We start from the raw sequence: 144,179 nt of genomic DNA on the forward strand, positions 1-144,179 counted from the left end.
ATTGGCATGCCAAACTATCCAAACCAATCTTGTTAGGTATACTAGGGCATTTGATACTTTAAAATTCTTCAATCTTTGAATTTCAACTTTTGGTGTCACTATTCATTTCATTGGTCAACAAAAAAGTTGACTTTTGCATAGAAAATATGTACATTGACTTTGGCACTTCAAACATACCACATTTTTCATTTAAAACTTGTTGGCATTAAGCATTAATACCATTTCTAAGCTTTAACCAAGGGAAATAAAATTTTCAGTTTTTGAAACTTAACTTTACTATTCCATTAAGCACTGTTGCAGTGGGAATTTGAGGAAATGGTAAACATGAAAGTTGTTCCTTATTTTGTCTAGTTGAATTTCCTTTTTTGAATCACTCCATTTGGAGTTTTGTAGCTCAAGTTATGGCCAAAATAAGTTTACTGTTCACATGCCTTTATTCATCTTTGAGATTTTGGGTCTGGCAGATTTTTGGTCCAACTTTGGTCAGTAATTTGATCAAGTTAAGTTCATAATTTGGTCTAACTTTCTTCAAATGAAATGTTCTACCATACCTTAGGTTTCCATCGGTTCAAGATCCGCCTAAATCCGAGTTTTCTAGAGGGAGTTATAGTCATCCAAACATTACTATTCAAATGTAAATCTGCAGAGTTGCAGGTTTGATAACTTAACTTCGCCCAATCATTTGAATGGGTTAGTGGCATTATTTGGGGTAGGTTTCTTCATGAAACTTGTTTGTCTATATCTTATCTTGTTTCTGTAAAAATTTCAGGTCAATTAACCAAATCTACAGTGAGTTATGGCCAAATGAACAGTTACTGTTCATTTGGTCAATTCTGCAGGGGCTATTGCAGGGTGTCCGGATTGGGGCCAAGTTTTGGTCCTCTTGCTTTGGTCTTTTGGGCATGGTTTCTTCAGTAAAAATGTGCCATTATAAGCCTAGTTTCATGTCCAATTGGCCAAACACCAATTGGACCAACACAGCCAAAGATATGGCAGTCCAAGTGGACTGAAATCTCAGCACCATCTTTCTTTGTCCTAAAGACCTACCATTCCACTTTGCCATGCCATATTTTAGTCCAATTTATGGTCAACTCACCTAAAATGGTCACTAATTGACCATTAAGATGTTCTCTAACAATTTCCTAAGCCAAGTCAATTTTTCACTTCTCAAAACCCTAGTTTTCCCTTATGATTCACACATACACCTAATTAAGCACTTCCATTCATTATTTATGTGTATATACACCTTAAACATAATCTCTAATTCATTCTAAGTCCATTAAAACCATCAAAAACACTCCACCTTTGTTCCTTCCTTAGGGCAGCCGAAATTCATAGGGTCCATATACATAGATTCCATTCATTTAATTTACAAAACCTTACTCACTTTAAGTCTTTAACATGAATTAAAAGAGATTTAAGTGTAAATAGGCACTAACCTTTAGGTGGCAGATTTTTCAAGCTACCCAAACTCCTTCTTTCTTCTTCTTTTGGCTGCCTAGAGGTTGCTTAGGATGTGGGGACAAGTTTTAGTGAAGATGACTTAGGGTTTTGGGGTGAGGAAAGCATGGAAATTGAAGCTTTTAAGAACCAAAAATGGAGGAGCATGGGTGACGTTTTTTGAAGAGAGAAAGGGCTGCTGAAATTTCTGGAATTCTGCCTCATTTAGCCCTTTTTATTGAATTTTAATTGTCTTGCTTTAATGTGATTGGCCATAGCATTTTTAATTACCTAAGCATGACATCATAATTCCCAATTTAGCTCCTTTTTCTTTCTTTTCTTTTCTACTAAATTTCAATTTAATTTTTAGCAATATTTATTCATATTTTATGTCATAATAATTATTTACTCAACTGGACAAGTCGGCCAAAAATCACCTCTGAAGGCGAAATGACCAAAATGCCCTCCGTTTGGCTTAACAGGTCAAAATTATGCATCTGATTGAAAATTTTTCTAAATATTTTCTTGGCATTCTAATGCCATAGGAACCTCAATGACCCTTCTCTGGAGTCCCAAAAATTATTTTATAATTTTCCCACAGTCTAGGGCTCCTAGTTGCGAGAACCGCAACTTCCCTCTGGTTACCCATCGCTAGGGCACCGGCTCGTTTAACTTGGTTGTATTTTATTTCTAAAATTTTTACTAAATTTTTCTTATTAATATTTGAGTTAATTTTGGTTTCTCACTTAAGTTTAAATATTTTTCCGAACGTTCTAGCTGTCCGGACCCGACACCGGTCACCGGAACAGTAGAATGTACGGAGTTGCTACAGGGAGGATGTTACAGACTTCTACAGCCAAAGATGTCAAAAACAAGTTTTCAAGTGGAAATATGCATTGACAAAATTGCGCATAACTTGCCGCATAAGCTATGCAGATCCGCATGAGGAGAAGAAACACTGTTCCAACACCTGCCGAATTGTGCATAAGGAGAGTGCATAGCTTATGCAGATTCACACCTCCCTTATGCAATCTCACGGAAATGTGCATAACCTATGCGCCAAGTCATGCAGTTTTGCATAAGTGAACCAGAAACAGCCGAAAACTGCCTAAGGGACTGCATAACTTATGCGATCCATATCTGATCCCACAAAGGTTTCATTAATGAGTGTGAAGATTCCCTCGAAAATTCCTCCTAAAACACACCATTTTAGGGCTCCATATCAGAAAATGCTATAAATAGTCCCATTTCCCATTTTAGAAAGGGGGGGGGGGGGGGGAAGCAATTAGAGGAAGAAAAGGAATAGGGGAGGCAGCAGCTGAAGAGTCACAATCATCTCCCACTCCATTTCCAACCAGATTTGGAGATTTCTTTCTTTTCTTATATTTTTCCTACATTTCTAGTGTTTAGTTTCTTGTTTCTTAGCTTAGATTAAAGCTTTATTTCCTTATAAACTCAGAATTTCTTGTAAACATTATGGATAGTGAATAGTTTTACTTTGATTCTGGAGTAAGGGATGTAATATTTTAGTTATTTTTGTGGATTTGAACTGGGTTAGTCCCAATTTAATGAATTTATGAGGTTTAATCCATTTCTTGTGTGCTTATTCACATGCTTAATGAAGGGCCCCATTAAGTTATGTTCTTAATCCTTGGTTGAAGCACCAAAAGGAGAAAACCAAGTGATAGTTAATCAAGAAATTGGACTTAATTAACTTAGATCTAGAAATAGACTAAGGGTTAAGAGGGTTTTAATAGATTGATTAAAGAACCTAATGGGTCTTGGTTAATTTTAACTCTACAAAAGTAGGATTAAGTTAATTAAGGCACTCTTTGTCTCACTCGAAAGAGTTTTCAAAGGATTTTAGAATTAATCTCCTTTAAACCCATAAATTTCATGGATTGGGCTAGCTAGGGAAAATCCCAAAATGACTTAAATATGAACCCTTAACTCCAGAATCGTCTTTCATCAATTATTGCTTGAAATTTTACTTTTGAGTGTTTAGTTTAATCTCATTTTATTAATTTTCATTATTATCAATTTCTTTATTTTGCGAATTATTAAATTAGTCATTGTTTGAATTTAGTTTTGCATTTTCATACCTTATGCTTCAAATTCCTAAATTTCTTTTATTAATTTGATTAAAATATAATTTTAACATATTTTATTTTACATCAAAAATTCAATCATTAACACAACTCCTCGTGAGAACGATATCTTTTTCTATACTACTTGAACGACCCGTGCACTTGCGGTTGGGACACATCAGTCAACAACTCAACATGGAGACCACAAGCAACTTTTGCTCAACAAGGTCAAAGCTCAAACTATGCTCATAACCAGCAGTGTATGCAGTAGATTAGGCCTTAGTTTCAGCCTCAATTTTAGCCCACAAGACAGCCACAACCTGGATATCAATCAAGAGCACAACAACTGAAGGAACAGAAGCATGAAAAACACAAGTTTATACCATTGAATTCAAAAATTTTCACCTAGGGTCACATGCATCATGCAAGATTTATTTGATTTTAATGATAAACAACATATTAAAACACTTTTAATATGTTTTTAGATCTGTATTTGCCATTTAAGATTTTAAAATTAATCAGATTAATTTTAGAACCCTAGATTAGATTAAGAACAAATACACTAACCTCTTGATGCACTGCAGCGTATTTGTGCCTTTGGGATGCGTCTACACCAGATGTTATCCCTCTAACTTGTCCACACCAAGATCACCTATGGCAGCCCTTGAACAGCTTCTAAAGCTTTTTCTATTAATTAAAAAATCAAGTTTTGCCTTTTAAGAGATTAAAAATATAAACAGAACACTAGAAACAATTTCTAGTATTTTTAATTCAAGAGATTGTTTACTAATCTCTTGGAATAGGTGAGAGAAGAAGATGAAAAGGAGGGAGAGCTTCTTGGGTGGCGGCACCAAAGATATCAGCTGCTAGTTGTATTGTTTTCTTTTCATAACAACACTTATATAGGTAGGTCAACACATAAAACCCTTGCCACATGTCACCCTCTGATTGGTTATAGGTTTAATTGACCCAATCACATTGTGTCAAGTGTCAAACATATATTTAATCTTAATTTTAATCATCTTACATGATTAAAAGATATTTGGCAAGCTTATGTGTAGTGCCATGTGTCACCATCTCATGGTGCCACATGTCACCCTGTGAAATGACCAAAATGCCCCTGTGTCTTAATTTTGAGTTCTCAACCCAAAATAATTATTTCTCTTCTTCTAATCAATTTATATCAAATATAAATTAATTAATTAATCTCTATTAATTAATTTCTCATTAATTAAATTCATATTTAAACACTTTAAATATAAATTTAACTTATATTATACATCCAATAATCTAGATTTGGTTTCAAGTCATGCTAAAGACTTTGCAATCTAATTGCAAACCAAACATATTTAATTAATCAATTAAACTCTTTAATTAATTAATTAATTAAATCATATTTAATTTGGTGATTACTTGTGTATGTGTGTGACTGACTAGGCTCATCACTAATTGGCAATGAGACATGATATCAACTCTTAATATCATCAGAACTCTTTCTTACCATAAATGATTTCTCTAAATCATTTTATGCACCTCATAGACATGGTTAACACCTAGCATAGCATGCTATGGCCACCCAATTAGTAATAAGGTTTACCTTAAATGAACCTATAATCATATGTTACCATGCACTAAAATCTCTCTGTTACAAAATCCCAACTCAAGCTTGAGTTATGGTTTATGTTAAACCCCATTTGCTATAAATATTATGTTCTCTTTTAATTCCAGTTCTTGATTAAAAGATTTTCTCATCAGAAACTCTTTTCTGATTAAATCTATCTGTCCTGGCCAGGAACTTGAAACATCAAGAACAATTAAATGAACATAGGATTTTATCCCTATTTACTTAGAGGAACAGATTCCATCTTGATCAACACCTACCTTCATATATAACTAGTAGGAGCCAACACATGTCCATATACCCATACACAGTACAAGTATGAAAGTAGTATCAAACTCAAACCACCTATATACAAAATAACTGTGCTATCTCAGGTCTAAAGATTATATGCACTGATATGATTTATGACAATATATTGACAAGAGTAAACTCCATATGCTTGTCATAAGTGTCACTGGTTCGGCCTACTTATCATGTATAAGTGCCTATCATGTTTGTTATATGGCATAAGACTCACCATTCCATCTTATTTATATCTCATATAAATAACTTGGGAACAAACATGAATACAATCTTTCTGGATAAGTCATGTCCTTATTATGAAGTATCCTCGATTGTGAACCTATTTATGATACTTAGTACTAGAAATACTGTCACTCATATTCTTAACAACTTAAGAATAGAATTTCTAACAAAATATCAATGGACCTTTTCTATTACACATAAATATATTATGTAAATGGAAAAGTGGAAATGCCTTTTTATTAATAAAAACATGTAAAAGATACATACTAAATTATATGCTATAGGGCATACTACTAACAATCTTCCACTAGCACTAGAGCCATTCATTACAATAACTTAGACCCATCTTCTCAAGATATCGGTCTAGCTGAGTCTGTGACATAGGCTTAGTGAATGGATCAGCTAGATTTTTAGCTGATGCTATTTTCTGCATGGCTACATCACCTCGCCCAACTATTTCTCTGATAATGTGGTAGCGCCTTTCTATGTGTTTGGATTTCTGGTGAGACCTTGGTTCCTTAGCCTGTATGACTGCTCCATTGTTGTCACAGTGAAGTGGAACTACTGACTCAATGGAAGGAACTACTGCAAGTTCTGTCACGAACTTCTTTATCCAAACAGCTTCTTTTGCAGCATATGATGCAGCAATATATTCAGCCTCTGTAGTAGAATCTGTAGTCGTACTCTGTTTGGAACTCTTCCAACTGACTGTACCTCCATTACAAATGAACACATATCCAGATGTAGACTTTCTATCATCGATATCTGATTGGAAATCAGAATCAGTATAACCATCCAATTGTAAGTCTCCACCTCCATTTATCAAGAATAAATCCTTAGTTCTTCTCAAGTACTTGAGGATATTCTTGACAGCTATCTAGTTTTCAAAACCTGGATTGGATTGATACCTGCTAGTCAAACTAACAACATATGCGATATCCGGCCTAGTACACAACATTGCATACATTAAACTTCCAATAGTCGAAGTATATGGAATCCTGGCCATTTTATCTCTTTCTTCAGGTGTCTTTGGACCATGTCTCACTGGTAACAATCCTCTCTTGGAATCAATCATGTTAAACCTCTTTAACACATTTTCCAAGTATAGACTTTGGGATAAACTAATTATTCTTTTTGCTCTATCTCTATAGATGCGAATTCCAAGAATATAGGTTGTCTCCCCTAAGTCTTTCATGGAGAATGTATTTGACAACCATACCTTTACAGTTATCAACATACCTGTGTCATTATCCATCAACAGTATGTCATCCACATATAAGACAAGGAAAGTGATAGCACTGTCACTAACCTTCTTATATACACATGGCTCATCCTCATTTTTGATAAAATCAAATGATTTAATGGCTTCATCAAAACGGATGTTCCAACTCCTCGAAGCTTGTTTCAACCCATAAATGGATCACTTTAGCTTGCATACCTTGGAACCATCTTAGGATTCAAAACCCCTAGGTTGTTCCATGAAAATGTTTTCTTCAATGTATCCATTGAGAAAAGCTATTTTGACATCTATCTGCCAAATCTCATAATCATAGTATGTAGCTATTGCTAATAGAATCCTAATTGATTTAAGCATGGCAATAGGCGAGAAAGTCTCCTCATAGTCGATTCCTTGCCTTTGGCGAGACCCTTTCGCTACTAGCCTTGCCTTATAGGTCTCTACCTTTCCATCAGAACCAATTTTCTTCTTGAAAACCCATTTGTTCCCTATAGGTATAATACCTTCAAGTGGGTCAACAAGATCCCAAACTTGATTCTTATACATGGAATCAATCTCAGATTTCATAGCATCAATCTATTTTGAAGAGTCTATTTCTGATATAGCTTCTTCATAAGTAAGTGGATCATCTCCATGATCTACTTCTTCATGATTATACAACTCTTGTTGTTCTTCATGAAGGAAACCATATCTCACTGGTGGGTGAGATACCCTGGTTGTTCTACGAGGAACAGCTGTAGATGTTTCATCAACGGGTGTAGGTTGACTAGATGGATCTATATCCATCTGATCTGTGGGTTGGTCAGAATTCTCTAATTCTAACTCTATTTGCCTTCCTTTGCCTCCTTTTTGAACAAACTGTTGTTCAAGAAATGTTGCATCTCTACTTATCACAACCTTTTGTGAAGTAGGCAAATAAAAATAATATCTAAAACTATCTTTTGGATATCTAACAAATCGACCTTTTTCTGATGTGGTTTCCAATTTATCAATGTTCAATTTTTTGATATAAGCTGGACAACCCCAAATCTTAACATGCTTAAGACTTGGTTTTCTTCCATGCCATATCTCATAAGGTGTGGAAGAAACTGATTTTGATGGAATCCTATTCAAAATATACAAAGCTGATTCTAGTGCAAATCCCAAAAGGAGATTGGCATAGCAGTATAGCTCATCTTACTACATACCATATCCAATAGAGTACGATTTCTCCTTTCAGATACACCATTCAGCTGTGGTGTTCCTGGAGGAGTCAGCTGGGAAACAATGCCATGCTCTCTCAAGTATTCATCAAATTCAGTACTCAAATATTCTCCTTCACGATCTGATCGAAGAGCTTTAATACTCTTTCCTGTTTGATTTTCTACTTCAGATTTAAATTCTTTGAACTTTTCAAAGGATTCATGTTTGTATTTCATCAAATACAAATACCCAAATCTTGATTTATCATCAGTAAAGGTAATAAAATAATAAAAGCCACCTCTAACCATTTATTTAAATGGACCACATACATCACTATGTATTAGCTCCAAAATATTTTTAGCTCTTAGCCCTTGTCCAACAAAGGGTGATCTAGTCATTTTGCCCTGAAGGCAAGATTCACAAGTTGGAGTAGGCTCAGAGCCCAATGAGGATAGAATCCCCATTTTCTCCAATTTTGCAATCATATCTTCTGCAACATGATATAACCTTAAGTGCCAAATGTATTTTGAACTTGAGTTGGTTTTCACCGTGGCATTGCATTCTTTTAGATCACTTGCATTCATTTTGTGTTTGTCATTGTTATCCAAATAATAAAGACCATCATTCATATAATCCTAACCAACATATTTATTTCCAAAATAAATATTGCAAACATCATCTGTGAACTGAAATTCATAACCATTTCTAGTCAAACTAGATATAGAAATGATGTTCTTAAAAGCATCAGGTACATATAAAATATTATCTAAACACAAAACATGTCTAGATATGTAAAAAGATTTAGATCCTATGGCGAAAGCTTCAACAGTTGAGCCATTGCCAATTCGGAGTCTAACATCTCGAGAATGTAAGCTGCTATTATTTACTAGTTCCTGCATATCATTAGAAATGTGAGAACTAGCACCAGTATCTAAAACCAAAGCTGTAGATGAACTATGAGTATCATCAGAATCTAAATAATAAGATATGGATATACCTTCTGAAGGTGTATCTTCTGGGCAGTTTCTTTTTCAATGCCCATCCTTCTAGCAGTGGAAACACTTTCCTTGCATCCATAAGCTTTAGTCTTCCCTTTCTGTTTAGCTATTTTCTTGGAAGGACCAGGAATCTGAGGTTTCTTTTTCTTATTGCCCTTCTTCTTAGTGGACTTTCCAGTAGAAGAAGATGCAATCAAAGCTACCTCTTTTCCTTTATTGCCCGGCATATTCTTTTGGGCAATAATCAGTATGTTGAGTAAACCAGCCAAGGTGCATTCCTGTTTAGTCATATGAAAATTTGTCACAAAATTCTCAAAAGACTCAGGAAGGGACTGAAGGATCAAATCCGTCTGTAGTTGGAAATCCATGTTAAAGTCAAGATATTCCAGTTGCTCAATTAGTCGAATCATCTTGTGGACATGATCCCCAACATTCTGTGCCTCAGATGTTCTCATGCGGAATAGCTGCCTAGATATCTCATACCTAGTATTCCTGCTGTGCTCACCATATAACTCTTATCGATGAAGGAGGATCTCACTCGCACTCTGCATGTTTTCATGCTGCTTTTGTAACTTATTACTCATGGAAGTAAGCATGTAACACTTAGCTCTCATATCATGCTCTTTCCACTTGTCTAAAGTTTTATATTCCTCTAGAGTAGCCTCTAGAGGTAAGAGACCAGGAACATTTGAGTCTAGAACATATCCTATATGTTCAAGGTTCAGGACAAGTTTCAAATTTCTTAGCCAATCAGAGAGATTAGGTCCTGTCAACCTATTGCGATCAAGTATACTTGCAAGGATATTAGATGGTGGTGGTTGTTCTGTGCTCATTATTAGCAGAAAATTAACTGCAGAAAATAACCAGATTAATTAGTAAATGTATCATGTAATTAACCAAAATGATTATGGTCTTTTAATCAAATTGGTCCTCCCACTAACTTAGCGAATCCTACACTTCCAAAGTAGAAAACGAAAATCCTGGTTGGATGGATTTCTAATGGGTGATTGAATTCTTATAATTCTATTGATCATCCTCAGGTACATCCATTATTAGAATTACAATAAACTATAAGTGAGCAACTCCTTGCCCATCACATCTCATATGAGGTTCAATCCTTTACCTAGCCTCTAATGCTCAAAATCTCAGGTACATCCATTATTGACTTATCTTGCATTAGTTAAGTTGATCCCATTGAGCCAGTAATTATGCAAATAATTTTAATGTCCTCAGGTACATCCAATATTGGCCACCAAACTATTTACATATTTACAACATCTCATGCTTAACAATTATTCTGAAGAAAATCTCTTAAATTTATTGCATCTTATGCAACTATTTAAAATTTCTTAAAATAATTGCCCCAATGGAGGGCCCATGTTATAATTACTTTAATTATAGCATTTCCAACTTAATCATTTGTTTGGAAGATTTTATGGTCATCCTAATTACTATTAAGGTCTCACTTTGCACATTATCCATTTAGCATGCATATATCATATACTTGCATACATTCCCATACATCTCATGCATTCATAGATAAACAGTAAATATGGTATGATCATGGACTTTTCTAAGGGATTCAATTCTGAGCCACTAAGAATTGAATCAGGGCATTCCTAGGTGCATTTCATTCATTCATATTACAAGAGGTGCTGAAGGAGTACATAATCAACACTTAATCTTGAATTCCTCCCACTGGTCCCACCATTGCTCTTAACCTCCTTGAACTTCTTGCAATCCAATTACATAGTAATCCTTGGCATACCAAGGCGAATTTATAAGAACTTAAATAAATGAAATTAAAACCCAAAAATTATTACAACCTTAATAATACATGCCCAAAATAAATTAAAATAAATTAATTAATTTACAATCTCAAAGAAATATAAAAGAAATAAATCCAATCACATTGGTCTTTTATAGTCCATGATCATCCTTCATGCATATCACTATTTAACAATTAAATAAAACATACATACTTAAATTAAATTAAATATCTCATATTTAACTTAAAAATCCAGATTTGAATATGATTCAAATAAATTTAAAAATTCATATTTGAATCACATTCAAACAAATTTAAAAATTCAAATTTGAATCACATTCAAACAACCTTAAAAATTCAGATTTGAATCACATTCAAACAATTTTTAAAAATTCAGATTTGAATATTATTCAAACAACTTTAAAAATTAAGATTTGAATATGATTCAAACAACTTTAAAAATTTAGATTTGAATCACATTCAAACAACTTTTAAAATTCATATTTGAATCACATTCAAACAATTTTTAAAATTCTGATTTGAATCAAAATTTAATTGTGTGATTAAAACTACTAATTAAACACTTTAATTAGTCATAAGATAGGCCTTAGATCATACAACAATTGCAGAATTTAAAACCAAACCTTGCACCACCATTGGAGGAAAATTGTTACTGCCACCTATGGTGGCTTCACCATGTGTGCCGCCACATATCCTTTGCAACCAGTAATGGATCAATCATCTCATGATCAAATCACACAATTAAATCATATAATCAACAATCTAAATGGCAAATATAGTGGCTCTGATACCAAATGAAGGAGTGGAAGCATGAAAAACACAAGTTTATACCATTGAATTCAAAAATTTTCACCTAGGGTCACATGTATCATGCAAGATTTATTTTTATCTATTTGATTTCAATGATAAACAACATATTAAAACACTTTTATTATCTTTTTGGATCTGTATTTACCATTTAAGATTTTAAAATTAATCAGATTAATTTTAGAACTCTAGATTAGATTAAGAACAAATACACTAACCTCTTGATGCACTGCAGCGTATTTGTGCCTTTGGGATGCGTCTTTAGGACACCAGATGTTGTCCCTCTAACTTGTCCACACTAAGATCACCTATGGCAGCCCTTGAACAGCTTTTAAAGCTTTTTCAATTAATTAGAAAATAAAGTTTTGCCTTTTAAGAAATTAAAGATGTAAACAGGACACTAAAAACAATTTCTAGTATTTTTAATTCAAGAGATTGTTTGCTAATCTCTTGGAATAGATGAGAGAAGAAGATGAAGAGGAGGGAGAGCTTCTTGGGTGGCGACACCAAAGATATCAATTGCTGGTTGTATTGTTTTCTTTTCATAACAACACTTATATAGGTAGGTCAACACATAAAACTCTTGCCACATGTCACCCTCTGAATGGTTCTAGGTTTAATTGACCCAATCACATTGTGCCAAGTGTCAAACCTATATTTAATCTTAATTTTAATCATCTTATATGATTAAAAGACATTTATCAAGCTTATGTGTAGTGTCATATGTCACCATCTCATAGTGCCACATGTCACCCTGTGAAATGACCAAAATGCCCCTGTGTCTTAATTTTGAGTTCTCAATTCAAAATAATTATTTCTCTTCTTCTAATTAATTTATATCAAATATAAATAAATTAATTAATTAATCTCTATTAATTAATTTCTCATTAATTAAATTCATATTTAAACACTTTAAATATAAATTTAACTTATACTATACATCTAATAATTTAGATTTGGTTTCAAGTCATGCTAGAGACTTTGCAATCTAATTGCAAACCAAACCTATTTAATTAATCAATTAAACTCTTTAATTAATTAATTAAATCATATTTAATTTGGTGATTACTTGTGTGTGTGTGTGACTTACTAGGCTCATCACTAATTGGCAATGAGACATGATATTAACTCTTAATATCAGCAAAACTCTTTCTTACCATAAATGATTTCTCTAAATCATTTTATGCACCTCATAGACAATGGTTAACACCTAGCATAGCATGCCATGGCCACCCAATCAATACTAAGGTTTACCTTAAATGAACCTATAATCATATGTTACCATGCGTTAGAATCTCTCTGTTACAAAATCCCAACTCAAGCTGGAGTCATGGTTTACGTCAAACCCCTTTTGCTATTAATATTATGTTCTCTTTTAATTCCAGTTCTTGATTAAAAGATTTTCTCATCAGAAACTCTTTTCTGATTAAAACTATCTGTCCTGGCCAGGAACTTGAAACATCAAGAACAATTAAATGAACATAGGATTTTTTCCCTATTTACTTAGAGGAACAGATTCCATCTTGATCAACACCTACCTCTATATATAACTAGTAGGAGCCAACACATGCCCATATACCCATACACAGTACAAGTATGAAAGCAGTATCAAACTCAAACCACCTATATACAAGATAACTGTGCTATCTCAAGTCTAAAGATTATATGCACTGATATAATTTATGACAATACATTGACAAGAGTAAATTCCATGTGCTTGTCATAAGTGTCACTGGTTCAGCCTACTTATCATGTATAAGTGCCTATCATGTTTGTTATATGGTATGAGACTCACCATTCCATTTTATTTATATCTCATATAAATAACTTGGGAACAAACATGAATATAATCTTTCTGGATAAGTCATGTCCTCATTATGAAGTATCCTCGATTGTGGACCTGTTTATGATACTTTGTACTAGAAATATTGTCACTCATATTCTTAACAACTCAAGAATAGAATTTCTAATAAAATATCAATGGACATTTTCTATTACACATAAATATATTATGTAAACGGAAAAATGAAAATGCCTTTTATTAATAAAAACATGTACAAGATACATACTAAATGATATATTCTAGAGCATACTACTAACAACAACCCTCCACCTCATGAACCAAAGCCAAACTTAGAAAGCATGATGGAGAAATTTTTTGCTGAACAAAGCAAGATGGATAGCAAATTGGGGGAAGAAATGCAACACATGAGACAAATCATGGATCAATTACAAGCCCATAACCATATGTTGGAGACTTAATTGGCTCAACAAGCAAGCTCATAGGGAAGCAAATTCTATGGCAAACTACCTAGCCAACCACAAAACCCCCATGAACAATGTAAGGTTATGACCTTGAGAAGTGGTAAGGAAGTTGGTCAAGAGTGTGAAAACAAAAAAGAAGAAAAAGAGAGCACAAAAGAAAAAAATTCAGTTGAGAGAAAGAAAAATGAAAGAAGAAGAAGAAAGAAAAAGTGAGCAAGATGAGGGAGAGAAACCATACATCCCACCTGAGCCTTATAAGCCCACCCTTCCCTACCCTCAAAGATTCATCAAGCATAAACCAAACAAACAACTTGGCAAATTCCTTGAAGTGCTAAAGAAGTTATATATCAATGTGCCATTCACTAATGCACTATCCCAAATGCCAAGTTATGCCAAGTTCTTGAAGGAGATTCTTACCAACAAGAGAAGGCTAAAGGATTATGACACCATCAACTTGGGAGAGCAATACAGTGCTATAATTCAGAAGAAGTTACCTTCCAAACTCAAAGATCTGGGTGTGTTTTCCATTCCTTGTCATATAGGTGATAATTGTGTGGCAAATGCCTTATGTGACCTTAGAGCTAGCGTCAGCCTAATGCCTCTTTTAATATATGAAAAGCTAAATATGGGAGAGTTGAAGCCCACAAACATGTATCTTTCATTGGCTGATCATTCAATTAAATATCCAGAAGGAATTCTAAAAAATGTGCCTATCAAGGTTGGGAAATTCTACATTTCGGTGGACTGTCATTTTAGATATGGGAGAAGACACAAAAATTCCTATCTTGTTGGGAAGACCCTTTTTGGCAACAACTGGTACTTTAATTAATGTAAAGGGTGAGAAATTGATACTTAGAGTGGGAGATGATCAAATGATATTCAACATCAATCCAGCCATGAAAAGGAAACATGAAGAAGTTGAGTCTTATTTGTGGGTAGACATTATTGATGAGATTGTTCAAGAGTATTTCAGAAAAAGCTATCCACAAGACCCTCTTAAAAATTGCTTAGTCCATGGCGGGAGCATTGATGATGATGACAATCCTTACATAGCTGCTTTTGCACAACACTTGGAGAGCTCTCCACCACATCCTGAAAGCTATAATTTTTCAGCTTGAAGAAGTGCAAACTTTGGAGATTAAACCACTATCATTAAAGGTAGAGGATGCCGCAAAAGTAGATCTTAAACCTCTTCCTTCCAACCTCAGGTATGCTTTTCTTGGACCCAATCCTGTTATAATTATTGCATCTTTGATTGATATTGAGATTGACAGATTGTTAAGAGTTTTGAGAGAATATAGGAGAGTTTTGGGTTATGCAATTGATGATATAAAGGGAATTAGTCCAACAATCTATATGCATAGGATTTTTCTAGAGCCAAATAGTAGACCTTCTATTAAACACCAAAGAAGATTGAATCCTACAATGAAGGATGTTGTGAAAAAGGAAATCCTGAAATTACTAGCTGTTGGAATTATTTACCCTATTTCTGACAGTGAGTGGGTTAGTCCTGTGAATGTTGTACTAAAAAAAGGTAGGGTGACAGTTGCTAAAAATGAGAATAATAAATTGATACCCAATAGAACTATTATAGGGTGGAGAATGTGCATAGACTATAGGAAGTTGAACAATGCTATAAGAAAATATCATTTTCCCCTTCCTTTTATGGATCAAATGTTAGAGAGATTAGCCAAGCATTTTTACTTTTGTTACTTAGATGGATATTCTGGTTTCTTTCAAATTCCAATCCATCCTGATTACCAAGAAAAAACTACCTTTACCTGCCCCTATGGCACCTTTGCCTATCAAAGGATGCCATTTGGATTGTGTAATGCGCTTGCCACCTTTCAAAGGTGCATGATGTCCATTTTTTTTCTGATTTTATTGTAGAAATTATGGAGGTCTTGATGACTTTTCAGTATATGGCACTAATTTTGATTCATGATCGACTAATTTATCTAAAATCTTGCAGAGGTGTGCTGATAATGATCTGGTATTGAATTGGGAGAAATGCCACTTTATGGTCCAAGAGTGGATCATCTTAGGGCATTTGATCTCAAACAGGGGAATAGAAGTAGATAGAGCCAAAATAGAAATTATTGAAAAAATGCCCCCTCCAACCACTGTCAAAAGAGTATGGAGTTTTCTTGGTCATGCTGGATTTTACTGACGATTTATTCACGATTTTTTTAAAATTGCTAAACCCTTAACAAATCTTTTGAATCGTGATGTTAAATTTGATTTTAATCAAGATTGTATGGTTGCTTTTTGCAGGTTAAATACGGCATTAACAACAGCTCCTATCATGCAAGCCCCGGATTGGACTTTGCCATTCGAAATCATGTGTGATGCAAGCAAGTTTGCTGTTGGAGCTGTCCTTGGCCAGCGAAAAGATAGAAAACCTTATGCCATTTACTATGCAAGCCGAACCCTTGATGAAGCTCAAGTTAATTATGCTACAACTGAAAAGGAGTTCCTTGCGATAGTATTTGCACTCAATAAGTTTTGTTCTTATTTGGTCAACTCAAAGGTAATTGTTTTCACTGATCATGCAACAATAAGGTATTTAATGAGCAAGAAAGAAGCTAAATCTAGGTTGATTAGATGGATTTTGTTACTTTAAGAGTTTGATTTAGAAATAAGAAATAAAAAAGGTGTTGAGAATGTGGTGGCTGATCACTTTTCTAGGATAAAAACTGAAAATAAAAATGATAATATTGTGCTAATTGATGAGTTTTTTATGAATGAGCAGCTGTATGTGTTGAAATCTGCATTTCCATGGTTTGCTGATATTGTGAATTATTTGTCTTGTGGTGTCTTGCCACCTGATTTATCTTGGCAGCAAAAGAAAAGATTCTTGCATGATGTTAAATTTTATTCTTGGGAAGAGCCTTTTTTGTTTAGGAGATGTAATGATGGAATAATTAGGAGATATATACCAGAGGAAAAAATAAATGATGTTATTTACCATTGTCATTCCTCTGAATATGGTGGTCATTGTAGTGTCTCAAAAACTGTTGAAAATGTCTTGACATCAGGTTTCTATTGGCCTAATATGTTTAACCATGTGAGAGACTTTGTAAGCAAGTGTGATAGGTGTCAAAGGGTATGCAATATTTCCAAGAGAGAAGAGATGCCCCAACAGTCCATATTAGAAGTTGAATTATTTGATGTGTAGGGAATTGATTTCATGGGGCCATTTCCATCCTCATATAGGAATAAATATATATTGGTAGGGGTGGACTATGTATCTAAATAGGTAAAAGCTATTGCTACACCTACCAATGACGCAAAAGTTGTGATTAAATTTCTGAAAAAATTTGTTTTGACCAGATTTGGTGCCCCACGTGCCATAATCAGTGATGGTGGTAGCCATTTTTGCAATCACCAATTTGAAAAATTGATGAGAAAGTATGGGGTAAAGCGTAGGATTGCCACACCATATCACCCTCAAACAAATGGCCAAGTAGAAATCAAAAATAGAGAACTTAAGCAAATCTTGGGGAAAACTGTCAACAAATCTAGAAATGATTGGTCCCTTAAGTTAAATGACACTCTTTGGGCATATAGAACAGCCTTTAAAACTCCCATAGGAACTACACCTTATAGGTTAGTTTTTGGGAAATCATGCCATTTGCCCGTAGAGTTAGAACATAAAGCTTGTTGGGCCGTAAGAGCAATCAATTTTGATTTACAAGCTGCTGAACAAAAAAGATTTTTGCAACTTGATGAGTTAGAAGAATTGAGACTTGATGCTTATGAAAATGCTAGGATCTATAAAGAAAGAACTAAAAAATGGCATGATAAGCATATCAAGAAAAAGGACTTTAAAGAAGGAGATTTGTTGCTCTTATTCAATTCAAGGTTAAAACTTTTTCCAGAAAAATTAAAATTAAGGTGGTCAAAACCATTTAAAGTTGTGAAAGTTTTCCCTCATGGTGCTGTGAAAATTTTTGGTGAAAAATCTTATAATTTCAAGGTAAATGGGCAAAGGTTGAGGCATTATTCAGTTGGTGAGCCAATTAAGAAGATAGCAACCTGCTATCTCTCTCATTTTCCATGAAATTTTGGTTAAGTAAAGTCAAGCTAAAGACCTAAACTTAGCATTTCTGGGCATAACCTATGATTTTTCTTTGATTCTTTATTTCTTTCATATATTTGTTTTAAGTTTTTCTATACTCTTTATTCAGAGTTTGACATTGTTCTAATTTTCTTGTGCAGATGGAATACAATTCATTACAAGCAAATGAGCATCAGTCATTTTATTTTAGTTCTAGTTTTAAATTTTAGCTTTAAATTTTAGTTTTAAATTTGTTCCCTTGTACATTTCATCTTTCTATGGTTGAATATTTGCTAGTGGATTTTGCAGGACTCATTGCTCTTTTTGTTAATTTTAAGAGGAAGTTTTTCCAAACTTTGACATATTGGTTTAAAAAGAAAATTATTTGAATGTGGATGTGTGAATTGGTGCTTTGTAAATTTTTAATGAGTGTTGTCGACACCATATTTTGGCCGATCCCCAGAATCAATAAACATTGAAACCGATCCCTAGCACTAAATTTTCCTTTGCCAGCCAACTACATTTCCGACCTCTCTTTGCCATATTACCGATCTCTTTTCACAGAGAATTGAATCAATGCTAAGCCCTCGTATCATCTAAAGTCTTGCCAAGTCACTCACCGATCTCCCAAGCTAATTGTCAAATTTCCTGACCGGTCGATTACATTCCCGATCTCTCCTGTCAAACAAAATTGAATCAATACTAGATCTTTATGTCACTGGTCTTATTACCGATCTCTCATTTTAAGTTTAGGAATAATTAAGATTCCAATCCGATGTAATGATGATCTTGATTTTAAGTGGGTTCACCAAATTTCCAATTTTAATCAAGTCCCGATTAACGTTAATTCCCTATCGATCTCGTGCTCATTATGTTTTCCGATCTCTCACACTTAGGTTAATAATCATCTTTAGTTATTTCAACATACTCAGACAATCAAGTGTTTAATAATTTAGAAATTTTTCGATCATAACCATTCATCGAACAAAAAGGGCATTCCACTTCATTTCATTTCAAAAAAATTTGTACAAGTCATTCGGCTGGGGGATCACCCCCAGCCTGATCTACATTTTGCTCATTTTCTCTCTCACCCTCGGCCTCCTCTTCGCTTTCCTCCTCGCCTTCGGGAGCCAGGTCGGCCATCCAAGAGAAGTCCTCCTCTGGGTAACGCTTCTGCAGCTCGGCCAAGAGATCCTTGTGAGCGTTCACATAGGCACCGGCTATTCCTGTCACCATCTCTTCATCTTTTGCCTTAAGCTCCTCAGCAAGATGAGCGACCTGAGCAGCTTCGTTGGCCCGGAGTGCCTGGACTTCTCTAAGAGCATGATCCCTTTCAGCCAGAACATGAGTCTGTTCGGCCAGCTTATCCTCATAGTACTTCATCCGCCCCTCAATTTGAGATATGTAATCCTGAGCGGATGAGAGTTGGGATCGGAGGGATGCCACCTCTTGACTCTTCTTCTCGACCTCCTTACCCAGGCGGTGCGCCTTTTCCCGGACTATGTGCTGGTTCACCAAGCACTCTACATTCAGACTCATGGATCGGGTTAGGATGTCGTCAAGATTGTCCGGAGACAGTCTGTCCCGATCCTCCCGAAGGCAGATGGAAGACCCCAAAACTTTGGCAAAATCGGGGTTCTCCCGAACGGTCCGGTTGTTCTCTAGGGAAGCAATCAGTAATTGGGCGCCACGAGAAGGGGGCCTCGTAGGAGGTCGAGAACGACCCCCTTCTATTCTTGGAGCAACTGGAGGAGGTGGAGGCGGCTCTTCCTGTTGAGGAGGAGATCGGACAGCTTCAGTGATCGACGGCCCCGAAGGTCGGGGCGAGCCTCCTTGCGTCTCCCCAGGTTCATGGCCGGGAGTTTGAAGTAGGGCCGAATGCTTCATCTCCTTTATTTTCCGGTAAATCTCTCTCTCCTTCTTCCGCTTCCTGGAACCTTCACCACCCGCCATACCTACACAAAAAAGAGGTCAGTGAGATCGCTAAGGTCCAAAGATTTGAGAAATAGAAAATACCGATGCCAAGATCAGAGAGCTGAAGCCCGCGCTTTTCGCCCGTGATCAACTCCATCGTCCAATGATGCAGCTCGGCAGTCACCGTATCTAAACAGGAGTACTTTTGAGTGGCAACTTGATTCTTCAGCTCCATCACTATTAGGCTTTCCTCCTTGTTCAGGGTAATACGCTTCGGAATCAAGGGCCCCTGGTGCCACCAGCTACGGGGGAAGTCCTCGAAGCAGGTCGGATTTTTGCTCCTCAGAATGAAGAAGCGGTTCTTCCAATTCTTAAGGGAGGAGGGCAGATCGGTGAAGAGCCCGCAATGAGGCTTCGCCTGAAAGAACCAATGCTCGTCATCCTTTCGGCGAGTCAGCCTGTGCAGTTCGGCGAACACCTTAGCCGTAGGTCTGATTCCCTTAGCTCGGCACAGGCCTCGGAAGGCTACCAAGATCCACCACGAGTTAGGATGAATTTGGGCGATGCACACTCGGTGGAATTTTAGGACCTCCTTGAAGAAGTCGTCCAGAGGGAACCGAAGACCGGCCTTTAACTGTTCCTCGTATACCATCACCATGTCATTCTCTTCAAAGGAGTGATCGGCTCGGTGATCGCCGTGACACCGGATAAGTTCATATGAATCGGGCTCTATGTTGTACTCCTGGCTAAACGACTGCAGATCGGATTCTTGCAAGATCGACGGCAGCTCGTCCATAGGAAGATTCTCCCTCCCCGAAGAAGGTGCATGCCTTGATGGTGCGATCCGCCCCCGAGCTGGAACGGAGACCCTAAGAGGTTCTGGTTGTGCGCTCGACCCGACCACCTCTTCTTCATCAGACGACCATGAAACATGGACGGAAGGTGGGCTTGCCGCTCTCTGACCTTCGGCGCCGCTCATTTTTAAGGAAAACAAAGAACTTAAAGCTAAAAGAAGGATTAAAACCCTTACCGGAGCTTGAACGGAGTCGGAAGAGCTTGAAAATCGGGAGAGTTTTGGAATTGCTTGCGAGAGACAGAAAATGGCATAAGTAAGAAACTGGCTAACCCCTACCCCTATTTATACTCGTTCGAGCATTTAATGCTCACGATGTCCTAGGCAATGCATCGGTTAATGGGATTCGCCAGCTGTTCTGACACGTCTCTCAAATTTCATAAAGAGAACGGCTAATTAGAAATCGGCATATTAAGATAAATGTTTCGAATTGTGGATCAGTTAAGGGTTGTTCAGTTAGGAACCAGATCGGATAAACACATCAGAGATCGGAAAATAATCAATGCAATAATAACAAGATGAGAATTGACTTTTATTTCCAAAAGATCAGATTACATCATTTGGTCGATCTCTAGGGATCGGAATTATAGAGATCGGAACATGGGGGATCAGCATGAGAGATCAGAATAGGAGCATGGGAGGGATCGGAAGGCAAAAAGAATAAGACAAATCCCAAATAACCGTCGTCAGAATCAGAGCCGAGGTAGTTAAAACGTGGCAGACGAGATCTCCACCGCACGCCTAAGAATCGCCCGCAATGCTGACAGGTGCCAGGGTATGTCATGACAGTCCTGTACATCCCAATCTCCACCGTTGATTTCACTTGTAAGGACGAACCCGGAGCCCTTGGATCAAGAGAGGAGACGACAAGACCAGCGCCTTTCGCTCTTAGCCCTCAGATCGCTCCGGACAAGAGGATTTGAGACCGTCAGATTGAAAGAAGAAAAGGACAAATATTCTGAAGAATAATCTCAGCCGTTCATTTTGGTTCTCTTTAATTCTCAAGCATCCGATCATGTCCTTCAAAATCTTGACCCTCCATCTCCCTCAAAATAAATCCTGACTATTCATGGGGAGCACCCGATTTCTATAAATACCTGCATGAAAAACTGTTCAGGGGACGGGCAAAAAAAGAGAGGTAGTTATTATAGCGGAGGAACTCTGAAACTTCATTCAGTTTGTTATTCTGCTACTTAGAAGTGTTGATTAGAAAGACTTTTGAAACTAGTTTTCTGAAGTTTTTTTCTTGAAAAGGATTCTGAACACTGGAACTCTACATTTTCAGTTTGTTCATTATCTGGTCACACTCTCACTTTCAGCCCTTTATCATCTCTGTTTTCATTCCCATTATCCAAGCTAAACTTCATTCCACTTGGTTTTTATCTTAATCTGATTGCATTTTAGCTAAGCACCCTTTAGTTCACGACGAACATCAATCCTCAGGCTAATCAATCCGCCGTCTTATCACTATTTGTCACCCCGTAGTTATTTTAATAGATTTGGCTCCTTACAGGTAAGAGCTCATACTGCTGTTTTATTAACTGTTTACATTTACTTTTCGCACTTTCTTTGTTCTTCTTACGTATGCAATTTTCTCAAGTTCATTTTGCGCAAAAGAACCCCAAAGAATGTTACTCCCGAGTTATCTCTTTAGTGATCAGTCTATCATTTTATTAATCTTCGTCATTTTTGAATGCAAGCTTTCTAGCTCCTAGTAGCGTGTAAATGGTTGGGTAAAACGTAGGTAACTGTAACTTAAGGGTCTCTTTTAAAAGAGAGGGTCTAAATAACACGTCAGGGAAATAGCAAAATTGAATCACTAGGCTGACATGGGAGGCGATCCAGCATAATGCCATAAGGCGGAATAAAAATCAAAACCCAGATAAATAAAAGGGTACAGATAGGATATTGGTAAAATGACCTTAGGGGAGGTCAGCAAAATTTAGTCCGTCTTCCCTTAATTAGTCACAAAATACCAATTAGTTAAAAGAAGCCTTATCCCCAGCACCTTTGAACGCCAGAATCCTTAGCTTTAGGTCCTTATGACATGTAGCTGAAATTAAAATTCGGGAGATCGGAAAGATCCCATTCAGGTTCCTGTTAATTTAATAGAGATCGGAAGAGAGTTCTTATCCGGTCTCAACTCAAAATTTTAAATAAATACTTAATAGAGATCGAGGAGAGTTCTTATCCGGTCTCAACTCAAAATTTTAATAAATATTAAATAGAGATCGGAGGAGAGTTCTTATCCGATCTCAACTCAAAATTTTAATAAATATTAAATAGAGATCGGAGGAGAGTTCTTATCTGGTCTCAACTCAAAATTTTAATAAGCATTAAATAGAGATCGGAGGAGAGTTCTTATCCGGTCTCAACTCAAAATTTTTAATGATTTAATAGAGATCGGAGGAGAGTTCTTATCCAATCTCAACTCAAAATTTTAATAAATATTAAAGAGTTCGGAGAAGAGTTCTTATACAATTCTTAAATTAAATTTTAATAAAATAGTTCTTTTAAATAAGATTAACATGCAACAGTAACTCACTAAGGTTGTCTCATTTACTTATGTATCTTGGTGATCCAAATTTAGTGAAAAATCAAATGCTCCTTTAGTCAAAAGGATCAACATGTCCATTCAAGCCCTCCTAACTAATGCAAAATCAAATCTACTTACCCTTATTAAGGGACGAGGTGCGGTGTCTAACACCTTCCCCACCCGTTTACGGACCCCGAACCTAGAATCTCTGTCTTGAAGTGGTTTCATTTCAATTTATTTTCTAAATGGTTTTCTTTAGTTTCCCTCAAAACTAAGGTGGCAACTCCTCACTCTTTCCCACTTCGGTGAGGGTTCGTTCAGGCGACCGCAAAATCCCTTGCGACAGCTTGGCGACTCCACTGGGGACAGAATCTCCGAATTTAACCCCGGTCTAGAGGTCTAAAAAGTAGATTTAATTTTCCAATCAAATTCTAGTTAGGTGGGCTCACCCGGCGATAGTTTACGTGTTAATTTTTGTTTATTCCTACTAACTGTTCTGCTTTTTTTGCTTGTTTTGCTTGTTTTATCCTCCTACAGTGCTCTTCATTTCGAAAAAAAAAGGAAAAGGAAAAATGGAAAGAATAAAATCCCCCTGAATTGGGAAGAGGTAAAGGTGTCCCTTCACACACTGAACACTTACACGGTGTCCTCACACACTTCGGTCCTATACCCGGGCTTTCTTACCCTTTTAGGAAAGTAGGAGGGGGTCATGTAGCGGTACCCATGGGTTTTACCCCGTTAGTATCCGTGAAGGCTTCTGCTCAGATTGAAACTCGTTCTATCCACTGTGATACTCGTGGAATTTTCCCGATAATATCATGGTTATAGAACGGGGCTCTCTTATTCTGATGAGGGGCAATTTGGGAACCTGTGGCTTTAAGAAAATTAGACCTTGAGCTAAACTATCACAATAGCCGAAAGCCGTAGTAAGCTACATTATAAGATAAAACTATCCAATTAGGTAGCACTCATCCGGTATCAGGAGTCTCCCTATGCTAGGACAAAAGGGGCATACTTACTCTTACCCTGTTCTGCTTTAATTTCCTTTTGTTCGTTTTTATGAGGGTAATCTTGAATTCTACTGAAACACCTACACATTTTCCTACTTTGATAAATGTGTATGTGTCACCCTGCCAACAGTATGATTCAAAATTACCCAAATTTATCTTGCTAACGAGTTTTTCCGCAGGCATCATCAAACCAAGAGTCCGTAAAAAGGATAAGGCATCATTTTTATCATGGCATCCTCGAGTCAGTCGGTAGAAGAAGTTCAGGATGCTAAACTTCGGTCCAAGTCAACTCATACTCCAGTACCCTCGCAAGATAATGTTTCCAAGGCACATGCTAGCTTACTACCCTCATGGGATCAGAATAAAATTGAGGTCAGAATAAACAGCCTCGAGGGTCTGTCTAATGGATGGAGGTCGTTTCCCGATCAGGTCAAGGCACGATTTGAAAGGAAATACGGGAAAATTGCAATCCTAATGCGAGTCAAGGTCCAAATCCCGGCATTAAAGGCCATGCTGTCAGTTTGGAGTCCTAAGTATGGGGTATTCTCTTTCAATGACATTGATACAGTTCCCACTATGGAAGAATATCAGGCATTACTAGAGATTCCTTACTCAACACAGAATCGGATCTACCTACACCTTGAGCATAGGCAGACCTGGAAACGATTAACACATTTGTTGGGTATTCCTTTGGAGGAGGCAAAGTCAAAAGAAACGGTCAAAGGAAACACGCATGGATGGTATTGGACCTACCTCGAGAAGCGGTTAGATCAATTCCTCCAAGAGAAAAGGATGGGATCAAGCTTGAGCACTCGCATTGGGAATCTATGGCTGATTTTGTTCCGGGACCATTAGGAATCATAACTCGTAGTACGGTGGAAGTATTCAGGCGGTAGAAAGGCGGAGGTCAATCCGACATCGCAATTCTTGCGGAGACGTTATTAAACCTTACCTACTGCAGTCAACAGGGTAAAGGGTCCATCAAGTGTTGTTCTCAATTGTTATATCTACGGATTATCAGTCACATATGCCCTGTGGAGACAAAGGGATTGACTTGGTACCTTGACCAGCCTCCCATCGAGAAGATGACCCGGTTAATAATCAGTTCGAAGAATGAACAGCAGTGGCGGGAACAGATTTTGAGTTTCAATAGCCATGATTATTGTTGGAGGAAGCTGTGGGCGTCAGGCCAATCCGTTTTGATCAGCACGAGAGGTAATCAGTCGGTGTCCCTGATCGGAGTAACCGGATACACAAGTTACACTCCGGCCTTGGTGATGAGGCAGTTTGGCTCAACACAGTCCAAAATCGACATTGAAGAATATCACCAAGGTCATTTCTACCATGAGCTCAAGGAAGAGGAAGGGTTGAAAATGGCTCGCAAGTCTTGGGAGAACATCACTCTGGTGGAGAGATCACCTAAAGGACCAAGCGCCTCGGGTGATTATCTTAAATGGAGAGCTGACAGGGACCAAGAATACTCAACTACAGAATTCGAAGACAGCGATCCGCGCCGAGATGTCCTATTAGAAGAAGCTGATGATCGCCTGGTTGACTCGCTACAAAAGGCAAATACCGAGAACTCGCAACTGCAAGAATAAATAAAACAGTTGGAGGACAAACAACAGATTCTCAAGAGGAAAGTAAGAAGGCTCAGGGAAGAGGCAAGGGCCGAAAAGATGGGTTTTGAAGAGCAAGAGATACGGTGGGAAAAGGAAAAAAGCTCTCTCCACGCTGTAATGAAAGAAGTAAAAGCATAGAATAATAAGCTTCAGGAAAAAACGAAATACCAAGAGATACTCGTTGAAGAGTATAAACAGGAAAACAAAAAGAAGAAGCTCGAATTAAAAGAACAGACACTACTCATCAACGATATCTTGAAGGAATGTGCTGAGGAAAGGAAAGAGAAAGAAAGACAAGCTGCTCTCTATCAAGAGCTGAAAGAGAATGTTGACCAGCTGGAGAGAACAATAGCACAGGGAAAGCAAGAACTCTTACCTGAATCTGAGTATGCTCTGAAAGCATTCAATCCTGCCAAACAAGAAGAAAGGTTATATGAGTATCTCAGAAAATGTCATCTCATTATAAAAAACCTCCCAGAGCCTAGGCCGATGTAAAGAACACGGTGTACAAATTATTCAGTTAATGAAATGATTTTTGGACCATTGTTTAGCAAATTTGTGAATGAATAATATGACTCCCGTAGGAACTCCCTCGCTAGGGTTATATGAAAAATTGAATGCGCTATATGGACAGGTATCATAAACGCGCATTCAATCTAGTCTTTCACAGTCGGACTATTGAACGATGCCATGATAAAAGTGATGCAGTTATCCTTCAACAGATTTCATTTCTGGCCCTCAAATGCTACCGTATCCTTCGTCCACATCAGGACCCTATTTAATTTTGATCAAAATTCACTAAAAATTTCTTTTTTGACTCCTTACAGAAAAACAACATTGCTTCGAACAAGGCAAGTCTGACCAAGCACGCGATTCGACCCCAGCGAGTGTACTTAATAAGATCTCGAACAAGAAAACTAATGGAAGACCAGGAACAAGTACAGAACCTACAGGGGCAAGTGTCTGAACTAAAAGACCAGGTTTCAGAACTTATGAAGCTAATGAGGGAGATGTCCCAAAATAAGCCAGCTTTAGACCTTAACCTACCATTACCTCCCCCACCTCCTACAACGGTTGATTCTCACTACGCTTCAACCTCTTTCACTTTCCAGCCATCAATCCCGGATCCGACGGTCACTGTCAATCCGGTTCCTCTAAATAATGAACCTCCTTTCTCTTATTATCCAGCCATCCTGAATGCCGAACCATCCCTTTTGGTCCCGAACCCTCCAATTCATTCTGCCCCTCATTTCCCAGTTGGGGGAGTACCTCACACAACAGAAGGAGAAAGTAAGATGAGAGAAAATGAGAAGCTGTCCGCTCTGGAAGAGAGATTGAGAGCTATAGAGGGTCTGAATATGTATGGCTCAGTTGACGTGGCATCACTAAGATTAGTACCGGATGTGGTAGTGCCGCCCAAATTTAAGGTCCCCGATTTTGACAAGTATACTGGGAATTCGGACCCTCGAATTCATTTGGCCACCTATATTACCAAGATGTCCTCTATGACAGATGATGACAGACTATTAATCCACTTCTTTCACGAGAGCCTCTCTGGAGTAGCCTTGAGGTGGTGTGTTCAGTTAGACAGAAGCAAACTACACTCCTGGAAAGATTTGGCAGATGCTTTCCTCAAGCAGTACAAATTTAACTGCGATGTGGCCCCCACAAGGAGGGATCTTCAAAACCTGGTGCAGAGAGACAGGGAAAGCTTCAAGGAGTATGCCCAGAGGTGGAGAGAAAAGGCGGCGGAAGTCCATCCTCCGGTGACTGACAATGAGCTGTGCTCTCTATTCATTGAGACTTTGAAAGCCCCCTATTTCAATTTGATGATTGGGAATACTTCCAACAGCTTCTCTGACATCATACAGGCTGGTGAAAGAATAGAGGCCAATCTAAGAATGGGACGGTTGCAGGAGTTGGCTGAGAACCCTACGAAAAAGACTGCCAGCTTTGGCAAGAAGAAGGAGGGTGATGTGCATTCCGTCACCCGTCAAAACAATTATTCCCCATTCCCTCAAAACAATTATCGGCCATATCCTCCCCCTCATGGCCAAACAGTCGCCAACATTCCACCTCCTTTCCCTAATTATCCACACCCACGCCCACAATACCCTTCATCTACAAATTACCAACCAAGACCACCTCCTCCTCCTGCTTAACCAAGACCACCACAAAACAACCCAAGACCCCCAAGAAACCCTGATCCACCTCTTTCCCTCCCACTCAGTGAAATATACCGATACCTCGTCGGTATAAACCAAATCGTACCAGTTCCCCTAGACCCGATCCAGCCGCCATACCCTAGGTGGTATGATGCCACTGCCCGTTGTGAGTACCATGGAGGGGCACAAGGGCATTCAACTGACAACTGCGGTGCACTCAGGGGGAGAGTGCACGCTTTAATCCGAAACGGGTGGCTGAAAATTGAGGGAAATGGTTCCCTCCCCAATGTTACCTCAAACCCACTGCCTAACCATAATGCGGGCAGTGGTGTAAATATGATAGAGCCTGATGGAGAGAGGTTGGCACCAGAGGTAGACGAGCTCATCCCTCATTTTGAGGGGATTTTTGCCATGGCAGTAAGAGAAGGCTACCTTTGCCCCCGGATATCAGGGTCGGGAAAAGATACGGCATGTCCTTACCATGGAGGGGCAGCTGACCATGAGCTGCGAGATTGTGAGGGATTCAAACAAGAGGTCCAGAACTTGTTATCCCTCAAAGTTCTGAGATGCTAGACAAAGTCAAAGACGGAAGGGGGAGTGAACACCACTAGATTCAGCCAAACTGCTTTTACCTCCAAACCCAGAATCACCTTCTCACCCCCAGTAGCCTCACCGCTTGATGCGGTTATCCGAACTCGCTGACTCCACTGTCACCAATACTCACGCTGTCCCTTGGAACTATAATTTCCAAGTTTTCACTCAGGGAGCGTCAAGCAGTACATCCGCTCCTAATCTTGCCTCACCTCCGGCACCACCAAAACCATGTTTTGCTCCTCACGAGCATTTCAGAATGACTTATGCTGGACCTACCAGCAACATTACTCCCCAAACCAGTCCTCAGCCCGTTATCGCCACAAAGCCCTCTCCACCTGAGCAAGAAGTCGAGTTTATAACTCGAAGTGGGAGGTGTTACGGGAACGAAGAAAGAGAAAAGAGGAAAGGGAAAGTAAAAAGGGAGATTCATCAAGAAATACTGAGAAGAGGAGGTTGAGAAAGCGAGGAAGTAGACCTGCTTGAACATAAGAAAGAGGAAGAAGCTGCTGCTCCAAATAATGAAACAGTGAGTATGATGTAGTGGAGCGGTTGAGGAAGACACTGCCGAATTTCACTTGTTATCACCGATCCCGAGCTCGAAGTCCACCGAAAAGCCTTGCAGAGAATCCTGGATCAGGCCTTTGTAAACCCCGACATCACACCGGGGCAGTTTGAGAAGATAGTAGAACAAATCCAGGCATCCAGCTTTGTAGCCTTTTCTGAAGAGGAGATAGACCCTGCAGGTTTAGGGCACAATAAAGCTCTGCATGTAACTGCGAAATGTAAGGGTTGTATAGTGGCCAAGGTCCTCATCGATAACGGATCAGCCCTCAATGTACTGCCTAGCGCTACCTTAGCCAGGCTGCCGGTCGACCAATCGTATATACGTCAGAGTGCTATAGTGGTAAGAGCCTTTGACTGTACCAGGAGAGAAGTACTGGGAGACATTGACTTGCCAATCCAAGTCGGTGCATGTACTTTCAACGTCACGTTTCAGGTTATGAACATTGAGCCGGCCTACACTATGTTGTTGGGGAGGCCGTGGATCCATTTTGCGAATGCTGTTCCTTCAACTTTGCACCAGAAAATAAAATACATTAAGGACGGCAAAATCGTCACTGTAAGGGGTGAAGAAGCCATATTGGTCACCAAGCCGCAATCACTTCCTTATGTGGAAGCGTCTGAGGAGTCGTTGGAAAGCTCTTTCCAGGCCCTCGAATTACAAGATACCGGGAAGGAAGGGGCTATGGCTATGGTGGCCAAAGTGATGTCAAAGAATGGATATCAGGAGGGCAAAGGCTTGGGCACTGCCTTGTAAGGGATCGTGGAGCCAATACCGGCTATCCAGAAGATAGGCCGTTGCGGATTGGGTTATGAGGAAGATGCTCTCATGGATGGGCGATTATGGATGAGAAATAGACTTCGAGATCAGAGATTCGACCAGAAAATCGGGAGAATGAAAGTAGTCCCGAGAATTACGGATGTATTCACTAAACCGGTCATTGACAATCCGGCAGATGTGGAAGAATCACCTGATGACCCATCCATCGATGTCATTCACCTGGGTTCCTTCTACGAAGCTCTGGTCTCGCCAGTGACTGAGGGGCAAGAACTGGACAACTGGACGGCGAAGGACATCCCTGTACTCAATTTCGAGTAAAGTACCTTTGGTTATCTACACTTGATCATTTTGTCCATGGTGACAAGTGTAATACTGTAAATGGACCTTTTTCTTATGGCATAAATATTAATGAATTAATAGCGCATTTTAAATCCAATTCTTTCCTTTTGAATTTCATCCTTATAATATGTTCCATTTTTATTCATTCAGGACCATTCATCAATTAACACCTAATAATCCAATAGACTCAGAAATTCCTCTGGTTAATTTTCAAATCCCCATAACTGCCATTACTTCAAGTGATTCTGAGGAAGACCTTACAGAAGAAAGCAATGAAAAGGATGAACCCTCCCTAGTGCCTTGTGGAGACAAAACGCACACCATAAATTTAGGCACAGAAGAAATAAAAAGGGAACTTAAGGTAGTGGAGAGTGAAGAATTGGGAGATATGATCAGTCTGGTTAAAGAATTCCTCGACGTATTATCCTGAAGCTATGATGATATGGTGGGTTTGGATCCTCAGATAGTGACACACAAAATTCCCCTGATTAGGGACGGTTCGATGCGAAGTTAAGAAGAATGAACCCCGACACACTGCTCAAAGTTCAGGATGAAGTCAAGAAACAGTATGACGCTGGGTTCCTGGAAGTGGTCAAATACCCCCAATGGGTGGCTAACGTCATCCCGGTAATGAAGAAGGACGGGAGAGTTAGGGTGTACGTTGACTACAGGGATCTTAATAAAGCAAGCTTGAAAGACGATTTCCCTCTCCCCCACATTGATGTGTTAGTAGACAATGCTGCGGGATTAGGCAGGTGTTCATGTATTGATGGGGCATCAGGGTACAATCAGATCCCGATGGACGAGGAAGACAAGGATAAGACTGCTTTCATCACTCAATGGGGAGTGTTTTGCTATCGGGTCATGCCTTTCGGGTTGAAGAATGCTGGTGCTACCTACCAGCGCGCAATGGTCACATTATTCCACGATATGATGCATAAAGAGGTGGAAGTGTATGTGGACGATATGATCATTAAATCTAGAGGAAAAGAAAGCCACGTACAGGTGATGAGGAGGGTATTCGAGAGACTCAGAAGATATCAGCTGAAACTGAACCCTGCCAAATGCATATTCGGAGCTAGATCTGGGAAATTTTTGGGATTCATAGTAAGTGAGAAGGGAATAGAAGTTGATCCAGACAAGGTTTGAGCTATTCAAGAAATGCCATCCCCAAAAACAGAAAGGGAGATGCGCAGTTTCCTGGGAAAATTGAACTACATTTCGAGATTTATTTCTAATCTCACTGCCAAAGCTGAGCCTATTTTCAGACTACTCCGAAAGAATAATTCCACTCAGTGGGATTCAGTTTACCAGGAGGCTTTTGAGAAAATTAAGCAATACTTGACCAGCCCACCAGTATTGGTTCCACCCGTGGCGGGAAGGCCTCTTATCCTGTATATGGCGGTCCAACAGAACTCGATGGGGTGCATTTTGGGACAACATGATGATACCGGCCAAAAGGAGAGGGCTATTTATTACTTGAGCAAGAAGTTCAATGATTGTGAGTCAAGGTACTCTTTCTTAGAAAAGACTTGCTGCGCATTAGCTTGGACAGCAAATCGCCTCAAGCACTACATGTTGAATCACAAGACATGGCTCATCTCCAGGATGGATCCTATCAAATATGTATTCGAAAGCCCATTCGTGCCAGGAAGGATAGCTAAATGGCAGGTCATACTCTCCCAATATGACATAATCTATGTGACCCGGAAGGCAGTGAAAGGTAGCGTGATCGCTGACCTCCTAGCAGAAAAACCTATCCAGGATTATGAAGATCTGGATTTTGAGTTCCCTAATGAGCATATTAATGAAGCAGACTGCGAAGAAGAGGGGCCAGCCGATGTATGGGAAATGTATTTCGACGGAGCTGTCAATTTGTCCGGTAATGGAATTGGAGCTGTATTGATATCCCCAGATGGAAAGCACTTCCCGATAGCCATTAAGTTGAGATTTGACTGCACCAATAACGTCGCAGAATATGAAGCTTGTGTGAGGGGTCTACAGGCTGCAATCAAAATGAAGATCAGGAAGTTGGAAGTATATGGAGACTCAGCCCTGATTATATACCAAGTCAAGGGAGAATGGCAAACCAAGGATCCCAAGCTAATCCCATATCAGAAGTACTTACTGGAGCTGATTAAGAAATTCGAAGAAATCTCTTTCACTCACCTTAGTAGGGACAAGAATCAATTTGCTGATGCCTTAGCCACCCTAGTTGTTATGGCTCAAATCGAAGAGGGTCAGATGATTCAGACATTGAAGATTAAAGCAAGAAATGAGCCAGCTTATTGCTTCATGATTGAGGAAGAACCTGACGGTAAACCTTGGTATCATGACATCCTGATCTACTGCAGAACCAGAGAATTCCCCCCAAGGGCAAACCGAAACCAAAAGAGGATGCTTTGGAGATTAGCATTGGGATGCTTCCCCAGTGGTGAAACCCTATACAAGAGAGGGTCCAACGGTGAACTGTTGAAATGTGTGGATGCAAAAGAGGCGAAGAAAATCCTTTTTGAGACTCATGAGGGAAATTGTGCAACCCATGCCAATGGGCACATGATGGCTAAGCAAATCATGCGACGGGGGTATTTTTGGATCACAATGGAAAAAGATTGCATCGAGTATTTCTGAAAATGCCATAAGTGTCAAATCTATGCCGATCCGATAAATGTGCCACCTCACAAGTTGTTCAACCTCGTCTCACCATGGCCTTTTGCAATGTGGGGCATCGATGTGATTGGTCCCATCAATCCCAAGGCATCCAATGGGCACAGATTCATCCTTGTGGCCATCGACTATTTCTGCAAGTGGGTCGAGGCGACATCCTATGCGCACATCACACAGAATACGTTTCTCAGATTTCTCAGAAGCAATATTATCTGCCGGCATGGCCTCCCTAATGAAATCGTCACCGATAACGCTAAGAATCCGAATGGTCCGAGGATTCAGAAATTGTGTGATCAATACAAAATCTGACACCTCAATTCCTCCCCATACCGTCCCCAGATGAATGGAGCGGTGGAAGCTGCAAACAAAAACCTCAAGAGGATAATCCAGAAAATGACGGTCACGTATAGGGATTGGCATGATATGCTTCCTTACGCTCTCCACGCATACCGGACTTCTGTAAGAACCTCAACCGGGGCAACTCCATACTCACTGGTTTTCGGGATGGAAGCGGTATCACCTATTGAAGTTGAAATCCCTTCCCTAAGAATTCTGAAGGAATCAGGGATTGATGAGTCAGAATGGATCAGTCAAGGTTGGATCAGTTAAACTTGCTAGATGAGAAAAGGTTAGCGGCGACATGTCATGGCGATTATACGGATGAGGATGGCTAGAGCATTTGATAAAAGCGTTCGCCCACGCGAATTCCAACCCGGGGACCTAATTCTGAAGAAAGTGCTGCCAAATCAAAACGATCCCCGGGGTAAATGGTCACCAACCTACGAGGGACCCTATGTGGTTAAAAAGGCATTTTCTGGAGGAGCCTTGATCTTGACCCACATGGACGGTGAAGAGTTTTCGAGACCTGTGAATGCTGACACCGTCAGGAAATACTATGCCTAAAAAAAAAAAAAAAAAAAAAGAGTGAAAACCCGAAAGGGCGCTCCTAGCAAAATGTGTAAAGGAAGGCGAAAACCCCAAAGGGGCGCTTTCTGCAAAATGAGTGAAGGATGAAAACCCAAAAGGGCATCCTGAAATAGTGAGTTAGCCAAAAAAAAAAAAAAAAAAAAGAAATCTAGGGGTGAAAACCCGTAAGGGCATCCCGAGAACAAAAGGGAGAAATAAGGAATGGGGCGCATGAAATCAGGATGAAGAGGAAACAGTCACGGCATAAGGCTTCAGAGAACTCGAAATAATGGCAGTTAAGGAATTTCAAAATCAGCCACAGGGAATATGTGAGATCTATCCTTGTACCCTTCTTCTTTGAAACTTCTTCTTTGTTTATATTAAACTGTAATAAAATCACACTTCATTCTCCATGTTTCTATCTTTCCCTTATATTTCTGCAATCTTGTTATTTAATGCGCTATTTAGATCAGTTAAAATTTTTGCCATAAAATTAAGATTTGACAATTGATAACCTCACGTACTTTACTATGAGATTTGCAGGGAATGACCTAAAAAAAAAAAAAAAATTTAGAGGTGAAAACCTGGAAGGGCGCTTCTAGTCATATAGACGAAGGGGAAGTGAAAACCCGCAAGGGTGCTTTTCGGGAGAAAGTCAAAAAAATCAGAAATGGGGCATTTGAAAAGTGGGGTCATAGGTCAAGTCTTGCAACTCGTCCTCCATTAATCTTTGGCCTTCGGGATTCTGTTAAGTACACTTCATTGGGGAAGAACTGCTAGTGTCCGGATTAGGCTTGCTTTGTAAGTGCAATTTAAATTTCCTGTTATCAACCTCTGGTTCCTTGATCTAAGTTGATTTTAATTTCCCGCAATTTAAATTTCCTGCTATCAACCTCTGGTTCCTTGATCTAAGTTGATTTTAATTTCCTGCAATTTAAATTTCCTGCTATCAACCTCTGGTTCCTTGATCTAAGTTGATTTTAATTTCCTGCAATTTAAATTTCCTGCTATCAACCTCTGGTTCCTTGATCTAAGTTGATTTTAAATTTCCTGCTATCAACCTCTGGTTCCTTGATCTAAGTTGATTTTAATTTCCCGCAATTTAAATTTTCTGTTATCAACCTCTGGTTCCTTGATCTAAGTTGATTTTAATTTTCTGCAATTTAAATTTCCTGCTATCAACCTCTGGTTCCTTGATCTAAAATGATTTTAATTTCCCGCAATTTAAATTTCCTGTTATCAACCTCTGGTTCCTTGATCTAAGTTGATTTTAATTTCCCGCAATTTAAATTTCCTGCTATCAACCTCTGGTTCCTTGATCGAAGTTGATTTTGATTTTAAATTTCCTGCTATCAACCTCTGGTTCCTTGATCTAAGTTGATTTTAATTTCCCGCAATTTAAATTTCCTGCTATCAACCTCTGGTTCCTTGATCTAAGTTGATTTTAATTTCCCGCAATTTAAATTTCCTATTATCAACCTCTGGTTCCTTGATCTAAGTTGATTTTAATTTCCCGCAATTTAAATTTCCTGCTATCAACCTCTGGTTCCTTGATCTAAGTTGATTTTAATTTAAATTTCCTGTTATCAACCTCTGGTTCCTTGATCTAAGTTGATTTTAATTTCCTGCAATTTAAATTTCCTGCTATCAACCTCTGGTTCCTTGATCTAAGTTGATTTTAATTTCCCGCAATTTAAATTTCCTGTTATCAACCTCTGGTTCCTTGATCTAAGTTGATTTTAATTTCCCGCAATTTAAATTTCCTGCTATCAACCTCTGGTTCCTTGATCTAAGTTGATTTTAATTTAAATTTCCTGCTATCAACCTCTGGTTCCTTGATCTAAGTTGATTTTAATTTCCTGCAATTTAAATTTCCTGCTATCAACCTCTGGTTCCTTGATCTAAGTTGATTTTAATTTCCTGCAATTTAAATTTCCTACTATCAACCTCTGGTTCCTTGATCTAAGTTAATTTTAATTTCCCGCAATTTAAATTTCCTGCTATCAACCTCTGGTTCGTTGATCTAAGTTGATTTTAATTTCCCGCAATTTAAATTTCCTGTTATCAACCTCTGGTTCCTTGATCTAAGTTGATTTTAATTTCCCGCAATTTAAATTTCTTGCTATCAACCTCTGGTTCCTTGATCTAAGTTGATTTTAATTTAAATTTCCTGCTATCAACCTCTGGTTCCTTGATCTAAGTTGATTTTAATTTCCTGCAATTTAAATTTCCTGTTATCAACCTCTGGTTCCTTGATCTAAGTTGATTTTAATTTCCTGCAATTTAAATTTCCTGCTATCAACCTCTGGTTCCTTGATCTAAGTTGATTTTAATTTCCCGCAATTTAAATTTCCTGCTATCAACCTCTGATTCCTTGATCTAAGTTGATTTTAAATTTTCTGTTATCAACCTCTAGTTCCTTGATCTAAGTTGATTTTAATTTCCTGCAATTTACTTTTCAGTTATCAACCTCTGGTCCCTTGATCCAAGTTGATTTTAATTTAACTTCTAATGCTGATCCCTAGGTCACTGACTTAGGTATGCTTTAGTTTCGGACACCTAATCGTCCAAAATACGGGTCTAAATCTTTACATAATTCCTACACGGGAAATTTTTCCCTTAATAGAAATTATGTAAAGAGGGGCAGCTGTCGACACCATATTTTGGCCGATCCCCAGAATCAATAAACATTGAAACCGATCCCTAGCACTAAATTTTCCTTTGCCAGCCAACTACATTTCCGACCTCTCTTTGCATATTACCGATCTCTCTTCACAGAGAATTGAATCAATGCTAAGCCCTCGTATCATCTAAAGTCTTGCCAAGTCACTCACCGATCTCCCAAGCTAATTGTCAAATTTCCTGATCGGTCGATTTCATTCCCGATCTCTCCTGTCAAACAAAATTGAATCAATACTAGATCTTTATGTCACTGGTCTTATTGCCGATCTCTCATTTTAAGTTTAGGAATAATTAAGATTCCAATCCGATGTAATGATGATCTTGATTTTAAGTGGGTTCACCAAATTTCCAATTTTAATCAAGTCCCGATTAACGTTGATTCCCTATCGATCTCGTGCTCATTATGTTTTCCGATCTCTCACACTTAGGTTAATAATCATCTTCAGTTATTTCAACATACTCAGACAATCAAGTGTTTAATAATTTAGAAATTTTCCGATCATAACCATTCATCGAACAAAAAGGGCATTCCACTTCATTTCATTTCAAAAAAATTTGTACAAGTCATTCGGCTGGGGGATCACCCCCAGCCTGATCTACATTTTGCTCATTTTCTCTCTCACCCTCGGCCTCCTCTTCGCTTTCCTCCTCGCCTTCGGGAGCCAGGTCGGCCATCCAAGAGAAGTCCTCCTCTGGGTAACGCTTCTGGAGCTCGGCCAAGAGATCCTTGTGAGCGTTCACATAGGCACTGGCTACTCCTGTCACCATCTCTTCATTTTTTGCCTTAAGCTCCTCAGCAAGATGAGCGACCTGAGCAGCTTCGTTGGCCCGGAGTGCCTGGACTTCTCTAAGAGCATGATCCCTTTCAGCCAGAACATGAGTCTGTTCGGCCATCTTATCCTCATAGTACTTCATCCGCCCCTCAATTTGAGATATGTAATCCCGAGCGGATGAGAGTTGGGATCGGAGGGATGCCACCTCTTGACTCTTCTTCTCGACCTCCTTACCCAGCCGGTGCGCCTTTTCCCGGACTATGTGCTGGTTCACCAAGCACTCTACATTCAGACTCATGGATCGGGTTAGGATGTCGTCAAGATTGTCCGGAGACAGTCTATCCCGATCCTCCCGAAGGCAGATGGAAGACCCCAAAACTTTGGCAAAATCGGGGTTCTCCCGAACGGTCCGGTTGTTCTCTAGGGAAGCAATCAGTACTTGGGCGCCACAAGAAGGGGGCCTCGTAGGAGGTCGAGAACGACCCCCTTCTGTGCTTGGAGCAACTGGAGGAGGTGGAGGTGGCTCTTCCTGTTGAGGAGGAGATCGGACAGCTTCAGTGATAGGCGGCCCCGAAGGTCGGGGCGGGCCTCCTTGCGTCTCCCCAGGTTCATGGCCGGGAGTTTGAAGTAGGGCCGAACGCTTCATCTCCTTTATTTTTCGGGAAATCTCTCTCTCCTTCTTCCACTTCCTGGAACCTTCACCACCCGCCATACCTACACAAAAAAGAGGTCAGTGAGATCGCTAAGGTCCAAAGATTTGAGAAATAGAAAATACCGATGCCAAGATCAGAGAGCTGAAGCCCGCGCTTTTCGCCCGTGATCAACTCCATCGCCCAATGATGCAGCTCGGCAGTCACCGCATCTAAATAGGAGTACTTTTGAGTGGCAGCTTGATTCTTCAGCTCCATCACTATTAGGCTTTCCTCCTTGTTCAGGGTAATACGCTTCGGAATCAAGGGCCCCTGGTGCCACCAGCTACGGGGGAAGTCCTCGAAGCAGGTCGGATTTTTGCTCCTCAGAATGAAGAAGCGGTTCTTCCAATTCTTAAGGGAGGAGGGCAGATCGGTGAAGAGCCCGCAATGAGGCTTCGCCTGAAAGAACCAATGCTCGTCGTCCTTTCGGTGAGTCAGCCTGTGCAGTTCGGCGAACACCTTAGCCGTAGGTCTGATTCCCTTAGCTCGGCACAGGCCTCGGAAGGCTACCAAGATCCGCCATGAGTTAGGATGAATTTGGGCGATGCACACTCGGTGGAATTTTAGGACCTCCTTGAAGAAGTCATCCAGAGGGAACCGAAGACCGGCCTTTAACTGTTCTTCGTATACCATCACCATGTCATTCTCTTCAAAGGAGTGATCGGCTCGGTGATCGCTGTGACACCGGATAAGTTCATATGAATCGGGCTCTATGTTGTACTCCTGGCTAAATGACTGCAGATCGGATTCTTACAAGATCGATGGCAGCTCGTCCATAGGAAGATTCTCCCTCCCCGAAGAAGGTGCATGCCTTGATGGTGCGATCCGCCCCCGAGCTGGAACGGAGACCCTAAGAGGTTCTGGTTGTGCGCCCGGCCCGACCACCTCTTCTTCATCAGACGACCATGAAACATGGACGGAAGGTGGGCTTGCCGCTCTCTGACCTTTGGCGCCGCTCATTTTTAAGGAAAACAAAGAACTTAAAGCTAAAAGAAGGATTAAAACCCTTACCGGAGCTTGAACGGAGTAGGAAGAGCTTGAAAATCGGGAGAGTTTTGGAATTGCTTGCGAGAGACAGAAAATGGCATAAGCTAGAAACTGGCTAACCCCTATCCCTATTTATACTCGTTCGAGCATTTAATGCTCACGATGTCCTAGGCAATGCATCGGTTAACGGGATTCGCCAGCTGTTCTGACACGTCTCTCAAATTCCATAAAGAGAACGGCTAATTAGAAATCGGCATATTAAGATAAATGTTTCGAATTGTGGATCAGTTAAGGGTTGTTCAGTTAGGAACCAGATCGGATAAACACATCAGAGATCGGAAAATAATCAATGCAATAATAACAAGATGAGAATTGACTTTTATTTCCAAAAGATCGGATTACATCATTTGGGCGATCTCTAGGGATCGGAATTATAGAGATCGGAACATGGGGGATCAGCATGAGAGATCGGAATAGGAGCATGGGAGGGATCGGAAGGCAAAAAGAATAAGACAAATCCCAAATAACCATCGTCAGAATCAGAGCCGAGGTAGTTAAAGCGTGGCAGACGAGATCTCCACCGCACGCCTAAGAATCGCCTTAATCTTGACAGTGCTAGGGTATGTCATGACAGTCCTGTACATCCCAATCTCCACCATTGATTTCACTTGTAAGGACGAACCCGGAGCCCTTGGATCAAGAGAGGAGACGACAAGACCAACGCCTTTCGCTCTTAGCCCTCAGATCGCTCCGGACAAGAGGATTTGAGACCGTCAGATTGAAAGAAGAAAAGGACAAATATTCTGAAGAATAATCTCAGCCGTTCATTTTGGTTCTCTTTAATTCTCAAGCATCCGATCATGTCCTTCAAAATCTTGACCCTCCATCTCCCTCAAAATAAATCCTGACTATTCATGGGGAGCACCCGATTCCTATAAATACCTGCATGAAAAACTGTTCAGGGGACGGGCAAAAAAAGAGAGGTAGTTATTATAGCGGAAGAACTCTGAAACTTCATTCAGTTTGTTATTCTGCTACTTAGAAGTGTTGATTAGAAAGACTTTTGAAACTAGTTTTCTGAAGTTTTTTTCTTGAAAATGATTACGAATCGGAACTCTACATTTTCAGTTTGTTCATTATCTGGTCACACTCTCACTTTCAGCCCTTTATCATCTCTGTTTTCATTCCCATTGTCCAAGCTAAACTTCATTCCACTCGGTTTTTATCTTAATCTGATTGCATTTTAGCTAAGCACCCTTTAGTTCACGACGAACATCAATCCTCAGGCTAATCAATCCGCTGTCTTATCACTATTTGTCACCCCGTAGTTATTTCAATAGATTTGGCTCCTTACAGGTAAGAGCTCATACTGCTGTTTTATTAACTGTTTACATTTACTTTTCGCACTTTCTTTGTTCTTCTTACGTATGCAATTTTCTCCAAGTTCATTTTGCGCAAAAGAACCCCAAAGAATGTTACTCCCGAGTTATCTCTTTAGTGATCAGTCCATCATTTTATTAATCTTCGTCATTTCTGAATGCAAGCTTTCTAGCTCCTAGTAGCGTGTAAATGGTTGGTTAAAACGTAGGTAACTGCAACTTAAGGGTCTCTTTTAAAAGAGAGGGTCTAAATAACACGTCAGGGAAATAGAAAAATTGAATCACTAGGCTGACATGGGAGGCGATCCAGCATAATGCCATAAGGCGGAATAAAAATCAAAACCCAGATAAATAAAAGGGTACAGATAGGATATTGGTAAAATGACCTTAGGGGAGGTCAGCAAAATTCAGTCCGTCTTCCCTTATTTAGTCACAAAATACCAATTAGTTAAAAGAAGCCTTATCCCCAGCACCTTTGAACGCCAGAATCCTTAGCTTTAGGTCCTTATGACATGTAGCTGAAATTAAAATTCGGGAGATCGGAAAGATCCCATTCAGGTTCCTGTTAATTTAATAGAGATCGGAAGAGAGTTCTTATCCGGTCTCAACTCAAAATTTTAAATAAATACTTAATAGAGATCGAAGGAGAGTTCTTATCCGGTCTCAACTCAAAATTTTAATAAATATTAAATAGAGATCGGAGGAGAGTTCTTATCCGGTCTCAACTCAAAATTTTAATAAATATTAAATAGAGATCGGAGGAGAGTTCTTATCCAGTCTCAACTCAAAATTTTAATAAGCATTAAATAGAGATCGGAGGAGAGTTCTTATCTGGTCTCAACTCAAAATTTTTAATGATTTAATAGAGATCGGAGGAGAGTTCTTATCCGATCTCAACTCAAAATTTTAATAAATATTAAAGAGTTCGGAGAAGAGTTCTTATACAATTCTTAAATTAAATTTTAATAAAATAGTTCTTTTAAATAAGATTAACATGCAACAGTAACTCACTAAGGTTGTCTCATTTACTTATGTATCTGGGTGATCCAAATTTAGTGAAAAATCAAATGCTCCTTTAGTCAAAAGGATCAAAATGTCCATTCAAGCCCTCCTAACTAATGCAAAATTAAATCTACTTACCCTTATTAAGGGACGAGGTGGGTTGCCTAACACCTTCCCCACCCGTTTACGGACCCCGAACCTAGAATCTCTGTCTTGAAGTGGTTTCATTTCAATTTATTTTCTAAATGGTTTTCTTTAGTTTCCCTTAAAACTAAGGTGGCGACTCCTCACTCTTTTCCACTTCGGTGAGGGTTCGTTCAGGCGACCGCAAAATCCCTTGCGACAAGTGTTTGATGAATACAGCAGGTTGAGCAATTAGAATTCATGTTATGAAGGTCTGATCACTTGAAATCTAATTTGTTTCAATTTTTCAGGTACTGTGTAATTTTGTCAAATTTGGGCAGAAAGTTATACAACCTACAACACAACCAATTTTGGTTGTGTCATAGCTTGTGTTCGCTGGGCGCAAATTGGACAGAAAATTCCACAACCTGCGGTACAATCGATTTAGGCTTATGTCGTAGCTTGTGTTCATTGGGCGCAATTTGGACAGAAAGTTGCATAACTTCTGGCACAACTTACATCCCTGTGTTTTAACTTGTATCTTTTATTTGGTTTTGCAGGTTGACAACCCAATTCACTAGAATGGGCCCACGACCAAACCCATGTCCAAAAGCCCACTAACCCATTTTTATTTCAAAAGCCCAAAAGCCCACTAACCCATTTTTATTTCAAAAACCCAAAACCCACTAACTAACTAAACCAAACCCATGCCCAAAAGCCCATTATCATCTTCTTTTTACTAAAAGCCTACACCTAATTAACAAAGCCCAAAGCCCATAACCCATATCCAAAACCCCTCACTTTTAATCCCTAACCGACACCCAAAATCCCCATTACCTTTTTATTTCTCTCGCTATAACCCCCAACACAACCATAATCTCCGCTCCCTTTCCTTTCCTCACGCCATAATCTTCGCCATAACCCATGATCCATGACCACATTCTTACTCTTCTACTCCTTCTTCGTCTTCCTCTTCCTCATTTTTATTCTACTCCCTCTCTTCCATTTTCACCATGACCGATTCCCCTCTTTCCTTCGAAAACTCTCCTCCTCATTCTTCACACCCTACGCCACAACCTTTACCCATCCACCCAATGGATACTGACTCGCTGGCAGCCCATTTTGGTGATGTCCCTATTGCTACATACAAGAAGAAGAAAGCCAAAAGTATTAAGCCACACAAAACCATCAGCGGCACAAAGAGAAAGAAACCCGAATAGCCCACCTAGCCTCAACCAGTCCAGCTGCCTACTTCTGCCGTACCTAGTGCTCACATTGGAATCTCAAGATCAGCGGTAAACACCCAGGGAAATCTTCAAGTAACACCACTATTCCTTCATTTGTACCTACTGCCAGACAATGGGTGTTGCCTACTGCTGAAATGAAGAAAAATAAGAAAAGAATTGAAACTAGAGAAATTGTTAAGACTCGGTATTTGGATGTGTTTACACTTAAGTCTCTGAATATATATGATGAAATGTAGAATCTATTGGATGCTTTGGGTTGGGTGAGATTTGTTCATAAACAGGAATTGGTTTACCCCACTTTAGTGCAGGAATTTATGGCTTCCTTGTCCACTAATGAGCATTAATATGAATTGGATCATAACTTGACAATGAACTTTAGATTCTTGGGTCAAGATAAGGTACTGTCCATGGATGAATTTCATCATATATTTGGGTTCCCCACTAATGGTTTAATTAGAATGCCTACCAGTAGAAAGGAATATAATGGGCATGAATTCTGGCAGCAAATAGCACCCTTAGGAGGTGTTTTCAAACCTGGGAACAGTAAGGCCTCTAAAATATAGAGTCACTCTTTGCGGTTGCTTCAAAGGTTAATTGCAAACACAATTTTAAGGAGAGGAGCAAGTGTTGGCACAATGTCTCAGTATGACTTATTTTTTTTGTGGTGTGCCAAAACTGATAAAAAGGTCTCACCTGGTTATTATTTTTGCCGCCATGTGCTACACCAAGCTACTAGGGGTACTGGTAAGATTGTGTTTGGAGGTTTGATCACACCCATTGCACACTATTTTGGTTTTGACCCTCAAGTTTATAGGTGTGCTGCCATCACAACTGGCTTGCTGTATTTGGATGGACCTCACTTGGCCAACCAAAAATTTTGTGTTAAAAATGAGACTACACAACTTTATGAGATTCTAGCACTAGCAGCTACACCACCAGGTTCCCCTACTGCAATTAGCTCCTTTACACCATCTGAGCAACCTACTGAGCAGCCCTCTACATAACCTTCACGTCAAGCTCCACTAGCTGCACAATCTGGTTCATCAACAGCTTTTGGACCCTCCATGGCAACCCTCCTAACATTCATGGAGAATCTCAGTGATGAGATATACTCCTTTCGCCAGATGACTGATGTCTCTTTTCAGACATTAAGGGATTTAGCTGACATATATTTGGACAGGAGTGCTGAAATGCAAGATGAGTTGAAAGCCATGCGAGCTAAGCTAGAGCATATAGAAACTAACCAGGCACTCATTTTGAGCATCATTTCTCCACAACAACCACCAAAAGCACCACCACCTCCACCAGATGGCAAGGGCAAAGGAGTTATCATTCGTGACTGACTAGCTTTTAGTTTCAGTTTACATATTTCATGTCTTTATTTTAGTTGCTTAATTAATTAGTGTTTTTAGCGACTTGTTAAGTTAATATTTTGCTTGTGTTGATTTTCTTTTATTTGAAACATTTGCTTGTTCATCATTTTGAGCATCATTTCTCCACAACAACCACCAAAAGCACCACCACCTCCACTAGATGGCAAGGGCAAAGGAGTTATCATTCGTGACTGACCAGTTTTTAGTTTCAGTTTACATATTTCATGTCTTTATTTTAGTTGCTTAATTAATTAGTGTTTTTAGCGACTTATTAAGTTAATATTTTGCTTGTGTTGCTTTTCTTTTATTTGAAACATTTGCTTATTCATTATTTTTTTTAGTTGCTTATAAGTACATTTTTTTTTAATCCTTAATGTTTTTCTCACTTGCTTTTGATATATTACTCTGGAATTTCACTTGATGAGTGGATATCTCATGGTTATATTTTTTAGCTTAACCTCCCTATCTCAACTTTTTGAGTTTAATTGCTTTAATGGATTTCATTCCCCTGTTTCTTTTGCAATGAGTGCAGCAGCTATCCACATTTTCTTTAATTAAATTGGCTACACCTTCAATGAGGTAACAATTCTTACCTCAGCTTGTGTTATTTTTAGCACAAGTTGTGCTCCACTTCTGAAACAGCGTACCCCTTATCCACTTTCTTTAAAGTTCATTAGGCTTACATATCCATTCTTTATGCACATATTAGTCACCTGTTTCCTGCATAGTATTTGAGTGAACCCATTGAATTTATAGCCAAATTATCCCATTCCTTGCATTTTTTTTAACATTGAGGACAATGTCCATTATGAGTATGGGGGAGAGGGTAAATTTTTTGCAAAAATTATTTTTCCTTTTCATTTGCATATAGTGACATACTCATTCATTAATTCATATTGGTATATATTCATACATTTACACTGCATATAGTCTCATATACTTAGTTATACATACTTAGTGCATATAAATTCATTATACATTCATACATTCATGCATTTCATTTATTCAACAAAAAAAATTTTGGATTTTAAACCAGTCTTTGAATTTCAAAAGTTGCTTATTCAAGTAATCTAACTTGCCTCTAGATGGTTAGTGGAATTAAAGTTTCCAACTAGGTACAAAGTCTTAAGCATTATTCTTTCTCTTATTTAATAGCTGAAAATTAATATATTCATCTAGGTATGCAGATTCTGATTAGTTATTTTGAGTTCTTGAGTGTGTGAATAAGCCTTTAAGGAAGAAAATGGTCATTGTTGTCTCACCATTCCTAAAACAAGCATCTTAGATCTTTCAAAGTGAAATTTTTAACTTGCATTTGATAAGAATATGATTTAGGTATTTCTTCATATTTTTAACCTCATATTTAGCCTTAACCCACCTTAATTTCATTTCAACCTTGCAAGCCCCCTTGAACCTTAATTCCCTAATTTTTTTGGAACCCAAATCATTTACCTGGTCATGAAACCTAAACACTACCACCCATTTATGAGAATAATATTTTAGCAATTAAGTGCATAAAAAAAATTTAGAAGATGATTAAAAAAAAAAAAGGGGTCATCAAAATATCCCAAAGGTAATTTTGGGTGTGACATGAAATAGGAACAAGTACAAAATCAAAAGAGTATAAAAAGTAGTCCTTTTATATAATCATTGTGATAACACTTGAGATTCATTGTGAATTTCTTTCCTCTTGAGTTAAAAAAAAAATATTGGATGCACATTGAGTTTCATGATTAGTATTATTCTCATATTTTGTTCTCCTTATTCCCTTTCTTTGTTAACCACAATTTTACCCTATTTTAACCCCATTACAACCCTTAAAAAGACCTAATGATTCTTTGAAAAATGTTTGTTACATTAATGGAGTTAGATTTTTTATGCTTGCATATGGGTTTGGCAATATAATCCTCCATACATTACTCACCATCTATTTGAGACGCATTGGCTATCTATTTCATTTAGGTTTGTTTAGGCACAATTGACTCTTATAGCTGGTTGGTATTTGTTGCTTGGGTTGATTGGTTAATTCTTAGCTATTCTGTAATTATTGAGAGTGATTGCTTCATTTTTTGCGCTTTGCTGGTGGGAATTTGGAATTTTGCACTATAAGAAAAAAGAAAATTAGCAACCGAAAATTCGGTTTCAAAACATTGAAAATCGGTTTTTAATTTCAGTTAAAAATCGATTTGAAACCGAAATGGTCAGTTTACAATTCGTAGGTTTCTAAATAAATTAAAAACGGAATATGACGTCTGTTTCTAATTCTGAAACTAATTTGAAACGGATATTTTCATTCTAAAATTAGATACCGAATAACTTCGGTTTCTAAATCTATTTCAAATTAGTAACCAAAATATATCGGTTTCTAATAATCTGAAACGGATTTTCGTTTCAAATTAGTTTCTAATCGGAACAAAAATAAAACACTTTTTAAAACCAAAATATATTCGGTTTTTAAATAGAAACAGAATTTCTTTTTCAAATCCATTTTTAAGCATAATAAAATAAAATAAAATCATTTTATTTTGAAACCAAATACTTTTCTATTTCGAATTAAAAATGAAATTCAGTTTCTAATCCGTTTTAAATTACTGTAAAAATTTTTATTTTTATTTATTTAATGCATTATTTTTTATATTAAAGCATATAATATATTATCAACTCTCAACAATACAAGAAAATTAAAAATTCTATCATAGATAAAATAAATGAAACATTGGAGAAAATGATATCTTTATTAAATTATGAAGTTCATAAATTTAATATATGCAAAGAAAAGTATAGACTTGCAATGCAATTGAAACACTAAGAAATCCAATATAGACTCCAACCTACAAACTTCAGTATTGAGCGATAATTATATCACAACAAATATAGATTACAATATCACAAAAGTGAACCAAGTCATGTCTGGCCATATTTTCTCGGTAAATACCCATGCTAGCAAGAAGATCTGGACCATTCCACTCCATATTTATTCATGAATATTCTGGTCCCATAATAATATCTCTTCAAACATTAATTATGCCCCATAGTCAAATCAAGGATAAAGCCATAATCTGCATCAAGGAAAAACACCTCAATGAGTAAAAGTGAATGCAAAATTACTCTTATGCAAATAGAAAGCAGGACAATTCCCTTTCCATTAGTTCAATATAAAGGACTTAAATATGAAAATTCAATTTTCAACATTCTATATCTAGTAAAATCTAACTAGGTATAGAATGTTGAAAATTGAATTTTACTTAGATCTCCAACAAGGTAATAATATTGTTAAGGAAGCTATGATAACAAACAGATAAACAGACGCAAAAATGGATGAATGAAGAAAGACATATTAAAATCCAAGGAAAACTAAGCACAAGCAAAATTCCCATAACAATGCAGCTCTCAGAATTTACACTCATTTAAGTGCTGTAAACACAAACTCACCATGGAAAATTCAACAAAAGCTATACGACTTGAATGGACATGATCCCCCAAAAGCCTCAAGCGGATAACCTATGAATGAAAAAATATACAAGAAAAAAAACGGGCAGTTAAACATTGGAATGCTCCTTACAGCCAACTCTTTTTGGGGAGGGAAGGGGATTTCTTTTATTTATGTCCTCACCTCACCACAGGTTGATTCAAAGATATTTTTTACTTCAGCCTGAGAAGCCTGCAGATTTAATGGAATTATTAACTGGAAAATTAAATAAGTCTGAAGAAACAAGCTGCAATCAGTAAGCCTTATAGCAAAATGGCAAAGCCATCTGTGTCATGCAACCTTAAGTACATGTTAGACAGTGCAAAAAAAATAAGCTAACACAACCAAAAAGGGCCAGAGTTATTCATACCCTAGGCAGAAATGTAGGATTCACTAGAAGTATGGCAGTTTTTGAAGGTAACACTCTAACAGGATAGTAACCTAGCATCGTTCCACCAAGGTTTAAAACTGCTCTTGCACCTTCTATTTATAAGGTTCCAATATCACACATAAGGTATGAATAATCACACATAAGAGAGAGAGAGAGACATTCACTATCAAAAGGATTCGCCACAGCAGACACATTGCAAGGGCCATCAACCACCTAGTCATACGATTTAATGTGCATCTTCCCAAATAGTAGCTTGCAAAAAACAGTCATTCTAGGATGATTATGAAGGGGTATCACACCTGATGGCGGGAAGCAGAAGATACCCATTTGTAACAATAGAAAAATTAGAGAACCCAAATTAAAACATACTTCCCCAAGTCTCAAATTTACTATAAATGCACCTCAAAGCCCTACGCATCGAGAAATTGTCAGATGTATGGATATGAAGGTATTTTATTTTAGGGGTTCTCCTAGCAGCAAGTGCACGAAAATATGGCATCTCTGGACTCAGACCAAAATCCTCTGGTTTGATGTCATCTAGAGACAAGGAAGCAGCCATTAAATAATCAACTACAAAGTAAATGAGAAAATAATAAAGTTAATTTTGCAGAATCAGAACCAAAGATCTGTGCTCTATTCTCAATTCTGCAAATCTTATAGATAAATGGCTAAAAAAGAAACTTCAAACAGACCAAATAATTAATTTCAAATATATCTCACATCCATAAAAACATATATAATGGCAATTGCTATTAAAATAAAATTGAAAAGTGGCAGAATAAACGAAAGGCATTTAAACATTAAGGAAATAACAACACTTTGATCCAAGGAGAATACACAAAAAGAAAGTAAGTGAAAGAGCTAGCATAGCAAACATACAGTTTTTCAATCGGCGATACCACCACCGCCTTCTTGTGGTGCCGTCGCCGGCTCTTTTTCCCTTTGGTATTCGTATTGGTTTCTGGATTTGGATACGGATCCAAATTTGGATTCTTTTCTTTCTCCAATTCATAAGAGTTCTTTTCCTTCTTGTTAGCCTGACTTGTCTCAATCCCCATTCAACTTAACAATTCCTCAAATGAGAATCCTCAAAAAATTCCCCCGTCAACCAAAAACAAAAAATTGCTATATGGGCATCAAACTAGCAATAGGAGAAGATCAAACTAGCATTGGAGAGCACGAACTCACTCCTCTGGGTGGAGCACAAGAAAACCCAGAAGCCAGTTGCACTTGCGAGAGCCGCAGGGGACAATGTTTTCAATGCCATCATCTGGGACATGGTGGTGGATCCTTCGTATCAGGGGATTGGATTAGGGAAGGCTGTGATGGAGAGACTTGTACAGGAATTGTTAGAAACGGGATTGTGAACATTGCTTTGTATTCAAAACCTTGAGTTCTTGGCTTTTATACACCCCTGGGTTTTGTGGTTGATCCGAATGGGATTCGAGGGATGGTGTACTCCAGAAAACAGAAAAAAAAAAAAGTAACATATGATTCTTAAGGTTTTTTTCTCTAGTTAGGAAAGGGGAGAGCACATGGCGCATACGAGGCAGCACAACACTATAGAAGAAAAAGTGTTAGGGTTTGCTATAAAGAATAAGGTCAATTTATAGTAGAGATTAGAGGGTTAAGACCCGGTTTGGATAACCAATATAAATCTTGTCAAGATTAATTTTGAAACCGATATAAATCGGTTTCTAAATATAAACAGAAAAAAATTTTATTTTTAAACCGAAAGAAATCAATTTCTAAATTAAGAAAAAGAAATTAAAAACCAACTAGAATCGATTTCTAAGTGTAAATATAGAAATTAGAAACTGACAGCTATCGGTTTCTATTTTTTACTTTTAAAATTTAATAAATAAAATAGAAATTATATTAATTTTGAAACTGATATAAATCGGTTTCTAAATATAAATAGAAAATAACTTCATTTTGAAACCAAAAAACAATCGGTTTCTAAATTAAAAAAAAAAAAGAAATTAGAAACCAACTAGAATCGGTTTCTCAATTGACTTTAAAATTTATTTTGAAACTAAAAGCTATCGGTTTCTAAGTGTAAATATAAAATTAGAAACCAACGGTTATCGGTTTCTATTTTGACTTTAAAATTTAATAAATAAAATAAAAATTACATAAATTTTGAAACCGATATAAATCGGTTTCTAAATATAAATGGAAAATACCTTTATTTTGAAACCGAAATCTTGGTTTCTAAATTGAACTTAAAGAAATTAGAAACCGACTAAAATCGGTTTCTAAATTGACTTTAAAATTTATGAAATAAAACATAAAATAGATAAATTTTGAAACCGAACGCTATCGGTTTCTAAGTGTAAACATACAAAGTAGAAACCGATAGGTGTCGGTTTCTATTTTAATTTAAAATTTAATAAATAAAATAAAAATTACATTAATTTTGAAACCGATATAAATCGGTTTCTAACTATAAATAGAAAATACCTTTATTTTGATACCGAAGGCAATCGGTTTCTAAATCGGTTTCTAAATTAAACTAAGTAGGAATTAGAAACCGACAAGAATCGGTTTCTAATATGACTTAAATATAATTGATTAGTTTTGAATCTTTAAATTAGAAACGGAGTATTATTCAGTTTCAAATATCGGTTTCTAAACTGATGTTAAATTTGCCGCCAAATCTTGGCACAAAAATTAGAAACCGATTATGTTCCGTTTCAAATTTCGGTTTCAAATCGGTTGCTAATCAGTCTCTAACATAATTAACCCGTTCTATTCAATTTCTGTTTCAAAAGCCGTTTTAAATCACAAACCGATATAGTTCAGTTTCTAAATTCTGTTTCTATTTCGATATTTTCTTGTAGTGTTGGTGGCTAGAGATAAGTTGGTGATTTGGATTAGTGACTTTTGTGTTTTCAAAGACTGATTATATTCCCTTCCAAATGAGTTTTAATGAAATTTTGCTTGGGGACAAGCAAGAGTTTGAGTATGGGGGAATTTGATGTATGCATTTTATATCATCATTTAGGTATAATTTTGGCACATAATTTACCTTTATTTATAGCTATTACTATAGATATTAGCATATATTTAGTCAATTTTGCCTTTTTACACTTCTTAGTTTAATTTTTGGAACTTATTTGTTTTGTAGGTTAAATTTGGAGAATTTTAGTATATTTTGATAAGAGCAGCCATTTTGAAGAAATTAGAGTTAAATTGCAAAATTTTGAAGTTGAGTTAAAGAAACAGAAAGTTGCACAACTTATGACACAGCTTGTGTCACAGGTTGTGTCGTTGTCAGTTATGAAGTTTTTCTCGGGTAGAAAGTTACACAACTTGCAACACAAGGCGCAATACAACCAACTCAGCTTGTGACGTTTTAATGAAAATTGCTGACGTGGCACTTTCGTCTTTCTGATTTAATACATCATTTTCTCCAGAATCTTCTGTCTTTTTAACCCATTCTAGGGCAGATCTTTGCACCATATAAAAACTTCCTTTTCTCTTTCTTTCCATAAGGAGAAAAATAAGAAGATTTTGCAAGCGAGAGAGAGAGGAAGAGGAGCACGTGAGATCGATTTTTGGCAGCAGCAGAGGACGCATTCTGCAACACTCCAGTAGCAGATTCTTTATCATTTTACTGGGTTTTTCTTTCCCTTAGTTTAGATTTTCATTATTTCTTCATTTTAATACTTGGGTTTGTCTTGAAACCATGATTTGTGAATAGATCTTTGAGATTCTAGAGATGGGTTTGTAAATATTGCTTTGTATTGTGGTTTTTGAATTGATTTAGTCATTTAAATGAAATTTGCTGCATTTTGATTTATTGCTTGTGAGCTTGTTGCCTTGCTTGATGAATGGGCCCTCATTAAGTTAAGTTTTAATCATTGATAGATGGACTGAAAAGTGAATATTTGGGGTAGATAATCTAGCAATAAACTTAGTTTTCTTGGTGTTAAAGATAAGCTAAAAGAATTAAGGGGACTTTCAAAATCAATTAGAGCTTTAATTGGGTTTTTATCAGGTTTGAAATACCATGAAAACGGGGTTTGACCTGATGAATACCAACTTTAAAATGCTTGAAAAATATTTCAAAGAACTAAGAATTGATTTCCCTCAAAATTACAATTCTCATGTGTTTTGCTAAATTAGGGATAAACCACATGTAAACAATATTGAAAACCCTATCTCTAGAATCACTTTAATTTTTTGTTGAATTTAGATTTAATTCCTCCCAATTTCATAATTAGCAATTTCAATTTAAATTTTTGTAATCTAGTTTAATTAATTTAGTTAAGTGTTTGATTTAGCTTAAATTCCTCAAATACCAATTTTAATTTTAAATTTCATTTTTAATTTCTTTAAATTTTACCACTCTAATTAGCTTATTCCTTTAATTCTAATTTAAGCACAATTCTCTGTGGGAACTGACCCGTGTACTTGCAGAAGCTATTTCATAGCTAACATCAGTTGGCTTATAAAATTACCATGAATTTACCATCCCCTGAATGTTTACCTTCCAACAAAAAGGCAATAAGTCGAGGAGTAAGCTAATGTGCATTCACTAGAGCTCATTGTTGAAGAGTAGGTTGGTCTTCTAAGATTAATGTGTACGTGTATTAATTTCTAAGAATTATTGTGCTGCGTTTCCCTTCCCTAATCGCATGTATATCTATCCTAAAATAAAAATTAAAAAAAAAAAAAAAAAAAAAAAAAAAAAAACACTTTATCTTTCTTTAGTGTAAGCTTGGAACAAAGGTTGAACGAGATGGATCCAAGTATTCACAAGCAGTGACAAAACCAACAAATAAGTTCAGTATTTTTTTTTTTTTTTTTTTTTCATCTTCAGCTTCAAGAAAATTCTAAAAAAAAAATTTAAATTAAAGTTGGGTTGAGGAGAGGTGGAAATTAAAGCCGAAAGCCACGCAGCATGCCATGACTTTATTCTCCACTTAAAGCTTCATCATCTTCGATTTCGAATAAGGACCTATGTGGCGTCCTTAATTTGTTGCTCTCTGTTGTCAACTGAAACTGGTTGAAATGGCCAAAGATCCATTATCAACTTCATCAACTTTACAACCAAAAAAAAAGGTAATTTTTGTACTTAGTCCTTGAACTTTATCTTGTATTTCCTTTTAATTTCAAATCATTATTAAAAAAAATTTCTAAATTTTAATTTTATTATTTCATTTTTTTTACTTAAAAATTATTATAGTACGTTGAAGAAATTTTTATAAAAAAATTTAATATTTAAAATCTTTTAATAATAAATTAAAATTAAGAGAAAAAAATGAAATACGAGGACAAATTTCAGAAACTAAAAACTACCCAACGGAAAAGTAAACTCACGTCGTTGTGTGGAAAGTTGAGAGCTTTCAGCACGCGTAGCCTCTTTGCCGTAGATACAAACATGCTGCCACAAATTTACTCCTAAATATCAAAACCTCATTGCAAATCAATCACTTTTATCTCAATATACCAATGAGTTTTAGCTTTTGAAGTATCTCTACAGATCTTGAGTTTAAGTTTAAGTTTGAGTTTCAATAAAAATAAATTATAAAATGAAAATTATCTCAAATTTCAATTAGAATAGATCAATGAATTAAAAAATAATAATAAAAACTTTTCATATATTTGCTGGTGGAGGTCATGATCCTAGTGCTATAGATTTGTAAATAATAATAATAATGAAAAAAAAAGCAACAGAAGCTTACTGCCAAGGGACATCCCCAACAAGTATCCTATCTCCTTCACTGTCATCATAGACTAGAGTATATTCCCCAGTTCCAGTTCCAGCTCCGGATGAGGAACCTGCATTTGCTTTTGCTTCATCTACCTTTGCTTTGTTTCCATTCCTAGCAGCAGAATGTTCCCTTTGAGCTAAAACTGAAACAATAGAATCACAAATAAATAACCAGCTATGTACATACAGCAGAAGCTACTAAAAATGCACTTATTTAAACGGGGAAAATTTGTGTGGAATATAGTTTTCATGAACTCCGATTGAGTTTTGTGTATAACCTGCAAGCAAACCCCTGAATAACTCATCAATGGCAACGGATAGTTTCTCATAGCTGTCGTAGGCATTCAGGTTTATTTTGTTGAAACAATTGGGAAAGTAATCAAGAGGACAACACAATTATTTAACTCTTTTTGTGGTGATAATCTTTAACACTGACCAAGCACCATTTTTATATATGAAAACTCAACAAACAAAACTAGAAAATAGGAAGCCTTTGGCAACGTGCTCCCATATTTCCGCCAGTACAATTAAATGGTCAACAACTAGAAAAAGACTCCTAATAATGCTCTAACAGAAAAAAAAAGAAAAATTCTGCAGATTACTTATTTTCCTATTTACAAAATATAAGAAAATTTAACAATAATTAAAGCTAACGGTAACAAGTTTAAATTGCCAACAATCACTCCTCTAAACTTGTTACCCAAACTTTGAAATGTCTTCCACTCCAATCTTCTTACGCAGTTCTGCAAACCTCTGTCTTGCGAGTGGTTTTGTTAACATATCTGCAAGCTGCAATTCTGTCTTCACATGCTCCACTTTAATGTCTCCATTCTGTAAGCATTCTCGAATAAAATGATAACGGGTTTCGATATGCTTACTTCTGTCGTGATAAACGGGATTCCTTGCTAGTGCTATTGCAGATTTGTTGTCGACTTTCATTGTGGCAGTCACCTTCTCTTTACTGATATTACTCAGTACTCGTCCAAGCCAAACTCCTTGACAAGTTCCTGCTGTAGCTGCTATATATTCAGCTTCACAAGATGAAAGAGCCACTATTTTTTGCTTTTGAGAAACCCATGTTATGGGATTATTTCCTAAGAAATAAATTACTCCAGTAGTGCTCTTTCTATCGTCGATGTCGCCTGCCATATCACTATCGCTGAAACCAACAAGCTCTAGGCTCGACTGTCCTTTCTGATAAACACAACCATAATTCAAAGTTCCCCTCACATACCTGAGAATTTGCTTTACTGCAGTCAAGTGTGATGTGTTTGGAGCTTCCATATATCTGCTCATGACTCCAACTGAATATGCGAGATCAGGCCGGGTATGCACCAAATATCTGAGACTCCCAATGACACTTCTATACTGCGTTTCATCAACTGAAGGCTCTCCATTTCCAAACTTACTCATTTTGGTTCTCGGTTCCATTGGAATTTGGCAAGGGTTGCACTCCCCCATTCCAAGCTTTTCTAGGATTTTCTTAGCATATGCAGTTTGACAAAGAGTGATTTCTCTTTGATTTTGTTTTACCTCGATGCCAAGGTAGTAGCTAAGTAAACCCAAGTCACTCATCTCGAACTTGCATTGCATATCTTGCTTAAATTGATTAATGACAAGCTGATTGGAACCTGTCAAGATCAAATCATCAACATAAACACCAACTATCATAGCATTATCACCTTGATCTTTAAGATACAATGCATGTTCTTGAGGACATTTTGTAAAACCAAGAGATTTCAGACATTTGTCGAGTTTGGAGTACCATGCCCTCGGTGCTTGTTTTAATCCGTATAAAGCCTTGTGAAGTTTTAAGACTTTGTACGGATATTCTTCACTGCTGAAACCTTTAGGCTGTGTTACATATACTTCCTCTTCAATTTCACCGTTCAAGAAAGCTGTTTTGACGTCCATATGGTGAATTTCCCACATCTTGTTGGCAGCAAAAGCTATCACCAATTTCACTGTTTCAAGTCGAGCCACAGGTGCAAACACCTCACTATAATCGATTCCAAACTTCTGCGCATACCCTTTTGCTACGAGCCTCGCTTTGTGCTTTACTATTTCACCTTTTGGATTCTTCTTTAGTTTGTAAATCCACTTCAAACCAATTGCTTTGTGACCCGACGGTAAATCTGCTAGCTCCCAGGTTCTGTTCTGCACTATGGATTGTATTTCTTGTTGCATTGCCAATCTCCAATTCACATTTCTGGCAGCATCTTCATAGGAGGCTGGTTCTTCGATGGAGAGAAAACAAAGCCCAACCTCCTCTCTTGTTTCATCATAGATTTTTTGTAGAGATCTATATTTTCTTGGAGTCGAGAAATCTGAGGATGATGTGGAATCTAAGGATGATGTCGTGGCTAGAGTTGAAGGAGTTGATGGTGAATTTTGTCCGGGATTGTCTTGATTTTCGTTGATACTGGGAACATTATCCCTTGCGTTAGAATGATGTACAGTGAAAATTTTCCCAGTATCAACGTCATGTTGTCTTTACATCGGCCAAAGACTCTTATCTTCCTCGAACACTACATCTCGACTCACGATGATTTTGTTCTTCAAAGGATCCAGCAACCTGTACGCCTTGGAATCTTCCTCATAACCAAGCAAGATTGTCTTCACACTCCTATCGGCTAATTTGAGAGGATGTGGAAAATTTTTTGCGTGTGCAATGCAACCAAAAACCCTCATATGCTGTACTTTTGGAATTCTTTCGAACCACAGCTGATATGGTGTTGAATTTTCAGTGCTCCTTGTTGGTGCTCTGTTCAGGATGTACACCGCTGTTTTAACTGCTTCTCCCCAAAAATTTGCTGGCATCTCCTTGCTCTTAAGCATGCTTCTGGCCATTTCAATAACTGTTTGATTTCGTCGCTCCACCACACCATTTTGTTGTGGTGAATATGGTGCTGTGAGGTGTCTTTGTAATCCTTCATTTTCGCAGAATTCTTTGAAAGCAATAGACATGAATTCTCCTCCGCGATATGTTCTGAAAACCTTCAATTTTCTTTCTTTTTCAGTCTCAATTCTCAATTTGAACTTCTTAAACAATGGTAGAGCCTCATCCTTACTCTTCAACATATAAACCCACATAAATCGTGAGAAATCATCAACTAACAACATAAAATATTTGTTACCTCCGCATGTGGGTGGCGAAATCGGTCCACACAGATCTCCATGGATGAGTTCAAGTGGCTCCTTTGCTCTAAAAGTAGCTTTCTGTGGAAATGGTGATCTATGAAGCTTACCGATTATGCACCCATCACAGATTTGAGCAGATTGATTGATTTTGGGCATTCCATCTACCATTCCCTTGCTGGACAGCTTCTTTAAGGAGTGAAAATTGAGGTGACCATATCTGGCGTGCCATAGCCATCCTTGTTCTTCCAGCTTTGTCATGAGACAAATTTCTTTAGCAAGTCGAAGTTTGCCCACATATAATCTATTTGACTTTTTTTCAACTCTAACAATCAGATTCTTCAATCTGTCATAGACTTTCATGAAACCACCTTCAATTATGATTTTGCAACCATTTTCGTCAAGTTGTCCAAGACTCAGAATATTGCTTTTAAGTTTTGGAATATAGTATACTTCGGACAGAATCAAATGCTCTTCATTTTTGCATTTGAAAAGTATTGATCCTCGTCCATAGATTTCAATAACTGAGCCATCCCCAAATTTTACTCTTCCTGTAATTGAAGTATCTAATTCTTGAAAGCAAAATTTATCACCTGACATGTGGTTGCTGCCTCCGGTATCAAAATACCAAGTGGTCTCTTCGTCTTTGGGTGGTCTTTGTTTCACGACTTCATTTACCATTGCAATTTCTGGCTCCATTTATTGTATCACCTCGAGCTCACACGTTTCCAGCATCAACAAAAAGGACTCCACTTCCTTCACTTCCTTTTGAGATGAATTGAGGGTTACTGTTTCCATTAACAGCAAGGAGGTTTCCTCTTCTTCTTCTTGTGTTAAATTGGCCTTCTCTTCCCATTCTTCCGATGGGCATTCTCTGACATAATGTCCCATTTGGCATAACTATAACACTGATTTTGCTTTTGTATTTCTTACGTGGCCGTCTCATCATCAGGTTCTTCTTGAATCACTGTTACTCCTTCCTCTACCACGGCCGCGTCCTCGGCCTCGACCTCTGCCTCCTCTTTCACCATTATCATTTTGAGCTTTCTTGGAAGAGCTTCCCTCCTCTCTGGCCTTCCATTCAGCTCTAGTGAGAAGAACTGTTTCAGCCGAATTGCCTCCACAACCAAGCAATCGTTCTTCATGAGCTTTTAGTGATCCAATTACCTCCTCTACTGATTTGGTTTTCAGATCACTAAATTCCTCTATAGCGGAAACTATCTGCAGAAATTTTGAGGAAGAAGATCGTAACAACTTCTTAATCACCTTCTCATCTTCAACTATATTACCGAGACTTCTTAATTTATTAACAATAATGGTGAGTTTTCCAGAGAAATCATCTATTGTCTCTGAATCACTCATCCCCAGTGCCTCGAACTCTCTCCATAAGGTTTGAGTTCTAACCTCCTTCACCTTTTCTGCGCCTTGGTTCTTAATTTTGAGCATATTCCATGCCTCCTTAGCTGTCTTCTTGGCCCCTAGTTGAAGCAAGGTATCCTCACCTATACCTTGATAGATGGCCGCCAATGCCATCTTGTCCTTTCGTTGATCAACTGGACCTTCAGACTCAATTGGCTCCCAGACACCTTGAGCCATCATAAATACTTCCATTTTAATAGCCCATGCTGCATAATTGCTCTTTGTCAACATGGGATATTTTAGCGTAATCGAGCCCTCCTTCTCTTGACTCGACACGCTTTCTCTGTTTGAAGCATTGCTGGCGGCATCCTCTCTTTCTTTCAGCTCTCTCTCTCTCCTTGCTCTCTCAATCTCAAGATGAGACATGTTTCAGGCCTTGATCAACCAGGCTCTGATACCAAATGTTGAAACAATTGGGAAAGTAATCAAGAGGACAACACAATTATTTAACTCTTTTTGTGGTGATAATCTTTAACACTGACCAAGCACCATTTTTATATATGAAAACTCAACAAACAAAACTAGAAAATAGGAAGCCTTTGGCAACGTGCTCCCATATTTCCGCCAGTACAATTAAATGGTCAACAACTAGAAAAAGACTCCTAATAATGCTCTAACAGAAAAAAAAAAGAAAAATTCTGCAGATTACTTATTTTCCTATTTACAAAATATAAGAAAATTTAACGATAATTAAAGCTAACGGTAACAAGTTTAAATTGCCAACATATTTTTCTTCCAATGGGGATTCCTTCCATGTTGATCTTTACAAATAAATCATTTCTGAAATTTCCAGGCTTTTTAGTGCACCCTTCTGATGGAGTTTTATTTGGTAAATCATCAACCACCATCTTTGAGCTTCTGCTGCTGGTACTAGCAAGATTTTTCCTGAATGATCGAATTGGAGGCCACCCAACCACTGGAGCAGGCGCAAATCTGCTTGTTTCACGAAAACAAAAATCAGAGAAGCAGAAATAAACAAGTACTACTTTTGGATTCCAAATTTCATTCTAATCTGTTGAGAACTGTTTGATAAAGAGAACAAAAGGGTTATAAGAAATCCAAGAAAGAGTCCAATATCCATGAAAAACTGATTAAAGGGTATTTTGAGTTTCAAATGTATTAATTTTTCGAGTTCAGTCCCCTCAACTAGAAGAAGATAGCTACCTCTGTTCCCGTTGTGTAGCATGTTAATCGGTCCATTCCACCCATTGAATGAAAAAAAGGATTTTTTTTTAATTACTATACTCAACTGACAATTATCGGGAAGTATTTATTATAAAATTTTAGACTACTGAAAACCATATATATTTATGCTTTTTCCTTTTTGCCCTGTCTTTTATTCCTAAAATTTTATAGCTGGATCTTAAGATGAGAAGGTGTTCTTTCACCCATTTTTCTTTAATTATATAAATATATGAATCACAAGGCAACAATTAAATTAAATGTTGATTAATTTCTATCAAAAGGAAGAAAAAGAAAGAAAAGCAGGATAATATACCTTTTGTTACTGGTCCCTGCAGCTGTGGTGGCAGGAAATGAAGCACTAGCAGGGCCAGAACTTGGCTTCTTAACAGGGCACTGCAACTCTACAACTGTAGAACACTGAAGATATGAAGGCTTTGGCTGTATTTTCTCCCTCTGAATCTCCCTTTGGAAACTTGAAGAATGTAGAGAGCCACTTGATGATGATGACCATGGAGAAGAGAATACCATTTCACCTGATCCTTCATGGCCTGAAAGCTTTTTGCATTGCTTTTCATGAGAATGAGAAAACCAGTTTCCATCTCCTGTCTTCGCTTCAAATCTATCTTGATCAAGTAGTCTTTTGATTCCACTAGCGGTGGTAATATTCTTGAAACTAAAGAAGTCTCCTGGGGGACCAAGTCTCAGCTCCAGTTTTTTGTCCTCTGATGCTTTAGGGCTACCAAGACACTTTTCTTGCTCAGGTACCTGATTAAAAAAATGAGTATATTCCTCCATCTTCCTTTGCCAGTGAAAAGAAAACAGCAAGTGACAAGCAATTCAAAGAACTAGAAAAAATTCTGGTGCCTATAAGCTAGAATTCTCAACTTTCCCAGGGAAAAGAAAGCCAAACGCTATCAGAACTCGAGACTCAGAAGGAAACACAGCACATCAGATGGGAAACTGGCTGGTGTGGGGTTATAAAGCAAAGAGTTTTTATTATTTTTAAGTTTTTAACTTTGGTCAGCAATGTGTCTTAATTTCAACGAAGGTCGACGGAGTACAAAGAAGCCATAAGTAAATGCGTATATATTCCTAGGCTTCTCTGTCCTTCAAATTGTAGATTGAGTTTAGAACTGCCATTCTATTAATTATTGGCTTAAACTGCCCCCATTGAAGTCAAGGGTACATTTGGTGTTAGAGGCAGGACAACATGCCTTTCAAATTAAACTGTCCCATTGCGCATAGGACTTGCAATTTTGCTCTTCATCTTAGTTGGTATATAAATGTTTCTTGAAATAGTTGCTTTATTAACCCAATGGCAATTTACCGTTTGCTTGTTGAAGACTCTTTCTTTTTTCCCTTTTCTTTTATAACAATAACATCATCATCTCTATAGATAGATAAATAAAACAGAGCATTTGTCTCATAAAATAAAAATTCTACATATTTTAAGTTTATATTTGATAGAACATAATGTAATTAATTATATAATATAATAAAAATCATAATATAACGTAATTGTCATTATATTCTTCTTGTTGGTTGCAAGATAAAATTATAAGTAGTGTAAAGTGGTAATTTTTTTTAATATTTAATTTATCTATAATATTAATAGTAAATAATAATAATTGCAGTGATTGATAATTGAGTGATAGTGGTGGCTAAGTAATGGTGGTAGTGATAGCGACAATTTGGTAGTTAGATGGTGGTAGTGGTGGTGGCAAGATGAGGTGGTGATGATGATAGTGGCCAGGTGGTGGTAGAGATAACAATAGCCAAGTAGGGATAACGATGATGAAGTAATTGTGATAACAATGGTGGCAATAGGATGGTGATAGTGATGGCGGTAGTGGTGGTGGTTGTGGTGTGGTAGTGGTAACAGAGTAGAAGTAGTGATGGTAATAATAATAGTCACTGAGTAGCGGTGCTGGTAAAAATCAAAACTAATAATCATGATCACATCCATCTTTATATGTAATGACTATTACATTATTTTAAGTATAATTAATTACGTTATATAATTATCATTTCATTACATCAAATTTTTTTGTATTATCAAATAACGTAATCAAATATGCTGTATAATCGTGATTACATTATAATTTTGATTATACTATACCAAACATGACCTAAATTTTAAATATTGAAAAAGTAATCTACAAATTTAGTAAATGTATCTTTAAGGAAATAATTTTTTTTTTTATTACATATGTAAGGAAAAAGGAGAAGGGATGCCTAAGATAATGTAAAGGAAAATAGTATCAAAGAATTTATAAACTTTTCATATTAATGCAAACTTAATATTTAATAAAATTGAATGACAAAAAAAAAATTAACATAATCAATCCCAACTAGTTTTAAATTAAAATTTAATTATTATTATTATTTATTATTATTATTATTATTGTTATTTATTATTATACATATGTATGGAAAGGGAGAATTGAACTTTAAATCTAACATATATATATATATATATATATATTTCATTGGAATAAGCACTTATCATTTTGTAGCATGCTTGAGGAAGCAGGGTTTCATGGGCGGGCGGGGAGGAGAAAGGCTGTCAAAGTATATTGATTTTGGTTTTTTCAAAGGAAGGAATGGAAATGTTCAATGAATAATGGAACAAAAATAACCAGAGTCATTCTCTTCATCATTAGCATCACAACAACTTTTAACACACTTATAAAATCTCTATAATGGCGGACCACCCTGTGTCCCACTTGTTATGATATGATCGAAAGCTGCATGATCATCATTCTCTACTTTACTTTGGGGTCGCTTTTTTGCTTTCTCCTTTTATCTTTTTTTCTTTGTTTTCAATTCTTCACTTGTTGATTGTTTTTAGGGTAATTTTTTTTGTTATTAAGATATGTCAAAATTAATATTTTTTTTATTTTTAAAATTTAATGAGTTAATTGCTATATTTTAACTTCGTTAAATAAAAAAATCCTTTCATTTATCTTTTAAAATATATTTTTTTTAACAAAATTAAAATATAAGAATTAAATTATTATTATTTTTTAAATATATAGATATATAAATTAACAAGCAGAATACCCGTGTTATGATATATATATATATATATATATATATATATATATATATATATATATATATATATATATATATATATAAAAGGTCATTAAATAATTATTAATTAAAAAAATTATTTTTTAATTAAAAGAATTTTAATGTTATTTAAAATATTAAAATTGTAAAATATTAGCAATAGATTTTGACTAAATAAATTGGCAATTGTTCTCAAATCAATAGTCTTAATTGCTATAAGTTTTTTTTAATGGCCATAAGTTATAATAATAATAATTATAATTATTATTTTTATTATTATTATTATTAAATATTTTAAGATAACAAAAAATTAATATTAATAAGTAAATTAAAATTTATTAAATGTATAAAAAAAGAAAATATTTAAATATTGATTTTCTTTTAAAGTAAATATAGGTCTTAATTTTACTGCCATTGATATTTTTAAATTAAAAATTAGGGAAGATGATAACGTGTGATAATTATATTTAATAATTATATATTACAGTTAGTTAGAAAATACAAAAAAAAAAACTTAATATTAACTTTTTTAAAAAAAATTTAAAAATTAATGGATAAGCATTACTTTTAATAATTAGACATGTTTAAAAGAAAATTTGATCATTAATTTCTCATAAAAAAATCAAATATACTTGGTTCTCATTTAGATGAAATATTTTAAATGAAATTAAACTTTCAATTGCGGTAATAATTGAATAGTCATGATAATATTCGTAGAACTATAAAGTTAAATGCCTTGAGTTGGTAAGTCATAAACAATTAAACGCTAAATTTAATTGTAGTAAATGTGTTTAAAAATTAAGAAACTTTATAATAAATGATAATTATATTTAGAAATCAATATTTTTTAATATTTAAATTTGAAATATCAAAATAATTAAGAATTATATTTAGAAAATTATATTATATAATAATTATATATTACAACTGTTTAAAAAATACATAAAACATTATCATTAATAAATTCAATTAAAAATTATCACTTAGTATAAATGTGATAAATTTAAATCCATATCTCCTCTTAAATTTATTTTATAAAAATCTGGGTCATCTATTCATCATGAAACGAAAATAGAATATATATATATATATAGCATATGCGTTATAATCAATAAATTAATTTAATTAACTCTTTTTTTTAAATTAAATTGAACTTTCTAGTTAATAATAATAATAATAATAATAATAATAATAATAATAGCTACTTATTATAATATTAAAGTATAATAATTAAATAATTTATAACTTATATATACATAATTAAAGAATTAATAACTTAATCATAGTTTAAAAAAATTATATAATTAATTAATAAAAAATAGAAAAAATTTAATGAAATTACTTTGCGCACGTGTGCACACAAACACATATGTATATAATTTAAAGTTTTTTCTAAATAATAATAAAATAATATAATATGATTAATATTAACCAAAATAATAATATTAATTATTTATTAATTATACTACAAACAATATCAAAAAATAATGAAAATAAAATATTAATATAAATTTCTTGTTTCCCATAATTATGAAAATAAAATTTTATTTTATTTTTTATAATTCATTATATGTATGGCATTCAATATATAATTGAAAATGTCTTTTAAATATGTACTAAAATAAGATTAAAAAAATAAAATTAAAGTAAATTAAAATTTATTAAATATATAAAAAGTAGAGAGAGGGTAAAGTATTTAATTTTATGTAATTATTTTATAATATAATTTTAAATTATTTTATTAATTTTAAGATATATAATTATTTAATTTTATAATTAAAAATTATTAAATAAAAAATTTATAAAATTATTAAAATATATATATAATATTTTTAATTAATTGATCATAAAAATTATGATAATCATGATAATAATAAAAATATTTAATGATAATAATAATACTAATAATTACTTATATTAATTATTATAATTATTAAATATAATAATATCAATAAGATAAGTGTAATATAATAATACTAAAATTTAAAATATCATATAATAATAATAAAAAAAATTACTACTTTATAATCTAAGTAACAATAACAAAGAAAAATCTATTTATTATATATATATATATATATATATATATATATATATATTAACATTTTGACATGACTCCTTGATAAAAAAAAATAATTTACCTTTTTTATGATTGCATATTTGCCTGCCAACCAACCGGCCAATTTCAAATCACTCATATCAATGCAACATGCTTCATTTTGGTGGCTCTCGTGTTCACGTGCCTATAAAATCTGAGGAATATGACCCAAGTTTTCTATTGGAGTTAATAGGCTTAAAAGAAAATCATTTCAAAGAGCTGGTGATAGTGATAATTAGTGGCTTTGTGTCAATTGTAATTAGGAGCTTGTAGAATTGTTGACGACAGTACTAATAAAGATAAATTTTGATCATGCGTGTAAAAGATTGCTCAGAGTAGTTGTATCATCATGGGTCAACTACAACAGGGTGTTGATTGGATTTGTGTTCATTTTACAAGTCAAAGTTATTTTCATCTTGAAAGGATTTCTATTGGCGTTACCTTTTTAACTAGTTTAGCAATTATCTTCTCATAATATTACCGCGATATTAATATATTAATACAATGAAGATGGATGAAAGAAGTAGACTCAGAAAGGATAAATTCATTAAAAGAGATAAAAGTGATAATTTATCCTTTACATAAGTCTATTACCCTTCTTAAATATAAATTCAATAAATTTATATTCGAGATAGTAAATACATTCCTCTTCAATTGGACTTATCTTAAAATAAGAGATAATTTCTACTAATTATTTTCTAAAGTCTATCTTGTTATCCTTTTAGTTAATTTCTTAATCATACAATAATGCAAACTAATAATTTATACACACATCATAGGCCAACTACACATCATGAGTCAACTACAATAGGATGTTGATTGGATTTGTTTTCATTTTACAAATCAAAGTTATTTTCATGCTGTTTTTGGAAAATCGGAGTGGAACATATCTTATGAAAGTGTCATCAATCATTTTGTTTTGATCTGTTATTCTCTTCTCACTTTAGAGCTTTGTTGAGCATTACTATTGGAATTACTGTAAAAAAAAATTATTTTTAAATATATTAATTAGAACGTATTAAAAAATAATATAAATTAAAATTTATAAGTTTTAATCATAATAATATTAAAAGAATAAAATATTTTTTTTCACACTAATTTTTTTAATAACATTTAAAATATTACTTTTTTCAGAAAAAATAATTTTATTCCTTCAATCTCAGTGCCAAACAAATTCTTAAACTTTTCAACACATGAAAGTTGTTGTTAAAGGGCTATGCTGGAAAGCAAATTAAGATGGGCTCAAAAATTGCAAATAACTGGATTCTTGTATGGACAGGTTCAAATACACATTAGACCCTCTCATAAACAAAAGGCCAGTTAGGCTATGCTGGTATAAATACATAAATGCATCTAATTTTATTTACCGTCCATCAACTTTAAGAATGTTTTATTATTATTTCTCAATTTTAATTTATAATAAAAAAGTGTTCAGACTTTAATTTAATACCACCCAAAATTTCTATGACCAGATCCTATTGAATAATTGTTCAAAAGCTAATCTGAACATGTCTAAGTGAATTAGATATAATAAAGAGAATCTCTCTATCACGTAGAGAGAATAGTCTCTAATTGTGATTGAAAAATAATTGATAACTCTTTCATTTCATCTAATTTTTTTTTTTATATTTAGATAGAAAGATTTTAAATTATTTTTTATTATATCTAATCTACTTATGCATGTACCTAAAGAATCTGACAAGAAAAATTTTGGATCATATTAAATTAAAATTTGAGTATTTTTATTGTACGCATTGAAATTAAGGAATGATGATAAACTCAACATACATGTCTCAAAATTTAATCCTTTAATGTTAGAAAACTAGTAATTCCACAAAATTTATAAATTGAACTTACATGTAACAAGTTGAATAAAAATTAGAGTTGGAATTTCCTGTCTCCTGTTATATTTGGTTATATTAGAGAAGGGAAATTTATAATTTGATTCCTGAATTTTACCTTATATTATATTTTAGTCTTTTGAATTTTGAGAGATTAATTATTTAGTTATTAAGTTTTTTTAATATATTACACTTTAATCCCTAAATTTTGAGAAATAAATTATTTAATCTTTTTAATTTTAATATATAAAATAATTTAACCCTTGTAGTTTTAATGTTATAATAATTTCATCAACTGATAAAAAGATTAAATTATTCTGTATATTAAAATTATAAGCACTAAAGTATGATATAGTGTAAAATTTAAAGAATAAATAATTAATTTCTTAAAATTTAAAAAATTAAAATATAATATAGTATAAAATTTAAAGATTAAATAATTAATTTTTTAAAATTTAGAGATTAAAGAATGATATTAAGCAAAATCTAAGGATGAAATTGTAAATTTGCATTGAAGTCGGTCTTGAAATTAACGAAGTTAGATTTTTCATGTTGTGATTCATGCATGCATGAAGATGGGATCATCATAAGCACAGAAACAAAAAGCGTTTTGATTCTTTAATAATAGAATTTGGATAATCTGATAAGACAGCCAAAGACAAATTCTCCAACCATCATTTATAGCTAGTGGGGGACTCTGTAGTCATCCAGTCGGTTCCCACTTCATGCAGCCTCGGCTTGCCTTACCAACTGAAATATAACCACACAATTACCATTAAGTAGAATTAAAATTCAAATAAATTTATTTAATCTTTATATTTTAATAAAATTAATTATTTATTTTTATATTTAAAAAAATAATTTAATTAATATATTTTATTTCTATTAAACTATTTAATTATTCAATTAAATTTTTTATTAATCAATATAATTAAATTATTATTTAATTTATCTATTTTAAGAGAATTAATTTAATTAATTTATATATTTTAAAAAAATATTAGTATTTAGTTCTTTAATTTTAATAAAATTAATTTATTGATGCTTATATTTTAAAAAATATGATATTTTAAAAAAACGTATTCTTGATAAAAATGAAAATCTTGCTATTGTGGATGCTAAATATGAATTTATATATTTTTTGAATTATTTAAGTATTTTTATTTAATTTTTTATATATTATTTTTCTATTTTCTCTATTAAAAAATAATTTTTCTTAATTATTTAGAGATTTAGGAAAATCGATTAACTATTTTGCATAGATAACTTACATTATTTTTTATCAAAAGATAAAAAATATAGAGAGAATGAAGGAGATAAAGGCGTGAGTGTAGAGAAGAAAAAAAAACATAAAGAAAAAGGAAAATAAAGTAAGGTAAAAGAAAAATAAAGTGATAGGATTAGGATAATTTAGGTATAAATAATTATTAAAATTAAATTAAATAGATTAATTAATGATATGTTTTTTAAAATATAAGAGCTAATTAATTAGTTTCATTAAAATAGAAAGAATAAATAATAGTTTGAAAGATATTGACTAATGAAAAAAGATAGAAAGACTAAACAATTTAAAAAAAATAACTAAATAATATATTTTTCAAAATATAAAGATTAAATAATTAATTTCATTAAAATGCATCAACTAAATAGTAATTTTATTAAAAATTTATGATTTGATTAAAGCAGAAACTATACGTGCTACTGTAATAATTAACCTGCAAATAAGTTTCGAGCTTCCTTTTCAAAGTGGCATGCTCTTGCTTGAGTTGCTGAAAAGTCCTAATGCATCTGCAGTAATGTTAGCCCTTTAGTTACTGGATTAATCATCTAAAACAGTTAAATATGTTCAAATTATGACTGCAATAAATAAAGTGGTGACATTGATCATCAGAAGCATTCTCTAACTTGAGTATCAAAGTTAGTAACTACCATTAGACTGTTGATCTTATTTTTTTTGTAGTTTCAGGTAATTCGACATCCGGTTAAATTGTATTGGAGACCGAGAACATCCAGAGGAATTGATAATGTGTGTATAAACATTTGTATGTGTATGTGTTTTTTTACTATTTAAAAAAAAAAAATAGCAATGAATAAAATGAAGAAGAAGAAGAAGAAGAAAAAGAAGAAGAAGAAGAAGAATGAGGAGGAATTTACCCCTCAATGTTTCCTGCACAACAGTATTCCCTAAACTGTGAGCATTCCATCTTCACCTTTTTAGCTCCAATGCTGCAGTAAAATAAAAATCATCAAGTCAATAGCAAAACACTAGACGCCCATTTTTCTATTTTTTTTTTACCTTAACACAATTGGGCTACCAGAAAATCACAGCTTTAGAAATTTTAGTACGTACCCAGAATCCCATTTCCTTAGTGGTTTTAGCTAAAGATTCTTATAATTAAAGTTGACTCGTACTGGATTCTTATAATGCATGTGGACCACTTGTCAAATTATTCCTCGATATATATTTAACCCTAGTTTGGTTTAATTATACCTTGAGCAGCTTCCTTTGAACTGGTGCATGTAATCATCCACCTTACTGAAATCAACAGGCCTATTCACTCTGCAATGAAGAAGGTATAGTAAGAGAAAACTAATTCCAGCATCACAGTAATGATGATCACTAAAAGGGTATTACTTACAGTGCCTGTTCTATATTGTGGATCAATCTAGCTGAATCACTATAAAAAGAAGTTACAATCTCTTCTACAAAATTAGGGTTTACATCATCCTGCAAATCCTCAAGTTGCATGAATTGCTCATCAAGGTATCCCTGCAACAACCCATCAATCATTGATCATTGAAATCACTATTTCTTTATATAATTTGATTTAAAACGCTGCAAAATGTCATTAGATAAGAAATTTTTTATTTATTTTTAATTTTTTATATTTTATTTGTGATAAATTACCTAATAAATAGATTAAAATAGCTCAGTCTTTTCATATAGATTGAAAATTTTGCACCAAAGAAAGAATGGATGAGAACCTCTTTGCTCGCTTCCCAAAGAAGCTCAGTATATAAATGTTCCAGAAAAAAATATTGTAGAGCAATGATTTTTAGGTCTAGAACTTTCACTGTCAATAAAAGGTGATTTGCCTTTTTCATAAATTAATATGAATCGTTCAGTAGATATCAGATTGGATTCCAATACTATTAAATTAAACCTTATTAATTTTAAAGTAATTTTTTCTTATCCCAATATTTTTTATTTAGTCAACAAAAATATTACTATTTATAGTTTGAACTAAATAAAAATATTATTTCTTATAGTTTGCGAGAACCGCAGTTTCTCTTTCTTATCAATTAGAATTAAACAATACCAATTATTTTAGTAATTATTAATTGTTATAGTCATTATTAAATATTCTATTAGTTGTTAATTATTTAAATAATAATTTAAAATAAAAATATTTAATAAAAATAATTATTAGATTAATTAGTCAATATAAAATAAAAGAAAACATAAGTATTATTTTTTTTTATCTTAATTAAAATATTAAATGCTATGAGAAAAATTATGTATTTAATAAAAAAAATATTAATTTATTTTCTTAATTTTTAAATTAATATAAATATTTATACTATTAAATAATATAAATAAGAGAAATTAATCAAAATATTAAGTACCGTCACAAAAATTGTTGTGAAATATGCCTATGTTGAAAATGAAGAGAAAATGGGAAAAAAATACCTGATCAAAGAGGGACTTTCTGAAGTGGGAGACCTGGCGTTTCAACTGATTTCTTTCCATATGTAGATGACAACGATAACAAAGGGCTGTGAACTCTGTGAAATGGACTCTGCTATATATAGTGTACCTGCGGGGAAAAAGTTTGAAAATATCAGGCCACAAGGGACACGTGTACTGCTAATTTTCAAGAAAAAAAAAACAAGTGGATCTATATAGTCCCTATACTCCTTGCTCCATTGCCACGTGTCTTCCTGTGTAACAGTTTTGGACTCCAAACAAGTTTTATTTTGAAGAATCCCCCTGCGTTGCCATGCCATGTAATAAATTCCGTCCCCTGTGACCTAACCAGGAGAAATTATATATTAATGTTATCAAGGCTACGCGTTCGGTTGACATTGATTACACCTGAATTTAGAGTGATGCCAAAAAAAAAATTACGTTTCTTGAATTCGAATTGATTTAATATTTTTAAAATTTAAATTTATTTTTAATTTAATTAAAATTATTTTAAATTTAATGAGTAGTATTTAATTAATAATTTATATAAAAAATATTCAAAACTTATCACTAATATTAAATTTTAAATTTAATTATATATTATTTAAATTCATCTTATTAACATTTAATCAAATCAGATATTTATAATCTGTTGCTATCTCAAATGAGATTACTTAAATTTATAAAATATTAATTAAATTTATAAAATATTAAAAAAACGGTTGGTTTAGATTTTTAATATGTTTTTTTTTTATTTAATATGATTTCACTTTATTTCATAATTTTATCTTGTTTAAACTTATTTTAAAATTAAAATTTTTTTCAAAATTAAATCAAATTAAAATAATAAAAATCCTAAAAATTAAAATCAAATCCAACAGAAGTTTTATACAAATGAAACTAAATTACGAAATTAAATTAGTGATATCAGTTTATTCGATTGCAATCGAAAAAAAAAAAATATATATATATATATATATATATATATATATATATATATTGTAGAATATAATTATTGAATAATTTTTTAATAAAAATAATAAATATTTATGTATCAATTTGTAATTGGTCTGTCACTCTAGCTATGGAGATAATATATAATTTTTTCCTCACTAGTCGTTTATTTTCTATCTTATATTCATAGCGGAAAGGAAAGGATAATTATTTCATTTCATATGCATAATTATGCCAATTTATATTTTTATATATTTTTTAATTACACACCTCTATTTATTTATTTTTTATTCTATTATAGAACTAAACTTATGATTTTCATAGCATTTAAGTACATATTAAAAAAATTATTTTCTTTATTTTGAATTTTTTACATTTTTTTTAATACTTTAAAGGTTCTGGATATGAATTTAAGTATTACGTTTGATTTATTATAAATTAAAAAAAATTTTAATTGACTAAAAATAGTTTTGTAGAAAATTACATGTAAGACTTGTTTAATTTTTGCATTTATAAAATTTATTTTTTGGTCTATCATGAATAATAATTTAATATTTACCTCGCAATAAATAGGATATATATAAAAATTACTCTATTAAATTCGATCAGATTAAATATCTACAAAAAATTATCTCTAATTTACCATGAGAAAAGGCTTATGTGCTGTAAATCAATAATAAAATAGCAATTCACTATGTTAAATTAATATATATATTCAGTCAGCAAATATAAATACAATTTTCCTTAATATTAAAAAAATAAATTTCTGGTCTCTCCCTCGTGTCCCTGAGAGGAAATATATATAAATAAAAAATAATAATAAATTTATTTTTCATTCTGGGTAAAAGTTTTCTTTTTAGTATAATTTATTTTTAGCAAAATATTCAATTTAACCTTATACTTATTAGAGAAATTTAATTTAGTTCATTTTTTATTTTTTGTGTAAATAATCTATGAGTTTAAATGTAAACTCAATTTAGTAAAAAAAAATTTAAGTTTATGTGTTAAATTTCTTAATTTAAATAAAAAAATAAAAAAATTTAATTTCTTAATTTTAAAATTAAATTTATTATTTTTTTAATTTAAACTCAAAAATTAAGAAATTTAATTTTTTAATTTTCTTTAATCGAAATTTTTATACTAAAATTAAAAAAATAAAAAATAGTTAAATTAAAATTAATAAGTATAAAATGTAATTGAGCGCCATTTATTTTTACTAGAGTTAAAACTCTAGATTAGAGATGACAATGGGTAAGATAACCACGAAAATCACTATATCCAAATCTAAACTCGATTAATTTGTCTCAAATTTAATTAAATTTTATTCTCAATTATCCGAATCTATACCTATTCTAATTATTATTACTTAGTAAATACTCAAACATGTTTAATTTTATATATTTTAATTAATAATTTATATAAAAAAATAATTTTTATTAATAATTTATATTTTAAAAATTTAATAATTTTATAAAATATTTTAATTTTATTTTATATAAAATAAAATATATAAAAATTTATAAATATTATTATAAAAATATATATTTTATATTTAATTAAATATTTATATAAATAAATTTAAATAAAAAATATATAAAATTTGAATCAAGTTCAAACTTATCACAAATATTAAATTTTAAATTTAAACTCATTTAAATTTAATTATATATTACTTAATCTCATCCTTTTAAAATTCGATTAATTTAAATATTAATAAAAATATAAACCATTCCCCTCCCTGCTCTACATCTCCCGAATACAACTCCGACATCAGCCCTTAAAGAATATTGGAAAAAAAAAATATATTCATTGTTTATAAAAAGTGCGTTGCGGCAGCCGTCCACACGTGGCATAATTACAACGGTCATTTATAAACATGAGCAGAGCTAAGACCTTAGAACAATGTTATTAAACTCGATCTAGAATAAGATGATCTTGGATTAGATGGATGAACTGTGATTTAATAGCTGAGTTATTAAAAATTAATTAAATATAAAATATATTAATATAAATAGATAAATTAATTAAATTTTAATAATTTAAAATCAAAATTTTCAACTTTATTAAGTTATATTATATAAATTTTAATAGTATTTTCAAATTTTATATAAAAGTAATTAATTTTTAAATATTTTATTGATTTTCTTAATATTTATGAGTAATAAACGAATTTTTTTTTTATAAATGTATAATTATATTTCTAATATTTATAACTCTTTTAAAGACTTTAAGAGGTATTGGGTTGAATTCCCTTCATTAATACTAAAATTAAAAATTGGACCCGAGACTGGTTAAACCAACTGGGTCACGATTAGTCACATTGATTTATTAATCAATCGACTGTTCGACCGAGTCAAATTGAATTAATTTGTAATCTGATTTAACTGTAAATTTAGATCGATTTAGACTTTGATTTTCCAATCTGGTGAATTAATACGGTTTGATTTTAATAACACTATATAAGAGTTTTTAGAAATGACAAATGATTTTTTTATTTTGGAACCTAGGTTTTCAAACCTGTACTAGAAAAGCTCAAAAACCGACCCCATACATGTTCGGTTCAGATCTGAATCCATTTTCAACTGGTACCATGTTCCACAATAATTTTAATGTTATTTTCTTTTCAAGATTTACAATATTACAGATTTTAATGCTCCATGAAGTAGAAGAATATGTTCATTTTTTACTAATTAACAAGATAATTAGTTATAAAAATATCTTTTAATCCCTAATTTTGTGTAAAAAGTAACATGACGCATATCATTTGATACATAAAATTTTATAAAAATTTAATTATTGAATCCTTAAGATTATAAAAATTTAACTATTAAAATTCTGAATTTTATAAAATGTAACAATAAAATGTACAAAAAGTCAGAGACACATTCACCGATTATAGAGATTAAATAATTACATTTTTATAAAATTTAAGTGCCAAATAAAATGCAACTAATTCCTGAAATATCTTTGGCTTTGTATTGGTCAATATGCCCAAAAAAAAAAAAAAAAAAAAATACACCCAACATCTCCTTTTCTTTCCCCTTGTAAATTAACATAGCATACAGCAAACACAAAGAATTTCAGTAAAGGTTCATTGTGGTGTTGCTCAAAGGTAGAATTAAAATACCTATCCTCACATATAAAGTTGGTTTTTGCATGGTATTTCTCCTCTCAATTATGTCTACGTTATGATAAGCAATAGCGATATCCCCCAATAGATAACTTTTATATAGTAGTAACAGAAAGGGCCAATCAGTACAGGCTTGATTATATCCAACACCATAACCAGTTGAGTCACTGCTGCTAATATAAGCAATCATTAGATCTTCAAATTGAAGCATAACATGATAACCAAACACAGAACAGCAAAGTGACGAAAATCAACAATAAGCAGCCAGTAAATCTGCTCTTTGCAATTGTCAAACAAAAGATATTAAAGCAGAAAGTCCAGAGAAGAGCAAGACATCATCCTCCCTTTATTCCCTTGCCACCCACTAGAAAGAGAGACAGAGAGAGGGAGGGAGATGGAGAAGAAAGAAGAGGTTTCTCACTGTCTCCCTCCATGGGTGGTCATATCTCCTTTTCAAAAAGGGCAAACTGTGAGTGGATGGAATAGGATGAGAATATAGTTGCTGTTTTACTCTTTCGTTGGAGGATCAATATTCCCTCTTGCTATCACTCTCTCCCATGATGATAAGAATCCCACCAAAAGAAGGATAGATGCTATATGAAATATCAGGTTCAGCTTCTAATCAGGATGAACTTTCAAGAAGGAATACTCCAAAATTCCAATTCTCATAGTTGCATGATAAGCGAACTGTGAAATGAAAATTTATGCTATCTAACAAATACGTTGGGGCGCGGGCGGGCGGAGAGAATAATCAGAGCCTCATGATTGGCATGCAATTGAAGGTTTCATGTCCAAGCCTAATAATGTCACCTATTTTCAATTCTCCAACCCTCTATACAGCCATAACATTACAAAATCCATGTAAAAGATTAAGTAACATGAATTGTCTAGAGCACAATTCATGCTCAACTAGAATCCCACTTTACCACAATCTTATTCATGCATCCTCTTAATCAATTTAGTCAAGTTGTTTTTTTTTTTTTTTTTTTTTTTTTTTTTTTTTTTTTCATTTTCTGGTTTCTTTATAACAAGTAAAATATGAATTCTAATGAGATTGAAGTAGGGTTTCCTGCAAGGTATATACACCAGATTCTGATATGCTCCATCTATCTATGAGCAAAATGCACCCACAACATGATGGTCAGGGATTTACCAATAATGTCAACCAAAATATGTCACTCAAGGCAAGAGAATAGTTCATTTTTCTATATTCTATAAAAGACTGCAAACATGTAAACCAAAACAGTAAGCAAAATGGTAAAACAAATTTTCATCCAACAATCAGTTTAGGTGATATATTAAATAATAATGGAGAAAGATAAGATGAACATAAGATTACCACTATATTAAAAAATTATAGCGTGGAGAATTTGTCACATAAAATAGCAAGTTCAACAATCAACAGAGAATAAAAGAGACACCTGTCTTTGTGATAGATGTTGTATCAAGGAAAAAAATTGTGGGGCCTTCCCAATAAATTATCCCATTCACTCACCAAATATATGCTCATGCATGTTCCAAATAATTGTAGGCAATGATGGATCCTCCAAAAGTTAACTTTTAAGGTTGCTGCTTTGCAGATCTTTTCATATAAATTCTTCCTCTAGCATCAATTCTGCTCATCCCCGCAAGAATCCCATTGCCTGGTATGCATTATTGAGAGTGGCATCTGCTATCTCTGCAGCTTTAGTGGCACCTTCTTCCAACACTCTATCCAAATAAGCTGAATCAGATATTATTTCCCCATAACGAACCTGAAAATATAGATGAAAGGATGGGGAACAATTGGTAAGTAATGCTTAACAACAACGGATACAAATTGGCAATCTTTTCAACCGAAAAATAGCAATACCCAGGGGTGTCAGCAAAATGGGGGAACCCATGAAATGATTGAACATAAAACAATATCACACAGCAATCACAAGCAAAGTATCTACACATACGCAGAGATAGAATAATATATAAACATAGGCATAATGCATCATAGGAACATCTTAGCCAGAAGTTGGTTAAAATGGTGTGCTTGCATCATGCCAGTATGTGCACAAACACATCTCCTTAGCTGATGGAGCCAGCATGAAAAAAAACTAACACACAAATTCAAGAGAATGAAAAAACTAACTCGGTAATTTTCATTTTGTATATTGCACAATGGTGTTTAGGAAGTTCTAACAAAGCCACAACTCATTTTAATGAATTACAATTATGGTGATACACTTAAACAAATACATTACACAAGGATAGCTCATTCAGATACCAAGAGTCCCAAAAGAAGAAGAAGAAGATTATCAGACAAAATAAAAGGCACATGTAGTTAAGTATGCCAAGTATACTGCCACCCATCCCTAGTGAAGTAGAATGCATGTGCAGCAGTAGAACCTGGATGGGATGTAGATGATCAATCAAGGCATCTGTTAGGAGGGGTTTAAACATGCCCCAATTCATATCTTGACATTCCTGCTTAACTTCCTGCAACGGGAAAGTATTTACCAGTGTAACATTCACTGTGGGATACCTTAAAGCAGACGAGATATAAGTAAGTCAAGCAAAAGCAAAGTAGAAACAGATTCCATTACCTCTTTCGTCTTGCCTGAGATAAGTTGATATACTGAAAGAAGATTGTTGCACTCAGGTCTTTCAGGGTTGTCAAATTCAAGGCTGTAAAAATTACAAGGAGAGAATCACACTAGACATTGTAACATGCTATCAACCGAAGAATGAGAAAAACATTCTAATTTGCAAGATAGATCAATAACTAACCCTGAAAATGAATCAGTTCTGCATCGTTTTATCTTGTTTGCTATCACCTACACAGTGATGAATAATAATAATAATAATAATAATAATAATAATAATAATAGCAACAACAACAACAATAACAACACGTGAAATTTAAGGAGAGGAATACAATGAAATTCCAAAAAACAAAATAGACATAGTCTATTAATTACTCATGAAAAAAGAAAAAAATCAATAATGAGCATATATCCAAACAAGAGTAGAAAAAAAAAAAAAAGAAAAAAGGAAAAAAAAAACATAGAGAAATTAAAAAAACCATAACATTTCCTAACAATTCTTATTGATTTGACATACTTGTTATCAACATTATCATAACAGCACAATTATTCAAAACAAAGTATCAAGTTTCAAATACCCATAAAAATTAGAGAATCATAGTCTACCATCTATCAAAAAGACCATATCAACCATCAAGTAGACAGAATTTACTCAAAACTTGGAAAAGAAGGCACTACTTAGAGGTATGCAGCAAGCACACAAGAAAGTTTTAAAAAGAAACTAGTAACTTTACCATTGACTTCAGGTTCAGGAGGATTGAGATGCAAATTTTACCCAACCAGAGAAACATGCCACTGTTACTTCAACTCTCCATGAAGAAAAGATTTTGCACAGCTTCTACCTTTACTAGTGTTTAATACATTTAACGATACAACATTCAAAATGAAATACATACAGAGGCAAATGGTGCAAACACACTGCTGTTACTTCAACTCTCCAAGAAGAAAAGATTTGCACAGCATTTACCACTACTAATGTTTAATTACATTTAAAAATGCAACATTCGAAACAAAATATATATAAAGGCAAATGGTGGCAACTCACATCCTTTGGGTCTAGAAGATTGATTCGAGATTGGTCAGAAGCTGCAGACTTAGACATCTATATAAATATTAAATCACAGGGAAATGTCAATATGTATAAGAGATCCCGGATAAATTTCAGTAGTCATCCTTGAGCTTTAGGGGTTATAATAGAGTCGTCCCTAAACTTAAAAATGTAACATAAAACTCCTTAAATTTTGAAATTTTACACAGTAAAATCCTTTTGACTCCCAATAACCAATTTATAAGTAACATGCTAATGTGGACAATCTAAAGTAGCGATAACGTGAACGATTGTTGTTGTTATTTTAAGGCAGAGTCCCTCTAATCAGCTACTATACATCTAATGCTTCACTATTTCATATAACTAAAATTTTTTTATGGTTAATTTATGAAGAAAGTCATAACTAGTTTTGTCACTATCACATATAAGAGAGAGAATTATTTATGTCACTGTTATTATAGATTGCCTAAACTGGCTATTGAAAATTAGAAGGATTTTATTGTGCAAAATTTCAAAGTTCATGGGGTTTTATGTTACATGTTTAAGTTTAGGGACAATTTTGTTACAAACCCTAAAATTCATGGACAACTTTTGAAATCTATCCAATTTATAATCTTCTACAAACATAACTAAAAAGAAACTAGTCAACCAAATTATTAAATAGAAAACAATGAGATTTGAGGCCTGTTTGATATTGTTGTTTGAGCAATTATTGAGGAAAGCACTATTTCAAAAATGCTTATTAAGAACCTTAAAATTTTTATTCTAATTTAAATTTGACATATTTTAGTGATAAAAACTTCAAAAAAAGTACAACAACTTTTTCAAATTACTTTCTCCAATATCATCTAAAAGAATGCTTTTCCAAAAAGCAACTTCAAACTAGCTTTTTGGCCTCCTAACCACAATCCCAAATGGATTAATAGATGGAAAATGTACAAAAACTCAGTATTTTCCAATTTATATTCATTGCCTTCATTGATGGCATGACAAATGTGTTAAACTAAACAAACTTGAGATTATAAATCAATAAAGTCAAAATTATGATGTCAATCACCTTGGCAAGACCATCTGTCAAAGACATAACTCGGGCTCCAACAGGTGGTATAAGAGGCTCAGGAACCTACATTAGGAAAAGCATTAAGTAAAGATTACTACTATCACTTGTTACTTCGTCAACCCAATCCCATCCGAGGATTGTCAACCAGATATCAAGAAGAAGAATCCACCTTAAAGATAGCACCTCCTCGCCTGTGAAGAAAATAAAAAACCTCAACAAGCCAAAAGTGCAATAAGCTAATAACATTCAACTTTTTTTCAATAGAACATGCAACATGAACAACAGATATATAACTTCCTACCCTCCTAATTTTTTCCACTTTCTTCCTCCATATAAGTAATTAATGCGCTCAGCTAGCTCACGGGTCAATTCCATATGCTGCTTTTGATCCTCACCAACTGGGACAAAGTCAGACTACAGAGGCATGCTGCAAATTAGAGGATTGTGCATATTTGATTACCAATTTATCATCATTCACCAATACAAAGAAGTAAATGAGCAAAAAAATAATAAAAAAAGTCTTAAGAGTTTATGAGATCAAATAAATAATCAGGATTGCATATTAACCCATAACAATCAACTCAATTCAACTACCTAATCCCAATCTACTTATGATCAGTTTATTAATAGCTATCATATAACGGTGACCCTGTGCACAAAGCATCCCACACTTTTGGACTCTGGGAAATATTGATGTATGTAGCCTTACTCCTGCTTTCTAGAGAGGCTATTTTCATGGCCCGAACCCATGTCCTCTAGGTTACAAGCGGAGTAACTTTACCACTACACCAAAGCCACCCTCTATTAATAGCTATCATATACAGCTGAAAATTTAGGATACCCATCCTCTTGCTCCCAACGCTACCTTCTATTATTCATTTGCAGAAACAAATTAAATATTGCATAAAAACTTCCAAGAAGCACAATTTCTTCTCATTAGCATTATAAAAGATCTGCATGTTTTAAAAACCACCTGATACAGAAGAATATCAGATGCCATCAAAACAGGATAAGTCAAAAGGGCAACCCCAACGTTTTCATCACCCTGCTGAATTGTAAACACAGGCATTCAATTAATCCAAATTCATAAGAAGATACAAATACATAAAGAAAATGCAACATTAACCAGAATCTCAAGCATCAAAATATAGATCATTAATAGGAGACACAAGTTGTAATACGTAATTGGAAATGAGAAAAATATAAACAAGTTGTTGGGTATTGAGTGTCATTGTGCTATAGACCTACCGCTTTACGAGATTTCTCTTTAAACTGAATCATTCTATTCAGCCAACCAATTGGTGTGGCAGAACTTAGAAGCCACATTAGTTCTACATGAGCACGTACATGGGACTGCACAAATACAGAAGCCTGGATGTACAAATCAGAGTAAGCAGACTATTAACAGATATTAACACCAAATGTCCAAAAAGATGCATATTTCTAAATAGCATTGTCAAGCACCAAAAGTTGCATGACCTTGGAAGTGTCAACACCACATGCCAGATAAATTGCTGCAGTATCCCTGGTAGCCCTCAATAATTGTTGTGTATCATATGGTAGTGTAATCTGTAAGTTAAAAAGAAATTTGCAGCAGTTGAGATGGACTGAACCGTTGTACCAAAAAACAGTTACACCAAGAAGGTAAGATTGTGTATAAGATTAACAAGATAATACAGTCTCCACCTAAATATCTTTTTTTTCTTTTTTTTTTCATTTAAAATTATTTAGAACTCACATGCAGCTTCACTCCCTAAACACAGATGGTTGTTATTTTTCAGTCAAAAGCCATGTCCACAACACAGTGAAACAAAAATGTGGCTTTTTCTGTTTTTTCTAAAACTTGGGACTGCTGTGTTGGCACTCCAAAAACTTCCACCAGTAAGTTCATTTAAGTAATAATGGATGTGGCATGTAGGGTAGTTTCAATGCAAGAATTCTTAAAGTCGAAACATGGAAATGTTTCACAGATAAAGTTAAATCCTCAATTCCAGGGCAATGAATAAGCACTAATGCATAAACCAGGAAGCAGTGATAACAACCTCAAACCCAAAGCTTTATCTTTTCTCTAAACCTTTTAAGCAGAAAAAAATGGAATAATTGCTGAGATGCCCAGTAAGCATATACAATCATGGTATATTTTAACAAAAAGTTCCTGAAGTACATTTTGATTGATATTCATAATAAACTAAATAGCTAGCTTCAACTCGCATAAGAAATGAAAACCAGGCAACATTATTCCACACATAACAGGATTCCTCATAATCCTATCTAATATCAAGGAATTTTAGCAATTTGGTTTGACCTCCACATTGCATGCCTCACTGTTCACCCACTCTCTAATTGGCTCACTCAAACCATCACTCTCTTCACCACCTAATTACCAAGATCCATCACGCTACTAGCTCCACGCATAATGGCATCTACGGCCCACTGTTCATTGTTTAAGACCAAGTGGCAAGGACACAAGCACGTCATCCACAACTAAAGTAATCCTACCATCTCAAAAACAAATTATTATGATTGGCACGTATACAAATAACTGTAGGTTCACAAATTACATAAACCACAAAGATGACCAATACAAATTTTCAGAACACCATGACTACATATAATCAGAAAAGTGTACAAAAATATATTGATAGTGATAGAGATCACGAAGCCCAGATAAATAGAAAACTAGAACATGAGCAACAGAAGAGTCTGCTGAGTTTGGCCCCACAGAAATAGATTAACTTAAAGAGGCTTTGACTATCTAAAAACATACCGCGTGGAGGTCCACAATGAAGAAGAGAGTCTCATACGTATTCTGCAAAATTGAAAAAGCAGCATAATGTTGACAAGTGATCCATAGGAACAGCACAATATAAATTTGCAATTAAAAAAATACTTATTTATGCAAGTTCATCAATCAAATTTCCATTTCAGATATTTTCAGGAGGATTACATTAACCGTTGAACAAGAAAACAGCCATAGAACAACCAAACCGAGCAATGATTCAAGCATTTTATGTAGAGATTAAATCACTATTAAAAGAATCATCATTATTTCCAAAAATGTTTAAAATGCTTCATCCTAAAAAAGCTTAAGACAACCTGAAGAGCAATCCAGTTTTTTATAGCACCAAGATAATTCCCAAGGTGGATAGATCCCGTCGGCTGGACTCCTGAAACTATCCTCTTCCTGTAAATCAAAGCATTCACTGAATCGAAACCCGCAAACAAAAACATTCGAAATTAAATTTTAACACGATTTCTTCATGGCACAACACAAATTTCAACCTCTTTATCATCTTATAATGAAATAAAACCAAAACATTCTTCAGCCGCTAAACTAAACCTGATACAATTTCAGTAATTTAAAATGTATATACAATAAAAAGAGAGAGAATTACTTTACAGAGCTCGAAGAACTCTCCGGAGCAGCGGGCTCCGAGAGCGAGACACTGCAGTTGCAACGGAGACCCGTGGCGCATCTCGAATTTCGACGAATTAGCAACGAACTTCGCAGATATTCTCTTCGAAATCCAGTGAGCGACCTGCTTGAGATTGTTTTAGAATGTGAAGAGCATAAAGTAAAAGAAAATTGAGATAAAGATAAGAGATAGTACAGTGAAGAGGGCAGGCGAGGAGGACAGTTGGAGAGGAGGAGAAACTGAGACAGAATTGCACGTCCCATTATGTGTGGTGGTCTAGTCGGCGATTTGTCTGGGAGGCTTTTATCCGATGGCGTGGATGAGGACTTAAGTTTGCGACTGGAAAATGGAAATTGCAGCCGTTGATAATCGATGGCAATTATAACTATTTTTTTATTTAAAAAATGTTTCTAAATATTTATAAAAAAAAATTGTTTTATATTCTAAATAAGTTAATAGTTATTTATTTTTAAAATTTAATAAAAAAAAAGCTAATAATGAGATTGCCTTATCTTAACTAGTCAATTTCTATAAAAAGTTATATTTCAAAACAAGGTTATGTACCTCATACTTTCTCTTTGTAGATGATTCGATCATTTTCTCTAATGTCTCAATGGAGAATACTGAGATGATTAAAAAAATCCTTCAGTTCTGCTAAAAGATCATGGTCAATCCATTAATTTGGACAAATCAGCCTGGCTTTGAGTAGAAACATTTCTAGAAATCTTCGACTTAACATTGCTTCAATGCTTCAAATTTCCAATTTCAATGGTCAGAACAAGTTCTTGGGTTTGTCATCTCAAATTAATTAAGGATCGAATTTTCCAAAAAATTGCAGGATGGAAGAAGCAACTTCTTTCATAGGGAGGCAAATATATCATGATAAAAGCAGTAACTGCAACTATCCCAGTTTATGTTATGTCTTACTTCAAGTTGCCAAAATCATTATGTCGAGATATTAATGGACTTATGTCCAATTTCTAGTGGGTCTAGTGGAAGGAAGAAAAGAAAATGAATTGGAGCTCTTGGAAATCTATGCGTGATGCTAAAACCCATGGAGCCTTCAACATGGCTTTGCTTGCTAAATAAGGGTGTAGGATTATCTCTAATCCAATTTCTTTCGTTAGCAGAGTTCTGAAAGGAAAATACTTTCCCTACTCATTCTTTCTTAAAGCGATTTGGGTAGCAATCCTTCTTGCAAATGGAGGAGCATTTTATGGGGTAGGAATGTGCTTCAAAATGGTTTTCGATGGCATATGAAAGATGGACCTGAAATCCTTTCCAAATCCTTTCAAGTGAGACATGACAATGACGTTAGCATTATTTAAGGATCTCAGCTCATTCATGATGATAGTCAATCTTGGAACATCTAAAAGCTCAGAGACAATTTCCATGAAGAAAAAATGTGCAATATCCTAGCTACTCTTGTGCCCATGATTCGTGGTCTGGATAAATGGGTTTAGCATTTCTCAAACCAGGGGGATTATCTAGTCAAATCAGGGTATTAAACTACCAAGCAAATCCTTCACTCGCATAGTGATTTCCTGCAGGCGAGTCCAGGTCTCTCAACTCAAGAAGGGCAAGCTTCCTTCTAGAATAGTGTGTGGATTCTCTCACTCCCGAAGAAATTTTCTATATTCCATTGGAGTCTTTTAAGAGAAAGATTACCAATAACAGATTTGCTTCATAGGAGATTAAAGCATGTGCCTAAAGAATGTGAATTATCTGGAGAAATTGAAACTCATAAGCCCATACCCTTTTCTTATCCTAAGGCGATAGGATTCTGGATTCATTCCCCACTCAAGTTAAGATTCAATGAGCTTAATGGATCATTTAGCTGTTTCTTCAAGAACAAGAAAAAGGCTTGGAATTCATTGTTCTGCTTGTCTTTCTTCTTTGACACTGTTGGGAAAACGGGAACCTCTTCATTTTTAACAACTAGGAGCTGCCTTATACTTAAGTAATTTTGGGAGCTATTAATCATTTTGAAGAATGTATGGAAGCTCAAGCTCAACTCAACGCAAACTCTACCACTCTCCCAAGCAAGCAAAATCGTGTCGTCACAAATGCCTAGTTGCCCCCTTTTTTATGAAATCAAAATTAATTTCGATACCTCAGCTAACAAAAGGAGAAGGTTGGGATCTCTTGCCTCCATAGCTAAAAATCACTAGGGCTTTCTTTGCAGTTAGGTGTGCAGAACTAATAAGGGAATCACTGATCCCTTGATTTTTGAGAGTCTTGCTTGCCAAGAAGCAGTGTTGCTTGCTAGAGCTAAAGGTTTCAGGGAGACATTATCGAAGGGGATTCACAGATAGTCACTAAGGCCCTACAAGGAGGTGTCATTCCTTTGAGTATCCATGGTATCATTGAAGATATCCAATCCTTATCATCCTCCTTCCACAAGGGCTCCTTCTTGTTTACGAAAAGGAACTGTAATCAAGCAGCTCATTTTCTAGCTAGTTAAGCTCTCCATTGCTTGTTCTTCATTTTTAATCTGTTAGAGGAAGTGCTCTTTGTCTTGATTTTCATATCGACTTAGGACTTGTTTAGCATTACTGTTAAAACTTTTTTAAATATATCAGTTAGAGAGTGTTAAAAAATAATTAAAAATTAAATTTGATCAGTTTTAATTATAAGAAAACTAAAATAACAAAATAACTTTTTTCAAACTATTTTTCTCAACAGTATTTAAAATGATGTTTTTATTCAGAAAATCAGTTTCAGGCTCTGAAACTCAATACCAAACAGGGCTTTAGTTTGTTTTTTACCTTTGAGAAAAAAAATCTCCCTATTTTTATATCCAAATTAATGTCCTTATATTTTTTATTTATTTAAGAAATTTATTCCTTTATCCAAAAGTTATAGTTTTCTCTATTGGTCAAAACAAGCTACAATGTGGCACGATGTTATGTATATAATTTTATTGTCAAAATTTTATAATATTATTAATAAATAAATAAAATTGTTTGTATGTATATATTTTAAATAAAATTATTATTTATAGTTTAATGTAAAAATTATTTAATTATTTCATTTCTCACACACATTAAAATATATCCGTATATATTTTGACAAAAAAAATTATAAAGCTAAATTTTATAAATTAATAAACTAAAGTGAATCATTAATGATAATTTTTTGATAAAAAAAGTGTCTCAACTCTCATATTCATTATAATTATATTGTGATTTTTTTTATATTTTTCTTTAGAGATAATATGCATTGATTGAGAAAAATATAATTATTTAATAATTAAAAAAATTAAAATAGAAAATTTTAAAATTAGATATTGCAATAAAAAAATTAAAGGTAGATATTGGGACGTTCAACTAATTAAAATATTAAAAAAAAAAAGGAAAAAGAAGCACCTAATAAAAGTTTTACAATATAACTTTTATTAGGTGCTTCTTTTTCCTTTAGCATTGAGTATAATCTCCATACGGAAAAACTAAACATGAAGCAAACATATTAATTGAATAAAAAAGATATCAAACAAAAAAATTAACAATATAAATAAAAATGAATAAAAAGACTGTTTTTATAGAGAGAGCAAACTGAATTCCACCTGAATTCTAGTAGTATCAACTCCTCTGAATTGACGAAGAGCTTGGTGTTGAAGCAATTTATGCTAGAGCTAACTCCCACACACCTGTTGAACCCTATTAGAATCTGAAAGGAAATATGGAATATTTTCTGCCAAAACCTTAGATTGAATTTTGTAACTTCTACAGGGAAAAGATACTGTGGATGGATTGTTGGGGTTTAAGGAAATGGGGATGATCTGTTTCACATTCGAGGACAATTTCATTTTCTACATCCCACCTTGTTTCCTTCTTTACTTATTAACCATCCTATTACTTTAGTTCTTATTTTATTGTATAAAAAAAAATAGCCCAAATTTAGATGAAGATTCGACATGTTAAGCCGAGAGCAAGCTGTCTTTAAAACTTGATGCATAAGCCAGGCCAAAATGAGCTAAATAATCAGACAAATCAACTAAGGTCAGCCACTAGCCCTAGCCAATGACCAAGGGCCAGCCATTTAACTCATGCTATGAGGAAGAGGGAAATTTCAGTCCATTTTGTTGTTCGTTGGGCATAATGGCTAACCTACATGTAAACCTCTGACAAATAGTTGAGAATTAAAGGTATTAGGGATTGAAAATACATTTGAACCATAACAGATGAAGGAACGGTGTCGTTTTGATAATGGGATATGGGTAGAAGTGTAAAGGTATTATGGGTATAATTGTAAGTTTCAATTGCAGAATGGACAAAAGAAACCCTATATTAAAAAGGCAAAAAAACCAATAGATATAAATAATATCACTATGCAGAAAGGGTGAATTTGTAACTGCAATGTGAAATCCCTGTGCGTGAAGGAAGAAGCAGTTAACACTCCAATATGGAAATAATAATGAAATCACCCTCTAAATTTCATTGTTCATGGAGGGATAGGTATTATTATAGATATACAGATAAGTAATATATATTTGCGTGTGTAAAATTAATTTTGTAATACTATAATTTACATTATTATTTCAATGACAATAATATAAATTATTTTTAGTTTATTATAAATAAAAGATTGTATCTTTTAAATTCATATTGTTAAAATATTTATTAAAAAAGGATGAATATGTCTTTTACATTCAATTTATAATTTACTTGAATGTTATATTAATCATATGAAAATATTTCAATAATTTTATTTTTTTTTGTGAACATTAAATAAGTTTAATCATTAAATATTTTAATAACTTAAAATAAAAAAAAAATTGTCAAATAGAATTACAAGAAAAAGAAGGATTATGCAAGGAGTTGGCGGCTCAAATACGAGCAACCGAGTTCCTTTGCTGCCTAACAAAAGAAAAATTACACACTGAAAGTCTAGAAGTTAAGGCATAAACATCCTTCAAGAGACCTTTACCGCGGACTGTAAGAGTGGCACTAAATAAGGCTTAATGACTTATAAAGAATCACCCTATATAATTACATAACTAAACTCCTTTTTTTATCTCGCTATCACAATCAAGGCTCCTCTATTCTTCTCTAAAGATAGCAGCACCAAAGTTGATTTTAATCATTTCATAGCAGGAGGAGACCAAGAAGTATTCTAGCTTGTTGAGACCATCGAAACCTGAGTTTCGGGCACATTGGCTTCTTGAAAATCCATCAAATGATTGGTAGCTATGGCAATGTTTTCTTAGAAAGAATTAGAAGAGTTGCAAAAGCAGATATTGTTTTGGTTCTTCCAAATGTGCTAGAGAAGGCAAGTCACTAGCAAAAAAAGATCATGGCCCTGTGGTTGCTAGAGCAGATAGTCCATAATCTCACACCATCATTCCTTAAAATTGCTGCCCCACAGAGAGGAAGACCATAAACTAAGAGATGAATTGAGCCATACTTTTTTTGTTGTGGGACGCTAAAAAAGCATATGTCTAGGAGTTTCTAGGACCTAATATATGGGACAGTTTGGGTGTATTCCTGGAATTCTTATATTCCTGGAATTCTTTTATAAAGATGTTCCTTGGTTAGCAAGGGTTCAATATAACAGGACCATATAAAGATAGAGATTTTCCTTAGAAGATTGAGGGACCATAAGAATTTCCAAAACTTTTTGCTTATAGCTTGAGAAAATGGTCTAGGGCCCACACCAAATCTTTTTGTAAAGGAATTGATGAAAGGAAGAGCGATATGGTATCCTGACTTTACTATATACGAACCATGGTTTGTAAAGTGCTCAGATTAGTTAATCCTGACCCTGTATGAGGTTAACTAAAGCGGAGAGAATTCACCTAACTTTCTCTTCCTTAAAATTTCTTCTAGGTGCCTTAATATTCCAAGATGCACCATTCTTATTTCTTAATTGAGAAACCCATTAAACCGATGGGTCATGGTTCTTTATGACACACGACAAGTGAGGAAAAGAAAGAGGAATCCAATGGTCATATTTGCATAAACCAGGTACTTTTCTTTAAAACTTGTTTCCCCCACAATATACTTTGATAGCCCTAAGATGGTTTGCTTCTTCATTGTGCATTATGGACTAAAAAGTAGGGCAGTCTTTCCTTTTGTTCAGTCTTGGAATCAAGGAATTTGGATTTGAGAGAATTCTCCAACCTTGTTTTATAAGAAGGGCCATATTAAAAGATTCCAGGTTTTGGGAACCCAATCCTCCATATTTTTGGGTTTATATAACTAATACCAATATTCCTAATGCATCTTCCTTTCTTTACACTTTTGCCCCTGCTAATAATTGGCCATGATACTATTAACTTTATGACACTAGGATAAAGGTAGACAAAAGCAAGACATAGCATAAATGGGATTTGTAGTAACCACTGCTTTGATGAGCAATTCTTTCCCTCTCTTTGAAAGCAATTTTCTTTCTAACCTAACATCTTGTTATGAATCTAGTCTTAAATTTATGCAAAAGCTTGCTTCTTAGATTAAGGAATAAATGAGGGAAGCCTTAAGAATTTGTCATAACCCTCAATGTTGTTGATGCTTAAAAAGAATGCAAGATATTGCTTATGCTGCAAAGGAATGTTGCTACTGAAGAAAATGGAAGATTTTCCATGGTTAACAAATTGATTATTGATCACTACATGTTGTTACGAATATGTTGAATTTGTTGGACCCCTTGAGTCCCAGGTCTTGAGAAAATATTGGAGTCATCTGTAAAGAAGAGGTGAGAAATAGCTGGACCATGGCACACTACGAAGACCTTAAAAGGTTTGCCAAATTTATCTCATGAGAGAGGCCCTTTGCACATATAAGGTATAAATAAGGTGATAGCGAATCATCTTGCTTAATGCCTCGAGAAGGAACATTAAAGCCAATTTTATGACCATTGACTTCAAATGAGTAAGTGATTGTGGTCACGCAAGATATAACCTTACTAAATCCATTATGGATGTAACTTAAAATAATTCATAGTATGATGGAGATAGGGCCATTCTATGCATTTGCAAGCCATGTTGATATTTGTAATAACCCTAACCAGGGGCCGTTACTGGTGCTAGGGATTAAGTTAGCTTAAGCCTATCGGAGCCCATAGCAAGCCTAAAACCTGTAAAATATACACATATTTCTATACCTCACCATTTAAGCATACTCCAAACTATTATACTTTAGTATTTTCATACATATTTAGACATTCATAACATAAATTTAGTCCAGAATTTGAACCTTAACATACATAAGCTTTAAAGTGTAATGGTTCGACATGCATACTGCCAAAAAGGGTTAACATGGCATATACATCATCATACTTAAAAATACTATATAACTTCAAATTCTTTTAATTACTAGCACAATAATATCTATTCACTTTTTATATGTCTATTTACTCATACATCATACATAAAGGAAAAGGCTAAAGTTACCCCTGATGCTCTCCTTCTAAAGAACTCTTCTAGTCTTGCAACCCTGCATTTAGGGGTTAGGGCAATGAGGTAAGCTTACACAAACTCAATGAGTAAAATAACCAACATTAATTATATCATTCATTCACACATATGCAATGCATCATTCACATGAGTTTTCACATCACAAACATTTCACGTAGGATGGGCTTGTCTCAAGTAACTCCCTAAACTTTCACTTAAAATATGACCTATGTCATGCACCCTAAGGCAACTTACAGATCTCCCTTGAAGGGCATCATAAAGATCTCCCCATGAGATTTACTTATGGGTCCATAACATACATAATGTAATATAGTCATAAATATGGGGGGAGTCAGTGGGTCATCCAATATCCATCAAAGCACCAATAACCAATTATGTAATTATGCAATATTTTCATGTTCTAAATGTACACATCCTGAATAAATATGATATGATGCATGAGGATGATCATTAATTAACTTTAAATAGTTTCCATTTTATTAAAGTTAGAGTTACTAAACTCTTAAAGCTTATCAATCACTTAACTCAAATGGTAGCTATCCTCAGATCCTTAATCTTCCGAGTCCCTCATGCCCGATCCTATAAAATTGGATCATAGAGTGTTACACAAGGTTTTAAAAATTTATACATATCATAAACATCTTATCTTAGGCCATTGGGAATCATGAAACTATGTTTTGGAACCTTAGAAAAGAAGAGAGAAAAAGTTAGGCAGAACCCATTTTAGCTATCGAAGTTCTGAACTTCGATTACCGAAGTCTTAACCTTTGGATGACACTTTTGTCCAGTGCTAACTTTGGTTGCTGAACCTAAAAATTTTTCAAATTTTTTGAGAAACTACATACTTCAGCTACCGAACCTTTAGTTTTTAGGAGCTAAACCTGAGAATTTCCAAAATTTCTAAATTGAAAACCTACAGATTCCTCTCACAAAACCTCAAAACTCATTCTAAAATTCCAAAACACAATCTAATCACAAATACACATCTCTAAGGCCTAAAACAACTTAAAATTATACTTAATACCCACATACATTAATAAAAAAACTCAAACCCTAGGTTTTTCCTAAACCCAACATAACATATACATGGATTTCTTCAAATACATCAAGGGGAACTAGCCATTTAAGGCCCATAACACTTAAACTTTACTAAACTAACAACAAAACATGACATTTCCATATAAATCACAAAACTCTAACCCTAGCATGCATAAATTTCCCTAAAACTCAACTTAAAACAACTTTTTATGAAATTGAAGTTATAGAAACCTAATCTCTCATCAAATTTCTTAGATCTACTCATTAGATCAAAAAGATTAGAATGTTGCCTCTTTTCTTAGAGCTTGAAGGTGAGAGAACCAAAAACCTTAAAGCTTGAATCTACTCTTCCAAACTTATAAATGGAAGAATCTACCTCTAGATCTTTAAAAACTCAAGAAAATCTTTTCAAAGAGCTCATTGTATGCCCCAGTATTTGAGAGAAGGAAAGAAAACCTAAGTATTTTGGGCAGAAAATGAGCTTTGGTCTCTTTTATACCCTTGATAGATGAAAAACTTTCGACTGTCGAAATCCATACATTTGGCTGTCAGAGTCCGTTATGTCTAAATAAGCATTTGAATTATAAAAAACTTTAGAAACTGAAAGTCTATCCTTCGGCTACTAAAGTTCTTTCTACCCAAAATAACATTTTAAAACTTTTAGGAAATAAAACCCTTAAAACATTTTTTATTCTTAAATACATTTTGAACACATCACACAAACACATTTTCACATCTCATCGCCACTCCCTTATCGGTGAAGTTATAATTTTCATCAAAATATTCTATCAAAGACAGATATTTCGATGTCGAACAGTGGCGGGTTTTACAATATCAAGCTTCAAAGCCAAGTTGTAATTCTTCCCTTTAATTCTACAGTTCAAGCTATGCATTGTCTCATGGAAAATAAGAACATTATTAGAAATTAACTGACTTTTAATAAAGGTGCTCTGTTTAGTCCCAATAACTGAATCCATAATTGGCTAAAGGGAAGATGTTAACAAGTTGGAAATGACCTTATACATCACATTACATAGCCCTATTGGTTTGAGGTCTCTCATTGATTGCACAGTATCTGTCTTAGGAATTAAATCGATGATTGTATGGTTGATTCCCCTAACAATTTTACCCATGCTGAAGAAATCCAACACAACTTGACAAATATAATTTACCAATGATGCTCTAATACTTCTAAAAAAAAGACCCATGAAACCATCCTCACTAGGAGCTTTTGTAGGGTTAATGGCAAACACTGCATTGAGAAGTTATCTTTGGTGAAAGGCTGGCAAAGTTAGTCACTCATATCCTGCGTAACTCTCGACATAACTCTTCTATTAAAGGTGAAAGATCTATTGGGTGCTTTGAAGAGTAAATATTGTTAAAGTAGTTTAGGGCTACTACTTTAATTCCATCTAAGGAATGCTACCAAATCCCCTCTCATCACGAATACCTGAAATGAAATTCCTTTTCCAACGATTAATGACACTACATGAAGAAGGCAGAGTTATGATTACCCAAGTGTAGCTAGTTCATGCAAGCTTTCTATACCCAATAGAGTTCATTCTTCAATTCTACCAAAAACTGCTCTTTCAATGTTCTTAACTTGATTCCTGTCTCATCATTAGAAGGATCTTGGGTGGCATCTAACTCTCCTTCGAAGCTTCAAATATTCAGTTAGCAGTTATGATAGTGTCTCTTCAACCAATCCACCATTGATTGATGATAATTCTTAAATTTGGAGAAGCACTAAAACATAAGGGATCCTTAAACATGAATATTCCAAGTTATAGTAATAACTCTTAAAATCTCATCATTGTCAAGCCAACGAGCATCAAAGTGAAATCTATGCCATTTGGAATTTTGCACAACCATTGGGAGCTACCTAGACATTAGTTTAACCATTCTCTAATGTTCCGATTCCCATCTCTACAGTTTATCGAAGTCATCTTAGGTCCCCTAAAATCCAAGTCAAATAATCCAAGAGAATCAACAAAATTCTTAAAAGGAAGAATTTTCTAATGAATGTTACACCACCCACCATACTTCTCATTAGTAAAAAGAAGGGAGTTAAAGTCAAGAACAACAATCCTTTTATATTCAATTAGAAAGTGAAACTATCGCTTCCTTGCATCAGCATAACTACTAGTATAGACAATAAGGATGTCCTAATCCTTTCTAAGAGAATCATTAAAATACTAAACATAATAAAGAATTCATCCCATCCCATAATTATGTAATTATACTTGGACTTCTAAGTAAAACACGAGCCATTAGCTGTGCCTCTAGGATCAACCTAGAAATACTCAAGGAACCTTAACTTGGAGAGTTTTTTTCTTCATAAAAGTTGTTTTATTTGTAATCTCTATAAGGAAAAGAAGGCATAGGGAATGTGAAATATAGTTGCCTTTTAGATTTTAGATTGTCAAGGAGTTCCCCAAACCTTAACATTCCATGGGATGAGCTTTATTTATAGGGTTAGGACCATTTTTGGCTGGCCGCCTCCACCATTTTAGTGTTGTCACAAGCAAAGCAAACTTTCTTCCCAACATCAAAGTACTATTCCATCGCTTAGGTTCTTTTGCCATGTAAACTTTGAAGGTCCATGTTCTATGCTAAGGCAACAACATCATCATGATCTATTTCCTGAATTACAACCCCAGTGTTTTGCGTTTGTTTAGCACAATAACTCTTTTCCAATTACATAGTCCCTTTGGTTGTATTGAGTCACCATGAATGTTATATTGCACAAAAGATTGGCCTTGGTTAGACCCTCAACTGGGCTTAAAGATAATGAAGGGTAAATAAATGAGTTGGTCCCAATTTAAGGTGGATTTTGGGCCTAACACATTCTATGGGATGTCTAAAGAAGTATATTTAGTTGCTAATTATTTTTTTGGGTGGCCCATATAAATTTCAGCTTATAAGGTGTGGTTAGTATGGCTAAGCTAGATATGGATATGATTTGGGATATTTTAGCATTCTTTGGGTTAGAAAAGGAATTGGGCCCATGAGAGGGGCTTGGTAGATAAAGCTTGGTTTGTCTTCTCTATATTTTTATAAGGAGGAGCAGGGTTAAGAGATGTTAGGGTGTTTAAAGCTAATAGTTGGAAGTGTTGATTGAGGAAGGGCATATGTTGAAATAGCTTATGAATATCAAAATTTGTTGTCCCATTTAAAGTAAGATATTCAACAAATAATTTTAGGATCACATCAATGGAGAAAGGATTTAAGGCACTATTCTTATGAGGCTCTATGAAGGTCTCTGAAATTGAGGTCATGAATTAAGGAATTTGGGAGAAGGGGAGTGATTCTTTTGATAGTTTGGAGTCATGGAGAGCTAAGGTAGAATTAAAGGAGACAAAGTTTGTAACAAGTTCAAACACTATTATTGCAAGGTTAAGATAACCAGGTCAAACTCAAGGCTTAATAGGGGGTTCAGTAACCCAAATTTCATTGATACGGAAAGTTTCCACTAGAGGGAGATCACACCTTAGTGCTTGCCCAAAAACAACAAAAGTTTTAATGCTAGAGATGGTTGAGTTAGATAAAGTTGGTAAGGTAGCAACACCAAATTCTAATAGGGACAGACAGAAGAAACTAGTAAGAAAGTGATGATGGAATCTAATAAAAAATTGGGCGGTAAGAGGGGTAAAGGATAGGATGGTGGTAGGAAAGATAAGTGTGATAGGGGGGTGTTCAAAAGGATTTAAAGCTAATAAGGTTGTAATGTGGGAAGGTTCCACGTTCATTAGTGATAGTGGCAAGGGCAACATCATTCACCATTTTTTATGTCAAAATTCCTATCAGTGATGAGAAATCTCAGTGAAACTTAGAGTTTCATGGATGGTGGATGTGAGGGAATGTTCCTTAAGTGTCAAATGTTAAGTTGCAAGTTAAAATATGAAGTTTCTTCTCGGACAGTATGAACTTCAGCAGCTGAAAGTTTAGTTTTCGACAGCCAAAGGTCTTCTTATTATTGAAGCTTAGTTTGCATAGCAAGGACTTTGGCAGCTAAAGCTAGGCTTTCGACAGCCAAAATTCCTTCTCTATCTTAAGGTATAAAGGGCCTAGCTAACAAAATTTAGAGGAAGGACCTTGAAATTTCATCAAACATAAACCTTTTTTTTTCCTCTTTTTTTTTTCTCTTTTCTTTCCTTTTCTTATAAAGATAAGTTGTTAAAGTCAAAGATATTTCTTGTTTTGGTTTTACATATTGGAGTTGTGAGAAGAATACAAGACCTCAAGGAGATTCTTTTTCATGCTAAGAAAGGGTTGAAGTTGAGGTTTTAAAGGGGTAAGTCTTTCTTACCTTTTTTTTCCTTTTCTCTTGCATGTAGGTTTTTTAGATGGCTTTTTGTTCAAAAGCTTAATTTGTTGTGTGATTAAGCTTTGATATTAGGGTTTTCACTCACATCAAGAGTTTTGCAAATGAGTTTCAATTAGTGAGAATTGTTTTCCACACATAGTTTCCTTAGCAATTGGTAGTTGCATGTGCCTTATGGGAAACCTTGTTATAGTATTAAAGTGTTTGTTTCCTTTTGTTTGGTTTGTTTTAGTCATGTTTAAAGTTGGAAGGGGTTTGAGAAACCTTAGGGTTTTGTGGTATGGTTGGATGCATGTAACATCCTTGTTGCTTTTTGAGATGTTGTTTGAGCAAGGAATGGATTAGTATGTTTTTATTAGAGTTTTGGAGCAAAAAAATGCTTTTGATTGTGGTTTTTTTGGCTTTTGGGTTCTACAAAATTTGAATTGTAAATTCTAAAAATTCTCAAGTTCAGCTGCTAAAAGCCATTGGTTCAGCAGTCAGAGTCGGTTCTATTTCTCAAAGTTTTTTTTTTGGATTCTAGTCTTTGGCAGCCGAAGTAGGTGCTGCTTGTCGAAGGCATGTAAAGTCAGGACTTTGACAATCGAAGTTAGTTCTACCAGCATTTGTCCTTATTTATTTTCAAGGCTCTAGAATCCTATTTTATGTTCTGTTTTAACCTACAAGTAATAGTTAAAGTTTCTTATAATATTTTTAGAGGTTCTTTTATACAGATTTGATGTGTTGTTGATTCATCACTTGAGTAGAGAGTTGGTGATCAATGTCTAAAGAAGTCGATCCTCAAGTCAAATTGATGTCAGAGCACCCTAGGAACCACATAGGAAGTTAAGCCTCTGCTAGATTTAGGGAGGTAAGAGTAATTGATAAATTATACAAGACACAAGTATAAACTATTTAATTTAATTTTAATTACTTTTTAATTACTGTAATTATTTCTTTAAGCATAATCATGCATCATGAAATGCATTGATACTTGGGAGTAATGCACTAAAATCATACTTTGTTGCTACTGCATAAATGTTTATTACGTGAGACAGATCATGGATGACCCACTGATTCCCAAATGGTATACATTATCATGTTATATTATGTTATGTGTCGCAAGGGTTTTTGCGGTCGCCGAACGAGTCTCACCAAAGTGGAAAAAGTGAGGAGTCGCCACTTTAATTTTGAGGAAAATTAAAGAAAACTGTGACACCTCTTACCCGTGTATAGTATATCTGAGTAAGCAATGTCACACGATGTACCGGCACACTCTATTTTACCTTAATTAATTTTTATCATGGTTTTGAATATAACTTGTGAAATATTATTTATTTAAGTCATTTATTGAAATTATAATTTATTTGAGGTTTCGAAAATTTTATAGGAAATCCGGCAGAGTACCGGCTAAAAATGGAGAAAACAGTTCTTCGGAACCTGTGAAAAACACTTCCAATATTCATGTTCAATCATCTCAAACTCCAATATCAAAATCTCCATATTTTTCAATTTCGTTTCTCAATTATTCATCTCATGTGATAATCATGTACAAGTCACAGATAGACATTTACTTTTCCATTCACAAACACAATTTTTCATTATTTACATGAACATCAAAATACATTACATAAGTTTAATTACATATGAGAAAATAAAAATTAGTTACAAAATACCAAAATGAAACCTAGTGTCCTACCAATGCACTGTAGAAGGTGAGGTGACACGGACACTATGCAGAGCTGCAGGAGGTCTCACCCAGTCTGTGGTCTACTGGGCTCTCGGTCAGTATCTCCAGAACCTACGCGTGGCAAAAGCAACGCGCTAAACAATAATGCTTAGTGGTGTAATAATAAAACAACAGGAAATAGCAGAAAAGAAATATGTATTGAATGTATATGTCTTATTTGTTTTGTATTTATATATCCATTTATTTCATTAACTTTGTCCACTTTCATTCATTTGGTTGCCCAAGTAACCTATACTGAACGACTGGACTGGATAAATGGGTAAACTGGCACTGGGTATCTAGTACCTCGGGCCGTCACACCATCGGTCACATGTGCATCTCCCGGTGTGCAACAGAACAGCTAATAAGCTGTAATGACAATAGGCACAAGGCCAAATATCAACACAAGGTCAGAATGGCTAAAAGCCATGAAATCACAGAATGGAATAATGACATGTGCGATCGCTAATCGAACCCTATTGGCATGCCAAACTATCCAAACGAATCTTGTTAGGTATACTAGGGCATTTGATACTTTAAAATTCTTCAATTTGTGAATTTCAAGTTTTGGTGTCACTATTCACTTCATTAGTCAACAAAAATGTTGACTTTTGGATAGAAAATAGGTGTATTGGTTTTAACACTCCCAATGTACCACATTTTGCATTTAAAACTTGTTGGAATTAATCACCAATACCATTTCCAAGCTTAGCACTAAGGGGGCAGAATTTTCAGTTTTTGTGTCCTAACTTTACTGTTCCATTGGGGACTGTTACATTGAGAATTTGAGGAAATGGTAAACATGAAAGTTGTTCCTTATTTTGTCTAGTTGAATTTATTTTTTTGAATCACTCCATTTGGAGTTTTGTAGCTCCAGATATGGTCCAAAAACCACAGCTGGCCGGATTAGAAAACTGCAGAATTTACCAAATCTATAGTACAATGAACAGTGACTGCCACTGCCTTGTTGGATAGGTTCTGGTCATAATTTGGGGTAGGTTTCTTCATGAAAGTTGTTTGTCTATATCTTATCTTGTTGCTGTAAAAATTTCAGGTCAATTGGGCCATTCTACAGTGAGTTATGGCCAAATGAACAGTTACTGTTCATTTGGTCATTCTGCAGAATCTGCTTGCAGGGTATCCGGATTGGGGCCAACTTTTGGTCCACTTGCTTTGGTCTTTTGGGCATGGTTTCTTCAGAAAAATTGTGCCATTTTATGTCTAGTTTCATGTCCAATTGGCCAAACACTAAGTGAACCTACACAGCCAAAGATATGGCAGTCCAAACAGGCTGGACTCACAGCCTCCCTGCTGCTGTCACTAGGCAGCCTACCAAAACACTTTGTGACACTCTAATGCACTTCAAATTATGGTCAACTTACCTCAAATGGTCACTAATTGATCATTAGAATGTTCACTCATCATTTCATAAGCCAAGTCAAAATTTCACTCCCAAACCCTAATTTCCCATTATGATTCACACTAGTTACCCTAGTTAATACACTAATTCATTATCCATGTATATATATACCTTAAATATCATCTCTAGTCCACTCTAAGTCCATCAAAACAATCAAAATCATTCCTTCCTTAGGGCTGCCGAATTCCATGGGGTATATACACATGAGTTTTAGTCCATTTAATTTACAATTTCATATTAATTTCATGTCCCTAACATGGAATAAAAGAACTATAAGCCTAAATAAGCACTAACCTCTTGTAGGGCAGAATTTTCCAAGCTCAAACTTCACTTTCTTTCCTTTTCTAGGCTGCCAAATACTTTCTTAGAGTGTGTGGATAAGTTTTAGTGAAGGTGACTTAGGGTTTAGTAGTGGAATTTCATGGGAAATGGAAGTAATTAAAGGAAATTTTCATGGAGGGTTATGGAGGGTAGGTCACGGCTTGAGGAAGAAGAAGAAGAAGAGCAGAATTTTTTTGGTCTTCTTTTGTTTCTTTTATTAGTTAATTTAATGGTTGTTTACATGTGATTGGTGGGAACTTCAAATGACATCATAATGATGTCATAAATTGCATTATATGGTATTTTCTTTTCCTTTCTTTTCTACTAATTTCAAATTAATTTTTCATCAACATTAATTCATATTTTATGTCATAATAATTATTTACTCAACTGGACAAGTCGGCCAAAAATCGTCTCTGAAGGCGAAATGACCAAAATGCCCTCCATTTGGCTTAACGGTTCAAAATTGTCTGTACCGATTGAAAAATTTTTCTAAATATTTTCTTGGCATTCTAATGCCATAGGAACCTCAATGACTCTTCTCTGGAGTCCCAAAAATTATTTTACGAATTTTTCCCCAGGTCTAGGGCTCCTAGTTGTGAGAACCGCAACTTCTCACTAGGTTACCCATCGCTAGGGCACCGGCTCATTTAACTTGGTTGTATTTTATTTCTAAAATTTTTACTAAATTTTTCTTATTAATATTTGAGTTAATTATGGTTCCTGACTTTAGTTTAAATATTTTTCCGGATGTTCTAGCTGTCTGGACCGACACCGGTCACCGGAACAGTAGAATGTACGGAGTTGCTACCGGGAGGGTGTTACAAAAACTATTTGTAAAAATAAAAATCTACTTTGAAAATAGAGATTCTAGGTCCGGGGTCCGTATACGGGTGGGAAAGGTGTTAGGCACCCCACCTCGTCCCTCAACGAGGGTAAGCAGATTTGATGTTGTCCTCTTTATAAATTCGTAATTTAGGGGGTAAAATGACGATGTTAATCCTTTGTGCGGATAAAAGGAATATTTGATATTTCACTATTTTGGGTTGCCCAAGAACATGAGTACATGAGATGACCCTTAGTGAGTAGGTGTTGTGTAATGGATTTTTGTTGGGGTTGATATGAATGCTGAAGTTGTGATATTTTAGTTTGGATTTAAGCTAAGAGAATTTGGGTAAGAACTCTCTCCCGATCTCTTAATGTATTCTGTTTAAACTTTAATCGGAAGATTTCGGGTAAGAACTCTCCTCCGATCTCCACATATTTTATTAAGATTTTGGCCGAGAATTCAGGTAAGAACTCTCCCCCGATCTCTTAGTGTTAAAAATTTAAGTTGAGAACTCGGGTAAGAACTATCTCCCGATCTCTTAGTGTGTTAAGAATTTAAGTTGAGAACTCGGGTAAGAACTCTCCCCCGATCTCTTAGCGTATTAAGAATTTAAGTTGAGAGCTCAAATAAGAACTCTCCCCCGATCTCTTAGTGTATTAAGGATTTAAATTGAGAGCTCGGGTAAGAACTCTCCCCCAATCTCTTAGTGTATTAAGAATTTAAGTTGAGAACTCGGGTAAGAACTCTCCCCCGATCTCTTAGTGTATTAAGAATTTAAATTGAGAGCTCGAGTAAGAACTCTCCCCCGATCTCTTAGTGTATTAAGGATTTAAATTGAAAGCTCGGGTAAGAACTCTCCCCCGATCTCTTAGTGTATTAAGAATTTAAGTTGAGAACTCGAGTAAGAACTCTCCCCCGATCTCTTTATATGTTGCGTTAAAAATTAAACTGAGTTTGGGTAAGAACTCTCCCCCGATCTCTTAATATTGCATTAAAAATTAGATTGAGTTCGGGTAAAAACTCTCCCCCAATCTCTTAATGTGTTTATTAGAATGTCATTTTATAAGAACTTTGAACTAAAGATTCTAGTAACCCCTTTTTATATGGGAATGAAGTACTGAAGATGCAGGAAACCAGTGTTAAGCTTTTCCTAGCCTATGGGACCTTATAACTAGATGGTGGATGAAAGACCGAACTCCTTGCCGATCTTCCGCGTGATCGCTTTATCAGAACTCTTTGATTTGCGACATCCGATCTCTTTTTAGTCGGTCACCTAGGATTAAAACTTATCTTGATTCTTGATCTATTATCTTATCTCCTGGGTTCATTCCAAGGCCCGATCTCATGACTTATTTGTTTGACCTAATCTTGTTTCCATCTTATTCGACCTTTGCTACATCTATTTTCCTTTATCATTTTTCATTTATTTCAGACCAAAAACTCTCATGTTAAAGTACTCCTGCCTATATTCTTTAGAGTATTTATGGGTCGCCGATGACTTAAATGTCTACTCTCAAAAGGAATGAAAACTAGGTTATGATAAATAGAGTTTACGAATGAATAAAAAGAAGGGACATGAAATAACTACTGGCCTAGATAACTTATTCTGAGATTTAATGTAACTGGATATAAAAGAAACTTTAAAAGAAAACTAGAGAAGACAAATCAAGGGTATTCAACAAAATGACAGTTTAGACACTTAATTGTGGAAAGTTGAGGAGACAGGCGAGTTGACCCTGGTATCCATAAATCTTGGAGAGGTGAAAGCTAACAGTCGAAGGACTTGAGCTTAACCGAGGTAATGGGAATGGATCAGAATGAAGTTGAGCTCGGAGGGTAATGCACATATATTAAGATGATCGGAATGAAGCGGAGTGAAGATGATTTCAGAGGGTGGTGCACAGGAACTAAAAATGAAAATCTCAGGATTTAGAGCTCCTTTTGATAAAATACTTCAGAAAACTGGTTTCTAAAGTTTCTCAACATTTTGAAAGCCCCGAACAACAAGTGGCAAGACTGAAACAAAGTCCAGAGTTTTTTCACGATAATCACCACCTTCTTCTTCCTTTCTACAGTATTGCATGCAGGTATTTATAGGGAACGAGTGCCCAAAATGAAGGGTCAGGATCTTATTAGGGGGAGACAGAAGGCTCAGATTCAAAAGGACATAATCTGATGTCTGGGAATTAAAGAGAATCAAAATGGAGGGTCGGGATTCCGTTCAGAAAATCTTTCCTTTCTCCCCTTAATCCAATGGTCAAGGGTCTTGCCTTAAGAAATGGATCCAAAGGCTGGGAATAAAAGGCACCGAATCTGTCATCTGCTTTTGATCTAAGGGCCCCAGATCCATCATTACAATTATAATCAACGGTGTAGATCGGGATGTACAAGGCTGCTTTAACCATTTTGGCATCTGGCGGCTAGGAGGGTGTCGTTGCGAATGAGATGTCTGGTGAGGATTTGATCATGCCTGCAATGCTTTAACTAACTCGGATCTAACGGTGGGGGAAGCTAATTGAAGGCCATGATTGGTAGTTATTCAAGTCCCTGAGTTCTCCGATCTTACGGGTCGTTCCTTTGCTTTTTTGCTCTTCCCATTATGACCATCCCCTTTTAGAGTCATTATTCCGATCTCTATCTCTTACATCGGGTCCCCTTTTATTTCCCGATCTCTCTCATTCCTGATCTTTCTTTTCTATCTAACTTGCATTGGTTATTTTTTCGATCTTTGATAAGTGTAATAGATCTAATCCCTAGACGAATCACCATTCGCCGATCTGTGGGTTTGGGAATTTGTTCAATCCGGCGACCTTAGTTGACCGATCTCATTTATCCGATTTTTTATTATGTTCCTAGAACCTTCTTGCGACATGTCAAAGAGGCAGCTCGGTCCTGCTAACCGATGCGTCACTTAGGACTTCGTGAGCATTTAATGCTCAGATAGGTATAAATAGGGGAAAGGTGAGCTATTTGTTTCCTTATGTCATTTTTAGACCTTCCCCTAGCGATTTTAACACTTCCTCTCACTTTCTAAAGTTTTTAGGCACCGATTTACACTCCGGTAAGGGTTTTGATCTTTTTTCGGTTAATTTTCCTTTTTGTTTTCTGAAAATGAGCTATACCGATGGTCAGAGAGCTGCTACTCCTTCCTCCGTTCATATCTCATGGACATCGGATGAAGTTGAGGTGGTCAGGCCGAGCGGGCGACCCGAACCTTCTACAACCTCTGTCTCAGCCCACGGTCGAGTGGCCCAATCAAAATAAGCATCTTCTTCAGGGAAAGGAAACTTACCCATGGATGAGTTACCGTCGGTGCTTAAGGAAACCGATCTGCAGTCCATTAGTAAGGAATACAACCTTCGAACTGACTCCTTCGAGCTCATCAGATGTCATGGCGATCTCTGAGCTGATCATTTCTTTGAAGAAAATGACATAATCATGGTATATGAAGAACAATTAGAGGCCGGGCTTTGGTTCTCCCTGGACGAATTCTTTAGAGCCATTCTATAGTTCCATCATGTATGTGTAGCCCAAGTGCACCCGAACTCTTGGCAGATTCTTGTGGCTTTCAGAGGCTTATGCCGAGCTAAAAAGCTCGAGCCTATAGTAAAGGTTTTCGCTGAGTTGCATAGGCTCACTCGACGAAAGGATGACGAGTGTTGGTTTTTCCAAGCAAAGTCACACTGTGCACTTTTTACTGATCTCCCTTCTTCGTTGAAGAATTGGAAGAACCGATTCTTCATATTGAGAAGTAAGATCCCAAATGTCTTTGAGGGTATCCCACGCTGTTGGCAGTACCTGGTCCCTTCAGTTCCAAAGAAGATCGCCCTAAATAGAGACGAGGACATCACGGTAAAGGAATTGAAGGATCAGGCTGCTACTCACAAGTATTCATGTCTAGATGCGGTTATGGCCGAACTGAAGTGGTGGCTAATGCAGATGATCGCCCATAAGGATTATGAGCTGCAGCTCTCTGACCTCGGACCCAGGATTGGTATAACCTAAATCTTTAGCCTCCTAACTTAGGTGATCTCACTAACTTGTTTTCTATGCAGGTATGGTTGGAGGCGAGGGCACGAAGGAAAAACGTAAGCGAAAAAGGAAGGTCGCCCAAAAAGTGTGAGAAATGAAGATTGCTGTTGTATCCCAAACGTTAGGGTAAAACTCAGTAGAAGTGTCGGGCTCTTCGTCCCGACCTTCGGGACAGCTGACCTCAGAGATAGAGGTCGCTCCTTCCCCTTCTCGACAAGATGAACTGCCACCTCCGCTGGTTTCTTCAAGTGCGGAGGGAGGGTCTTCCCATCCTGCTGTGAGGACCCTCTCTCATGGTGCCCAAGTCTTCATCCACTCACTAGAGAAGAATTGCTCGGTTCGGGGAATCCTGGCCTGGCCAAGGTTTTGGGTGCCATCATCTGCTTTCAGGATGATCGGAATAGGTTGACTCTTGATAGCATTGACGACCTCCTGGCTCAGACGATGATCTTGAGCGTAGAGAGCCTTGTGAATCAACATATAATTAGAGAAAAGGCTCATCTCTTGAGACAAGAAATTCTGAAGGCAGTCCAAGACGTTGCTTTTGCCAAAACCCAACTTTCGTCTGCTCAGGACTACATCACCGAGATTAAGGGTCGGATGAAATCTTATGAGGATAGGATAGCCGAACTGGACTAGGAACTCAAAGAAGCTCAGGCCTGCCGAACTGCCAATGTTACTCGCCTTACCGAGGAGATCAGAGTGAAAGAAGAAGAGGCCGTGACAAGGGAAGCTGGTGCTTATGTGAATGCACATGGCTATCTTCTGGCCGAGTTTGTAAGGCACTATCCTGAGGAAGACTTCTCCTGGATGGTGGATCTTATCCCTAGAGATGAAGAGGAGAGCGAAGAGGAGCCTGAGAGAGAGAGAGAGGATGATAGAACTAACAGTGTACTCGGAGAGCAGGTTAGGGGAGACCCTCCTGCCGAATGACTTGTACATTTTTATTTTAAAATGAATTGAAGTCTTTTATGTTCAATTTCTTGATAAGATCGAAAAGCATCCAAACCAAATTGTCTGAGTATTAATTAAAAGATAAGAGATCGGAAAAACCATACACACGAACATGAGATCGGACGAAACCATAACCAAATACCAGATGGAACCTTAGAATATTAGAATTGCAAAGATTTGACACTGGCTTGAATCATTATTAGACCGGATAAAAACCTTAACTTCATTTTGAGGAATATCTAGGGAATTCAAGCGAGAAGCCCGATCACAATATTAGTCAAATGAAATTCTGCGATATTTATGTATAGAGAGATCGGAGAACAACAATAGGCAAGATTGGATGGTCCGGAGATCCAATATTGACTCGAACTCATCTGATAAAGACCAAGAGATCGGAAAACAATCTAACTTGAGCGTGAGATCGATTTGTTCTAGGGACGAGTGATCAGTAAGTTCGAAAAAGCTACCTGTGATTGGGACATCGGTCGAGAACGGATAAAGTTTCAATTTTAAAAGGTCCTTGCCTTCGAAGCTCGGCCAAAATATGGTGTCTACAACTGTCCCTCTTTATATACTTTCTATTAAAGAGAATGAAATTCTCTTGTATAGGAATCATGTGAAGATTCAAAACCATATTTTGGGCGGCTGGGCTATTAGAACCAAAGATCAACTAGAAATTACATGATGAAAATTAAAATCAACTTGGGTATTGAACCCAGAGATTGATGACTGGAAATTAAATGTTGAAAATTAAAATCAACTTGGATCTTGAACCCAGAGATTAATGACAGAAATTAAAATGCTAAAAATTAAAATCAACTTGGATCTTGAACCCAGAGATTGATGGTAGGAAAATAAATGCTGAAAATTAAAATCAACTTAGATCTTGAATCCAGAGGTTGATGACAGGAAATTAAAATGCTGAAAATTAAAATCAACTTGGATCTAGGAACCAAAGGTTGATGACAGAAAATTAAATACTGAAAATTAAAATCAAATTAGATCTAGGAATCAGAGGTTGATGGCAGGAAATTAAATGCTAAAAATTAAAATCAAATTGGATCTAGGAACCAGAGGTTGATGACAGGAAATTAAATGCTGAAAATTAAAATCAACTTGGATCTTGAACCTAGAGATTTATGATAGGAATTTAAATGCTGAAAATTAAAATCAACTTGAATCTTGAACTCAAAGGTTGATAACACGAAAATAGATACTGAAAATTGAAGTCAACTTGGATCTTGAATCTAGAGGTTGATAGCTGAAAATTAAATGCTGAAAGTTAAAATCAACTTAGATCTTAAACCCAGAGGTTGATAACAGGAAAATAAATACTGAAAATTGAAGTCAACTTGGATCTTGAATCCAGAGGTAGATATCAGGAAATTAAATGCTGAAAATTAAAATCAACTTGGATTTTGAACCCAGAGGTTGATAGCAAAAAATTAAATGCTGAAAGTTAAAATCAACTTGGATCTAGAAACCAGAGGTCGATGATAGGATATTAAAATCAACTAAGGGGTTAAGGGTATGAAATGTTGTGTTTGTACCTTTAATGATCACAAAGCAAACCTGACACAAGATGTTCCTCCAATCAAAGTGTACTTAATAAGATCTCGAAGATAGATGATTAATGGAGAGAGTTAAAACGAGTCCCAAGACTTGGCCTATAATGTCCTTTCAGATTTTTGCCCCTTACTCATTTTGTAGAAAGCGCCCTTGCAGGTTTTCACCCTTTTCTACACGTTTTGCTAGGAGCACCATTTTCTGGTTTTCACTTCTACATGTTTTTTTTTTTGCCAATCGCCCGGCCATCGTTCATCCCCTACAAATCTCATAGTAAAGTACATGAGGTTATCAATATTCAAATCCTGATCTTATAATAAAGTTTTAACGAATTAATAGCGCATAAATGAAGGTATATAAGAAAAATAAATTAGAGTGATGGAACAATTTTATTATGGCTTAAAAACAAATGTACAATTTCAAAGGAAAAAGGTACAAGAATAGATCTCACAAATTTCTTGTAGTTAACTTTGAACTCTCTTAACTGCTACTATTTCGAGTAATCTTCCGTCGAACGTTCGTGCTGTAGTGACTTATTACCTCTTCTGGTCTTGGGCTCCCTTCCTTATTTCTCCATTTTCTGGTCCTAGGAGTGCCCTTTTTGGGTTTTCACTCCAGAGGTTTTTTTTTTTTTTTTGCTCACTTTTTCAAGATGCCCTTCCTGGTTTTCATCCTTTACTCATTTTGCAGAAAGCGCCCTTTCAGGTTTTCGTCCTCTTTCACACATTTTGCTAGGAGCGCTTTTTCGGGTTTTCACTCCTACATTTTTTTTTTCAGGCATAATATCTTTTTACAGCACTGCATTCACGGGTCTTGGGAATTCTTCACCGTTCATATGAGTTAAGATCAATGCATCGCCAGAAAAGGCCTTTTTAACCACATAGGGTCCCTCGTAAGTTGGTGACCATTTTCCCCGATGATCATTTTTGGGAGGATCTTTTTCAAGACTAGATCTCCTGATTGGAATTCGCGGGGCGAATGTCTTTATTAAATGCTTTAGCCATTCTCCTTTAGTATAATTACCCATAACATGCTACTGTTAGTCTTTTCTCGTCTATTAGATTCAACTGATCTAGCCTCGATTGAATCCATTTTGACTCATCAATTCCTGACTCTTTTAGAATTCTCAGGGAGGGAATTTCCACTTCTATAAGTAAAATAGCTTCCATTCCATAGACCAATGAATATGGAGTTGCCCCAGTTGATGTCCTTATGGAGCTCCGATAAGCATGAAGGGCGAAGGGAAGCATATCATGCCAATCTCTATAAGTGACGATCATTTTCCTGATTATTCTCTTGAGGTTTTTATTAGCGGCTTTCATTGCTCCGTTCATTTGGGGATGGTATGGTGAAGAATTGAGATGCTGGATTTTGTACTGGTCACATAAATTTCGGATCTTTGGGCCATTCAAATTCTTAGCATTGTCGGTGACAATTTCGCTAGGAAGGTCATGTCGGCAGATGACATTGTTCTTAAAAAAATTTAAGGAATTTATTTTGCGTGATATGAGCATATGACGTTGCCTCAACCCATTTGGAAAAGTAGTCAATAGCCACCAAGATGAACCTGTGCCCATTGGATGCTTTGGGATTAATAGGACCGATTACGTCAGTGCCCCACATTACAAAAGGCCAAGGTGAGACAAGATTAAAAAGCTAATGAGGCGAGACATTTATCGGATCAACATAAATTTGACATTTATGATACTTTTGAAAGTACTCAATACAGTCTTTTTTCAAAGTAGTCCAGAAGTATCCCTGTCTCATGATTTGCTTGGCCATCATATGCCTAGCGTGAGTAGCGCAATTCTCCTCATGAGTTTCAAAAAGGATCCTCCTTGCTTCTTTTGCATCTGTGCACCTCAACAATTAGCCATTGGAGCTTCTTTTATATAAAACTTCACCACTGGGGAAGTATCCTAGTGCCAATCTCCTGATCATTCTTCTTTCATTTCTACTTGCCCCAGGAGGGTATTCCCTGGTTTTGATATAGACCTGGATGTCATGATACCAGGGTTTACCATCCGTTTCTTCTTCGATCTTGAAGTAGTACGCCGGCTCACTCCTTATTTTGATTTGTAACACCTGCATTGTCTGTCCCCCTTCCATCTGAGTCATAACAGTTAGAGTGGCTAAGGCATCGACGAATTGGTTCTTGTCACGGTTGAGGTGAGTGAAGGAAATCTCTTCGAATTTCTTGATCAATTCTAGGAGATACTTTTGATACAGGAGAAATCTCTTTGAATTTCCTGATCAATTCTAGGAGATACTTTTGATACGGGATCAGTTTCGGGTCTTTAGTTTGCCATTCCCCTTTGACTTGGTAAATGATCAAGGCCGAATCTCCGTACACCTCTAATTTTTTTATCTTCATTTCAATGGCAGCCTGTACACCCATTATATAAGCCTCATACTTCGTAACGTTATTGGTGCAGTTGAACCTTAGCTTGATAGCTATTGGGAAGTGTTTTCTATCTGGGGATATCAAAACTGCTCCAATCCCATTACCAGACAAATTGACTACTCCGTCGAAATACATTTCCCATATGTCATTCGGTTCTTTGTCATTGCTGTTGACTTCATTAACATACTCATCAGGGAATTCGAAATTCAGAGCTTCATAATCCTGGATCGGGTTTTCTGCTAGGAGGTCAGTGATCATGCTTCCTTTCACTGCCTTTCTGGTCATATAGACAATGTCATATTGAGAAAGTATGACCTGCCATTTTGCTATCCTCCCTGGCACGAACAGGCTTTCAAATACATTATTGATTGGGTCCATTCTGGAGATGAGCCATGTTTTATGATTCAACATGTAGTGCTTGAGCCGATTTGCCGTCTATGCCAATGCGCAGTAAGTTTTCTCTAGGAATGAGTATCTCGACTCGAATTCATTGAATTTTTTGCTTAAATAGTAAATGGTTCATTCCTTTCTTCTCATGTCATTGTGCTATCCCAGAACACAACCCATCGAGCTCTACTGAACTGTCATATACAGAATCAACGGCCTTCCCTTCACTGGAGGAACCAATATTGACGGATTTGATAGGTACTGTTTAATCTTTTCAAAAGCCTCTTGACAAACTTGATCCCACTGGGTGGTGTTATTCTCTTTGAGTAGTTTAAAGATGGGCACAGCTTTAGCAATGAGATTACAAATGAATCTCGAAATGTAGTTCAGCTTTCCCAGGAAACTGCACACCTCCCTTTCTGTCTTTGGGGATAGCATTTCTTGAATGGCTCAAACTTTGTCTGGATCCACTTCTATTCCCTTCTCGCTTACTATGAATCCTAATAGTTTATCGAACCTGGCCCCAAACATACACTTAGCTAGGTTTAGTTTCAGTCGATACTTCCTGAGCCTTTCAAACACCTTTCTCAACACTCGTACGTGGCTTTCTGCCTCTCTGGATTTGATAATCATATCATCCACATATACTTCTACTTTCTTGTGCATCATGTCGTGGAATAATATGACCATGGCATGTTGGTAGGTAGCTCCGGCATTTTTTAATCCAAAGGGCATCACCCTATAGCAAAATACCCCCCACTGGGTGATAAAAGCAGTTTTGTCTTTGTCCCCCTCATCCATGGGGATTTGGTTATACCCCGATGCCTCGTCAATACATGAACATCTTCCCAGCCCTGCAGCATTGTCTACCAGCATATCTATGTGTGGGAGAGGAAAATCATCCTTCAAGCTTACCTTATTAACATCCCTGTAATCAACACATACCCTTACTCTTCCATCCTTTTTCATTACAGGGACAACATTAGCTATCCACTGGGGGTATTTCACCACTTCCAGGAATCCAGCATCATACTGCTTTTTTACTTCATCCCTAACTTTGAGCAGTGTGTCGGGGTTCATTCTTCTCCCCTTATGTTTTACTGGAATCGTCCCTAGAATTAGAGGGATCTTATGGGTTACTATCTGAGGATCCAATCCGGGCATGTCATCATAGCTCCATCAGAATACATCAAGGAATTCCTTGAGTAAACTGACCATACTCTCTAATTCTCCGTTATTCACGACCTTAAGTTCCCTCTTCATTTCCTTAGTCCTTAGATTTATGGTGTGTATTTCATCCCCACAAAGCACCAGGGAAGGTTCATCTCTTTCACCCTGTTCTTCTACGGACTCTTTTTCGGAATCACTTGAACCAATGACAGTTATAGGAGTTTCAAAGTTAACATAAGAAATTTCAGAGTCAATTGAATTATTAGGTCTGGATTGATTGATGGTCCTAAAGAAATGAAAGTGGTGTATATATTAAAAAAAATGGATTTTAATGGTGAAAGGAAAAAGAGAATTGGACACAAAATGCGCTATTAATTTATTAATTCTTTAATCATAAGCAAAGGGTCCATTTACAACATTACACTTGTCACCATGGACAGAATGATCAAGTGTTGATAACAAAATGCACTTTACTCGAGATTAAGCAAGGGGTTATCTTCTGCTTCCCAATTATCAAGTTCTTGCCCTTCAGCGATTGGTGAAATCAACGCCTCGGACACGGAGTCTAGCTGTATGACATCGATGGATGGTTCCAAAGGAGACTCTTCGCTTTCATCCCTAGGTTTTATCACATTCATGCCATTGCCTATACCATGATTAGGTAATGGGTTTGAAGTGACATTGGGAAGAGAGCCATTTCCCTCAATTTTTAACCATCCATTTCTGATCAGAGCCTGTACTCTTCCCCGAAGAGCTCCACAATTATCGGTTGAATGCCCCACTGCCTCACCATGATATTTGCATCTGTCATTAGCATCATACCACCTAGGATATGGTGGCTGAATTGGGTCAAGGGGAATAGGCACTATCTGATTTATACCCAGTAGGTATTGTTAGATTTCACTGAGCGAAAGGGGGAGAGGTGGATCAGGATTCCTTGGTGGTCTTGGGTTGGTTTGAGGAGCAGGTGGTCTCAAATGAATAGATTGAGTAGGCGGTTTAGGGTGGTAAGCTGCTTGAGGTGGATATTGTGGGCGAGGATGAGGACAATTTGGAAAAGGGGGTGGAACATTTGCTATTATTGGGCCCTACATTGGAGGGTATGGTCGAAAGTTATTGTGAGGGAGTGGTGGTTGAGTTTATCGGGTGATAGAGTGTACATCACCTTCCTTCTTCTTCCCGAAACTTGTCGTTTTCTTTGCAGAGTTTTCTCTAGTCAACTCCTGCAACCTTCCTAACTTGAGGTTAGCTTCAATTCTTTCGCTAGCTTGGATAATGTTGGAAAAGCTATTAGACATATTTCCGATCATTAAATTGAAATACGAGGCCTTCACGGTTTCAATGAAGAGAAAGCAAAGCTCAACTGCCTTCTCTCTCCATCTCTGTGCATATTCCTTAAAGCTCTCCTTCTCTTGCAACACTAGATTTTGAAGGTCTTTTCGTGTCGGGGCGACATTGCAATTGAGCTTGTACTGCTTGAGGAAAGTATCAGCCAAATCTTTACAGGAGCGTAGTTTACTCCTATCCAGTTGTATGCACCATCGTAAGGCTGTCCCGGAGAGGCTTTCATGAAAGAAATGGACCAGAAGTCTATCATCTTCTGTGAGGGCGGACATCTTGGCTATGTAAGTGGCCAAATGGATGCGGGGGTCTGAATTTCCGGTATAATTGTCAAAGTCCGGAACTTTAAACTTAGGTGGTACCACTACATCCGTTGCCAATCTCAGTGAAGATACATCGACTGAGCCATACATGTTTAGACCTTCTATAGCTCTTAGTCTTTCCTCTAGAGCAGATAACTTCTCATTTTCTTTTTCTTTATTTTCACCCCCTGCTACATAAGCCATGCCTCTAGTTGGGAAATTAGTTGCAGGGTAAACTGAAGGGATTGGTATGGAAGGGAGAAATTCAGCGTTTGAGACAGCCGAATGATAAGAAAAGGTTAAGTCATTATTTTGGGAGTGTTGGACTAACAGTGATTGTCGGATCAGGAATAGGAGGTTGGAAGGTGAAAGAGGTTGAAGCTTGATGGGAATCAACTATCGTTGCGAGTGGGGGAGGGACTGGTAAATTTGGTTCTGGTGTAGGTCGAATGGTTTCTCTACTTTAGGACATCTCCTTCATCAGTTTCATCAATTCTGAGACTTGGTCTCTCAATTTTGGAACTTATCCTTATAGGTTTTGCACTTGTTCCTGGTCTTCCACAATCTTCTTTGCTCGGGACCTTGTTAAGTATACTCTTTTTGGTTAAACTACTTGCTTGATCGAATTTGCTTTGCTTGGAGCAATGTTGATTTCCTGTGGAAAGTAGGTCAGCAGAATAAATTCAGATAATTTTGAATTATACTGCTGGCGTGGCAATATCTATACACCTATCAAAGTAGAAAGGTGTTTAGATCATCCTGACAATATGATTCAAAATTACCCTTATGTTATTTAAGAAAAATTTTAAAAACAGAGTAAGGTGAAAGCAAGTATGTCCCTTTTGTCCTAAAATAGGGTAACCATGACACCGGGTGGGTACTATCTAATCGGATGGTTCTACCTTTAAGGATGGCTTATCATAGGCTTCGACTAATGTGACGATTTAGCTCAAGGTCTAATTTTCTAAAGCCACAGGTTCCCAAATCGTCCCTACTGTAAACAGTAGAGCTTCATTTTACCATTATGATAATGACGGGAAAATCCACGGTTATCACGATAGATGAAATAAGTTCCAATCTGAGCAGAAGCCTTCACGGATACTAACGGGGTAAAACCCACGGGTACCGCTACATGACTCCCTCCTATTTTCTAAAAGGGTAAGAAAGCCCCGGTATAGGGCTGAAGTGTGTGAGGATATCATGCGAGTAATCAGTGTGTGAAGGGACATATTTACCTCTTCCCTGTTTGGGTTGAGTTTTAGATGAAAATTGTTGTAATAAATAAGATAATCAAAATAAGCAAAATGGTTAGAAAGAATAACAATAATCATTATATTAAGACTTTCGAATTTTGTAAGTTAAGCCCCCTAATTATGATTTTAATTTTCATGAGCATAAAATTAAATATGCTTTTGGACCTCTAAACCAGGGTTAAGGTGAAATATCCCCAGTGGAGTTGCCAAGCTGTCGCAAGGGTTTTTACGGTCATTGTACGAGTCTCACCGAAGTGGGAAAAGTGAGGAGCCGCTACTTTAATTTTGAGGGAAATTAAAGAAAACCATTTGTAAAAATAAAAATCCACTTTGAAAACAGAGATTCTAGGTCCGGGGTCCATATACGGGTGGGGAAGGTGTTAGGCACCCCACCTCGTCCCTCAATGAGGGTAAGTAGATTTGATGTTGTGCTCTTTATAAATTAGTAATTTAGGGGGTAAAATAATGATGTTAATCCTTTGTCAAAATAAAAGGAATATTTGATACTTCATTATTTTAGGTTGCCCAAGAACATGAGTACATGAGATGACCCTTAGTGAATAGGTGTTGTGTAATGGATTTTTGTTAGGGTTGATATGAATGCTGAAGTTGTGATATTTTAGTTTGGATTTAAGCTAAGAGAATTGGGGTAAGAACTCTCTCTCGATCTCTTAATGAATTCTGTTTAAACTTTAAGCGGAGGATTTCAGGTAAGAACTCTCCCCTGATCTCCATATATTTTATTAAGATTTTGGCCGAGAACTCGGGTAAGAACTCTCCCCCAATCTCTTAGAGTTTTAAGAATTAAAGTTGAGAGCTCGGGTAAGAACTCTCCCACGATCTCTTAGCGTATTAAGAATTTAAGTTGAGAGCTTGGGTAAGAACTCTCCTCCGATCTCTTAGCGTATTAAGGATTTAAATTAAGAGCTCGGGTAAGAACTCTCCCCCGATCTCTTAGCGTATTAAGGATTTAAATTGAGAGCTCGGGTAAGAACTCTCCCCCGATCTCTTAGTGTATTAAGAATTTAAGTTGAGAATTCGGGTAAGAACTCTCCCCTGATCTCTTTATATGTTGCGTTAAAAATTAGACTGAGTTCGGGTAAGAACTCTCCCCCAATCTCTTAATGTGTTTGTTAGAATGTCGTTTTATAAGAACTTTGAACTAAAGATTCTAGTAAAGGGTCCTTCTTGACCCCTTTTTATATGGGAATGAAGTACCGAAGACGCAGGAAACCCGTGTTAAGCTTTTCCTAGCCTATGGGACCTTATAACTAGATGGTGGATGAAAGACCGAACTCCTTGCCGATCTTTTGTGTGATCGCTTTATTAGAACTCTTTGATTTGTGACATCCGATCTCTTTTTAGTTACTCACCTGGGGTCCAAACTTATCTTGATTCCCGATCTATTATCTTATCGCATGGGTTTGTTCCAAGCCCCGATCTAATGACTTATTTGTTTGACCTAATCTTGTTTCCATCTTATTCGACCTTTGCTACACCTATTTTCCTTTATCATTTTTCATTTATTTCAGACCAAAAACTCTCATGTTAAAGTACTCCTGCCTATATTCTTTAGAGTATTTATGGGTCACCGATGACTTGAACGTCTACTCTCGAAAGGAATGAAAACTAGGTGACGATAAATAGAGTTTACGAATGAATAAAAAGAAGGGATAGGAAATAACTACTGGCCTAGATAACATATTCTGAGATTTAATATAACTGGATATAAAAGAAACTTTAAAAGAAAACTGGAGAAGACAAACCAAGGGTATTCAATAAAATGACAGTTTAGACGCTTACCTGTGGAAAGTTGAGGAGACAGGCAAGCTGACCCCGGTATCCATAAATCTTGAAGAGGTGAAAGCTAACGGTCGAAGGACTTGAGCTTACCCAAGGTAATGGGAATGGATCACAATGAAGTTGAGCTCGGAGGGTAATGCACAGATATTAGGGCGATCGGAATGAGGCGGAGTGAAGATGATTTCAGAGGGTGGTGCATAGGAACTAAAAATGAAAATCTCAGGATTTAGAGCTCCTTTTGATGAAATACTTTGGAAAACTGGTTTCTAAAGTTTCTCAACACTTTGAAAGCCCTGAACAACAAGTGGTAAGACTGAAACAAAGTCCAGAGTTTTTTCACGATAATCACCACCTTCTTCTTCCTTTCTACAGTGTTGCATGCAGGTATTTATAGGGAACGGGTGCCCAAAATGAAGGGTCAGGATCTTATTAGGGGGAGACAGAAGGCTCATATTCAAAAGGACATAATCTGATGTCTGGGAATTAAAGAGAATCAAAATGGAGGGTCGAGATTCCATTCAGAATATCTTTCCTTTCTCCCCTTAATCCAACGGTCAAGGATCTTACCTTATGAAATAGATCCAAAGGCTGGGAATAAAAGGCACCGAATCTGTCATCTGCTTTTGATCTAAGGGCCCCAGATCCATCCTTACAATTATAATCAATGGTGTAGATCGGGATGTACAAGGCTGCTTTAACAGTTTTGGCATCTGGCGGCTAGGAGGGTGTCGTTGCGAATGAGATGTCTGGTGAGGATTTGATCATGCCTGCAATGCTTTAACTAACTCGGATCTAACGGTGGGGGAAGCTAATTGAAGGCCATGATTGGTAGTTATTCAAGTCCCTGAGTTCTCCAATCTTACGGGTCGTTCCTTTGCTTTTCCGCTCTTCCCATTATGACCATCCCCTTTTAGGGTCATTATTCTGATCTCTATCTCTTGCATCGGGTCCCCTCTTATTTCCCAATCTCTCTCATTCCTGATCTTTCCTTTCTATCTAACTTGCATTGGGTATTTTTTTGATCTCTGATAAGTGTACTCGATCTAATCCCTAGACGAATCGTCATTCGCTAATCCGTGGGTTTGGGAATTTGTTCAATCTGGTGACCTTAGTTGACCAATCTCATTTATCAGATTTTTTATTATGTTTCTGGAACCTTCTTGCGACGTGTCAAAGAGGCAGCCCAGTCTCGCTAACCAATGCGTCACTTGGGACTTCTTGAGCATTTAATGCTCAGACAAGTATAAATAGGAGAAAGGTGAGTCATTTGTTTCCTTATGTCATTTTTAGACCTTCCCCTAGCGATTTCAACACTTCCTCTAGCTTTCTAAAGTTTTTAAGCATCGATTTACACTCCGGTAAGAGTTTTGATCTTTTCTCGGTTAATTTTCCTTTTTGTTTTATGAAAATGAGCGATACCAATGGTCAGAGAGCTGTTAGTCCTTCCTCCGTTCATATCTCATGGACATCGGATGAAGTTGAGGTGGTCAGGCCGAGCGAGCGATCCAAACCTTCTACAACCTTTGTCTCAGCCCGCGATCGGGTAGCCTAATCAAAATAAGCATCTTCTTCAGGGAAAGAAAACTTACCCATGGATGAGTTGTCATCGATCCTTAAGGAAACCGATCTGCAGTCCATTAGTCAGGAATATAACCTTCGGACTGACTCCTTCGAGCTCATAAGATGTCATGGCGATCTCCGAGCTGATCATTTCCTTGAAGAAAATGACATGATCATGGCATATGAAAAAAAATTGAAGGTCAGGCTTTGGTTCCCCCTGGACGAATTCTTTAGAGCCATTATGAAGTTCCATCATGTATGCATAGCCCAAGTGCACCCGAACTCTTGGCGGATTCTGGTGGCTTTCAGAGGCTTATGCTGAGCTAAAAAGCTCGAGCCTACAGCAAAGGTTTTTGCTGAGTTGCATAGGCTCACTCGACGAAAGGACGATGAGTATTGGTTTTTCCAAGCCAAGCCGCACTATGGGCTTTTTACCGATCTCCCTTCTTCATTGAAGAATTGGAAGAACTGGTTCTTTATATTGAGGAGTAAGATCCCGAATGGCTTTGAGGGTATCCCACGCAGTTAGCAGTACCTGGTCCCTTCAGTTCCAAAGAAGATCGCACTAAATAGAGACGAGGACATAACGGTAAAGGAATTGAAGGATCAGGCGGCTACTCACAAGTATTCATGTCTAGATGCAGTTATGGCCGAACTGAAGTGGTGGCTAATGCAGATGATCGCTCATGAGGATTATGAGCTGCAGCTCTTTGACCTTGGAGCCAGGATCGGTATAACCTAAATCTTTTGCCTCCTGACTTAGGTGATCTCACTAACTTGTTTTCTATGCAGGTATGGCCTGAGGCGAGGGTGCGAAGGAGAGCCGTAAGCGAAAAAGGGAGGTCGCCTGGAAAGTGCAAGAAATGAAGATTGCTGCTGTATCCTAGACGCCGGGGCGAGACTCGATAGAAGTGTCGGGCTCTTTGTCCCGACCTTCGGGACAGCCGACCCCAGAGATAGAGGTCAATCCTTCCCCTCCTTGACAAGATGAACTGACAGAGACCTCTGTCGGTTTCTTCAAGTGCGGAGGGAGGGTCTTCCCAACCTACTGTGAGTACACTCTCTCGTGGTGCCCAGGTCCTCATCCACTCACTAGAGAAGAATCGCTCAGTTCGAGGGAATCCTGGCCTAGCCAAGGTTTTGGGTGCCACCATCTACTTTCAGGACGATCGGAATAAGCTGACTCCTGATAGCATTGACGACCTCCTGGCTCAGACGATGAGCTTGAGTGTAGAGAGCCTTGTGAATCAATATATAATCAGAGAAAAGGCTCATCTCTTGAGACAAGAAATTCTGAAAGCGATCTAAGACGCTGCTTCTGCCAAAACCTAACTTTCATCTGCTCAGGACTACATCACCAAGATTGAGGTTGGATGAAATCTTATGAGGATAGGATAGCCGAACTGGAGTCGGAACTCGAAGAAGCTTAGGCCTATCGAACTGCCGATGTCACTCGCCTTACCGAGGAGATCAGAGTGAAAGAAAAAGAGGCCGTGACGAGGGAAGCTGGTACTTATGTGAATGCACATGGCGATCTTCTGGCCGAGCTTGTAAGGCGCTATTCTGAGGAAGACTTCTCCTGGATGGTGGATCTTTTCTCTAGAGGTGAAGAGGAGAGCGAGGAGGAACTGAGAGAGAGAGAGAGGATGATAGAACTGACAGTGTACCCGGAGAGCAGGTTGGGGGAGACCCTCCTGCCGAATGACTTGTACATTTTTATTTTGAAATGAATTGAAGTCTTTTATGTTCAATTTCTTGAAAGATCAAAATGCATCCAAACCAAATTTTCTGAGTACTGAATTGATCGAATGCAGTTGAACATTAAACCTGAAAGCAACTATTAATTAAAAGATAAGATATCAGAAAAACCATACATGCGAACATGAGATCGGATGGAACTATGACCAAATACCAGATGGAACCTTAGAATATTAGAATTGCAAAGATTTGACACTAGCTTGAATCATTATTAGACCGGATAAAAACCTTAACTTCATTTTGAGGAATATATGGGGAATTCAAGCGATAAACCCGATCACAACATTAGTCAAATGAAATTCCGCGATATTTGTATATAGAGAGATCGAAGAACAACATTAAGCAAGATTGGATGGTCTGGAGACTCAATATTGACTTGAACTCATCTGATAAAGACCAAGAGACCAGAAAATAATCTAACTTGAGCGTGAGATCAATTTGTTCCAGGGAAGAGCGATCAGTAAGTTCGGAAAAGCTACCTATAATTGGGACATCGGTCAAGAATGGATAAAGTTTCAATTTTAAAAGGTCCTTACCTTCGAAGGTCGGCCAAAATATGGTGTCTGCATAAGAGTACATGACACATCTCATGTTTAAAGGGGGAATCCTAAGGAGTATCTATATGAGCTAGGCACATTGGTTAAAGTAAGAAGAAATCCCAAGGAGCTTCTATATAAGCTGGGCATATTGGTTATAAAGGATTCTAGTGATAACCATGTGTTTGACAACCAAGTATATGTAATGAAAAGACTATGTGCTTGTTTTAAGTAGTTCAGGCTTACTAAGCCTCCCAGCTCACCCCCCCTCCCTTAACCAAATCAAGTTTTACATGTAGTAGATGTATAAGAATGTAGAAGGGCTTTGGCATATTAGAAGGGCAACTTTTGTAATAGTGATAGATTCATCCATGTTTTGTATAAATATCTTAAGTGTATAGGGGTATGTATTTATGTCATGTCTTGGTGCTACATAACGTTAATATATGTGATGTTTTAGTGGATATATGTTTTTATGTCTATGGTATTGGCATGTATGTCTAATATATGATAGTATGTGAATGTGCTTGCTAGTAGGATTGTATAATTACATGTGTTAGTGAGTTGTTTCCTTTAGAATGAAATGGAAGAGCATAATGAATATTGAAAGTATAAGATATAATTAAATAAGTTTAAAAAGTGAATGTGGAGTCCCCTAAAGGGAAATAAATGTAATTAGTGAAATGAAAAAGATAAAAGAGTAAGACCAATCATTTAAGCCTTCTCCACAGTCAATTGAAATATAATGTATAAATGATGTAATGTTTAAAATAGGAAGTTGCGTCTTACTAATCACACTAAATAAGAGAAATGTAATGAAAGTCTATTGGGGCAACTAAAGACTCTCTTTGGTATTTTAATACCAAGGATAGACTAAATGATAAAATAAAAGTAAAGTTTAGTGTGATTAATAGGTACGATTAAAGTTAAAATAATATGACCATGTAAAAAAGGTTCCTTAAGGGAACCTTCCCAAAGTTAAGGTATTAAATGTGTTGAAAAGCTGTAAAAGAAATAAGAAAGTAAAGGTATATGAGTATACTCTTATGTGGCTCATAACAGTCTTATAAAGGATACAGAAAGGGCTTAGTTTTGTACAAATGAAGTAAAGTATAGTAGTAATGGTAATGAAAGACATAAAAAGAAAAAGAAATTTTCACATAATGCACTTTTTGTTGTGCTTGAGTCTTAGGGAGGAAAAAACTTCTTTTAGACCTTAAGAAAAGTTCCAAACCTTAGTAGGTCAAAGTTTACAGTCTTAAACTTATTACGAGATCTAGCAACTTTAAGTTGACCCATTCTCTAGAGCCGGTAATGACCCATTTGCTAGGCCATAACAACAAGTGCGAGGAATGGGTTTTGACTTGTTGAGCAAGTGTGTTATGTGTGCTTGAAGTTGAAATTATAGGTTTAGACTCTACAGTTAAGTAATCTCTCAGCATTGATTTTCTGGGGAAAGGGTATGCCTTCAACTAGGGACCAAAGTTTGGTATTGATAAGGAACCAAAATAAACATCCTCCAGTGCTTTGTTGAATGGGCATAGGAGACTAATATGCCCTATAATAGCACAACTATAGTAGATATCTAGGAGTTTTTCAAATCTGAAGCCTACCCATTATAAGGAACCATCTAATTTTTTGTTGGAAAACTAGTGAAAGTGTTTATCTATTGACATATTGACCCTTACTCACAAGAAATGGGGTATTCCTATTACTCCATTCAAAGCATAGTCAACATCCAGAAAATCTCCAAGAAGGCTACTTATAATTTTGGTATTTAATAGGTTCATTTGATTTGGTTAGAGACCATGGATTTGGATCAAAAAGGAGAATGAGAAATAGAAATTTCTTGGAATGCTTTATTAGGGGGCCATTCTTAGATTGCAATGTGTTGGTTGTGAATCGACCATGGACTATTGAGTAAAACAATGCGCATCAAATTCATACTTGAATGTAAAGACAAATTGGTTTGTTGTTCTTGTAACAACTCTAAAGTCCCTCCTTAATTGCCAAGACTTATTGAGAACTACCTTAATGGTGTTGGCAATGAATGTCTTGTGAGAAATAACTTTCCCCACCAAAGTTCTTTGCTTTACTTGTGTTTGAGCTCCTTGTTTAATGATGAGTTATAGGATATTACCTCCACAAGTGAGGTTATTTGTTTTCACTATGAGGTCATGGACTTGTGCTTCCATTGGAGTAAGTTGGAATTGAAAGTTGATGGATGAATTGTTTTAAGGAAGTAAATGCAGGGAGGGTACAAGATGGCTGGAAGGAAGGATGAGTAAGATTGAACGAGGTAAGAAAGATCACACGTCAGGGAGAAATTGATTCTAGGAGAGAGGGCTAAGCTCCAGATACTCCAACAATAATAACTTTTTTGCCAAAAGACCAGGTGCTTTTAGATGAGCATCAATTATTCTAAAGTTTCTTCTGAATTGTGTGGTTTCAAATTTAAATTATAATCAAAGGCAAATGAATTAAAAAAAATTCAAAATAAAAAATTAAAATTAAAAGAGTTCGTTAAAACCAAAAATCAAAGATCAAATAGCACCAATTACAAAAGAGAGTTATAATAGCATGGTAAATGTAACTACTTGTCGAAATATACGAAGATGAGATTCCAATATTAGTTTTGCATATATTTCTTTTTTTTTTTTTTTTAATCCTTGTATATCTATAAAGCAAGCATGTTATGTTGATTTTATTTTCTTTAATAAAAAAGTGATAATCAAAATAATTTTTAATATTACGGTTAAAGCTTTTAAAATTTAATTTCCTTAAAAATTAAAAATTTTAAGACAAATAAAAAGTAAACATATTTGAATCGTTGTGACTTTTATGAAAATTAAAAAATAAACATTTAATAAGAAAAATATCATAAACATTATCTCAAAAAGAATTAAAAATGAAAAAAATTAATACAATTAATTAATTTAATATATATATATATATATATATATATATATATAGAAGGAGTCAATTAACTTAGCTTTTGGTTTTACAATTAATAATACATATTAATATATTACTATATATTAGCTTAAAACTTTATGTAGTACATGCATTTTTTTTTATTTTTCTTTTCTTTTGCATTATCATTATCATTATATGCTTTCTCATATTATTAGTATTTTAAAGAATTAATCTTTGAAGCATGTACATTGCATATGCATCAAATAAAAAAATAAAATATAATATTAGGCTATATATATATAATTCATTATTTTAAATATACTATATTTATGATCTATTTAGTTATATATAAATATATAATTAATTATGTTAAAATTATATAATATATCCAAAAAAATAATGACATAAACATGTATAAAATTAATTTTAGTTTTAGTTCTTTTATTTGATAGGATTTGTACAGTTTGATAAAACATCGTTCCAAGTGTAATTATTGATAAAGAACTATAATTTTGTTAAAGCAATAAAATATATTTAATTTAGTGCATTTTGACTCTTATAATATCAATTTTTGAAGTCAATTTTTATCAATTTTATTTTTTAATTTAATTTAGAATAATAAATAGGATACACAACTCTACCCTCAATGCTAAAAAGAATAAAAATATAAAAAATATAATAATTATAATAATATATTATATTTTAAAAAATTTTTGTGCAAAATATAAAATAAAATTTGAAATTTACAATTATTTATAAATTAAATATTTTGATAAACTAATTTTGATTTAGGCGTAGGAATTAAATTTTTGTATAATGTATAGGAATATTAGGAAAATAAAATTATAAAAAGAATAAAAATTGCGAAAAAAATACAATTTCTATGTTTTTTTTATAATTCTATTTTTTAATATTTAATTTATGCTAATTAATATCTTTTATAAATAATATAAAATTATAAAAATATTTTAATAGGTTTACAATATTTAGCCGATAAGAAAATTCTAAAACTTAAAAAAAATGTTGAATATATATAAAATAAAATTTATTAGAATTCTATTTTAATATTTAATTTATATTAATTAATATTTGTTATAAATAATATAAAATTATGAGAATATTTTAATGTCACGACCCATTTTTTTGGTCAAACTGACACTAGGATGATTTGTGTAACACCCCTATTTGTATAGCCTGGTATATTTCACTGTTCCGTTGATCGAAGTCGGTCCGGACAATTAAGGGGATTAGAACCACACTTAAGACAACTAGAAAAGCCATAAATACAAATAATTAGTAATTGCCAATTAGTTAAGTATAAATAAGAAAAACAGAACATAAGAAGTTAAACGAACCGAGAGTCACAGCGATGGGTGACCTTCTCGGGAAGGATTGCGAAGTCATTTTAAACTCAAATTTCGAACCGTAAAATGTGACGCTGCGGTCCTTAGGACCCTTATGAACACAGTGGAAAGAGAAGATCACGAAAAAGAACTGTTAAGTCAGTCAAATAATTACGTCAGGGAGCCGAAAAAAATATTAAATTATTTACAAATCGGAATGAACCGGCGAGGGGCAATTTGGTCAATTGATCTCGAGAGCTGAATCCTGACCTAACTGTCAAATAAAATCGAAGAAAAGAAAATTTCGGAATTGAGAATTAAATTAAAGAATTAATAGAAAAATAAAAAAAAAAGAAAATGAAAAAGTTAAAAAGGTGATGACATCATGCATGATGCCATAAAAATAAGAATTTGTGAATTTAATTAATTAAATTTTTGGTCTTTCATAAGAAATAAAAGAAGCATAAAGAAAAAAAAAAAAAAAAAAAAAAAAGAAAACTTATCTCTCAACCCATCACTCACCTCTCTCTCTCCCTCACCCTCACTTTCCTCCATTAACAAGCTTTTAAAGCTTGAAAAATTTAGTTCTTCCCCCACAAATTTCAACCCTAAATCTTAAAAAGCTTCTAAGTTACCCTAGCAAAGAAGATTGAAGAAGAATAGGAAGGAAGAAAGTGAAGAGTGGGTTAGCTTGGAAATCTAACAAGAGAGGTAAGTTAATTTAATCTTTTTTTTTTAGTTTAATTAAGTGAAATTGAGTTGAAATTTCATATGAAATGGAAGAATTGATGCTTGTATAGAAATAATGAATTTTTGGCAGCCATGGAAGTTTATGGAATTGATGCGTTTTGATTTAATTAAACATGCCTTCTAGCTTGATTAGTGATGCTTATATGATGTATAGGTTGAGGTTGCCTTGCATTGCTTAGAATTGAGAAGTTAAAAATTTAGGGTTCTTGGCACCTAGGGTTTGGGGAGAAAAATTTTTGAATGAGCCATATGATGTAGTTAACCTTATTTGAGTTGAGAAATGGTCATTTGTGACCTTATGAAGAGTGTTAGAGGTGTTTGAATCAAAGCCAAATTCGGAGGGAGTGTGGTAATGCTGCTGGCAGCATGACCAAGTCAACTTTGAAGGACCAAAAATGAAATTTTACAAGTCCAATTGGTATGGGACCAACTGGAAATGAAAATAGACACTAAATGACACAATTTTCATTCCGGAGGCATGCCCAAAAAGTGACTAAAACCTAGTGAACAAATTGACTAAAGTTAGAAAATTGCAGGCTGCCCTGTATAAACTGACCAAATGAATAGTATTTATTCATTTGGTCATAACTTGAGCTAGGCAGGTCAAAATGACCTGAAATTTTACCAGTGGTTAGTTGGGCTATAGACCTAAAACTTTCATGAAGAACACTAACCCAAATTATGACATTAACCCAATCAAATTACTGAGCAAAATTGGATCACTGAATCTGCAGGACTGCAGATTTACCATATGAACAGTAAAGTTTCAATGGCTATAACTCTCTCTAGAAAACTCCGATTTAAGCGATTCTTGAACCGATGGAAACCTAAGACATATTAGAACATTTCATATGTAGAAAATTAGACCAAATTATGGACTTAACTTGATCAAATTGCTAAACGAAGTTGGATCAATAAATCTGCTAGAACTAAAATCTGTAGAATGAACAATAACCGTATTTTGGACATAACTTGAGCTACAAAACTCCAATTGGAGTGATTCAAAAAGGAAAATAAACTTAAGACAATAGGGAACATTTTCTATGAAGAAAGTTTTGATAAATTCCAATAGAAATATGACCAATGGAACAGTGCAACTAGAGACACCAAAACTGAAAATTTGGCAATTTTGCCTAAAAGACCTAAGTTTTGAGAAAATGACTAAAACCAACAAGTTTAGTGACCAAAATATGGTATGTGGGAGAAGTTGGAATTCCCATACCTATTAAGTCTTAAAAAGTCAACAATTTGACTTGAATAGTGTAGTGAATAGTAACCCGAAATATAAAAATTTAAGGAACATCGAGTTTAACATGTTAGAGCTAGGTAAAAGTGAAGTTAAATTTATATTTAGATTTATGCTAAGTTATGAAACTTAAACACTGTAAAATTGTGTGTTTCAGTTGAAAAAAATACCGGAAAAGAACCTGAGGAACCGAGTCAAGGCCAAGAGGTGACTCGCTTGAGGTTTGTTCACAACATCACTATGCTTTAAAATTCATTGATAAAGTGAATGAAATATGTATTTTACTTTTGCTTTGAATTGTGAAAGTTTATTTGTGACATTATTTATGATGTTTTGATTTAAATTGTTGAAAGTTATTGTGTATCTTTGAAATGACAATGTTTAGCAAATTATTAAGATAAGTTTTGAAACCACAGTGTCATGACCATATATTTGAACACCTCACTAGCACGACTAGTGGGGGTAATTAGTTTCGAATTTTGATTCCTTCTCTAGAGAAGTGTTGAGGTGTGCCAGTAGAAGAGGATGTGAATGGATATCCATATATTTGAGCTAACTAGCCTTGTGATGTGATTTCTCTTTAGCCTCTGGCTATTGAGATTCTATTTGTTTCGAATGGCATGATCTAACTGTGGGTTTTATGAAATGTGATTTGATACTTCAAAATGAAATTGTTTGGGATTAAAATCTCATAATGCATGATTTGTATTTAATTCTCATGTTCAGTCAAATTTTTGAATAAATATGATTTAAGTTCTGCAGAAAGATTATTTTAGTATGTTGTGCACCACTAAGTCCTAGTACTCAGCGATAGCTTTTATTGCTATCGCAGATATAGAGACTAGAGGAGCAGCAGTCTGAGCTGTTGAGGTGTGAGGATCTATCAGCTTGAAGTTATCGGGTATAATTTATACCCTAACTGTAAATATTTCTTTTGAAGTATGTATTGCACATAAATGTATGGACATGTAAAATGGGTCTTGAGCAGCTTGTACAAAGTTTGTAATAAAAATTTAGTTTGAATTTCCTTTGATGTAAATTTTGTAATGATGTATATTATATAAATTGTTTTGTCTCTAATGAAATATAAGTGAAACTATTTTATTTAATTTGAATGAGATGAATTGCTAGTATTTTGAGGATTATTGAATTTTGGAAATTGAGAAATGTTGATTGTGAAATCTTGAGATTTGAGATTGATTGAGAATTTGAAGTAGTGGTTGAGAATAATTTTTAGAAGTGCTTTTTTACAGGTATTTGAAGAACTTTTTTCTCAAAATACAGACGAAACTCTGTCAAAATTTTTATAAAACTTGTGGAAAAATAAAATGGGCCAAAAATATTAACTAGTTTTAATTTTAACTAAATGTTTTAAATACCTATTAGAAAATGCTCACCACTTATCAAAAATAAGAAAATTGTTTTAAAATCCCTTATAGGGTACTTAATGAGTTATCGGTAGGTGAAGTGCGGTAGTTCATTAGATATTCTACGGGATCATGTTATACCTTATAGAGGGGTAAGGTGTGACATGTTTTAGTGGTATCAGAGCAAAATTTTTGAAGTATGTTTTAACCTTTGAATTTGTGTCTTTCCTTGTTAAGTACAACTGCTCAATGTCCATATTTGTTACATACTGTGTATTACATCATTAATATGAACTAATGGAGGGAAATCTCCTTGCGTTACTTGTTCAGGAGATACCCTGACTTCAAACTGAAATGGAAGAAGGGGATCGCTCAGTCGAGCAATCTGTTGAAGCTGAGGCACAAGGGGAAGCCCCAGCTTTACCGAATGTCGATGGAGTCGAGAGCGCCGATCCCACAAATGTTGCGATTTCGGCCAAGATTCGCCTGCAGATGGTCGTGATGTTTCAACAAATGGTGGGGTATACCGCCGTGCTCCACCCGGACACTGTGGCACAACCACTGCCTCCAGCCAGACAGTATGATAAATTACTGAAGTATGGGGCTGCAAAATTTAAGGGTACAGTGGACCCTTTAGAGGGAGAGCAATGGCTTGAAAGAATGGACAAAGTATTTAAGAAGCTGCACTGCCAAGATGAACTGAAGTTTGAGTATTCTGTGTCGCTACTGCAAGGGGATGCGTATTATTGGTGGAAGACCATCCCCCACAGTTTGGCTGAACCACCAGTGCTGACCTGAGATGACTTCATCAGAGAGTTCAAACAGAAATATATCCCAGATGCATATGTTGATCAGAAACTGTAAGAATTTTTGAGTTTGAGACAAGTGGCAGAGTATGAGAGGGAGTTCTCCCGCTTAAGTCATTATGCTGGGAGTCTCCTTTCCACCAGTAAGGCAAGGTGCAAGAGATTTGAGACGGGTTTGAAGACCAGTATAAGGATGCAAGTTGTGGGATTCCGACACAGCAACTTCTCAGAGCTCATGTTTCAAGCACTTGAGCTGGAAAGAATAGAATCAGAAGCAACCCCAGTGAAAGAAAAATCAGAGAAAGCTGAGAAATCAGAAAAAGACAAGGGGAAAAAATCAGTTGAACAAAGTTCTGGTGCTACCTCTGGAAAAAAGAAGAAGTTTAGTGGACCCAGCAGGGGTCGAGGTGGAAGATTTGGTAGGGGCAGATTTTCCGGACAGAGACCCTCTAGGTCTGGTCAGCAGTCGAGCAGGGGTTCACATTCTGCCTGCCCCTGTGAGACTTGTGGCAAGATTCATGGGGGGGAGTGTTATTGGGCCACTAGAGCCTGCTTTAACTGCGGAGGCAAGGGTTATTTAGCAAGAGACTGCACTAGTGCTCCGTCTTCGGGATATGGTCCAGCTCCTACTACTGCCGAGGGATCTATTCAGCGTCCTGCTCCCAGAGGTTCACAGTCTGTTGGCAGAGGAAGAGGTAGAGGTAGAGGCACTGCTTCAGGCAGTCAAGGCACAGTTGGTCAGTCTGCACAAGGAAGTGCATCAGCCAAAGTCTACACAATGAAACAGCGAAAAGAGGTTGAGACTTCTGATGTGGTAGCTGCTACATTCTCTATCTCTGATCAAGATGTGTTTGTGTTATTTGATCTGGGTTCAACCCATTCATATGTTAGTGCTAGCATAGTCAGTTCACTTGTTGTTCCATGAAGTGCTAGTAACTAGTCCGTTAGGATAAGAGGTTTGGGTCAACAGAATTTGTAGAGACTATCATTTGGTGATCCAAGGACATGTTTTCCTGTTAGACTTGATTGAAATGCCCTTGAGAGAGTATGATATCATCTTGGGCATGGATTGGTTAGCCAGGTATCACGCCATGATTAACTGTAGACTGAAGACAGTCACTTTTGGTCTCCCTTTGTATGGTGAAGTGGTAATACATGGGGAGAGGCATTTACTGCCATCAAACATCATTTCGGCTGCACTAGCTGGAAGAATGATCAGAAAGGGGTGTGAAGCATACTTGGCACATGTGATAGACACCCAAGTGGGGAGTCTAGCACAGAGGGACATCCCTACTGTATGTGACTTTCCGGATGTATTTTCTGATGAATTGCCAGGATTACCTCCAAAAAGAGAGGTGCAGTTTGAGATTGATGTTATGCCTGGTGTAGAACCAATCTCCATAACTCCATATAGATGGCACCTGCAGAATTGAAAGAGTTAAAAGTACAGTTACAAGAATTGCTTGACAAGGGCTTTATCCGCCCTAGTGTGTCACCTTGGGGAGCGCCGGTGTTGTTTGTAAAGAAGAAGGATGGCACTCTCCGCTTGTGTATTGATTATCGGCAGTTGAATAAGGTGACGATAAAGAATAGATATCCATTGCCCCGCATTGATGACTTGTTTGATCAGTTGAGGGGTGCAGCTGTGTTCTCCAAAATTGACCTGAGATCAGGTTATTATCAGTTGAAAGTACAAGAGCAGAGTATTCCTAAAACTGCCTTCAGAACCCGCTATGGCCATTATGAGTTCCTAGTCATGCCATTCGGGTTAACTAATGCTCCAGCTGCTTTTATGGATCTGATGAACACTATCTTCAGACCATACCTCGACCAGTTTGTTGTGGTATTTATTGATGATATATTGGTTTATTCGAGGAGTGCAGAAGAGCATGATAGACATCTGCGGATTGTACTGCAGACTTTGAGGGAGAAACAGCTATACGCCAAATTGTCGAAGTGTGAATTTTGGCTGAAGGAAATATCTTTCTTGGGGCATGTAGTATCAGAAGAGGGCATCAAGGTAGATCCAAGTAAGATTGAAGCTGTCCTTAATTGGAGGCCACTCAGAAATATCACAGAGATTCGCAGTTTTCTGGGTTTAGCTGGATATTACCGTCGATTTGTGAAGAGATTCTCCATGTTGGCATCTCCATTAACCAAGCTGCTTAGGAAAGATGTGAAGTTTCAGTGGACGGATAAATGCCAACAGAGTTTTAATGAATTGAAGAGATGTTTGACTGAAGCTCCAGTCTTGACTTTACCTACCCCGGGTAAAGAATACACAGTTTACAGTGATGCTTCTCACAATGCGTTAGGTTGTGTATTGATGCAAGATCGAAATGTCATTGCCTATGCATCGCGCCAGCTAAAACCGCATGAGAGGAATTATCCGACACATGATTTGGAGCTTGCAGCTATAGTGTTTGCTCTTAAGATCTGGAGGCACTATTTGTATGGGGAAAAGTGTTACATCTACACACATCATAAGAGTTTGAAGTATTTGGGCACCCGGAAAGAGTTGAACTTGAGACAGAGGAGATGGTTAGAATTGATAAAAGACTATGATTGTCTGATAGACTATTAGCCAGGAAAAGCTAATGTGGTGGCTGATGCCTTAAGTCACAAGACTATGGCAAGTCTACAAGTTACTCCTTTGTCTATGGTACATGAGTTAAGATCATTACATGCCAGCTTAGAGATTAATGATGATGGGCAGACAGCAGTTGCATGGCATGTACAGCCAATGTTGATTGATCAGATTAGAATGGCTGCTCAGAATGATCAGAAGTATCAGAAGCTGATGGAAGAAGTCCGACAGAGTAAGAAACCAGAATTTTCAATCAGAGATTATGGTCTACTGCTACACCAGGGCAAAATGTGTGTTCCTAATGATGTTGATTTGAGGCAGATCATTTTGAAGGAAGCACATGAGTCTCCTTTTGCCATGCATCCTGGTGGCACAAAAATGTATAGAGGGCTAAAGAAGCATTACTGGTGGATGGATATGAAAAGAGATGTGGCAGAGTTTGTATCCAAATGCCTAACTTGTCAGCAAGTGAAGGCAGAGCATCAAGTACCCACTGGATTGTTACATCCACTACCAGTACCGAAATGGAAATGGGAGAGAATAACGATGGATTTTGTGATGGGACTTCCGAAGAAACAGAAGAGTCATGATGCAGTTTGGGTCATTATTGATAGACTGACTAAGTCTGCTCATTTTCTGCCAGTCCGGATGGATTACAGTTTAGAAAGATTGGCCAAGTTGTACATTGATGAGATTGTGAGACTGCATGGAGTGCCAGTATCCATCGTATCAGACAGAGATCCTAGGTTCACTTCTAGATTCTGGAGTTATCTTCAGAGAGCCCTAGGAACTAGATTAAACTTCAGTACTGCATTCCACCCACAGACAGATGGCCAGTCTGAGAGGGTAATTCAGATCTTGGAGGACATGCTACGGGCTTGTGTGATTGAGTTTGAGGGCAGTTGGGACACACACTTGCCATTGATTGAGTTTGCTTACAACAACAGCTACCAATCAAGCATTGGGATGCCTCCATATGAAGCTTTGTATGGCAGAAAATGTAGAACCCCATTGTGTTGGGATGACGTGGGTGAAAGAAAGATGATTGGACCTGAAATTGTTCAGCAAACTGAGAAGAAGATCAGAGTAATCAGAGATCGACTTAAGACTGCATCAGACCGTCAGAAGTCCTACATTGATCTGAAGAGAAGGGATATTGAGTATGCAGTGGGTAAGAAAGTATTCCTCAAGGTTTCTCCTTGGAAGAGAATAATGAGATTCGGCAGAAAGGGAAAACTGAGTCCTCGTTTTATCAGGCCATATGAGGTTCTGGAAAGAGTGGGTCCTTTGGCATATCGTTTGGCACTACCTCTAGAGTTGGAGAAGATACATAATGTCTTCCATGTGTCTATGTTGAGGAGGTATCGATTAGACTCATCTCATGTACTACCAGTAGAGGAAATTGAAGTGAATCCAGACCTCACATATGAAGAAGAACCCATAGAGATTCTGGCTTATGATGTGAAGCAGTTACGGAACAAGCAGATACCGTTGGTAAAAGTGCTGTGGAGCCATCATTCGGGTCAGGAGGCTACTTGGGAATGAGAGGAGGACATGAGGAGACAACACCCACAACTGTTCAGAGATTAAAACCAGGTAAAATTTTGATACGAAATTTATTTAAGGGGGGGAGAATTGTAACACCCCTATTTGTATAGCCTGGTATATTTCACTGTTCCAGTGACCGGAGTCGGTCGAGATAATTAAGGGGATTAGAACCACACTTAAGACAACTAGAAAAGCCATAAACACAAATAATTAGTAATTGCCAATTAGTTAAGTATAAATAAGAAAAACAGAACATAAGAAGTTAAACGAGCCGAGAGTCACAGCGATGGGTGACCTTCTCGGGAAGGATTGCGAAGTCATTTTAAACTCAAATTTCGAACTGTAAAATGTGACGCCATATGATGTAGTTAACCTTATTTGAGTTGAGAAATGGTCATTTGTGACCTTATGAAGAGTGTTAGAGGTGTTTGAATCAAAGCCAAATTCGGAGGGAGTGTGGTAATGCTGCTGGCAGCATGACCAAGTCAACTTTGAAGGACCAAAAATGAAATTTTACAAGTCCAATTGGTATGGGACCAATTGGGAATGAAAATAGACACTAAATGACACAATTTTCATTCTGGAAGCATGCCCAAAAAGTGACTAAAACCTAGTGAACAAATTGACCAAAATTAGAAAATTGCAGGATGCCCTGTATAAACTGACCAAATGAACAGTATTTGTTCATTTAGTCATAACTTGAGCTAGGCAGGTCAAAATGACCTAAAATTTTGCCAGTGGTTAGTTGGGATATAGACCTAAAACTTTCATGAATAACACTAACCCAAATTATGCCATTAACCCAATCAAATTATTGAGCAAAGTTGGATCACTAAATCTGCAGGACTGCAGATTTACCATATGAACAGTAAAGTTTCAATGGCTATAACTCTCTCTAGAAAACTCTAATTTAAGCGATTCTTGAACCGATGGAAACCTAAGACATAGTAGAACATTTCATATGAAGAAAATTAGACCAAATTATGGACTTAACTTGATCAAATTGCTGAATGAAGTTGGATCAATAAATCTGCCAGAGCTAAAATCTGCAGCATGAATAATAACTGTATTTTGGACATAACTTGAGCTACAAAACTCCAATTGGAGTGATTCAAAAAGGAAAATAAACTTAAGACAATAGGGAACATTTTCTATGGAGAAAGTTTTGACAAATTCTAACAGAAAGATGACCAATGGAACAATGAAACTAAGGACACCAAAACTAAAAATTTGGCAATTTTGCCTAAAAGACTTAAATTTTGAGAAAATAGCCAAAACCAACAAGTTTAGTGACCAAAATGTGGTATGTGGGTGAAGTTGGAATTTCCATACCTATTAAGTCTTAGAAAGTCAACAATTTGACTTGAATAGTATAGTGAATAGTAACCCAAAACACAAAAATTTAAGGAACATCGAGTTTAACACGTTAGAGCTAGGTAAAAGTGAAGTTAAATTTATATTTGGATTTATGCTAAGTTATGATACTGAAACACTGTAAAATTGTGTGTTTCAGTTGAAAAGAATACCGGGAAAGAACCCGAGGAACCGAGTTAAGGTCAAGAGGCGACTCGCTTGAGGTTTATGCACAACATCACTATGCTTTAAAATTCATTGATAAAGTGAATGAAATATGTATTTTACTTTTGCTTTGAATTGTGAAAGTTTATTTGTGACATTATTTATGATGTTTTGATTTAAATTGTTGAAAGTTATTGTGTATCTTTGAAATGACAATGTTTAGCAAATTGTTAAGATAAGTTTTGAAACCACAGTGTCATGACCATGTATTTGAACACCTCACTAGTACGACTAGTGGGGGTAATTAGTTTCGAATTTTGATTCCTTCTCTAGAGAAGTGTTGAGGTGTGCCAGTAGAGGAGGATGTGAATAGATATCCATATATTTGAGCTAGCTAGCCTTGTTATGTGATTTCTCTTTAACCTCTGGCTATTGGGATTCTATTTGTTTTGAATGGCATGATCTAACTGTGGGTTTTATGAAATGTGATTTGATACTTCAAAATGAAATTGTTTGGGATTAAAATCTCATAATGCATGATTTGTATTTAATTCTCATGTTCAGTCAAATTTTCAAATAAATGTGATTTAAGTTCTGCATAAAGATTATTTTAGTATGTTGTGCACCACTGAGTCCTAGTACTCAGCGATAGCTTTTATTGCTGTCGCAGATATAGAGACTAGAGGAGCAGCAGACTGAGCTGCTAAGGTGTGAGGATCTATCAGCTGGAAGTTATCGGGTATAATTTATACCCTAACTGTAAATATTTCTTTTGATGTGTGTTACACATAAATGTATGGACATGTAAAATGGGTCTTGAGCAGCTTGTACAAAGTTTGTATGAAGTTTGTAATAAAAATTTAGTTTGAATTTCCTTTGATGTAAATTTTGTAATGATGTATATATATAAATTATTTTGTCTCTAATGAAATATGAGTGAAACTATTTTATTTAATTTGAATGAGATGAATTGCTAGTATTTTGAGGATTATTGAATTTTGGAAATTGAGAAATGTTGATTGTGAAATCTTGAGATTTGAGATTGATTGAGAATTTGAAGTAGTGGTTGAGAATAATTTTTAGAAATGCTTTTTTACAGGTATTTGAAGAACTGTTTTCTCAAAATACAGACGGAACTCTGTCAAAATTTTTATAAAACTTGCAGAAAAATAAAATGGGCAAAAAATATTAACTAGTTTTAATTTTAACTGAATGTTTTAAATACCTATTAGAAAATGCTCACCACTTATCAAAAATAAGAAAATTGTTTTAAAATCCCTTGTAGGGTACTTAATGAGTTGTCGGTAGGTAAAATGCGGTAGTTCATTAGGTATTCTACGGGATTATGTTATACATTACAGAGGGGTAAGGTATGACAATTTGGGTTAACATAAGACCCCTGAAGCTTGTATAAAGCCTAACTATTTCTAGCACAATTATAAAGCCCATAAATATAGTCCAATTTCAAGAAATTAATAGGGCAGAGTTCAACTATAAATTGGATTATCCAACGGAGAGTCTTAACTTACTCGACCTGTAAACCAATAAAACAATAATAGAGGGAGCTCAGCTCACCCTTACAATCCTCAAAGCAGATAAATAATCAAAAGGGAACTCAACATCTTCATCCAAAGGAATGAATATCTCATGTATCTAAACATTTCCACATAAATAAGGTTACAACTTCAAAAATTTAGTTAATATAACCCCAGATAAGGATAATACATTACTAGTACATGCGGAGTTCTAAAATTTAACAAAAGATAATAAAAGTAAACTGAACTTTTCTAGTTTAACTTGTGAGAAAAGAAAATAAGTTATTTTCAATAAGTCCACTTGGCACCTAAGGAAAAACAGTTGAACAGAGATGAACATTCGACTCATAGAGTAAGATGTTAATTTTAAATACAATTTCTATAACTATCTAAACCTAATGCATTCCTATACATGAAATGTAACATGCACACATAATTTCAAACAATTCAAACAAAAGATAATTTGGAGCACTCACACACTCCTGTGTTACATCAACATATATATATATATATATATATACATATATATATGGGAGTTGATCCCCTATACAGCTCTCTTAATTTCAATACCTATCAGTAAGGTCAACTTAAGTCGGACTTTCTCTTAATAATCCAAGTGCAGGGGTCTGCGAGATCAAACTCAAAGCCGTACTCACACCGACTTATCCATATATAAGGATCGGGTCTCAGCGAGTCAAGCTCCAACCGCAATTACCCGTCTTACCCATATCCATATCCACACCACACACACGCCAACACACACACATCACTCAAAATTACCTTAAGGTGACATCTACAATAATTTTATCAATAAAATATGCAACATAAGAGTGTGCCTAGAATTTAACTACATATATATATATATATATATATATATATATATATATATATATATATATATATATATATATATATATTTATTTATTTATTTATTTATTTATTTATTTATAAGTGAATGCATGAGCATGCCTTGAATATATAATAATAATATTGAAATTATAAATAAAATCAATATTTACACACAGATTATCCAAATGTCACAAGGCAGCTGAGAAGATGAGCAAGATTGACTCGGATCACCTAAATAATCATATTTGAGAAATTTATCAATATTAACTCAAAACAAAGAACTAAAGAGCCTAAGACACCCTAGGTTTATGCTGGAAATCTAGCAGAGTTGCTCCTATACCTAGGACCTACCCAACTTGCAAAATAACTCAACTATACAATGCTCCTCCTGGGCCTGCCAAACCAGTCAATTCCCATATAAAATAATTATTTAAAAATTCAGGACGTTACATTCTTTCCTTCTTATAGAAAATTCATCCTTGAATTTTTATACATGGCAAAACAAATACACTGAGTTACATACTAAATAAGTATGGGTACTTATTGCACATACCCCACTCTGACTCTTAGGTGCATTTCTCTACAAATTGACCTCTCCACAAGACTTTAACCATAGCAATCTGTTTTAACCAAAGCTTCCTCATCTGATAATCCACTATGGCCACTGGTTGTTCCTCAAAAGTCAAGTTCTCATTTAACTCCACTGTGTCTAGTTACAGCACATGAGAAGGGTCGGGGACATATTTCCTAAGCATGGAAATATGGAACACTAGGTGGACATTAGAAAGGTTTAGTGGCAACTCTAACTGATAAGTAACTGCTCCCACTCTGTCCGTGATCTCAAAAGGTTGTATGTAACGAGGTGCCAATTTACTTTTCTTTTTAAATCTTGTAATCCTTTTCATAAGAGAGACCTTTAAGAATACATAATCACCCACTACAAATTCCACATCTTTCTTCCTTGGATCTATATAACTCTTCCGCCTGCTGAACGCTGTCTTTAAATGTTCCTTGATCAGGCAAACCATCTATGAAGTGAACTGTGCCAGATCTAAATGATGTACTCTCGCCTTTTGAACTTTTATCCAACGCAGAGGGGACCTACACTTCTTATCATATAATGCCTCATAGGGTGTCATTCCAATACTGGAATGATAGCTGTTATTATAAGCAAACTATACTAATGGTAGTTGATCATCCCATTGGCCTCCAAAATCCATGACACAAAGCAAAGCATATCCTCTAATGTCTGAATTATCCTTTCAAACTGTCCATTTATTTGTGGATCCAAGTGCTTCTTGAAGTTTCCTCAAGAACCGAGAAGTGAACTAAGGCTCTCTGTCAAATATTATGGAAGTAGAAATCCTATGCAATCTGACTATGTCACAGATGTACAACCTTGTATACTGAGCAAGAGAATAAGTGGTCTGTACAACCAAAAAGTGAGCTGACTTAGTCAGACAGTCCATAATCACCTATAGAATCATACACTTGGGTAGTATGGGGCAACCCAGTCATAAAGTCCATGGTGATCATTTCCCACTTCAACTCTGGGATAAGGATCTCCTGTAATTTCCTTGACGGCCTCTGATGCTTAAACTTTACTTTCTTACAATTTAGGCACTTAGACATAAATTCTGCTATGTCTTTCTTCATACCATTCCACTAGTACCTATCTTTCACATCATGGTACATCTTTATATATCCTGGGTGAACACTGTAAGGTGTATAGTATGCCTCTTGCATAATTTCATTTCTTAGGTTGTCCACATCTAGCACACATAACCTAGAGCCTTGCATAAGGGTACCATCTCCATCAAACCCAAATTCACGATCTTTTCCCTGTTGTTTCCTTTTCATAATCTACATTAATTGTGGGTCCCTGTACTGGAAAACTCTAATTCTATCCCACAGATCTAGCCATACTTTGAAATGTGCCAAAAGTGCACCCAAAGCAATTGTATGCAACATCACTGATCCATCAATTCATGCAACTCTTGTATCAATGGTCTCCTCTCTGTTGTTATATGTGCTAAGCTACCAGAAGACTTCCTGCTCAAAGCATCTATTACAACATTTGCTTTACTTTGTTGGTACTATATAATACATTAATAGTCCTTCAAAAGCTACATCCATCTCTTCTGCCTCAAATTTAAATCCCTCTGCTAGAAGATGTATTTCAAGCTTTTATGGTCGGTGTATTTCTCACACATTTTGCCATATAGGTAGTGCCTCCAAATTTTTAGTGCAAAGACAACAACCGCCATTTCCAGATCATGAGTGGAGTAATTTTGCTCATGTTTCTTTAACTGTCTAGAAGCATAAGCCGGTCAAATAATTAGGTTAGGAATCCGGAAGAAATATTAAATTATTTACAAACTGGGTCGAACCGGCGAGGGGTAATTTGGTCAATTGACTCCTAGAGCAGACTCCTGACTTGACTGTCAAATAAAATTTGAGAAAAGAAAATTTTGGGATTAAGAATTTAATTAAAGAACTAATAGAAAAATAAACAAAAAGAAAAAGAAAAAAGAAAAGTTTATTACATCACCCTTATGACATCATCATGATGTCAAAATTCATTTTAATTTAATTACTTAAATTGACTAAGTCTAATTATGGATAAATATACACAAATGAAAAAAAAAAAGAGAAAGAAAAGCATTTTGGGTCTTCATTTTCCTCATTTGCCGTCTCTCATCTCTCCCTTGTCTCTCTCTCGAAATTTCCTCCATGAAAGCTTATTCTTAAGCTTTCTAAACGCTAAATTTCACCATAAATCCTTTAATTTTCTTGAAGAAAAATTATAAGCAAACCTTGGAAAGAAGGTTAAAGGAGAAAGAAAGAAGAAAAAGTTGAGGGAATTGAAGATTGAAAAGGTTCATTCAAGGTTAGTAGCTAAACTTGGAATTTATAGTTTAATTATTGTATTTATAGCTTAACTAACTTAGAATTATGCTTAAAATGAAATGAAAATAATTGTTGGAGGACTAGAAGTAATTTTGTCCAGCTAGGGTTTGATATGAATATACATGTATTTTGATGGAATTAAAATTGTATCTAAGCTTGATGGAGTTGAGATAGTATGTTATACGTGTTGAATTGGTTAAATGTAACAAATTGTGTGAATTAGGGTTTGGACCTAAGGTTTTGGAAGCCAAAAATTTGAAAAATGGTCAAATGGTATGTTTGACCCTGTTTGAGATGGAAAATGGTCATTTGTGACCAATTGATGTATGTTGGAAGTGTTAGAATTAGGTTTAGATTCGGATTGGATGTGGGCAGTATGCAGGCAGCATGACCAAGGTACCTTTCAGGGGCCAAAACTAAAACTTTACAAACCCATTTGGTGTGAGGCCAATTGGGAATGAAATTAGATACAAAATGACACATTTTTCATTTATGAATCATGCCCAAAAAGTAACTAAAACCTAGTGAAACAATTGGCCAAATCTGGACTCAGGCAATTTAACATGTACAAAAATGATTAAATGAACAGTGTTTGTTCATTTAGCCATAACATGGGCTAGGCATGTAACACCCTCCCGGTAGCAACTCTGTACATTCTACTGTTCCGGTGACCAGTGTCGGTCCGGACAGCTAGAACGTCCGGAAAAATATTTAAACTAAAGAGAGCAACCATAATTAACTCAAATATTAATCAGAAAAATTTAGGAAAAATTTTAGAAATAAAATACAACCAAGTTAAATGAGCCGGTGCCCTAGCGATGGGTGACCTAGTGAGAAGTTGCGATTCTCGCAACTAGGAGCCCTAGACCCAGGAGAAAAATTATAAAATAATTTTTTGAACTCCAGAGAAGGGTCATTGAGGTTTTTATGGCATTAGAATGCCAAGGAAATGCTTAAAAAAAATTTTCAATCAGTACAGACAATTTTGGCCCGGTAAGCCAAATGGAGGGCATTTTGGTCATTTCGTCTTCAGAGATGATTTTTGACCAACTTGTCCATTTATGCAAGTGAATTATATGATATAAAATATGAACAAATATTAATGAAAATTTATTTAAAAAAATGAATAAGCAATGAAAGAAAAGTAAATGGAAATAATAGGATTTATTACCTCATGCTTATGTAAGCATGAGGTAATTAAAAATGCTATGGCCAATCACATTAAAGCAAGACAATTAAAATTCAATAAAAAGGGATAAATGAGGCATAATTCTAGAAAATTTCAGTAGCCCTTTCTCTCTTCAAAAACGTCACCCATGCTCTCCCATTGTCCACCATAGCCAAGCTTTACGAAGCTTGCTTTTCTTAGTTTTTACCCAACTAAAGCCTAAGTTCCCAACACAAATTCTTGTTCTTTCCTCTTAGTAAAGCTTTTGGGAGCAAAAAGAAATCAAAAGGAAGAGTTCTTACAAGCTTGAGATTAGCTCCATTAAAGGTTAGTGACAATTAATTCTTTAAACTTATATATGCATCATTAGGAGTGTGAATTGATCCATTGATTTTATGTGTTTGAAAAGTTGAAATGGTAGAGCTAGGGTTTGGACCCAAAATTGAGATGTTGATCATGTAATGGTGAAATTAAGTTTTAATGGTCAATTAGTGACCATTTGGTTTGGTTTGAATAAAAAATGAAGTGAATTGGGTTGTGGGATTTGAGGTTGGAGTGGCTGCCTTGTGTGACCTGCAGGTTTGGATGTGAGTCCGGCCTATTTGGACAGCCATAACTTAAATTGTAGAGGTTCATTTGATGTTTGGCCAATTGGACATGAAACTAGACACAAAATGGCACAACTTTGGTGAAGAACCATGCCCATAAGACCAAACTAAGTAGACCAAAACCTTGCTCCAATTCGGGTGACCTGCAATCTGCTTAGGCAAAATGACCAAATGAACAGTATTTGGTCATTTGGCCATAACTCAATCTAGCAAGGTCCAATTGACCTGAAATTTACCAGCAACAAGGTGACATATAGACCAACAACTTTCATGAAGAAACTTGACCCAAATTATGACCATAACTTAGTCAAATTGCCAACCAAACTTAGGTTACCAAATCTAGCAGAACCAGTTTTGCCCAGATTTTTGGAATCTGCCTAATCCGGCCAGTTATGGTTTTTAGGCCATAACTTGAGCTACAAAGCTCCAAATGGAGTGATTCAAAAAAGGAAATTCAACTAGACAAAATGAGGAACAACTTTCATGTTTACCATTTTTCCAAATTCCCAACATGATAACTAATGGAACAGTAAACCCAAGGCTTGAAAATTGAAAATTCTGTCCAATTCACATTAAGCTTAGAGATGGTATTGGCAACCAATACCAACAAGTTTAAAATACAAAATGTGGTATGTTGATGATATTTAAACTAAATTACCTAATGTCAATGTAAAAGTCAACATTTTGGTTGACTAATGAAATGAATAGTGGTCATAAAAATTTCAATTTCAAAGAATTACACAAATTAAAAGTGTTAAATGCCCTAGTAGGCCTAATGTGATTGGTTTGGATAGGTTGGCATGCTAATAGGGTTCTGTTAGCAGTACTGCATATGGCTTTATGCCATTCTATATTTCATGGCTTCCCATGCCATTCTGTGACATAATAGCCTTTGGCTATGGTAATGAGTTATTATACTCGGGTTTAATCCCCGATAATTATCACAGCTTATTAGATGTTCTGTTGCACACCGGGAGACATAATGTGACCGATGGTGTGATGGTCCGAGGTACTTAGTACCCAGTACCAGTTTACCCATTTATCCAGTCCAGTCAACTAGTGTAGGTTACTCGGGCAGTATTAATAAATTTTACCAAACTTTAATCGAATAATATTGCAATAAATATTTGAAATTTAGTCCACCCCAAAAATGTAAATATACATTTTTCACACATGTCTTATTTTATTTTATTTTATTCTATTTTATATTATTACCACTAAGCAGAATTGCTTAGCGCGTCGCTTTTGTCACGCGCAGGTACTGGAGACATAGCTGGGGAGTCCAGCAGACCTCACACAGGGTGAGCCTTCATATCTGCACTCAGAGTTCAGAGTCACCTCACATTGCAGTGCATTTGGTAGGACATTAGGCCATTTTGATATTTTGATATTTGGTATTTTGTAACCTTCTGTAATGTATATTATAAATTCATGTAATTATGCTTTTGATGTAAATATCTATGAAACATGTTCAGTAATAAATTGAGCAATTTTTTTTATTGAGTTGACTGTGGTTTGAATTTAATTGAATTTTGAGATATTGAAGTGAATTGAGAAATTGTTGAGAATATATTGGAGGTTGATTGAGAATAAGGTGATGATATTATTAGGAGTGTTTTTAACAGGTTCAGAAGAACTATTTTTCCAATTTATAGCTGGCACTCTGCCGGATTTTCTATAAAACTTGCGAAAAAATTTAGATTTATCAAAAATTATAAATAAATGAATTAAAAGAGATTAATTGAAATTGAAATATGAATTGGTGTTCCGACACACTGAGTGGCATAACTTGCTCGGCTACACTGTAGACGGGTAAGGGGTGTCACATTTAGTGGTATCAGAGCCTGGTTTAGGCGTTTCTGGGTCTAGATAGAGTACATACCATTGCATTGCATTTGTAAGTGTTGAGGTGACACTGATGCAGATCTGTTGTTTTCTTATTTTGAATAGGTTATGGATCCTGCTTCGCAAAGAGCAGTTGATGAAGAGGTAGAGAGTCATGCTCCACCAAGGGCTGAGTCTGGGGGTAGGGGAGAACCCACTCCACCAGCAGCTGAGGCACCTGCTCAGCCTCAGTTTGCGCTATTTCAGTAAATGACTGAGTTCTACCGGCAAATGATGGGGGCAATTCCACCACCACAACCACAGCCACAACCTCCACCAGCACCACAAAAATCTCATCTGGAGAAATTACGAAAACATGGGGCTGTAGACTTCTTTGGGAAGAGGGAGGATGATCCCATGGCTGCAGAAAATTGGTTGGACAGAACCATCAGAGTATTGAAACAGTTAAACTGCACCCCCGAGCAGAACCTGGTGGGTGTTGTGTCCCTACTTCAGGATGACACATATCAGTGGTGGGACATAATAACCAGTGAGGTGCAACCTGAACGGATCACCTGGGAATTCTTCCTTATAGAGTTCAAGAAGAAATATATTAGCAAAGTATATTTAGAAGAGCGAAGAAGGGAATTCATCAGCTTGAGACAAAGACAGTTGTCAGTGGCTGAGTATGAGCGTGAGTTTGTCAGACTGAGCCGGTATGGGAGGGAGATAGTCCCTACCGAGGCGGAGAGGTGCAGACGGTTTGAGGAAGGGCTCAATGACAACATCAAAGTTATGATCACAGCACTGGAGATTACGGATTTTGCTAAACTGGTAGATGCATTGTCAAAAGTGGAAAGGGTTAGAATCAATGAACAAAATAGAAGGGAAAGACAGCAGAAGAGGGGTCCAGGTCAGTCTAGTGCATATTCTGCTCCCAGTAAGAAGAGTAAGGGTCCTCCTGCTCAGAGTTCGGGACCACCACAGGTCGTGGTCACCTCAGGGGCCTGCACCACGCTTACACCTAGGAGAGGCCAGTCCACACCATCAACGGGTAGCTCTCCAGGGACGGTGTTTAGGGACCAGCCGCATCTTCTCGCTTGTCGATCGCCGAGTGGCATAAGGGGGAGTGTTGGCGAGTGACCGTGCATGCTTACGGTGGATCGACGTAACATCGATCAAGAATTGTCCAAAGAGGACTACCATCGTTGCTCCAACACAAACCGATGCAGACGCCTCTGCACCACAAAGGGGTAGGAAACCTGGTAAACCTGAGACAGCTGGTCCATCACTGAGGCCTGCATCTGAGTCAGCTGAGAGGCCAAACACTAGAATACCAGCCAAGGCCTATGCCATCAGAGCTCAGGAAGAGCAAGATGCCCCGGATGTCATCAGGGATACGTTTTCCCTCTATAACACTTCTGTACATGCATTGGTGGATCCAGGATCCACTCATTCCTACATTTGCATCAAACTACCCGTAGAGAGGGGAGTTCCAATAAAGGAGAGTGATCAAGACATTCTGGTCACAAATCCACTAGGCCACAGTGTGGTAGTGAATAAGGTGTATAAAGGGTGCCCGTTGAGGATTCAGGGGTATGAATTCTCGGCAGACCTAATTGAATTGCCCTTCCATGAGTTTGACGTGATTTTGGGAATGGACTGGTTGTCACGTCATCAGGCAATAGTTGATTGCAAATTGAAGAGAATTTTTCTGAAAACTTCTGAGGGTAATGAGATCACTGTTGTGGGTGAAAGGACAGATTTTCTGTCCAATGTTATCTCAGCTACAGTTGCAAGAAGAATGATGAGAAAAGGCTGTGAAGCTTACCTAGCACACGTGGTTGAACCTGAATGATATACCCACAGTAAGAGACTTCCCAGATGTATTTCCTGAAGAGTTGCCTGGTTTACTACCAGAAAGGGAAGTCGAGTTTGTTATTGAGGTAATGCCGGGTACAGCACCCATTTCCATTGCTCCTTATAGGATGGCACCCACTGAATTGAGGGAGTTGAAAACTCAGTTGCAAGAGTTGCTTGATAAGGGGTTCATACGCCCCAGTGTGTCACTATGGGGAGCTCCGGTGCTGTTTGTGAAGAAAAAGGATGGAACCTTGAGATTGTGTATCGATTACCGACAGTTGAATAAAGTAATTGTGAAGAATAAATATCCATTGCCCAGAATCGACGATCTGTTTGATCAATTGAAAGGAGCCAGTGTATTTTCAAAAATTGATCTCAGATCAGGATATCATCAGCTAAGGGTAAAGGATGCAGATGTGTCAAAAACTGCATTCAGAACTCGGTATGGGAACTATGAATTTCTAGTGATGCCGTTTGGGTTAACAAATGCACTAGCAGCATTTATGGACCTTATGAACCGTATCTTCCATCCATACTTAGATCGGTTTGTAGTGGTCTTTATTGATGATATTCTGGTGTATTCCAAGACTAGAGAAGAACATGATGAACATTTGAGGATTGTTCTGCAAACCCTGCGAGAAAAGAAGCTGTATGCTAAGTTGTCCAAGTGTGACTTCTGGATGAGTGAAATCTCTTTCCTTGGACACATAGTATCAGTAGAGGGGATTAGAGTGGATCCCAAAAAGATAGAAACAGTGATGGAATGGAAGCCTCCCAGAAATACAATTGAGGTC

At 35.7% G+C, this 144,179-nt stretch overlaps 4 protein-coding genes and 1 long non-coding RNA gene across 10 annotated transcripts; all 5 read right to left on the reverse strand.

The window, feature by feature from the left end:
• Positions 1–46,933: 46,933 nt before the first annotated feature.
• LOC110664870 (uncharacterized) lies at positions 46,934–49,634 on the reverse strand. Of its 3 annotated transcripts, XR_002496761.2 has the most exons (4): positions 48,957–49,634; positions 47,831–47,878; positions 47,650–47,718; positions 46,934–47,276 (listed from the first exon to the last, which is right to left on the reverse strand). It is a non-coding gene; the product is annotated as an uncharacterized LOC110664870 (long non-coding RNA). The 3 variants fall into 3 exon arrangements; XR_009148074.1 differs by having other exon boundaries at positions 46,934–47,718; XR_009148073.1 differs by having other exon boundaries at positions 46,934–47,878.
• A 3,238-nt stretch (positions 49,635–52,872) lies between these two features.
• LOC110639770 (auxin-responsive protein IAA2) lies at positions 52,873–60,775 on the reverse strand. Of its 4 annotated transcripts, none has more exons than XM_021790848.2 (6): positions 59,855–60,774; positions 59,082–59,289; positions 54,078–54,150; positions 53,771–53,942; positions 53,406–53,469; positions 52,873–53,081 (listed from the first exon to the last, which is right to left on the reverse strand). In XM_021790848.2, the coding sequence occupies exons 1-6, from the start codon at positions 60,334–60,336 to the stop codon at positions 52,998–53,000; spliced, it is 1,083 nt and encodes a 360-aa protein (XP_021646540.2). In that variant the 5' UTR covers positions 60,337–60,774; the 3' UTR covers positions 52,873–52,997. The 4 variants fall into 4 exon arrangements, with proteins under 4 accessions (XP_021646540.2, XP_021646539.2, XP_021646541.2 ...); XM_021790847.2 differs by having other exon boundaries at positions 52,874–53,087; positions 59,855–60,771; XM_021790849.2 differs by having other exon boundaries at positions 52,923–53,087; positions 53,406–53,486.
• Positions 60,776–67,156: 6,381 nt separating this feature from the next.
• Positions 67,157–70,327, reverse strand: LOC110639772 (histidine-containing phosphotransfer protein 4-like). The gene is made up of 6 exons (XM_021790851.2): positions 70,247–70,327; positions 69,195–69,325; positions 69,047–69,115; positions 68,710–68,781; positions 68,271–68,343; positions 67,157–67,305 (listed from the first exon to the last, which is right to left on the reverse strand). The coding sequence occupies exons 1-6, from the start codon at positions 70,304–70,306 to the stop codon at positions 67,279–67,281; spliced, it is 432 nt and encodes a 143-aa protein (XP_021646543.2). The 5' UTR covers positions 70,307–70,327; the 3' UTR covers positions 67,157–67,278.
• A 5,324-nt stretch (positions 70,328–75,651) lies between these two features.
• LOC110639773 (tryptophan--tRNA ligase, chloroplastic/mitochondrial) lies at positions 75,652–82,791 on the reverse strand. Its single transcript, XM_021790852.2, has 15 exons — positions 82,623–82,791; positions 82,407–82,550; positions 82,108–82,195; positions 81,779–81,820; positions 80,491–80,580; positions 80,260–80,382; positions 79,985–80,056; positions 79,313–79,425; positions 79,181–79,202; positions 79,009–79,074; positions 77,949–78,005; positions 77,088–77,134; positions 76,904–76,985; positions 76,707–76,796; positions 75,652–76,081 (listed from the first exon to the last, which is right to left on the reverse strand). The coding sequence occupies exons 1-15, from the start codon at positions 82,688–82,690 to the stop codon at positions 75,947–75,949; spliced, it is 1,239 nt and encodes a 412-aa protein (XP_021646544.2). The 5' UTR covers positions 82,691–82,791; the 3' UTR covers positions 75,652–75,946.
• A 27,673-nt stretch (positions 82,792–110,464) lies between these two features.
• On the reverse strand, positions 110,465–111,748 carry LOC131179485 (uncharacterized). Its single transcript, XM_058146340.1, has 2 exons — positions 111,160–111,748; positions 110,465–110,640 (listed from the first exon to the last, which is right to left on the reverse strand). The coding sequence occupies exons 1-2, from the start codon at positions 111,746–111,748 to the stop codon at positions 110,465–110,467; spliced, it is 765 nt and encodes a 254-aa protein (XP_058002323.1).
• Between the last annotated feature and the right edge of the window lie 32,431 nt (positions 111,749–144,179).

The sequence above is a fragment of the Hevea brasiliensis genome, chromosome 4 (genome assembly GCF_030052815.1).
Source record: "Hevea brasiliensis isolate MT/VB/25A 57/8 chromosome 4, ASM3005281v1, whole genome shotgun sequence".
Classification (NCBI taxonomy): domain Eukaryota; kingdom Viridiplantae; phylum Streptophyta; class Magnoliopsida; order Malpighiales; family Euphorbiaceae; genus Hevea; species Hevea brasiliensis.

Bases quoted from the DNA above. Each gene is read 5' to 3' on its own strand.
- LOC110639770 (XM_021790847.2), bottom strand. From the start codon at position 60,336: ATGGAGGAATATACTCATTTTTTTAATCAGGTACCTGAGCAAGAAAAG. The intron at 53,470-53,770 runs GTAAGCTTCTGT...AATTTGTGGCAG, and splicing joins GTTGGGGATGTCCCTTGGCA to CATGTTTGTATCTACGGCAA. The intron at 53,088-53,405 runs GTGAGTTTACTT...CATTTCAACCAG, and splicing joins TCAACTTTCCACACAACGAC to TTTCAGTTGACAACAGAGAG.
- LOC110639772 (XM_021790851.2), bottom strand. From the start codon at position 70,306: ATGGAAAGAAATCAGTTGAAACGCCAGGTCTCCCACTTCAGAAAGTCC. The intron at 69,326-70,246 runs GTATTTTTTTCC...GGGTTGTTGCAG, and splicing joins GAAAGTCCCTCTTTGATCAG to GGATACCTTGATGAGCAATT. The intron at 68,782-69,046 runs GTATAATTAAAC...ATTTTACTGCAG, and splicing joins TTCAAAGGAAGCTGCTCAAG to CATTGGAGCTAAAAAGGTGA.
- LOC110639773 (XM_021790852.2), bottom strand. From the start codon at position 82,690: ATGGGACGTGCAATTCTGTCTCAGTTTCTCCTCCTCTCCAACTGTCCT. The intron at 79,426-79,984 runs GTGGTTTTTAAA...ATGCCTCTGTAG, and splicing joins CTGATATTCTTCTGTATCAG to TCTGACTTTGTCCCAGTTGG. The intron at 77,135-77,948 runs GTGAGTTGCCAC...ATCACTGTGTAG, and splicing joins ATCTTCTAGACCCAAAGGAT to GTGATAGCAAACAAGATAAA.
- LOC131179485 (XM_058146340.1), bottom strand. From the start codon at position 111,748: ATGTATGGCTCAGTCGATGTATCTTCACTGAGATTGGCAACGGATGTA. The intron at 110,641-111,159 runs GTGATGTACACT...ATCATGGTATAG, and splicing joins TTTCGGGAAGAAGAAGGAAG to GCAATGGCATGAATGTGATA.